General features: G+C 43.8%; 7 protein-coding genes, 1 long non-coding RNA gene and 2 other non-coding genes across 16 annotated transcripts in view; 6 read left to right on the top strand and 4 right to left on the bottom strand.

Annotated features, from left to right (window-relative positions):
* Positions 1 to 34840, top strand: part of kank1a (KN motif and ankyrin repeat domains 1a) — a 52363-nt gene extending 17523 nt beyond the window's left edge. For all 3 annotated transcript variants that reach the window (XM_085426514.1, XM_085426516.1, XM_085426515.1), the window contains exons 2-12: positions 12696 to 12825; positions 22423 to 25080; positions 27005 to 27169; positions 29507 to 29603; positions 29818 to 30039; positions 30156 to 30243; positions 30417 to 30636; positions 32013 to 32155; positions 33496 to 33696; positions 33824 to 33922; positions 34052 to 34840. In XM_085426514.1, coding sequence (XP_085282640.1) covers positions 12789 to 12825; positions 22423 to 25080; positions 27005 to 27169; positions 29507 to 29603; positions 29818 to 30039; positions 30156 to 30243; positions 30417 to 30636; positions 32013 to 32155; positions 33496 to 33696; positions 33824 to 33922; positions 34052 to 34114 — 3993 coding nt within the window. In that variant the 5' untranslated portion in view covers positions 12696 to 12788 and the 3' untranslated portion in view covers positions 34115 to 34840. The remainder of the gene's footprint in view (positions 1 to 12695; positions 12826 to 22422; positions 25081 to 27004; positions 27170 to 29506; positions 29604 to 29817; positions 30040 to 30155; positions 30244 to 30416; positions 30637 to 32012; positions 32156 to 33495; positions 33697 to 33823; positions 33923 to 34051) is intronic.
* Positions 34841 to 38272: 3432 nt separating this feature from the next.
* Positions 38273 to 41216, bottom strand: LOC146658087 (cilia- and flagella-associated protein 157-like). Of its 2 annotated transcripts, XM_085426556.1 has the most exons (6): positions 40842 to 41216; positions 40336 to 40482; positions 39917 to 40053; positions 39693 to 39827; positions 38997 to 39080; positions 38273 to 38763 (listed from the first exon to the last, which is right to left on the bottom strand). In XM_085426556.1, the coding sequence occupies exons 1-5, from the start codon at positions 40845 to 40847 to the stop codon at positions 38999 to 39001; spliced, it is 507 nt and encodes a 168-aa protein (XP_085282682.1). In that variant the 5' UTR covers positions 40848 to 41216; the 3' UTR covers positions 38273 to 38763; positions 38997 to 38998. The 2 variants fall into 2 exon arrangements, with proteins under 2 accessions (XP_085282682.1, XP_085282684.1); XM_085426558.1 differs by having other exon boundaries at positions 38273 to 39080; positions 39917 to 40050.
* Positions 40500 to 40571, top strand: trnac-gca (transfer RNA cysteine (anticodon GCA)). Its single transcript has one exon. It is a non-coding gene; the product is annotated as a tRNA-Cys (tRNA).
* A 2581-nt stretch (positions 41217 to 43797) lies between the features above and the next one.
* On the bottom strand, positions 43798 to 62201 carry LOC146658086 (GTPase IMAP family member 8-like). Its single transcript, XM_085426560.1, has 6 exons — positions 61991 to 62201; positions 60921 to 60968; positions 57875 to 58507; positions 50323 to 50865; positions 48188 to 48790; positions 43798 to 48099 (listed from the first exon to the last, which is right to left on the bottom strand). Exons 1-6 carry the CDS (start codon positions 61992 to 61994, stop codon positions 46568 to 46570), a joined length of 3363 nt encoding a protein of 1120 aa, XP_085282686.1. The 5' UTR covers positions 61995 to 62201; the 3' UTR covers positions 43798 to 46567.
* A 1447-nt stretch (positions 62202 to 63648) lies between these two features.
* On the bottom strand, positions 63649 to 80334 carry LOC146658083 (cilia- and flagella-associated protein 157-like). Of its 2 annotated transcripts, XM_085426541.1 has the most exons (10): positions 80118 to 80334; positions 70453 to 70724; positions 69324 to 69477; positions 68396 to 68663; positions 68007 to 68128; positions 65536 to 65686; positions 65118 to 65254; positions 64894 to 65028; positions 64198 to 64281; positions 63651 to 63964 (listed from the first exon to the last, which is right to left on the bottom strand). In XM_085426541.1, exons 1-9 carry the CDS (start codon positions 80279 to 80281, stop codon positions 64200 to 64202), a joined length of 1485 nt encoding a protein of 494 aa, XP_085282667.1. In that variant the 5' UTR covers positions 80282 to 80334; the 3' UTR covers positions 63651 to 63964; positions 64198 to 64199. The 2 variants fall into 2 exon arrangements, with proteins under 2 accessions (XP_085282668.1, XP_085282667.1); XM_085426542.1 differs by having other exon boundaries at positions 63649 to 64281; positions 65118 to 65251.
* trnac-gca (transfer RNA cysteine (anticodon GCA)) lies at positions 65704 to 65775 on the top strand. Its single transcript has one exon. It is a non-coding gene; the product is annotated as a tRNA-Cys (tRNA).
* On the bottom strand, positions 75838 to 77980 carry LOC146658084 (uncharacterized). The gene is made up of 2 exons (XR_014914146.1): positions 77437 to 77980; positions 75838 to 76065 (listed from the first exon to the last, which is right to left on the bottom strand). It is a non-coding gene; the product is annotated as an uncharacterized LOC146658084 (long non-coding RNA).
* Positions 80335 to 82260: 1926 nt separating the features above from the next.
* Positions 82261 to 116400, top strand: dmrt1 (doublesex and mab-3 related transcription factor 1). 3 transcript variants are annotated; one of them, XM_085426499.1, is made up of 6 exons: positions 82267 to 82482; positions 85161 to 85329; positions 86485 to 86642; positions 96004 to 96181; positions 96351 to 96353; positions 116041 to 116400. In XM_085426499.1, exons 1-6 carry the CDS (start codon positions 82267 to 82269, stop codon positions 116196 to 116198), a joined length of 882 nt encoding a protein of 293 aa, XP_085282625.1. In that variant the 3' UTR covers positions 116199 to 116400. The 3 variants fall into 3 exon arrangements, with proteins under 3 accessions (XP_085282626.1, XP_085282625.1, XP_085282624.1); XM_085426500.1 differs by lacking the exon at positions 96351 to 96353 and having other exon boundaries at positions 82261 to 82482; XM_085426498.1 differs by lacking the exon at positions 96351 to 96353 and having other exon boundaries at positions 86497 to 86642; positions 96007 to 96181.
* A 10497-nt stretch (positions 116401 to 126897) lies between these two features.
* Positions 126898 to 129940, top strand: dmrt3a (doublesex and mab-3 related transcription factor 3a). Its single transcript, XM_085426497.1, has 2 exons — positions 126898 to 127474; positions 128653 to 129940. Exons 1-2 carry the CDS (start codon positions 127075 to 127077, stop codon positions 129663 to 129665), a joined length of 1413 nt encoding a protein of 470 aa, XP_085282623.1. The 5' UTR covers positions 126898 to 127074; the 3' UTR covers positions 129666 to 129940.
* Positions 129941 to 136916: 6976 nt separating this feature from the next.
* On the top strand, positions 136917 to 141008 carry dmrt2a (doublesex and mab-3 related transcription factor 2a). Its single transcript, XM_085426496.1, has 4 exons — positions 136917 to 137058; positions 137597 to 137990; positions 139245 to 139347; positions 139622 to 141008. Exons 2-4 carry the CDS (start codon positions 137625 to 137627, stop codon positions 140719 to 140721), a joined length of 1569 nt encoding a protein of 522 aa, XP_085282622.1. The 5' UTR covers positions 136917 to 137058; positions 137597 to 137624; the 3' UTR covers positions 140722 to 141008.
* Positions 141009 to 141721: the final 713 nt, after the last annotated feature.

The following is a 141721-nucleotide window of genomic DNA, read 5'->3' as shown; positions in this document are numbered from 1 at the left end:
CATATGTGTTCTAAGGTGCAATTAAAACCCAGGAGTCCTGATTGATTCTGAAAGCAACCCGCATAAACACACAGCCTGCGTTGTAACAGCTTTGTGGTGGTTTGACGATACAGTGAAGTGCAGCAGGGCTGCTGTTGTGCTTCTAAGCAGTGCGTGGGACGGTTCTACAGCTGTTCAAGTACTGTAATTATTTAAGGTGTGTTATGCTAATTTCTAGTTACATACTGGAATTGCTAAACTCAGAGTAGCTTTGCATGATTCAGAGTTCAAAATACTCCAAATAAACCTTATTTCTGTTACGCAGGGCATCAGGGTTTCTTCTGATTGGCTGCCCCTCGTAAACAGGATTGAAATGCAGGTTGGTGGGCTTCTGTGCCTGAACACAAAATGACCTAAATGTACACAGGAAGAGTTGAATAGGTCCATTTTATTTGAGACAAAGTTTTATTCAGAGATGTAGGTCGGCTTAAAAAAGGAATGTGAAACAGACTGACGGGGAGAATAAGTGAAAGATACCAGGCTGTGGGTGTGTTGCTCGTGACCCTGAACCCGGTCTTGCTTTTATCTCCACAGCCTGCGCACTTTCTTTCATGTGTTTTCTGAAGAACAAGCAGCTGCATTCTTAGTGTCGCTTTAGAAACTCTGAGCAGTTTCCACAAATGTGTGTTAGCTGTGCAGATTTTAAGGTTTCCACCAATAAGAAGCGGCGCCTGTAAACACACCAGTGCATGCCCATCAGCAAGTGTGCCGATAAGAGTTTATTTTCTCTTCCATGCTGCATGATCCTTAAACCTACACTTTTCTGATAATGCAGCAGTCGTCTGGAGCATGTGGGCCTCGTATCTGTGGAGATATGAAGCTTGTGTATTTTTGTAACATGAACTTTACGCTGTGAAAGAGTGTATTAGCCCCCCTAAACCCTGCACAAACAAACGGACTCCATAAGACAACTGAAGGTGGGAAAGTCCAGTGGATGAGTCCTCTGAGCCTTTCCAGCCCCCAGGGGCGGGTCCTTGTCCCCATTTTAACCAGGAACATGACTTAAACTGCGTTGCTCTAATGGCCACCAGGGGGCAACACCTTGAATTGCACAAAAGAGAGTTTATGGACTCAGGTTCTTCTTTTAAGGTTATACTGAATAAAGCATGTTAATATATTTTGATTATTATAAGTGTCAGTAAGTGATGCTCACACATCACCTGCTGGTTTTACTCGGTTCTGAGAAAATCACGTTTTTATCTGTTTAATTTTGGGAAAAACCAACGAGTTTAGACTGTGTCAATAAAAATGACCGTCCGCATCCTCGAACCTAAAGGACCTGCGAGCGCTTCTCGTCTGTGCTTGCTTTGTTCTTTTCCAGTTCTGGGAAAAAACTCAACTTGTATTTAATGCAGATGGTCCAGTTCCTGTTTTAAGCCCATCGGCGCGGCCGCGTGTGGTTGGAAACTGTTTCGCATTTACAGTTTAGAGGGAGATGCCTCTTAAATTTCTGTAAGTAGAAATATGTAACAAAAACAAACTCTTTTAATTTTGTTTTGTAGTTTAGTGCACTTTATTGCAGTTTATGTAGTTAATATGTATGCATTAAGTCCATAATATTAAAATTTATGATATAATTAATATATAGAAACTTGAAACGCTCTACAGCATGTAGTTCTGGGCTTTAAAGGGGCAAACATCCAAAAACAGGAGGTGTGAACTCAGCCTGCCTCAGCAACATGCAAAATCAGCTTTCAGCAGTAGCTGCAGCTCATTAGCTTACATGCATGTGTGACAGAGTGATATCTCTTATTACTGTGGGTCAGGGAGGACGCTGACCTGCATCTCTGTACATTACAATGCTCCACAGCTGCAGCTCTCCTCCGCCTTCCCCTGGCTGTGATCAAGCTCAGTGGGACTCATTAACGCCATAATTGGCCCACCGGCTCAAGTGTTTGGAGCTCGCTGAAAAGGAGGGGAAAGTAGTTTATTAATAATTACAGCCTCCAAAAATATTCCTGAGATCGTTTCTGTTCAGGTAACACAAACTGCAGAAAAATACGTGGAGGCTTTGTTTCTTTAAAAGAAGCTCATGGTTTTATTTTACCCTCTCGTTTTGGCGTCTCTTGGCTTCTTCGCTCCACCACATGTTGTGATCACTTTAATTAGCTTGTCGTTCATTGTCCGGCAGCTGTCAGAGGAGAAGGGCAGCGCAGGAGGCAGCGCTGCATCTCATTGGTCTGTCTCCAAAAGGTCGTCAGAGTGGGCTCGCTTGGCACAAAAGCAAACACGGGAGCACTTAAGTCGGAATTTCTCCCACAATGCTTCTTTGAGCGAGCTGACAACACGAGTGAAAGCTGTGGGAGGGACCGCCTCTCTCTGGAGGTTGCATCTGAGCGCTGTGGCGTGTTTAGAGCAAACACAGACGTGTGAGCTGTAAAGGTGTCCACGCGGCTCGTACCAAAACTTTAGTGTTTGTAGAGAAACCTGAAGGCTGACGTTTGTCTTTGTTCTGATTCGTTGCACCTCTCACATGTTTGGAGTTTACGTTGTGGTTGGTTGACTCTTTGTTTTATTGAATTAAAGGTGATCGACGAGTTTCAAAGTAAAGGCGAGTGCATAACACGCCTTGTAATTAAGGCTCATTCATGTGGTTTCACTGTTGGGTAACACGAGAACAAACCCAGTGATCTGTGTGCTGAATCACGATGGCCGAATAAAACCAGTTTGAACTGAAGGATGAGTTTCAAAGTAAACTGTTCCGACTCACTGCTCTGCAGGAAGCTTTAGCTTCAGTAAAATCAGTCATGTTTGTTGTTCTAGTCATAGATGTGAACTCCATTAGATGGAGAACAACGTCTGTGCAAAGCATGTAATTTAAAAGTAACTTGGTGCCTCCACCGGCTGCGAGTGATGGGCGGTGTTCACCGGCCCATAGCTCCACTCCGCCTTAGTGACTCCACTCAAGAGCTGAACAAATAAGCGGCTCCAGCCTGTCCTTGGTCAAGAGCAGGCCAGAGAAAACCAGAGTCGACACAGTGATCCGGGGAGACGGCGTCTTCTGTAAAAGCAGCTCTTTAACTCTTAGAGCGCAGAGAGAGACGGATGTGTTGATCTGTGGCGTTTTGGTGTTTGTTTCACATCTTTCAGCCGTAACCTGGAGCTGAGTCTTGTTCCTGCAGGGGGCAGTGTTGTCAGCAGAAAGGCTTCGTGTGAGTGCAAAGACTGGGTGATCTCTTAAATCTGTGCTCAGGACGGCAGTGAGGCGAACAGGCTGATTAATGGCGTACCACGGCGTCTGCAGTAGAGTCTTCTTTTCCCTCTTTGTTGTTCGGTGCTGGAGGAGCGGCGAGCGAGACAGAGAGGTGTAAACGGGCGTTTCGCTGATTCCTTGAGGCTGAAAATGACCTTTTTTTTTTTTAACTCAGTAGTTCATCCAAAAACAGTTACTGGTGCAGCTAAATGTTTTTCTCACTGCAAACAAATTATTAACTCAAATAAGCTGAAGGACGGACAGTTTAGAGCCTGGCAACTTTGGCATGTTTAAAGCAGCTGATTGGCTCTTTGGCTGCAGGCGAAGAAGTAAAACTTGGAGGAATAAATCAGAGCAGAGCTGAAGTTTCTCCGCCCTGGCAGACAGAAAGCATGTGCCAGTGTAATAAACACCAAATTCACTCAGCTGTGAGCTTATTCTTCATTTTGTAGCCCTCAAGGTTTAATTTCTTTATTTGTTCAGAGCTGTAAGGAGGAGGAGGGACCCTGACAGACCTGCAGGGTCTGCTGTTTGTGTGCATTCGATGGTCTTGCACAGAATTCCTTTGTAGGGACTCTGAACCTCTGGAGAGCAGCTGTCGCGATAAATGGCTGAAGCAGATAAAGTCGATTCCTAAAATAAAGGGACAGCAATCAAAGACACTTCTGCACCATGTCGTCCTCTCTTGGCTTTACTACGGTGGAGGTCATGACGAGGAGCCACGCTGGGGGGCTAAATGCATCTGTGTGCACTCAGTTGCAATGATAGGAAAAAAGCTCAAGACCCCAACAAGCTGCATTTTCTGTTAATGGCTGTGAAGAGGACATTTAACATGATATTTAGGAGCTGCCACACGATGTTACCCTTATTAGGCGCTAGCTAAACTACAGTACATATTTACTGTGTGGCACCAACGCCATGTTTGCATCATGTGTTACAAGCTAAATGTCAGTTTTCGGTCTCATTCCTCTGACCTGTACATGCACCGCACAGATGTTGGTTTTCATTAACATTTGAACTAAAACCTCAGACGTGAACGCGGAGCGTCGGTGCGGTGGGGGTGGCCTGTTAAAGGCTGAATGTTTACACGGTGCTTGGCCACTTGAGCGCTGAGTTTAAACACAATATAACTGAACAGACTAAAGGAAGGATTGATGCAGCATGGAGCACAAACAGCCTGCACTGAGACTGTTACTAGAATAGATCTGCATATTTTTAGGATGGCCTATTACGCTCTGTTTAAACGCTTCGGTTATAAGCACAGCTACACTCCTTTTGTGGTGAAAGGTACACAGAACTCTTGATATGCAAGTAAACTTCAAAAACGAGTATGAATGAAAGGTTGGAGGCACTAATTTAAACCGAGCAGGCACACTGTGGTTTTAAAATGCAGTGCTGTCTGTCTGATAAGTGCAGGTTAACGTCTGGAAGAAGTGAACCAGCGACTGCCTCGTCTCACAACATTTTCACTCCTGCCGATACCTTTCCCAAATTTCAAAGCATCCGAACAGCTGATGCTGGAATTCGAAGCGCGTGCGGTATGGTGCAGATTTCAAAACGAGCTGGATTTAGATCTGCAGGTGTGACACAGATGTGCTGTGATCTGAAGTCCTGGTTCCAGTTTGTGCTCAGATACTGATTCTTCTGAAATGACCGGGCCGACTTCCACGTGCACGCTGCTCAGATTTTTATGAACGAGATAAAGCGAGCGATGGCTGGGAGCGTAATGACAGGGCCAGTATGTATAATTGTCTTTGATTTCTATAATTCCAGTCTCAGTGGAGGAAATGCTCGTCGTTCGCCAACACTGTGTTTATCTGCGAGCACGAGGCTCGCGGCTGCCTCGGAGGAACAATAGCAGGGAGTTGAAAGCGTCTGCACCAAAAATAACTCCATGTGTGATTATACAGGAGCAGGAGTCTCTGCAGGTCGGCTCATCAGCTGACCTCACAGTGTTTGCAGGGTAAGTTAAAGTGTGTTGGGTTTGTCTGACCTCAGCCCCGAACCAGACACAGTAGTGACAGGTGATCACTGAGGTTCTCTGTAAAGAATACAGGCTGCAGTATTTACAAAGAAAGCAGCATGAAGCGATGCTCTGTGAACGCCTCTTTTTCCTCAGAAGCAATACTAAGTTAGAGGCACATTAGTGGGAAAGGACCAATCGTAGAGAGGCGAGGCTGAGCTGGTTTGAACACGTGCGGAGGAGAGAGTGGATCTACTGGACAGGCTGGAGGAAAAGAAGATTAAAGGTCATACAGAGGGTTTGTGTGACAGGATGCTGCAGGGAGCATGGCGAGATGGAGGGAGATGAGCCACTGTGGCGCCCCCTAAAGGAGCGAGGCAGCAGCCCCACTGCAAATAGGTCAGCGTTTGATGAAGCAACATGGCTGCTTTCACTCTTTTGCTGTGTTGCACTCTTTGTTTGACGGAGACCTTATCTCTGCTCATATTTGCATCAGACGCCTGAATGAAGTGTGTGTGTGCGCGTGCGCGTGAGCATTTCCACGTCTTTTAAAGAAGCTGCTGAACTTTGCGTCTGATAAACGTCGTCGTGTTTATCGTGTGGTCTTTGGCGCTCGTCAGCTGGGAGCGTCAGTACGTTTACACTCATGGATGTTTAAGAGCAGCAACATCAGCCTCGCTGCTGTTTATCACTGAGGTCCAAAGAGTTTGTTCTCCAAAGATCGTCACCATAAGAGACGTCTATAGAAAAGCAAAAACACAAGCCCGTCTTTATCCTTTCAATGAGTAATTTATCATATGTTGAGCTGATGTGCACCAGCCTGACTTATTGAGCCTCAGCATTGATGCCACAGCCTGGCACTCTTAGCTTCTAATGATTCTGTTTCATCAACTTCTTCTAATCTTAATCAGCTGCTGGAAAAGATTCCTGAGCTTCCCTGAAGATGGACGTCTTTGCTTTTCTCTTCTCACCTCTGCCCATGTGACTTCTCTTTAAAAATGCTAAGTAGGGGACACAATCCTCTGGTTCTTCCGGGTCCTCCCTCCCTGGTGGAATAATTGAGAGGCTTTATCACAGGCTCTCCAGAGTCAAACTCGGCAGGCTCCGTCAAAGTGAAGTGAACAGTTGAACAGAACCAGCTCTGCAGCCTCCAAACTGTAGAGCTCGTCGGCACGTCCGGCCTCCTCGCCTGGCCCGGCTCTTCTCCACGGTCGGCACAGCAGCTTCCCCTCAAAGCTTCAGAGGCATTTCCTAATGAGGCCCAGATGCAGAGCTGAGCTGACAAGCAGCTACTGCTTGTTCTGCAATTAGTCACATTTGCGCTCGTGCACACGTTAGCGCTGCAGCACAGGAGCACGCCGTTTCCTTCAGTTTAACTTTCCTCTACGTTTTAATTCTTACGGACATGAAAAAAGAAAACGAGGTGAACTCGATGCTCCACGTGCAGCCGCTCTGTTACGCTGCTGAGCTTTTCCTGATTATCTGAATGAAAACATCCCGGTTCCTCTCGAGGCTTTTTCCCTCCATTAAAGCTGCAGCCTCTGCTTTTATTAGGGGAAAAACAGCTCTGCTGAATATTCAGCGCAGCGGGTCTGCAGCCTAACGGCCCTCTGGTAACTTCTCCTTCTGTTTACTGTCCACACAAAAAAGCCTCGAGTCTTTGTTTTACTGCAGTGGAAAATGTGAACTGTGGCACCACATCCTGTCAGCTCGAACTTCTTTATATGTGTGTCGATGTGATGCACGCGTGAATGTTCTGACAATAACGGCGGGCATCACCGTGAGCCTGACGTCACTGTTAGGAAGAATCATTGTTTGCACGTCTGTGCTTTAAAGCCACATTTGAGAGGCTGACGTTTAAAACGTGTTTATGATAAAACTCATTGTTCAGTGAAATAACATTTAAAGTCCCATTATTATGAAATTAATGAAACATGTAGGTATTCAACATTTTATTGATAATGTCACAGATTGTATTTTTGCACATGAAAAAGCCGCGTGTTTGAAAACTGTGTGATGAAGAAACTGTTCACTGACCTTTTTCTGTCGTTCCTGAAATAAATGGAAACAAAAACAAGACTAAAACATGTCGTTCCCATCCACGCCATCGCCAGGAATAAAGGACAAAAATGACTTAAATGAAAGTCGTCCTCCACGTTGGGATTTCCTTCAGTAACAAACGTGCTTCATTAGATTTCCTGGGATCTTAAATAGGAGACGCTGCTTCCTGTTTGACTGACAATCCAAACAAAGTGTTTTCTTACATTTTGTTTGTTGCTTGGTGTAGCTTCACTTCACTAAGAGGGGAACTCGGTGAAGTCAAGTAATATTTAAAGATAAACTTCATACTCATTTACAGACCATTTAGAAACTCGTTGTTTTGGTTCAGCTCTTAAACAGCTTTGTGTTGATGTAATCAGATTACTTTTGTGCGCAGAGAAGAGGAAGCTGGTGGACCCAGGCACAGTTTTGAGTGGACGTTTTAGTTTTGTTGCACTGAAACACAGCTCATTTCTACCTGTACCTGCTTCTGCTGAAGTGCTCTTGGGCTCGTTCACCTTTCTCTTGGCTGTTTGTACTCGAGTACTTAAAGAGCTCAGCCTGTGTACTGACTCGAGCACGCCACGGGATGCTGTTTGAATGCTCGTGCGTCTGTTTGTGTAGCTCGTCAGGTGTCTGTCACGGTAAATAATGTAGCTGTGTGTCTGTCAAACGCACCTCCAGGTGGAGAGGAGTCACGCCTGCCGCTGCTCAGAGCTGTGCGTGCACGCTTGAAAATTATTTAACAGCTGAGAAGGAACCGAACGGGTTGTTCCGGTTTGCGTCGGCGCTCAAAAGTTTCCTGCTCGAGGAGTTTGAAGCTCCTGAGATCAGCCGTGGATCTGCTCTGGTCAGCGCGGTGAGTGAGGCTCTGTTTAAATGGGAAGCTTTGATTCACAGGAAAGGCTCAGAGTCGGACTCTGAGTACATTTAAAGTGGCTCCTGTTAAAGCTGAAGGATGTCGGAGATTAAAAATAGAATGTGGAGTTTATGAAGCAGAAGTCAAGATTTTATTGACAAACATGGGCTTCGTATTTAGTTTGACCGCACGCAGACGCTCTGCCTTAGAGCGCACAGGTCACGATTTCACAGCTGCTTATTACTCTGCTGCCTTTACTGTAAGTGGGAGAAGTTTTTTATATGATCACTTAAAACTATAATAACTGGTAACACTGTGTGGCAATGGGAACTGTGGGACGTGCCAGCGTGCTGTCAGAGCTGCAGGGCTGAGACTGAAGAAATGTGAGGGTACCTGTGTGTGTGTGTGTGTGTGTGTGTGTGTGTGTGTGTGTGTGGGTACCAGTGTGTGGATTAAAAGAAGTAGTTGTTTGTCATTGAAGCTGTTAGTAGATTAACTCTGGGTTTTATTTTTGTAGATCGATGCACATGGAGCCCTGAGACCTTCAGTCTGTTACTAATGACAGAGCAGTTTTACCTGAACGGGGGGCGGGGTTGGAACATGCAGTGTTGATCACTTTATTTATATTTATTTATTTTACCTTTTGTCATATATGATCAGCTCGCTGAATATCCTGCCTTTGCATGCAGTAGTCATGGAAACGGGTTACCTCAGAGGGCATTGGCTGGGGGAATGTGGCCAGCAGGTAATCGCGTTTATTTGAAGTGGGTATGTTTTCAGTCGCTGAGGTCTGATCCTGAGTGGGTGCTTCTGTGGAGTGTTTTTATCCTGTGTGGTCTGATGTTATAATGAAATGTGTGGTTAAGAGGAGTTCAGCTGAATTATTTCTTTCTTCACTGATTACTTCCAAATACGTTAAATCAGTTTTCTGTTGACCATGGGCAGAAATGTGACGGGTTCTTGCTTAGCTTGACCTTTGACCCTCTGCTGTCCCACATCAGCCCTGATCCACGGCGCTGCTTTCTGTTGTTCGCCCTTCTGTCTTCACCTTCAGCAGCTGAGCCTTGAGAAACGCGGCCGTGCTGGTTGATGTGCAACCATCTGAAAGGTTTTCCATTGTGTTCAGCTGCCTGGCTCATTAGCTGCGCTTCAGCTGAAGGGCGGAGGGTGTTTACCCACGCCGGCCGACTACGCGCTTCACCTGGAGGCCCAGCGGAGGGGTCGTTCCACCCAAACGGCCTTAAAGTCCTGTTTCCTCTTATAGGACTCGGATCGTTTGGCTGTCATCTGAGGAAGTCGTCTAATCTTAGCCGTGAAACGTAGCTCTCTCTCTGAGGGCTGCTCGGTGCAGGCTCGTGTCTGAGGGCTGCTCGCTCTGTTTGTACCTGCGTCAAGGTGCAGGAAGTTAGAATGAAAGTTGCAGGTAAGCGGCTTCATTATTATGATGGGAGGTGTCACTGTTGTGGTTTGGGTTATTGTTAATATATCTGAAGTGTTTGTGTGTGTGAGAACTCCTGTTTGTGGTTGGTGTGACTCTGGGTCAGCTCTCAGGCCTCCACCTGCAGCTTCACCCTGTGCGAAGCTGCACAAACATGGATTCTGGTTTATTTTTTAAAGCTCGCACTGAAGAGTGGGTGGAAACTCTGTAAGCACGTAATCATGAAAATGTCAGAGGCTGAGTTTATGTCGATCATTAACTGCAGGAATGTGCAGACTAGACCTTAAAAACCTCACAGGAGGCTTCGTGTCACTCATTTAAAAAAAGGATGAGCAGGTTTTATATTAAAGGCTTTTGCCAAACACGGAAAAATTCAAATTGGAAGAGGAATAAAATCTCTTTAAAGAAATTCTTTGGTTAAATATCTGTTTATACAGACTTAAAGACACTTGGACCCAAACAGGGCCTCAGTTTATAAAGACTTTCCTTTTTTCTCTCAGCAACACTAAATGTTTGCATAACTTCAGTATTTACCTCAGTATATCATGTTTGGATTATTTGGATTACTGTTTATTTTTATAGGTTATGTTGTTAATTGATTAAACTTCTGATTTATTACGAATGATGTCAGAAATAATCCTTTAAAATAAATTTTTGTTTTCAGTTTTATTGCTATTTTATGAATTATCAGGTCATAATTCTGTTCATTCCTGCAGAGTTATTGTTTCGCTTTTTATTATTTATTCCTGTAAGTCTCTTTATCACAGTGTCTTTACTCAGGAAAACATTAACGGATCAAATTTGCAGATATATTGATGTCAATCAGTACTCGCTGATTTTTAAATTGGTGCGTCTTTATTTTATATTTTCTCCTGGAAACAGTTTCATAAAAGCGACCTGTGACCGTTTTAAGGCCTGTAGTGCATTAAAAGCAGGCTGATGCTCTGACTCTAGGATCGATGGCTTCTCCCACAGTGGTGGTGCAAAGCTGAACAGTAAATAGACTCCGCCTCCTTCTCTCCTGCTACTTCCTGCAGGTTTGTGTTCTGGCGGCTCATGGAACAGGACATGTGGGAGATCTTTGGTCAGTCTGTATATTATTCATTTTCCCTTCAGTTAGAATCATTTGCATGGTCTTGGCAAACAGAAGTTGTGTGTATGTGTTGAAATGCTTACTGAGCTTCATGCTGCTGGAGAGCAGCTGCATGAAACCTTTGCTTTGTGTTCGTTACCTGTTGTCTCAAGTTTCAGTTCATCAGTGTTGGATGTCCAGTCCTTTGAGTCCCATTAGGTGTTAGCAGGCTCAGGCTCATCCATTGTAATCGTAATGTTTTAAATGGGCCAGCCGCCCACAGCTCGATAGTCTGACCTCCTCCACAAACACCTTTTCTTGCTCTCTAGCAGAGGAGCACCCAGGTCTGCCATGACGAGTAATCCTAGCATCCCTTTGATGGTGTGAAGGAGCAGCAGCTCTGCTAGGAGCTCGTTAGCCTGTCTGTGGAGAGCCGGAGGATCAACTGACCAATAAAATGACAGCTTTATGCTCGTCTCTCCTGGAGTTCCCCACCTCTGATTTATTTGATCCATCCTTTCTGACTTTTCTATCCAAGAATTGCTTTCGTGTCCTAAAACAGCAGATTCATTGTATAATATTTTTTATTTTATTTCACCCAATGACCCGAAAGCCGAGCACAGAGCTGAGCAGATCAGACCCAGACACCATCCGAGCGATATCCAGACGTCGTATCGATGCATCTCTAAATGTTAGTGGCCATTTCTTCCACACATTTCTTTTTGTGTGACATGCTGGAGCCAGTTTTAAGTGTGAGGGAGGAGAACAAACATGCCTGCGGTCTATTTGGGTGTTGGAAGGGTCTGTGTGCTCTGCAAAGGCTGCTCTCAATCCTTCGTCTCTGTATCGCGACTATAATAACTCCCCAGGGTGACGGACGGCCTGATGACACTACGGCGCTGCTTTATTTGGCTGCACACTTTAAACAATGATTTACTTATGATGCAGCTGACTGACAAAGTGACCTTTCACATGTTCCTCACACACATTTTATGGCTGTCGGCTGGATGTCGTCACAGCAGGTGCAGCTGTTGGGTAGATGTGTTTAAATACTTTGTTTGTAACACTTAAATATGCATCGTTACGTTAAACTGTAAGTGACGGTTAGGATTCATAACCAAGAATGTTTTCTGATGATGTTTGTTATATTTCATGCACCAACGGGAGTAAATGCTTTCCTTTCTGCGCTTCTTGGATGCTTGGTTAAACTCTGACTTTGCTGGGAAATGTTTCTGGTGTTTGCTGGAGGTCTCAGCTCGGTCCTGGCTGATGTTCAGCGCCTTTAGCTCCAGTATAAACGTTCTCCAGAGGCCTGGTAATGAACTCATTTGATTCAGGTGTGTTGACCCAGGGTGAGATCTAAAACCTGCAGGACACCGGCCCTTGAGGCCTGGACTTCCTACCCCTATTCCTGAGGTATGCGGCCTCACCGACCCTGATAATCGAGTAAGACCGAGTATATTGTAAAAGTCTTAGATTGTCCTCGACTCTGTTACCACTGCGGGGCTGAGCTCTTGATCTCTAGCTGTCAGAGTCACGTGTTCAGTGTAAAGGTCAAAGGTTTCAGCTGTATCGAACCTCGTCTACATCTGTGCTCCTCGAGACCTGACCCCCCCCCCCCCCCCCCCGGCCTACTGACTCCAGTTTTCGTCTTATATTTGCAGCTTCTTATAAGATGACAACGGCTCTTTTGTTTTGTTGCTCATAATGTGTCCATTGATGATGATGATGATGATGATGATGATGAGCAGGCGACTGCACACAGGACCTCTGTGCTTCGAAATGTCAGGATGCAAACACACCTGTGAAGGAGCGGAGGCCGGCCGGGCTTCAGCTCCCACAAAGACACGCTTAACAAAAGGTCAAAATACGTGCACTCACACTTCACATATTTCAAGTTACACTGGAGGTCAGAAAGCCAGCGCTCTGTTCTCATGTGAACTTTAAAAAGGAACCAGTCTGACCGCTGGGACAAAGTGACCTCCTTTACTGACACTTTTTAATCTTTGAAAGGTTGCCTTGTGTTGTTTCTCACTAATTGTTGCTCACCTGTGTGCGTCACTAACGGTATTCCTTTGTGTTCTGTCTCAGGTTGCAGGTTGCATGGTAATCTGGACTTGCTGCATGGCAGTTGCATGACGGCACTGAGTCTTGTTGTTGGACTGAGAGCACGCAGCTGCACCCATGGCTCAAACCGTGCACGTGAACGGCAATGGCCCAGGTAACGTGTGTGTGTGAGTGTGTGTGAGAGATTCTTGCAGGGATGTCTTTGACCTTATTTCATTGCAGAGCAGTTTGAGGGAGACGCTGGTTAAATGCGTCCCTGCATGTCTAAAGGTTACAGGCTGCCTCCGTGACTAAGATGTGCTCTCTGGGCGTTGGTGGGCAGGGGTACAATGGGACTGAAGTGGGATTAGGGGTCCAGTTTCAAGCTTAAGTCATACTGGTATATTTAAGGTCTTGGCTCCGGCTCTTTAGACACAAACACCATGAGTTGCAAGAAGTAATTTTAGTCAAGTCATCCAGTAACTTTTCAGACCTCGAGACAAGAGTTTAACATCTTCACACGCTGTTTGTGCAAACTTGTATTCAAACATTCAAACACTGAACAGCCTCTAACAGCTGTGTGAGTAAGTGTGAGCTCACATGCACTGTGGTGGGTGTTTCAACATATCAGCAGAGGGTCCCTATGATCAAAAGTTTGTTTTTATTTTCCTTTACTCTTGGCTCTGTATGACGTCAGGAAGAACATGATGATAATAATGGAGTGGATTTATATAGCGCTTTTCTAGACACCCAAAGCGCTTTACAATGCCACTATTCATTCACTCTCACATTCACACACTGGTGGAGGCAGCTACAGGTGTAGCCACAGCTGCCCTGGGGCAGACTGACAGAAGCGAGGCTGCCATATCGCGCCATCGGCCCCTCTGGCCAACACCAGTAGGCAAGTAGGGTAAAGTGTCTTGCCCAAGGACACAGCGACCAGGACAGAGAGCCCGGGGATCGAACCGGCGACCTTCCGGTTGCAGATGCAATTCCCAATCCCCTGAGCTACGGTCGCCCCCAATGAGGCGAGCGTGCACGTGTCCACCATCCAGCTGAGTATGCTAGGCTATCACCAGCTTCTGAAAGAGGGTGCTGTTAAAACAGCGCTATTATTTGTTTTATTTTTTTCTGTTGACTGCTTCTATTAGCTCATCATTATTAGCAAACTTACTCGTGGACAAATAAATAAATCGCCCAACCTTATTCCACAGTATATTTTTAATGAATAATCATAATCTTGGCTCGAACCAGATTCAGTGATATCTGAAGCACAAAGGGCAAAGAGTTCTGACGGAGAGAGAATTTTGGCACTTCAGTATGAAAACACACACACACACACACACACACACACACGTGTGCGCTCTCATTCCTGTGTAGACTAACGGGAGAGCGTGAAGCTTCTTGCTTCCAAATCCCTGCTGGAATGTGCAGCATGCAGGTCGGGTGCTTCAGGAGCGCCGTCCTGAGTGTCAGTCTGCCATCACCACTCCACTCTGCTTGTGTTTCTCAACATGATAAAGTCTGAGCTTCAGTGGCCACATCGACAATAAGTTTGTCCCGAGGAACCCTCAGACCGCTGAACTCCTCGTCGTACAAATAGCCTCTCTGTCGTGTTGGTGGTCAGCAGGCAGACGCGGTGAAAGAATGCAGAGCAGATGGTGATATTTAACCTTTTATTGTAGAGGTGGGTGATGTGCTTTGGGAAGAATGTCGATCTGTGATCCAGGGCTGCTCAATCATGGTAAAAAATTACAACTGATACGTGGAAAATGTTGCACTTGTTGAATTTTGAGAAGGATTTGTTGTTCCTCACCAGACTTCCTGTTTTCAGCCTGTCTTATCATCTTGGCTCGAGCTGAACTAAAGCAGCTACAGTGTGAAGGGGGGAGTCTGAGCTATCAGAGGAGGTGAAAGTGCAGACTTACAAAAATCTACAAAACCAAAACACAAAACAAACAGTTGAAAAGCTGCATGTTTTCAACTGTTTGAAGAATTGTAACCAAAGTCATTGAACAGCGTAATATTTAAACTGGAGTGCTGCATGCATCTTACATATCTGAAGCTCGAGAATGAAGCTTCTCTCAGATTGGAATAAATGCCAGATGTGGGACGCCTCAGCGCATTGAGCAACAAACCATTAAGCACATTTCTTCCAAACAAAACCTCAGCAGACTTTAATGCGACTCCAGCACTGTTTGCAGGACTGATCCCACAGTCTTAAAATACTTCTCCTCAAAAATGTTGGCCTGATTTATTTTAGACCAGTGGGGAGTGAAAACACTCAGGATGTGATCATTTTATATTCTGCACAAAGCTGACATCGGGCAGTGTGAGGTGTTACTCCTGAAACTCAGATCCTGGTCCAGCCCCGGGTTGTCTCTCGGAGCAGACCATTATGGGTCTGACTGGTCTTCAGTGGCACCGGTCGGCACGGGGACACCGCGGTGGCCATCAGGCCAGTGAGGCCACTCCCTGCAGCTCCTGTAAACCCACAGAAGTGGTTTTGTTTCAGTAGCAGTAATGGACCCAGCTGCCCTTTTAAACCTCCCCCATGGTAGCTTTCAGTCACTTTCCTGTTTGTGTAAGAGCTTTGAGTTGATAATGATGTGAGCCGGAGGGGGCGGGACGCTGCGTCTTTGTAAATGTTGTTTGTTTCTCTCTCTGGAGCTGGCTGCTCCAGACCCGTACTGTCTTTACACAACAGCACCGATGTGCCAAGTGTGGTCGTGTCTCTCTGAGCATTAATCACTTCATTGTTGTTATCTGCATGCGCCTCCACAGTCAAGCAGCACAGTGCAGTGATTCAGATTCCTCTCACTCATAAGTTGCATCAGTTAATGCGTTTGCAGTCAGGAAGCTTCCCTCGTATCTTTAAAAGACACAAATCCAGTCCTAAATCTTAATGAGCAGAATCCTGTTTAATGTGCAGAGTTTCATATGAATTTATCTCATTTCCAAGTTATGATGGCAGGTTCATCTGTCACCCTTTTGTTTCCTTTAAAGGTTTGTCTGTGACTGCAGCTCCAGAAGCAAAGGCAGTCGCATACATTTGTTACTCTTTTGCACCAAGAAGTGAGAAACCAGCCACACTAGATCAGCCAAATTATTACATACACTTCAATGAGTCTCCTGCTGAAAATGGTGTTTCAGTAGTTTTATGAAATGTACACGAGCACCAAGGAGGCGACTGAAGGTTCTCAGTCATCCAGGTCATCGTAGTCGAAGGAGCTTGGAAAGAAAAGCGTCTGGACTTTAAGTTTCCCTGAAGACGTTTCATCCGAGAAGCTTCTTCAGTTCTAAGGTCAAATGGTGGAGCGTCCCTGTGAGGGTCATGGACCCCCTATTGATCCTCTACCTAATCACACGAGCCGAGGTGTGAATACGGGTGTGGGTCACAATCAGCCAGGGTTTCAGGTGAAACCTTGTGAAATTGATCATTGTGAAACCCAACCCCACCCTATCGTCTGATTTACTGGGGTCAGATGGCCCAGGATGTGAGTGGGCATTAAGGGAAAGGATCTCAAAACTGGATCATAGATGGCAGACAGTTGGTGTCGTAAGCCCCACCCTCTGTTCAAAGATGGTCATTCACAGTAGACCTAGATGGCTTCTTTCACTCCTCTTTCAAAGGAGGAGGTCCAAGGAGGTGGCTGTGCCGAGCCTTCCTGAGCCTCGTTCCGTTTGATGGCACTTCCTGTTAAAAGGGAGTTCTTCCTTTCAGCTCTTCCCGTGTTCTGCTCAGAGGATCGTTTGATTGTTGGGATTTTCTCTCATAGATTACAAAGTTTCCTAAACTTGAATTAAAAATAAAATGTAACCATGACGTTAAACTGTGACATTCATTCATAAGTTTACACCCAAACCGATGGTCCCACCAGCTAATTATGAAACGCTGGTATGTTTAACTCACTAAACCAAAGATGTGTGTAGTAAACACATCTGTGCCTCAGTGAAAACATGTTACTGAATATATCTGGAGAAGTATTTAACAAAAACACAAACCCGTTAACTCCGACCGTCTCGTAGCCGTACAAACTGAAACTGGATCATCACATTTACGTGTCGGTTGACTTGAAGCAGCCCGCACACTGTCGTTGATGTTTTTCTTGACCATCTATGAGAAAATCCAGAGAGGGGCACATTTTTTCAAAGTGCCTCAGTGTTTGCAGAGGAAGCCCAAACATTTCCCTCGGTCTGCATCATCATGTACAGCGCTGGGTTGTTGAATTTGGCAGCTGCGTCTGGCGTGACCCCGCGAGTTCCTGGAAGAAGCCCACAGTCGAGTGGACCGGCCTGCGTGCAGCTAATGTGCAGCTTTAATGGACTCTTTGTGTTTTTGTCTTGTTCTGGGTTCAGATGAGGACGGACGCGTCTTGCCTTTGTTGTGTTGAACTGCTGCAGCGTTGATCAAACGTTGGCTCTATTTTTCTTGGGAGTAATTAGGCTCACGGGCAGAGCCAGGAAATACCAGGCTCCGTGTGTGTCTGTGTGTTACTCATGTTGTGGGGACCGAATTCAAGTCCTCATAAGGAAAAGCGCAAAACTTTGGTATGAAGCTCATTTTGAGCAAACTCGAGTGTTTCGTCTTCTGAAGGGGTAAAATCAGAGCTGTTTCTGTGCCGTCGGGCGGGTGGAGGCTGCTCCACCCAGGCGCTTGCATCATGTTTGGCTCTCACAGCTATGCCGGAGCACAGCCCTGCACTTCCAATGAGTTTGCAAGTTTTTCTCTGCACATCCTGAACAGCCCTGAGTTCACTTTCACTTCTTTCAAGCATTTCACGAGTCTTTCAGTGTTTCTCCTGGATGCTGTTGGTAGTGATGGTTGTGTTAAAGGTTAATTATTGCAAAATCAACGTTATAGACAGACTGTGTGGACACATGCTTGGAATTGGGCTGCAGTCTTTTCTTTGCTCACAGTGTAGGTAAACAAACAGACGACAGGCAACGCTGACAAACTCAACATCACAGACGATAATGGCACGTGTAGCACATAAGTGCACTGGTGCAAAGATGTTGGGATAAATTATGGAGTTATAAGGGTTTGATAATGTTACACATGTATACAGTAAGCGCACAAGGACTCGACTATATAGCATGCTTTGATTTGGCAGCAGGTATGGGGGCTGTTTAAGTACAGACACTATGTGAGTGTCTAAGTGTTGGTCAGAGCGACGGCCTGAGGAAAGAAACTGGATACGACTGGAACGGGTCATGTGACGGGTGTGCTGTGACGTTACCTGCTCGTTTCCTCCAGCTCCAGGCCTCGAGCGCCGGTGTCCTGCAGGCTTTAGCTGTTTTTGACCCAACACAGCTGATTAAATGGCTGAATTACCTCCTCAACATGCCTGGAGTTTCCCACCCCTGCTGCAGGGCGTTTAGTCTCTTTGCAACCACAGGTTCCGCCTCCTGGTGGCCATTAATTAATTAGGTCAGTACCTGTGCACACAGGTGAGCTACAAACCTGAAGACTCCAGCCTCATCGTGCGGCTGGGCTCCATCCCAGACCATTATCTGCACGGCTTCCTGCCACCCTGTCTCCACTTTCCTGTCTGATAAAGGCCAAAAAAATACAGGTTAAAGGCACACTTCACTTTTCAGACCCAGAAGCAGCGTGTGCATACTGGATACTGGTAAATATGTACACGTGAGGTACCAACAGTGAAACGGGTGTTCCCAAACAAGTTTGTTTTCTTTGTTATTTCAGGACTTTTTGGAGCGTCACTAAAGATCTTAGAACACTGGAGACTCGATCCCTTTTGAGCAGGAACTTAAATTGAACGTGAGCTGTTGGGCAGAACCGATAAGATTAAAATCTAAATAAAAGGGCAGTTTGCTCAGATCTGAACACTCCAGTGTTTTCTTCTGTGGATGTCGGCGTCTCTCAGATATTCACAAGGCCCAGTGCTTTGTAGTTGGGCCTAAACTCATTTTGTCTACCATCACTAACGAGCAGTTCACTCATTTATCCTAATATCCCCGGATCGCCCCACGCGTGGGTCGTAATGTTGTTGTCTTGGACCACACCTAAGTGCACATGTTATCAGATCATAACAGCTTTAACTCCAGGCCGGTCGTACACATTTAAAACATGTAGTTAAAGATTACTGACACCCTAACTGTCCACAGACTGATGAGGAACTGTGCTCTAAGGTGAGATGTAACCTTCTGTAACTGGTAATTAAAGTGTGTGTGTGTGTGTGTGTGTGTGTGTGTGTGTGTGTGTAAAAGCAGGTAGTTTGGCTTGAATTTCTCTGGTTAACAAACAGCTGGCAGACACATTTAGCCCAGTAGCCTCATTTATTCAGCGTCTGATGGCGCTGTGGAATTAAAAGGCTTTCGTCAGCTCTAAATTTAAACTTTTACAGAGCCGCTGTAAAATAAGCACGGCCCCGCTTGTATATTTTTCTTCAGAGCGTCAACATCGGGGCCCGAGCCGGCCTGCAGTCACATATTTTAAGAGCAAACACGGAGAGCTTGAGCGGCGTGAATGAATGAAGGCTGGACATTTTCAGCAGCTGATTGGAGAAGCAGAGAAAAGCTCAGACACAGTTCGGGGTGTTTTACGTGGCTCACGTGTCTGTGGACATGGAAACGACTGAAACGTGTTACCGACGGTGCGTGCTGCTGAGTTTGGCTGCAGAGGGACGTGTGAGGAACTGGTGTTTGACTCTGAAGCAAGTTTCTGTTTGAGCTGCGAGTCCTCATTGTGAGCTTGTACATATGGCTCACCTTTGATAATTAGGCAGAAATATTTGAATATCTGAGGGAAGTGGAACAGAGCCGGGAACTGTGTGGTCAAAACTAAAACTCTGCTCCGCTGGACGACTTTGACTAAAAGAGGCATTTTTGTTTATTCTGTCTTTTATTAATACACGGTGCACATGCTCATAGCTGTATTTGGTCTTAATGTCCTTGGATGGGTAAGAAAAAAACATGTATCCCCCTGAAACTAAACGATTAAAAACCAGCTGTTTATACTGGAGCTCAGCTTATTAATGGTTTGAGTTCAGAGACGATTAGACTTTCTGTAAAAAGTGTCAGATGATTATCACCTGAGGAAACGGCTTATCTTCATCAGCTGATTAAAGCACTTTTGGACCCTCAAATAATGATTTCAGTTGTTTGTATGTTTGTTCTGCACTTGGAAGCAGAGCGTTAAACCCACCTGGTCACAGCTGAAAGAACGAGGCTGAAATTCCCACACGAACAGGCTGAGCTGTGAGCTTTGGAGCAAGAGGAGAAAATGAGGTGGAAAAGAGAGGAAGTATGATGAGTCCCTAAATTTGCTAAATTAAAAACTCGTACAGCAGCACTGTTTCCTCACAGCAAGAAGGTCGATTCCACCATCAGGCCGGATACACTAAACGACAGTAATGTGGTGTTTTAACATCCAGGATGTTCAGGGGAAAATGAGAAAATAATTTTATGACCAAATTGTAACCAGAAATGTGCTTTTCTCTCTCCTCTCATTGGCTGCTGAGGCAGGTAAAGAGGGAAGTTTGCAGGTCCTGTTTTCGAGGGCTTGGTCACACTGGTGCAGCTCAGTTTGGGGAACAGAATAATGCCTCCTTTTCATGGCTGTGCAAACGGCTTTAGGCAGGGCTGAAGACGTGGTCTGTAAGAAGGGAGATGAAGTCCAGCAGCCTCGCTGTGCTAACTGTCATGTGACCCCTCAGACTGACGAGCTCACAGCTGCTAGCTGCAGCAGACGCCCGGGCTCTTCTCGCTGTCCTGCTGCCCGACCCCATCAGTTGTCAGCTGATGAGGTCATCGCTCAGCTGTTCGGAGTGTCCGTGCCACAGAGCCGCCCGTCACATGCGACACGGCCGGTTGGCGCTCGTGCCACAGGGGGACTCCTCCAAACCAGACAGCACAAGACCGTGACTGTGCGCTCAGAATATTTATACCAGGGGGAAAAACGGGACGTGACTCTCAGGGCAGCAGAAAACAGCCGGGGCTTTGTCTGCAGACGGAGCTGTCAGACGCTCGACTCACAAAAACAAAAAATCAGAAAACACGAGGAAACTGGCTTTTTCCCCCCCAAACAACTGTCAGGAGTGCAGACTAGTTTAAAATTGTGACACAGGATGATTTAAATAAAAAGTCTTTACCTTACAGCATAAAGCGCCTTGAAGCGACTGCTGCTGTGATTTGGTGCCATATAAATGGAATTGAACTGGAATCCATGCAGTGTTATCATCACAGGCTGAACACTGAGGGGTAAATTTAGCCGTGCACGGACCAGGTCACTCCGTGTGTGTGTGTGTGTGTGTGTGTGTGTGTGTACGTGCACTCAGGTGTTTCCCCTCAGTTTTCTTTACCTGGTAGAAAAACGAAGGTAACTTCTGAAAATAAAGGCGTGGACACAAACTGACTGTAAGTCACGGATGAGTCTTTGTATCATGGAGCATAGACCAGTGTAAAAGTGTGACTGGTGTCAAGAACAGACTGTTATTGTTGTGGGTTCACCTCCCCTCCATGCATAACAGGACTCTTATTTAGGAAGGGAAGCGCCCGGCTCTAGCCTCACACGATTGGAGGAAGCAGCTGTCCAATGGTGCACCAGAGCAGCGCTGCGTGTAGTTTACACCAATAGTGGAGCTTTTTATGTCCCGTGTGGAGAGAGGATTGTGAAAGCGAGCACAGAGTGAGGAGAAGGCGTAGTTGCGATCCCAGCACAGAGCCGTGAATGTGAAGCCGAGAGGAGCAGAGGAGGAAACGTCCAGTTAAAGAGCTGCTGGTGTGCGGTGAGTGAAGTTTGAGCAACACATGCAGAGGTTTTAGCAGCAGGCTTATCCCTGTAGTTCCCTCCTCCTGTTGCTGAATGGAAAGGAGCTGGGCGGACTGGAAGGGAAGAGCAGGGCTGTTTATTTCCAGCCTGTGTTTGCTTTAGTCACTGAGAGTTCCAGGCATACCAAGAACAAGCCTCTGTATTTAGCCAACGCGGTGTGAATGCGGCGGCCTGGCTGTGACGGAGGGCATTTTCAGCTGGAAGTGTTGGAGTTTGGACTTTGATTTAAGCAGCTTTGATTGGCCCGTAGCTGCTCTTTTAACTGGGTGATAGCTCGTGGTCACTTCTGCCTGTAACAGCTAAAACGTGGACACTGGATGGATTTTGAACGAGGGAATATTGACATTGCCTCTCAGAGCCCTTTGCCTTCTTTCTTATGTGAGCTTTGGAAGCGACGGTCTGTTTGTGTCACAGCTTTGAACCTTTGGTTTCGTCACACCTCGGTGAGCCGACTTTGACAGATTAATTTTGTTTTAAATCTCCTGCCGCTTTTGTGGAAAAGCCTGAGTGCTAATTATTTTGGCAGAGAATGTTTTAGTTGGACCCAAACTATGTGAGATGCAGAGATGTGAGAAATTTGAGATGTTTGTACTCGCTCTGTCAAATGATGACGACCGTCTGTGGCCAGAGGTGCCGGCAGCATGCTGCGAGCATTAGACTAACTCTGTGTAAACAAAGAAAATACCTGCACGTTAAGAGTCGGATCAGATGAAGCTGTTTGGATTTGTGGATTTGTCCTCTTTATTTTCCTCCTCCTGTTTTTACCATGTGGCTGAATAAAATGTGCATAGATTTATGTATATGTAAGAGTGGGTTTATTGTGATTTTATGTCTCAAATTAACAGGATAAATGATTTTCCTGACTCTCACACTGTCACAGACTTGCTCAGTAGATCCTCTCAGTATGTACGAGTCTATAAATCGGTCTGTTTCCAGCATTAAAGCGACACTAATACATTTTTGTGGTCTCTCTTACAGAAAGAGGACAAAGATGCCCAAGCACAGAAGACGAGAAGGACTCTGAGGCCCCCTACTATGTTGAAACTCCTTATGGTTATCAGTTAGACCTGGACTTCCTCAAGTATGTTGACGACATCGAGAGGGGCAACACTATTAAGAAGCTGAGTATCCAGAGGAAGCCCAAAGTGGCCAAACCCTCGGTGGTGTCTCGGGGCAGCACTGGCGGGGTCGGCGCTCAGGCTGAATGGACCTCCACAGACTCGCTGTCCTCCTCCAACAGTGACGGCAAACAGTCCCCGGTCTTCTTCACCAACAGGGCCGCTGCCCCGCTGACCCCCACCCTCTCCAGGGCAGCCTGTGAGGTGCCTCTGCATCAGCCGTGTTCAAGCTTCGCAGAGCAGAAACAGCTCCTCCCCCCGCCGTCGCCCAGGTTTGCCCCTCGGCACAACCCTCAAGTGGAGAAGACCCTCATGGAGACCCGCCGTCGGCTGGAGCAGGAGCGTGCGCTTCTGCAGCCGCTAAGCGAGCCTCCGATGCCCCGCCGGCGTCTCGCCAGCTTCGGTGGTATGGGCTCCAGCAGCTCGCTGTCCTCCTACTCTGGCTCCATAGGCACAAGCCAGATCTCTCCCAACACCTATCAGACTCTGCCCATCAACGGTCATCTCCCTAACGGAGAGTATAACCCCTATTACCCACCATCCAGGGGCAGCTCCATCCGCCACAGCCCCATGAGCTCTGGCGTGGCTACCCCGGTAACGAACGTCAGCCCGTTACACCTGCAGCAAATCCGGGAGCAGATGGTCGTGGCGCTCAAGAAGCTGAAAGAGCTGGAAGAGCAGGTGAAAACCATTCCCATCCTGCAGGTGAAGATTGCCGTTCTGCAGGAGGAGAAAAGACAGTTGGCTGCTCAATCAAAAGGTCAAGGTCTTGGCGGCTTCCGCAAACGTTCCTACAGTGTAGGCTGCGCTGACCAAATGGAAAACCCGGGCCCCATCCAAAAGGAAACGGAGCTGCACATCATCGAGCCAGAAGCCCAGGAGCAGAGCGCTCAGAGGCTGGAGGAGTTCAGACGCCTGGCTGCTGAGGTCCAAGCACTGGAGAAGACTTCCAAGGACAACGCAAATGAAAATCAGCCTCAAAACCTCACGCAGAACCAGGCCCACCAAAAGTCTGTTGGCATAGTTACTGATCAAAATATGAATAATCTTCCAGCCACCCAAAGAAAGCCAGAGAAGGAACGCTGTTTTCGGGACGCGGGGGTGTCTACAGAGCGGCTGGAAATCCGGAGCACTGCAGTTGGCGTCACCGAGGCCATGCTGGGCATGAGCAGCGAAGCTGAGAAAGAGATCGAGCTCCAGCAGCAGACCATCGACTCCCTGAAGGAGAAGATCTACCGCCTGGAGGTGCAGCTCAAAGAAACCACTCATCAGATGGAGATGGGCAAGCTGAAACTGGAGCTCCAAGCTGCCGGTGGGTCAAACAAGAAAAAAGCAGACAAAGGTTTGATGGTCAGGCCGGAGATGTACAGCGCCTGTGTGGAGGCGAAAGTCCAGACACGCAGCCAGGGAGTGGGCGAACATCTGGAATTCAGCCATGTTAGCACTGCTAAAAGTCCACAGACTCTGACTAGAGGAGTGTCCTGTCAGCCTTCTGTGCACAGCGTCGCCACAGGACCGGATATCCCCATGGACCGGTGGGTGGTGCACGAACAGATGGAGGTGTCTGACCAGTGTGTAGGACGGCACGTGGAGACGTGCCATCGGCAGGTAGGCGTAGAGCTCAGCGTTTGTGAGGTGGGAGTGAACACAGAGGAGCTGGTGGACAGCTTGACCCTCGGTGAACCCGCGATGGAAGCCAGCAAAGAGCAGAGATCCGTGGGCTGTGGAGACTGTTCGGTGGATGTGATCGTTAGTCCCATCAAGACGCTGGTGTCACAAGGAACTGAGACTGACCGTGTCAGTCAAGTGGACTCTGGAGTCACGGCAGCTCCTGAGTTACTGACTCAGGAGACCAGCACTGAGGCAGAAGTTGCACACAAGTCCACGAACACGAAGCACGCTGTCCTCTCAGACTCATTCACTCACATGGAGTCGGTTACATCAGATAAGCAAACCAACACGGTGGTCACAGAAACCCGGACCGTCGCTGCCGGAGAAGGACTCGTCAAAGACGTTCACTCAACGGCAAAGATGCGTTCGATCGCCGTTGGAACCACCTCGGACGTGGAGCTCTTGCCCGGCAAATTGAGCTCAACTAAAACCAAAGAATGCGGGGTGGGGCCAGTGAGCGTCCATGAGAATTTCCTGGTTGGTTTAAAAACCAGAAACATAGCATGTGGCCCCTCCCAGCCGGCTGAGTCTGTGGCGAGCATCGGCAGCCAGGAGACGGCAGAGGTGAAGCCTGCGCCGGCCGCTGTGCACGCTGATCCGGCCGCCCTGCAGGCGCACGGTGGCGTCAGCTTGGACCATTACATCGAGCGCGTGCAGAAGCTGCTGCAGGAGCAGCAAATGCTGCTGGCCGAGAACTATACCGAGCTGGCGGAGGCATTCGGCCAGCCCCAGTCCCAGTTTGGGGTCATCAACAGTCAGCTGGTCAGCACACTGTCATCCATCAACTCAGTCATGAAGTACGGGAGCGCCGAGGACATCCTGAAGCTGCAGGCGGAGTCAAAAGAAGGTGAGGGTACTGTTTATTTATTATATCAGACTAGAGTCTGACATGTAGACCGACTCGAGCTTTCCTCCCATTATGATAATGGCTCTTCTGTAGCTAACGATCGTGTCATTTGATCGTCCTCAGCTGATGGAGTTTGCTCCGCTGTCACAGAGATGATGTGATTTCCATTTCATCCTCTTCATGTTTGCTTCTCCATTTTGAAAGCGAGCATTTCCTCCAAACCTAAAGTTATTATTTCGTTTGTATGAAAGCAAAGTAACAAATTCATAAAATACTGAAATGCCTCCTTCACTCAAAACTACAGCACAGACCTCGTGCTTATCTTTATATTTTTACATGCTGTAGGCATTTCTGGGAGTATTTCAACTTGCTATGCAGCAATACAAACGTTATATCCCAAATTTTAATAATGTGTGTGCATTAAATCCATAATAACTACACATATTGCAAAAGAAGTGCAATAAACTACAAAAAAAGGATTTTATTTTTTTTTTACACACGTTTCTACTTAAAGAAATTTCAAGTGTCTTCATAGTTTCATTTTTGAGATACACAATGTTTTTTTATTAACTGCAGGAAAAACGAAATAACTATTATAAAAAAACAGCATCAAGAGAATCTACTTCCAACAGGTCAATTAAGCCTCCCAGAAACTGTACAGAAAGGCATGAACTTTCATAAACACAGTAAACCTTTGAGAGGCGCTGCAAGGAAAAACTACGTTTCCCCAAAACATGACGTCACGTCCGGTTTTGACAGGTGATGGTGAACATGCGATGGTTTGCGCTGATGTAGGAAGTGCCGCAAACAGCTGATCAGATTGGCAAAGCGTGTTTCAGGATTATTATGTTTTTGTTGTTGCAGTGATTTTTATGTTTTGTTTTTTTTTTTTTGTTTTTTTTTTTTTTTGTTTTTTTTTGCAAAGCCATTTGGAAAAAAATTGAATGCATGTTATGCAATTTCAACTCCTCCAGTTTCATATACAAAAAAAGTGCGCCAGCTTATGTGGTTGCAATTCTACCAGGATTTAAAAATGTTACGTTTAAGCTCCGATGGGCCTAAACGGGTTACAGACAGCTGTGACGGCACAAACCTGTCGACATTCAGCTGAGTGATGTGAAGTTTGCAGTAGCTACAGTTAAAGTTTTAACATGGGAGTCTATGGGGACTGCCTCAAGTGGTCATTAGAGGAACTGCAGGTTTTTCAGCCCTGGAGGAGTGCTGCTCGTCTCAGACACATTTGTATGCATGTCAGTGTTCTAATGAGCTGAATCAAGGTGTAGTTCAGGACTGAAGGGTGGGTGCTGGTTTGGAGTTTAGGGGGTGGGGTTGTCACACACGTGTAAAGAGAATCCTGATAGGATCAGACAGGCTGTGCTGATCTGTGACCCTGAAAAATGTGGCAGGGCCTTTGGACTTGAACCAACAATGAGCTCATTTCTTTCAGGAGGCAGTAATGTCGCACCATTCTTCCACTTGTTGTTTTTGCGGGCCGCCCTGCCTTCACTAACAGCTCCCTGCTGATGCTGATTCATGGCTCCTTCTCCCTTACATAACACACGTTGTTGCAGATGAGCACGCGGCGACTCTGTGCTCCTTTCTGGCCTCTTTTGCGATGTCATCACACGTTTCCTCTTTTGTTTTTATCCCGTTCTTGTGACTTTACTCCTGCCATCAACATTCAGCACACAGTTACATTAAAGTCACGGCTGATGCTGCTCCTTGGAGCACCAAGAGCCTTTTTCCTACTGAATGCTGCCGTCTTCAAATCAGAGGAGTGAAAAACTGTCTTGATTTAGAAAACTGGATCTCAAATCGCTCCTCGCCTCTGTGGCGCTCTGTCGTTTCAGACGGTAACAAAGTGAACGTTCAGAGCTCAAAATGTCTAAACCTGCCTGACCTTTTCTTTTGTTCCCCTTGTCAGAGAGCAGTCAGCAGCTCCAGCTGTCGTCTGTCGGGGCGAAGCACGTGGAGAAGTCACCTGACCTCACAGCAGCGGATACGCCTGCGAACACGCCGTCGCAGCAGCAGATCAGTGCGGCCGAGCAGAAGAGCCGCATGGACCTCCAGATGTCTACAGCGCTGCATGGTGCGACTGCAACAACACAGCTCATTGTTGTTATTATTATTCCAATATTAAATATTTTAAGAGCGCTGCAGTTTACAAGCTGCATATAAAAGATGGACCTGCCACTGCCGTCTGTAGTTGGAATCAACATCTTGAAGTTTCTGTTTGTTTTGTGGGTAGTTTTGAGCTAATGCTAACAAGTCTGGCTAGTCCAGAGACTCTGAGGCGTCCCACAGACGCCTGCTCGTTATTTCTAATGAACTTCCTGATAAAATACTACAGCTTCATCCTAATTGGACAGCCAAAAGTGCTCCAGGCCACGCCTCTGACAGTGTAAATGTACCCCTGTCCTGACTGTGGAGGTTGCAGGTTCTGAGATGGAGGTCTGGAGGCTGAAGGTGGTTTCGAGTATCATAGACTCCCAGATCTGTGTTGCTTCTGCTTTTAGCTCAATCAGTTTTATTTTGGTGCTGCAGCCACACCCACCTGACTGCTACGTCTTATGGTCAAGTGCTGAACCTTAACATGATTCAAAGGTTTTTCCTCCACAGCAGACGGGCTGATGTCTGATGCTCTGTGACCCAGGAACATGAATCAGATTGTCAGCTCGTGCTTTTTGGACTCTGTTGCTCAGTTTGAGAGTCAAACACATCTTATTTGCCTTCTTCGGCCCCCGAGTCCATTTATCAGGGTTATAAACACTGCGAGCTGAAGTCACTGTTTCAGCTTCAGTTCCTGTTCCTGTGCAGAAGCAGAGCGCCAGAACAGTAAGAGCGAGGCTCTGGAGCGTGAAGCAGATGTTTTCCTAAGTTATCTGACCAGATGTTTAGGCAGTGGTCTGCTGGCTGTAGAGACGGCCCCTCAGCAGAACATTCAAACGCTTCTTTCACAACCCGGCTGCTGTAAGGTGTGCGTTACCTCACCTGAGCTGACTGTAGGAGGTTACCTCGCGCAGACGCCAGGTGACGTGTGAAACGCCACCACGAGCGCCGTCATCGGCCCGACGAGCGGCTCGCGCCACTCTCACTCCCAGCTGTCAAAACACGGGAAGCGTGCTGAACGACTCTGTTGCTAATGAGCAGCGCACACGCCTGTGTGTACACATGCAGCTCCTGCATGCTGATGCATGAACTCCCCGCGGCGTTAAGGAGGCCCCTCGGTGGAGGCAAGTCCTGGCAGATGTGCTGAGTGTTTCTGGCTCGCTCTGCTGGTATTTCGGTTTTCGAGGCCTCTACTTAAAATGACTGAGATACTTCGGGCTTTGAGTCGGCTTCCAGCGCCTCACGGACAGATGAGACAGACACTTAATGGCTGCTTTCGTCTCTGCCAAAGCTCTCGATCATGTCAGAACTTTTAGTGGAGCATTCAGGCGTTATCGGCTCTTTGTAACCAGCTCAATGGGCTATTTAGTTACATGGTGTGTTAATTATGCAGGAGGAGAGTTGGAGGGATGATTTTATGAGGAGGATCGTGATGAAACATGGGAAAGAGACGGAAACGACGAAGGAAAAACACTTTGCACTCCGAAAAGTCTCACCTTACACACTATAAATAACGGAAACATAAATGGTCTTATTTTAATGATGCATAAACTCCAGATAAGTGTGTCTGTCACAGCCCTGTAATACTGTCTCAGCCACACACGGCTGTAAACAAAAGGGAGCCTAAATAGTCCAGCTGTTTAACATGATTCCAACAGGGGGCGCTGCGCTCATGAACAGAGGTGAAATATAGAAGCTGGAGCTTAAAGATGTCAGAGATCTGATTTAATCTTATTGTTTATTCATTTAGTGACGAGGGTCTGTTTGAGATGAAGTCCTGACGAGGAACGTATCTTTGTTCATAAGTGACGTCTGAATATCTGCAGTGTTCAAAAATATGTGAACACACAATCATCACATGACGGCAGTTAAACGTGATTCTGTCGGCTCAGGAAACAAAAGCATTCTGCAAATCAAAGTGACAACAGGAGGAAACGACGCAGGCGGTGTCGTCGCTGCGCCCTCGTCGTCGCTGCGCCCTCGTCGTCGCTGCGCCCTCGTCGTCGCTGCGCCCTCGTCGTCGCTGCGCCCTCGTCGTCGCTGCGCCCTCGTCGTCGCTGCGCCCTCGTCGCTTCCTGAAGTTGAACTTTGTGTCACATTGTGATGATGAAGGGTTTCCTTTTTTATGTATCGATGAACTATTCATGTTTTGAAGTGTTTGGATATAACAGCCCGCCTACATGGTGCTTTTTATTAACGATAAACACACAGCCCTGTTTTAAAGCAGCCTTTTCGATTTATCAGATGAGTTTAAGTTGATTCTGGATTATGTGTCATGTTGTCGGCTCTGGTTTACAATGTTCTGCGTCTCCTGCAGGGCAGAGCACCCTGAAATCCATCATGAAGAAGAAAGACGGCCGAGCCGACTCCAACGGCACGAAGAAGAACCTGCAGTTCGTCGGGGTGAACGGAGGGTGAGAAATGTTTTTAATCAGAAGTTTGCAGCGTGAGAGTTTTTCAGTGTTTGTGTCCCGGCTGAGGTCAAAGGTGGCAGGGCTCACGTTTGCTCAGCTGTGTCGACGCCGAGCCTCACGAGCTCGTTAGTGTTGTTCGCAAATATGAAACCCGAGCTGCTGATCTGCACTCACATCTTTGTTTCTGCACCTCTGTCGCCCCCTCGTGGCGCAGATACGAGACTACGTCGAGTGACGACTCCAGCTCAGAGGACAGCAGCTCCTCTGGGTCAGACGAAGAGGACGAGGAGGAGGAGGAGGAGGGGTACGGAGGAAAGGAGGAACACCAGAAAGTGGAGGGGCAGAGCCTGAGGGAGGAGTTCCAGCCCGAGGGAGCAGAGGACGTGGACAAGAAGGATGACGAGGAAAGTTCAGAGAAGCAGGAGACGAGAGAGAGGCGAGTAAAGAAGATGAAATCATGATGATATTTTTCTGTCTGTAAATTTGATCAGTTGTGTTAGGATGAGGCTGAAGCTATTAGAAGAATGACGTCTGTTTGACCTCGACTCAAAGGTACGAGCTGAGCGAGAAGATGCTGGCTGCATGCGACGTTCTCAAGTCGCACCTCAGTGACTCCAAGGCTGTGACCAACAAAGACCTGGTGAGGAATCTGATCAGCTGTTTGTTAAATGATGTCATGAAACGTGGTTTGGAGCGCAGCGCTGACCAGTCACCACGGTGGATTCAGTGTGACACGCCCACTGTGCACCCAGAGCTGGGCCTTTAGTTAAATTTGCCTGTCGGCGTGCTGATGGTCACTTCCTGTCTGTGCAGAGAGGCTGTCTCAACACGGTGCAGCACGAGTGGTTCCGCGTGTCCAGTCAGAAGGCGGCGGTGGCGGCCATGGTGGAGGACTACCTGGGAGCTTTCACGGACTTCTCTCCCGCTGTGCTGCGCCACATCGTCAACATGGCCGACGGCAACGGCAACACGGCGCTGCACTACAGCGTTTCACACTCAAACTTCCAGGTGGTGAAGAAGCTGCTGGATGCAGGTGAGAGCTGCGTTCGTGCGAGGCGGCTTTGAAGCGATCGGCTCCCAGGAGAGGCGCTGCTGAGGGAGGGCTTCATCTCCCGCCTCCAGCTTCTTCTTCTCCATTTATACTGTTTGTTTGTGTTTGTTTTCTAAATGTAAAAACTGAAGACAGCAGACCGTCTGTCCATCCTGTAAGTCCTCGGCTCGTTCACTGGTGGAGCGCTGCGGGTAGGATGAAGTTCAACTTAAAAAAAACTTTATTTAACTTGATGTGGGCACAGAGCAGTGAGACGTTCATGTTGAGGGACGTGCAGTCTTTATTTGTTGTCTATAAAACGTCTCAGATGTCACGATGGTCAGATTTCACCTTTTTGTCTTCCTGGTTTCTCCTCGTGCTTCACCTCCTTTTTCCTCCGTCCTGACAGTCGAGGAGGATCCTCCCTCTCTGTCCCCGCAGCTCCTGCTGTTAACAGCAAAATAATTATCTGATAGTTTGACACAAAGGCAGCTGAGTGACCTCGTGATGCAGAGCCACAGATGCAGGCGGGACACGGCTTCACGCTGGAAGACGATGAAGGAAAACACTGAAAGTGAGGATACAAGGATACAAACGGCTTCGGTTGGTGCTGTCTCCACACAGCAGGAGGGGGCTCCTCCAGCTCCTCCGCCTTCCTCTCAGGCTCGAGGCTTGTTTGGACTCAGAGTTGTAATAAAGAGTGGTTAAATGTGGTGGCAGTAATATGACTTCCAGTCAGCAGGACTAGAAACGGTCTGTTTGCATTTCCATATCTTCCTGTGAGAAAATATATTTTAAAGCTCGGGCAGGAAATCTGCACGTGTGAGTTAAATGTCACCAAGAACACGTAGACGACACGGACGCTCACATTTGGGCTCCAAGACAGGAAAGTTTTCTCGTCCTCGCTGACGCTCCCACACAGCGAGCTCCGCGGAGGCTCAATAGACTGTGATGAGGTCGCTGCCACTCGCTGCTCTGAAGGCCTTTTGTCTCCTCTGCCTTTTGTGTCCTTGTGTCCATGACGCCGTCTCCGCCCCCTCCTCCCATTGCAGCCTTTGTCCGTCCCAGTTCTAGCTGAGGCCTCCGCTCGCTTCGCTCCCATCCGGCCTCTGACGGGTTTCTTCCCCCTCCATGTTGGCGTGTTCAGCTTGTAGAGAGTGTGAGGAGGAGCAGACGGTACGACACGAGTGTTTCCTTTTTGTTTATTCACGAGGAGAAGCGACTGACAGACGCGTCACGTGCTGACACGTCTGTGACGTCGTTGACTGACGGTGACGAGTCAGTGTCCAAGCTGACCCCCCCCAACCCACCACTGACAAAAAATGTCTTTGTCCAACCTTCTGGAAGTTTTAAACTGTCTGTGTTGGTGTGTGTTTCAGACGTGTGTAATGTGAACCAGCAGAACAAGGCGGGATACACCCCCATCATGCTCGCCGCGCTCGCAGCCGTGGAGACGCCCAGGGACATGCGTATTGTGGAGGAGCTCTTCGGCAAGGGTGACGTCAACGCACGCGCCAGTCAGGTCAGTGAGAGGAGGTCAAAAGGTCGCAGCAGTAATACGAAGGTCACGATGGCCAGACAAGAGCAGAGTCGCTCTGCGACCTAAAAAGCAAACGAAGCAAAAGCAGAAATGAAACGTGCACGATGGACGGAGCAGAAACGGGAACGTTACTGAAAAAATCAGAAATGCACAAATGAAGCTAAACATGAGTCGATGAACGACTGCCTGCAGAAGTTTAAACAGAGTTTAGTTTAAACCTCTGGAGCTGCTGAAGTGGGAAAATTGCACTTTAGTGACACCGTGTGGTGGAGAAGGGTAAAGCCTGGATTTTTGAAAGAATCAGAATCAGAATACTTTATTGATCCCTGGGGGAAATTATTTTTTGTTACAGTGCTCCATTTTAAACCAACATTAAGACAAGACAGACAATACGCTAACTAAGAATAGTACAATATATACATATATATATATACATACATACATACATACATACATACATACATACATACATAAGTCACTCATAAATAAATATTTGGAAAAGAAACATGTGTAGCTGTAGCAGCAAACAGTGTGTTAAGTGGATGCGTTGTACAGGGAGCCACAGGCAGGAATGATTTCCTGTGTCGTTCAGTGGTGCATCATGGGTAATCTCAGTCTCTCACTGAACGAGCTCCTGTGACTGACCAGCATGTCATGGAGTGGGTGGGAGGTGTTATCCAACATTGTCTTTATCTTGGACAGCATCCGCCTCTCCGACACCACCTTGAGGGAGTCCAGCTCCATCCCCACAACATTGCTGGCCTTACGGATCAGTTTATTAAGTGAGACAAATTTAAGTTTGTGAAATACTGAACATTTGATCTGGAGTCGTGTTTGGGAACGATGCAGCGGGAACACGACCCGTTAGCGTGGACTGCTTCCAGACAAAGCTTCTCAGAGCTGCTGGAGAGATTTTGACCTGGTGCCACTCGGTGTGTTTGTGGCACAATGTGTGCTGTGATGAACACAAACCAACGTCGAACTGCCTCTAGGAGAGTTTTCAAACATGTTGAAATATAGAAAAGGATTGTTTGCATCCTGTGATCATGAATAAACAGTAACATCAATCATCTGGATGATTGTTCCTTCTTTACCTGAACCATGCATCGTTGCTTCACCCAGGCTCCGCCCACCGTACAGTTGTACTGGCTGTGCTGTGATACTGTGGATGTTTGTGTGGCTTCATTGAAAACGGCAGCTGTGTGATCAGAGCTCTCCATTTAATGAAACCGTTTTAGTTCAGAGTTGATATTTGCACGAACGCGTCGGCGTGGAGGCCGGAAGCGTCGGGTTTGCTCACCGTGCTTTTGTCCCCGCCGCAGGCCGGCCAGACGGGGCTGATGCTGGCGGTCAGTCACGGCAGGATGGACATGGTTCGAGCTCTGCTGGCTCACGGCGCCGACGTCAACATCCAGGACGACGAGGGCTCGACGGCGCTCATGTGCGCCAGCGAGCACGGCCACGTCGAGATCGTCAAGCTGCTGCTGGCCCGGCCGGGCTGTGACGCCACGCTCAGCGACAGTGTGAGTTGTGTAGAAGAACTTTGTTGCTGTAATGTTGGACCCACTGGTTTCTAACATTAGAGAAGAATTGCAGGTGTGTAGCTGCTGTTCTTTTGGTCATGCTGACTTATTTTGTTTGCTCCACCAGGATGAGAGCAGCGCTCTGTCCATAGCTCTGGAAGCAGGACACAAGGACATCGCAGTGCTGCTTTATGCTCACGTCAACTTCTCCAAAGCCCAGTCACCAGTGAGTCGCTATTTTAATGTTGCACCAAATCATGGAAGCTTCGTCACACATTTCAGAACCTCCTTCCTAATAATCGTGTGTGTGTGTGTGTGTGTGTGTGTGTGTGTGTGTGTGTGTGTGTTTGTTTAGGGAACGCCTCGACTCGGCAGAAAAACGTCCCCGAGTCCGACCCGGAGGGGCATGTTTGATTAAACCCAGCCTCTCCTCTGCCCACAAACCCTGCGCTGCTATTGGTTCTCATGCACGACGCCTTACCCATCGCTGGATTTCCCCAACCAACCAATGAGATTTCTGGATTTTCTTTGATCTATGTGCACATTTGCCTCCACGATGAGCTCAAAGTGCCCTTTGAATATGAATGTAAGCAGCTGGTGCTTCACAGACTGGCTGAAACGTGTCCAAAGTCACAAACTCTGGAGTTCAGACCAACCTTTAAACTAAAATATGCCTTTTTTTTTTTTTTTTTTTTTTACTTGATGCTCAGTGTTGATCATAAAGAGCACCAAACCCTCGTCATTTGATTTTATTTTTAATTATGTTTGCGAGCGTCAGAGATGGAGCGCGATCCGGCCATCCTGTACATACCGCTGGCCTCGACATCCCGGTGTCACATCGGCGTGAACTAAACTGGAGAAGTTTTACTTTTATACAAATGATTTGTATCTATTTAAAAAGAAGAATCACAGTATTTTGAATATTTCCTTTTACTACTTAACAATCCACGAGGTTATATATTTATCAGAGTATAGTTTTTAATGCAGAGATGTATTACGTTGTACATACGGTGGTCGTTTGACTCCAGTTTCCTTCTGTGTAAAATAAGTTCTCTAGTTTTCATCAAGGTACTGACTTTCATGCTCACGAGAGATTTGAAGTGCCTTAAACTTTACCATGTAACAATAAACACCAATTAAAGAATCCAGACGTGTCGGGTTTGTTCTCACCGCTCGACGTTTCTGCAGAACGGTTTCATACCAGTTAATGAAGAAACTGACCTGTGAACAAAACCGTGGTTCATGAGCAGCAGGGAGGTCAGTGTTGGAGTAAAAGGCATAAAAACAAGTCTTGAGACGAACCTTTTTTTCTCTTTTACAAGAAAACTGGGGAAATACTGAGATTAATTGATTCATACGTCAGTGGTTCTTTTTTTTTTTTTCTTTTTTTTTTTAAAGATCCTCAGGTATCAGGACTAGAGAGGAAAAATCACACAGTCCAAAGAAAAACCCTGAAGACTTTCAGAAAGCTGCAGAAGTGTTGCTCAAGACCACTTTAAAAATTAAAGTCTGGCTCCTCCAAAACAAATCCACTGCTGCAAACAAAAGGAGCTCGTTCCAGGAGACCTGGACAGGACTATAACCCATCGGTGGGACCAGTAAGTGCTCCTTGGTGCAAAGAGGAACAGGCTGAGCACAGCCAGAGCAAAATGACCTCCAGCAGGACGCTGGTGTGAACGTATCTGACCGAACCAACGGACCAGGGCCGTGCAGAGAGGTTTAAAGGGGCGGGTGCTCAAAGTTAAAAAGGGGCACATTGAACCAGGCTGAATAACAACAACACACATTCATCAAGAATCTAATATGGGAAGGGCAGGGCTGTGTTGATCTGAGACTGTAGACATTAAAAAGTCCACAGGAGAGATGGTAGCTGATTAAACAAGTGTCATGAGATAATAACAAAATGCAAAGATTGGTGACAGCGCTTGGAACCATTAGGCAACAACAAACTGTGAGAAATAATTTAGGCTCTGCCTGTGAATCACTCTTTGCTTCTCTTCTTCCTTCCATCCCATCATTTCATATATCACTCTCCACTTGCTGTCTATCTGAGAACAAGGCACAACTTGCTATTGCAATAAACTATAATCTAATTATCCACACCTAACAACTCCTGCACTTAATCTATAATAAAATGATGACAGAAAAATGTTATAGCACTGCCTTTAGTAGCTGTTAGGTTTGTAGCATAAACCTATTCGCTGGAACGTTAAGACAATATAATTACACTGCTAAGCAAGACACAAATAGGCAAAGTTCTTCATGTTACTCGTGCACGGGAGAGAACCGGACAACCGCTTGACTCCAGTTGGTCTCGTCCGTCCTCCTGTAACACTGCCCTTTTATTGAGGTTACATGAATATGCATAGGTTCATTAACATACGACGTCTACATACAAACAAAGAGTACCTTGCCTGTGTGTGTGTGTGTGTGTGTGTGTGTGTGTGTGTGTGTGTGTGTGTTGCTGATCAAAGGGTTAAACATCCTTGGTCAGGAAGAGGGTAGCCTCCCCCTCACCCTAGATGGTTCATCCTAGATAACACGGTGAGGAAGTCCTGCAGTTCATCTAAACGAAGTCCTGCAGTTCATCTAAACAAAGAGCACTTAGACTAGAACAGACGTAGCTACGTTAATCCTACCATAAAACAATAAGACACGGTATGACCTCTCATGCTCCCAAAGTGCTGTCTAATACACACAAAGTTTGCAGACTATCAAGGTTCAAAACCTCTACCAATCTACAACTAATTACAAAACTCTAAGCATATATAAGTAAATATTTCTAAGCATAAATGACAATCAACAATACAAATCTAACAGTAGCCTCACACAGCTCCTGCTGTTTCCTCCTCATGTCCTTACCAGGCATGTCTGGACAATGTTATATCATGAGTAATCATTTAAAAAAATCCATGTACATAAAACAAACACATGCACACACAGTGACATTTTAGACCTTCTTCAGAATACTGTATATACTATGGGCATCATGGTGCTGATCCAGAATCCTTACATTATTATTTATTACTAGAGCTACAATAATAAAGCAAAGAGGAGGGGGAAGTAATAAATATGAAATAATGTATTTATGATGATTGCATTTGTTTCACTATCCACTCTGTGCAGAGGCAAAGCTTCTTACATGTTTAAACTGTAGAGATACAATCATTTTACTGCTGTAAAGTCCAACTTTTGTCTTATTTAAAATATAAATCTAATATAATCTGCTTCTTAATGTATGTTCTTTAAAATACAGCTTGTGTTTTTTAACATATTATAATTATAATAATGCATAATTATGTGGACATGCATATTAGATCGTTTTTAGTGAAATATAATCCCTCCAGAAAGGCAGGAAAAGCCCGGAAACTTACTTTAAAACTAAATATGTTCCCTAAAACGGTGACAGAGCTACAGACCCATGACAGCCTTACACAGGTAGCCAGCAGCTGTGACCAGCACTACCTGTGCAGTTAATAAAAGGACAGGTAATGTTTGTCACGCTGTTGCACACACAGCACGCTCGTTTGTTTCAGTTCGTCAAATTGCCACAAGACAACTTACCAACGTGTACATAATAAGCTAATACTCCTGTGTGCTACACACTACAGTGTGCGCTGTACACCTACTTACTGGTTTTGTCGCATCAGTCTGTGTCTCTGAGTTAACTTGTGTTTCTCCTACAGCTCCGGACCGCTAAAAATGCGCGTGCTCTTTGTGAGCTCGTTCCCGGCTCGTAACCAGCGCGTTCTGCCGTCAAGGGCGATCATTGGTTAAATGTGATCATGTGACTGATGCAAGCCAGATCCTTTTATTTAGCAAAACTGTGATTAATAGTTAAATATTATTGTTGAGGGGCACAGACAGGACTCCGCACGCACACATTAAAAATAATAATAATAATAATAATTTTTTTTAAAAAGTTGCCTCAACAAAAGGGCTCTTTGGGCACCCATCAGGAAAGGGGCGGGTGCTCAAGCCCCTCTAGCCCCCCCTCTGCACGTGCCTGCAACGGACTTCATGACTGGCTTGAGTGTCTGACCTCTTCTGGTGGGTCCTGTCACTGTCCAGCACCGAGAAGCTTTTCTGTTTGAGGAGTCCAGCGCTCGTTCATGCAGAGACAATGTCACAGTGAGATATTTGTGCAGTGCAGCCTTAAAGTTATAGTTTGGCGATCAGTCGATCCCTAATTTCCTTTGGGATTAATAAAGTATTCTGATTTCAGAAATGTCCTGAACTATTTTCATTGATTCCGGGGTGTCTGGAGGCTCTTTGTTCAAACATTTCTGGGTTGTTGCCCAAAAATGGCGACAACTGTTTCATTTGTACATATTTTATTTCATCATAAAGAAAAACAGCATTACGTAAAAAGCATGTGCACAGGGGTCGATTCAAATCAGTACAAAAAATATCAGCTTTAATTTAGAAAAGCAGCTTTCAAGATGCCGCCAACTCGCCAAGGTTTATCCACCAGGATCAAAACGAGAACGAGCCAATCGCAGAGCAGAAGAAACAAAGTGACCACGTGCAAATTCTGCTTCAAAAAGTTCTTTTTACTTTAAGATTTTGGTCATTTTGTTTTACTGAGTTTAAACCGTTCTGGTGTTTCTGACCATAAGCTGACGGTTACATGTTTGATGTGTTCAACAACTCGTACCTGCTGGAGTTTTCCAGCTTTGGGAGATAAACACAATAAATGAAGAGACTTCATGACCCAGGTTAATATGATCAAGGGCCAGCAGGTTTTAGATGTTCTGACTCTGGCTGATACCTAAAACCTGATTCTGCCACTTTATTTTTTTTAATTCAGTTTTTTTGTCACATGCTGTGCAGCCGATGATTAAATTCCACCACATGGGGGTGTAGCTCAGTGGCAGAGCGTTTGACTGCAGATCAAGAGGTCTCTGGTTCAATTCTCAGTGTGCCCTCCAGTCTCTCTGCTGTAGAGATGATCGTTGGTACTTTCATCTATTGTCTCAATATGCAAATCTATGAAATGCTGAGGAGTGTGTGCTGCAGCTGCCCAGAACCCAAAGTGCTGATCTTCACTCAGTAACTTTCAGCATTCTGTAACAACAGCCTAGCAGAATCATGAAGACTGTGATAAACAACATTTATAACATGTTTCCTGTTTCACTGCACAATAACAGACAAGCTGTTTTCATCACAGCAGGAACATTATTAGAGTTTGTTACAGAGGCGTCACCTTTACTGTGACAGGCTGAGCTCACAGGAGTCTCAGTCGATGTCAGACTGAACTGCAACATAATCAACAGTTTTTAGGAGATGAGTTTAGTTACTGTCACTTGAGTTTGTTCTGTTTGGAGGTCACAGCTGGATCGGTGAGCTTCACAGAGCTGTCCGCCTTCAGACTCGACGGTTTCCTGGATATAAGAAAAACAGAAGAAGAAGAAAGTCAGGTGACATAAAACACTTAAAGCTAACAAAGGGAAAGCTCCAGAGCAGCAATGTCAAACTGCTTCAGTGGCCACCTCTCTCCATCACTGAGTCAGTCTCAACTTTACGGCATTTAAAACATGTTTTTAATAACTAGTTTATTTTGATGAGGCTTCACTGACAGGTGGATGCTGACACCAGTCGCCCTGCTACGCCTCCATGATTGTGCCATTTGGAACAACCTGCTTTTCTTTAATATTTATCAGTGTGATGCTCAGATTACGTGTTTCTGTTTGTTCAACAGTTTATGGATGCAGTTTGCTGTGGGGAGAAGATAAGTCAGCACAACAACCTCTCATTGCTTTAACACAGTGAAGGCTACAACACCAACACTGAGGCTCTGTCCCTCTTTCACAAACAGTCTATGAACTGAACTACTTAAATAGGAGGATGTTGTCTGCCTGATATCTAAACTGATGAAGGAATGGAGAGTTTAAATGTTAGTTGTAAACAGCTATATCATATAATAACTGCAGCTGTAGCTGTGATCAGACATCCCCCTGCAGACCCTGAAGCTGAGCTCTGAGCTCCTCACAAACCTGCTGGAGCCAGCTTCCATCCTGGGGAGCACGTTTTTGTGTTTCAGCGCGGGGCGAGGCACAAAACCCAGATCTCCCGGCCTGTAGCGGGCCAGCTGGAACTGGAAACTCCAATCTGGATCCAGACTCCTTGTTCTACACAGACGATAAAGATGCAGGATTTCTGTCAGTCATCAACCTGTCAGGTATTTGCAGACCATCTTAGCGAGCACTGATTTTATTACCGGGCTGCTGCAGAGTCAGGCGTCTGCAGCTCGTTCACTTTGCCGCTGTCAGCAGCGGAGCTGGCAAATCCGTCTCTGCTTAAAAGCACCAGCATCCTCTGCATCAGCTGCTTCCACTGGTCCACCTCTGAGTCCTGCTGCAGGTGAAAACAAGACTGAAACAGTCTGATTGGCTGAGATAAAGACCTCACCTTCTTCACTGGAGCATGGAACCATCGTCATCGACAGACAAATAAAATGAATTCAGTTTTCTTGCAACAACTTTGTGTTTTACAGATAAATTCCACCTTGTCACAAATCTCTTTTTTCCATTTCTGTATTCTAAAACATAAAACGTTAATGAGGCGAATACCTCGTGTGTTCTGTGTTAGCTGAAGGTTTCAGACTTTTACTTTGAAATGATGTCGCTGTCATCTTACCATCAGTGCTTGTCTGAGAGCAACAGCAGCTTCCTGAATGATGTTCTTCATCCTGCTCCTCCTCCTCCTCTCCTGTTGAAGCTCCGCCTCCAGCCGGCTGACCTGAGCTCTGCTTTTACTGCACTGTTCAGAGAGGCCTGATTCTGCCTGAAAGCACAAGCAGAGGGGGTATAGCTCAGTGGTAGAGCGTTTGACTGCAGCTCAAGAGGTCTCCGGTTCAAATCCGGATGCCCCCTGTAGAGGCTCGGTGCTGTTTTATCTGCCCTGCTGACAACAAGCTCTGTGAACCTGTGAGGAAACGACCTGCTCACACTCCTAAGAGATTTGATTTCTTATCACAGATGATGAAACCATGCAGCAGATCCTGTAGCTGCTGCTTCACACTGTTAGTTAGCTTTCACCTGCACCTGCCTGCTGTTGAGCTGCTCTTTCTGTTAACAGTTACTGTTGCTGTGGTAACCATCATCTTAGGATTCATTTGCACTTTAATTTAAGAGGTCACTTACCTTCATACATTTCTGTGTTTGTAGTTTTCTGCAGTTTGGTTCAATGCAGTGCAACAAGGCCCTGATGAGTCCTCCTCTGTTGTTTTAGGATCCCTGGAAGTCTATTTTAAACCTGTTGTTACTGACCTTGGTTTTAAATTGAACAACCAAATCAGAGCAGTGAAGTCCAGTTTTTATCATTTAAGGCGACTGGCACGAGTAAAATCTTTTCTTTCGAGGCAGCACCTTGAAGCAGTGATCCATGCTTTTATTTCTTCCCGCCTGGACGACTGTAACGCACTTTATGTGGGGGTCAGTCAGTCGTTGCTCTCACGTCTGCAGCTGGTTCAAAATGCGGCTGCACGACTCCTAACAGGAACTCGTAAAAGAGAGCATATAACCTCGTGCTGGCCTCTCTGCACTGGCTGCCTGTGTCTTTTAGAGTTCATGTTAAAATTCTCATGTTTGTTTTTAACTCATTCACTGCCATTGACGTCTATAGCCGTCAATGGCAGTGAATGAGTCAATGGGTTTAACTCATTCACTGCCAATGGCTGGCAGTGAATGAGTTAAATGCCTTCAGTCTTGCCCCGTCCTACCTCTCTGAGCTTCTTCATCCCCACACACCCTGTCGGTCTCTCAGGTCAGCTGACCAGCTGCTCCTGGAGGAAGCTCAGAGGGGGCGGGGCCTTCTCTATGTGGCTCCTAAATTATGGAATAATTTGCCCATGCATGTTAGAGAGGCGCCTTCACTGTCCACTTTTAAATCACATCTTAAAACCCACTTTTATTCCTTGGCTTTTAACCTCAGTGAGACTCAGTTTCTCTTTTAATTGAAGTAGTTATTTAATTAATGATTTCACTCTTTTATTTGGTTTTTATTTATATCTCATGTAATTTTATTTTACAGTTCCAATGTACAGCACTTTGTGTCAGCTGTGGTTGTTTTAAAGTGCTTTATAAATAAAGGTGATGATGATGATGAAGACACGCAAATACACACAACATGCAGTTGCGTTTTGTCAGAGCAAGAGCAGCCTACAGCGACCTCCGTGTTGGGCTTGGTAGCTTAATGAAAAGGTTTTTTGGGGGTTTTGCCATCAGAATTATTGTCTAAAGGCGACGAAAGATGCCCAACAGATTTACTTTATGAAATGGACCATCCCAGCCCGTGATAGGCCTCCATACCTTGGAGGGGAGCTTAATGAAAAGTTAAATTCCCTCTTTGTCCTCATTTTTATGAGAATACTGAACACAGAAGAAGTCTCTCAGCCAGATTCAGCAAAGACATTACTCCTGTTTAAGACATATTTAAAACTAACTGAAGCCAGAAAGCAATGCTGTGATCAAAAACTATTTTAACAAAAGAAGTCATGCTAAGACTTTAGGGAAAAAGACTACTTGCCACAACTTATACTGTAAACAGTGGAGATTGATAAGCTTGTTTTCTGCTGGTGTGATTACAGATGCAGTGGTAGTCATGCTCCCCAGGCTTCCACTGATGACATCCTAACGTCTGCAACCTGGCAGCAGGTGGAGGGACATTCAATAAGGCGTGCTACTGTCCCCGCCCAAAATGACCCTACTGCTGCTTCATGGTGCTGGAGCTTTTTCTTTGTCAGACATGTGAAAATGGACATTTCCTAAAAACTAGAGCAGGGGTCGGCAACCTCTCTGATGACGAGTGCATCTAAAATTTCCTCAGAGGTCAGTGTGCCATATGATTGCATTAGCAATAAATTTAATAACGCTCTATATGAACAGTTACACACTATATAGAACAACTTTATAGAATCATTTGTTCACAGATGTTGGCAGCTGTCAGTGAATAGTTATCAGCTATTTGGAAACAAAAGACACTTTTTATCCATAAAGCAAATGAACTGTATAAGAGAAAATACAAATGCTATTTATGGTCTCCTCACGACAATGATAAGAAAAATAAACTGGGCCAATATGGCATGTTTGTTAACACAGAGACACACATGTTAATGTGATCTCTGGTCTCCGAGTGTCCAGCATTCAGAGGCTACCTGAGGACTCATGTGAGAGAAAATCTGCTCACACAGATATTAGAGCCAAATACTGTCAGTAAGGCCTCTGCAATGTTCTGAAGACAGTTAAACGTGTCAGGTAGTGACGTCCAGCAGGTGAACATGCAGCTCCATGAACACACACAGCTGTGGATTCCAGCTGCTTCGATGTTGCATTAACTCAGCCATGCGAGACAAACCCAGCTGCTCATTAAAGATTTCAGGTTTGATCAGAAAATAAAAGATTGGTCCAAACACCTGAAAGTCCTGAAAACACATTGTGAATTCTGTCTCGAGTCTACGGATGTATCCGTGTGTTTCCATGGTGCTGATGCTGCGCTGAGCGGACAGATGCTGAAGCATTTGAAGTGTCTGAATGTGGAAAGCTAACAACGTCCCTCTGACTGGTAGGTTAAGTGATTTTTAGCCAATTACAAGTTGAATCTGGTAGTTGGGTTGTTAGCTAAGATACCGTCATCAAGAAGCGGCACAACTAATGTGTCTATGCGAGCTGATTTGCGATGTGTTTTTAATGCACCTTCTCAGATTAATACACTGCGTGTCGTGCCCAGAGCTGGACTGGGACAAAAGAATTCAGCCGGGGCATTTTCACTAAAGACCGGCCCCCCAGGTACTAAAGCCATAAAGCCTTTGAATGAAAACAAACACTGTGGTGACAGTGATGTACTGTCTTGTTGGTATATGTATGATTTCTATACATTTTACATCAGATTAAAACTTTAGGTGTAAGATTCAGATAATTATTTAATAAAAGTGAGACATTTTAAATGACAATAAGAAAATGTTAAGAGATATACACTTCTTCAGTAAAGACTCAGAGAAGAGAAACACACAGAACTTCTTGCTAGCAAGGGCAGCCTCCAGAACTGAGACTCGCCCAGAGGACTGCCCTGGTCTTTATTTAAATGCTTCAGTGAGCGTTTGTTCCATACATTGGAATGTGTGTGTGTGTGTGTGTGTGTGTGTGTGTGTGTGTGTGTGTGTGTGACCCCATAAATGACTTCCCGAAACCTGCTGGTCTCGAAGTCCAGCGGTTCATCTAAACAAAAAGCACTTAGCCTAAGACAGATATAGCTACGTTAATCCTACCGTAAAACAATAAGACAAGCTACGCCCTCTCCCATGCTCCCAGGATGTGGGGGTGAAGCCAGAACACCCTGGAATGTTACAGACCTCCTAGGATGAGACATTCTTTCAATACGCCACCAACTATATACTTCTAAACACAAATGATTACATGCAGGATTCTACCATATGCAAACTTATATCATTAAAAGATTATACTGACTACTAACTGACTACTAAGTACAATTTTCCTATTGACAGAAAGAAAAGTATTTCTTTGTGCCCCCCTCTCCCTGTTAATGCCCTACCTGGCCCCCTGGCAACACTTTGCTAGACCCGCCCCTGCACAGTTACCAGCTGTCAGCTACTTAGAAAAGGATCCTGGTGTTATTTGTCTCTCAGAAACAGTTCATAACTTCAACTCATCCATGTCACCTAAAAGGTAAACCTGTTTCTCCATCACAGCTCTGATGATCCAGTAAGGACATCTCCTGGTTTCATCTTCATGTTTCCCTCTCACCACATATCCAAACCGGCATCATGACCAGCAGCTTTACAGCTGTGGCTCCAGCAAACATCAGCTGATACTAGAAATTAATATTAAATACATTCTAACAACAGCTGATCAAGCTTAAACGTGCTGCTGTTGTTTAGCACGACATCTGCTGGTTTCCTGTTTCTGGCACAAAGTGGGCGATAAACAAACAAGAGAGAAAAGCCGATCAGCTGATCATTGATCAGTTTCATGATTGAAGTAGAAACAGGAGAGAGAGGAGAGGAGAAGAGGCAGCTGTGCAGCAAAGACGCAGAATAAATCCAGCTTTGAGTCTTTTTCATTGTAGCTGAAGTTCGGGACAAACTGTGTCTCTTTTCAGCTCAACACCAAATGCGTGATATTTTCTCTGAATACGAGACGATTCCGTCTTTTTACAGGACAGTTGGCAACTCTACTAACTAACCTTATGAATTAAATAAAGCTCACTATCAGTAACATCATAGCACCCACCCAGCTGTATAGAAACTCCGTCATGCTAGAACGCAGTACGAGTTATTGTAACTGACTGTAAAAAGTCAGCACAATGAAAATAAACTCCACCTAAACATGGTTTGTATCTGACCCAGATAGACTGCAGGTCATAACTTTTTACCTGAAGTTCATTTCACCGCCTCGGGTCTCTGCTCCTCCTGCCTCCCCTTTCCCTCATCCACCTGCTGACCTCTGTGGAAGCTCCGCCACAGCCACCACCAAACAACTGAGTTATATTTACACATCTCCCAGCATCTGGCCAATCCACCACCTCTCATTGTTCATGCCGTTACAAGAAAAAAAATAAAATAAAATCATCGGCCCACCGATGGCCAGTCCAGCTATGGTCGTGCCGTCAGTTAACCCTACGCGTGCCCAGGGTTGCCGACCCCTGATCTAAACTTTACAGTCAAATATCTGTCTATTTTAAAAAAAAATCAGTGATTTTATAATAAAACTTGGTTACATAAAATGTACAAAACACAACCAAAACAAATAAACACCATGGAAACAGTTACTCTCAAGAAAATACAAGAAATCAAATCACAGATATCCAGATTTTTACCAATCATTACAGAAAACAACAAATCAGAAAAGACTAGAATGACTGATTCAACTTACAGTGCAGTACAGAGCAAAACTAACAACTTAAATGAACATCCTGGTACTTAAAGAGCTCAGCCCAGGAAAAACTCTTTGAGCCATAACTTCAAAAAAAGACAAGAATAAAGGTACCTGATCACCAAATGTGTGTCGTCTTTCTTTATGATAAAACATTTAACACCCAGAAACAACACACACACAGACAGACACACAATGATAACATTTGAATGACAAAACTGTTCTGTTCTTTACATATTTGAATATAAATATGTGCATTTGTTTATTTTATTTATTTATTTTTGAATGAACGTGAAGTGCATAAGATGCCAATAAACACCAAACTAAAACCAAAGAGAAAAATCAGTTGATGTGAATCTTCATCCATCTTTTCTCCTCTGCTTATCCTAATCAGGGGGTGGAGCCTATCCCAGCTATCATAGAGAGGCGGGGTACACCCTGGACAGGTCACCAGTCTGTCGCAGGGTAACACAGAGAGACAGACAACCATTCACACTCACACTCATGGGTTATTTAGAATCACCAATTAACCCCACTAACTGCATGTGTGTGGACTGTGGGAGGAAAAACCCAGGCAGACACAGGAAAAACATGCAAACTCCACACACTCCAGGTCAGGGAGTCAAACTCGCAACCTTGTGATTGCTTCCACTCTGCCAGGTGGCAGATTAATGAGCTGAGACAGAGTGGAACATGCTGGTTCCACGTGAGTCTTTTAGTAACTAATACCTATTCAGTCTTTGGAGTTAGTTTAACCAGTCAGAAGCTTTGGTAATGTTGGGATAGTGACTTGTGGTTTAATGGTGAGACTGGAGTCCGACACTGTGTTTAAGGCAGGTTCGATGACACCCAGTCAGAATTATTTGCTGTTGCGAGGAAATCCCAAACATGTAAAACGTGCAGAACAACAAATCGGTGCTTCTTTAACGTTTTTTCCCAGCACAAATGAAAGAAAAACAACTGAAATCATTCATTTCTCGTCATAAAATGCTGCAGCCTGACGCGTCACTGACCTCCTTACTTAAGATTTTTTGCATCAATTCACTTAATTGTTGTTCATGTTCTTCCTGTAGTTCGTCCTTGTGCTCCTCAGTTTTTGCATTCCTCATTTGTTTTTCATGTTTTTCCACTAGATTCTTGATCTTTCTCAGGTTTTCGCTCTTCTTGGTCACACGTTTGACTAAGTCGTTCATTTCCTTCACGTGTTCTTCCCGCTGAGCATTTAATTCATCCATGTGTTTCTTTTGGGATTCGTTGAACTCTTCTGCTTTCTGTCTGGCTTTTCTTTCATAGCTCTTCTTTAGGTCCTCCAGTGTTTTCTGATGATTGTTCTCTGTTATTTCCATTTCTCTTCTTATTTGTTCCTCTTGTAATTTGTTGTTTTCGTATTTTATTTTTTCTTGTTTGTAACTTTCCAGCAGTTTGTCTATTCTTTCTTCCTCCTCCTGTCGTCTCTTTTCATCTTCTTGTCTTTGTTTCTCTCGCTCTTCTCTTCGTTCTTTCTCCCAGGCTTCTTGTTTTCGTTGCATCTCTTCTCTGGTCTCTTCCAGCTGTCTGTCGACACTTTCCTTTGCCTCTTTTTCCAAATGAATTTGTCTGTCCAACTTTTCAAGTTCTTCTTTGAATTGTTGTCGATATCTTTCTTCTCTAGTGTCCTTTTCCTTTTCCTCCTTTTCTCTCATTTCTTCTTCTTTTTTTTTCTTCTCTTGTTCTTCCTTAATTTTGTTCATCATTTCCTCGAGTTCTTCAGCTTTCTGTTTTCTCTCATTTTCTGATTTTTCTCTCTCTTCTGCCATTCTTTTTTTCATTGCTTTCATTTCTTGCTTATGCTTTCTTTCGATCTCTTCCTTTTCCTTCTGCATCTCTTCTTCCTTCTCCTTCAGGTTCCTCAGCATCTTATTGGTGAAGCAGCGTCTTCCATTGTCCTTCACCATGATGTCAAGCTTTGCTATCAGCTCACTGACTTGTTGGCGGTTTTGTTTCTCAGAGTTATTGAACACATGGTATCTTCCTCCACAGTCAGAGATCAGTTTCTTAAAGGAACTGTGACATTTGTTCTTGATGTAATCATCAATAGACTCTCCCATACGTTCCAGATCGTCTCCTCTGGTTAAAAGAACGATGGTGAACTTTTCAGAATTCTTCCCAAAGAATTGCTTGATGAGTTTCAGTGTCTCCTTCTCCTCTGCTGTGAATCTGCCGATATGAATCACCAACAGGAAGACATGCGGTCCTGGAGCCAGGAGACTGACACATTTCACCAGCTCCTCTTGAATTTCTTCATTGGACAAACTTGTGTCAAACAGACCAGGAGTGTCGACCACAACAACAGGACGACCGTCCACCTCACCCTCTGCCTTCTTACAATATTGTGTGACATACATTTGACTTGATTTAGCTGTAAACTCGTCTCTTCCTAAAATGGTGTTTCCTGTAGAACTCTTTCCACAGCCGGTCTTCCCAATCAGCACAATCCTGAGACAGTCTGAGTCCTGTTCTCCAACTTCACCACCTAAAACATGAAAACAAGAACAAGTTAACACTTGTATACTGGATTAAAACTCTGGGTCATTGGAAAATATAAAATCTAAACTACTTACCAGTGACAAGTTTTAAGACTTTCTCCATTTGTGCGTGTAAAAATGTTGCAGTTGTATAACAGCACAGTTTTCCTGTAGGCTGACTAATTTTATCCACAATCTCAAACATCTCTGGGATCTGCTGTTTGTTCTTGGTGTTGAGAACAACTGATCTTCCTCCACAGCTCTCACAGAGCTCCTGGATGTTCTTGTCTTCCTTTAGAAAGTTACCAACAGCTGGATCTGTAGGATGTAAGTCCACGGTGAACAGAATCATGGTGAAGTCATTGACTCGAGAGCTGAATGCGTCCTGGATGGTCTCTAACTCTCCCTTGTCTTCATTAGTGAGGGGAGCCACAGGTAGGACCAGGATGAAGGCATGGACACCCTCAGGATCACAGAGGGAGATACACCTGAGTGATTCCTCCATCACTGCCTCCTGAGGTTTTCCATACAAGGCAGGCAGCTCCACCAGGGAAACCCAACGTCCACACACCTCTCCCTGATGTTTAACACACTCTGATGAGTTGGAGGCTGAATGAAGCTCAGTCTGACCTAAAATGGCCTTGGCTGCTGACGTCTTCCCTGCTCCTCTCCTCCCACACAGAACCAGGTTCAGACTGGACTTCAGATTGGGTTTAGCTTCTTCTTTTAATATGAGATATTTTCCCCAGTTTTTACTCACCATCTCATTCATTTCTGCCATCAACTCTGAGGAATCTGAGGAGGAGTCTTTCCTGTCAAAGTTAATTAAATGCTGCCTTTGTTTGGATTCTTCAATGAGTTTATCCACTGAGTTATTCCCTTCCTCGTTATGCGTTCGGATGACGATGGCGTGATTAAAAGCATCTCGACCAAACAAGCTCAGGACCAAATTCAGAGTCTGTCTGTTCTCCTCAGTGAAATCAGAAGGTTTGACTAACAGCAGCAGAACATTTGGTCCAGGAGGACAGAGACTCACACAGCTCTTCATCACTATAAACAGCTCATTCACAGGCAGACTGAAGATGTCGGGAGTTTTTACAACTGTGGGAGGTTTCCTGTTCCTCTCTCCAGAGGCAGCACCAGTTTGCTTTCCTTCAAAACCTTCAGACTCTTTTTTTCCCAACGAGGAGCTTTTCCAGGGCTGATTTCTTGTCATTACTTTTTCCAAACAGCATTATCCTGAGTTCACGTGCTGTAATATATTAAAAACTTAAACTGGTTAATAACATACATACATCATTTTTTTACATTTCATTTCACAGTGTGAACTGTTAATGACCGGGCCCCTCAGTCTTGCATTTGAGCTTTGATTTCTTGAATTCCACAAACCTGCATGTTCCTCATGTTCAGTCTCAATGATTATTCAGATCAGCTGACTTTTACTCATTTTACTCGTTTTTAGGTTAGAGAGAAGCTGGCAGCCACAGCCTTAAACTGGTTCAGGCTGAGGGGCCAGACTAAGTGTGATCCAGGTGACTTGTATGAAGAAGAAATCAAAACTCAAGACTTTCAAACAAGAATGTCAAACTTATGTAAACGTTTTAAAAGTACCAGCTAAAAAAAGCTGTACTTACCACAACGTTTGACACGAGGAACTGGCAGTGAAACCGATGTTTCCTCACTGGAAACTTCCTCCCTCGTGCTCTTCTTCACCACTGTATCTACGGCTGCTATCTGTTTTTTATTTTCATTAATTTCTTGTTGCAGTTGTGTTTGTGTTCTCATCAGGTCTTCTTTTAGTTCCTTTTCTTTCTGGTTCCAGCTTTTCTGTAACAGGTTAAACTCTTTTCTGTGTGCTTCCTCTTTCTGCTGCATTTCTTCTTCATGCTGTTGCACAAGTTTTGAATTTAGAGCTTCAAGGTCTGTCGTATATTTAATTGTAAAATTATTAAATTCTTCTGTTTGTTTTCTGGCCTCCTCTTCATATTTCTTCCTCATGTCCTCCATTTTTCTCTTGTAATTGTCCTCTAATTCATTCTGTTCTTTTTCTTCCAGCTCTCGTCTGATTTGATTTTCTTTTCTTGTTATTTCATATTTTTCTCTTTCCTGCTTAAACTCTTCTTGGAGCTTTTTCTGCTTTTCTTCCTCCTCCTGACGTATTCTTTCAATTTCCCTGGACTGATTTTCCTGCCACTCTTTTTCTTTCCTCTCCCAGTCCTCTTGTTTTTCTTGCTTTGTCTTCTCTGCAGTGAGGATGAGGAAGCTTTCTTTGTTTTCTTGCAGCATGTCTTCAATCTTCTCCATTAACACTTTGTGCTCATTGGTAAACATGTTGTAGTGTCTTCCATCACAGTCCTGAAGGAGCTTGTTCACAGAGACGCTTGTTTCTTTCCACTGATGTCTGTACGTGCTGATGATCATCGAGTGTTTAAAGGAATCTTCTCCAAACAAACTCAGGATGAACTTCAGAGTTTTTCTGTTCTCCTCAGTGAAATCAGAAGGTTTGACCAACAGCAGCAGAACGTTTGGTCCAGGAGGACAGAGACTCACACAGCTCTTCATCTCCTCTCTCAGTCTCTCCACAGACAGACTGAACATGTCGGGGGTTTTCACCACTGTTACTGGTTTTTCTTTCCACGCTCCACCAGCATCTTCACAGTGTTTAGCTGGAGAAATATTTCTGAACTGAAAAGAATTTTTCTTTGTGATGAAGTTTCCAAGTGTCGTCTTTTCTTCCTCGTTTTTCCCAAACAGCACAATCCTGAGTCCACGAGCTGCCAAACAACAAGGAATAAGAAGAGTTTAGTGATGCGCTCATCAGCGTCTTAACATGATACATCTCAATATATCAATAATCAAATAAATAATCAGTAATTAAAACACTTTTGAAAAACTAAACTGGGGATGACTTCTTATAATAAGTTTCACTTGTAAACTTTAAACGTGGCAGTGGCAGATTATTAAATGCATAAATGAGAAATTTTGCCCACAGTATGATGAAAATATGAGAAACACGGAGCATCGATACTGAAGTCCAAACTGCAAAACATTTACTGTAGGTGACGCTTATTATTATATAAGTAACGTGTATAAAAGAGGATTCAGTTTTTCTGCTTCTGAGCACTTCTGTTGGACTGAACCACATTACTCATACATCAGTCAAAACAAGACTGATTTTTCCATCTGAACTTATTTTAATTTCGCTGTATGTGTCTGTTTGCAGATCTCCCCATCATTTCACACTCGGGGGACACAGAAGCAAGAGCCCAGCACAGAAGGACGATGTATTAATAACAACACGTGACTTTACTGGAGGTGGGTTGCAAAGTGGTTTGTGTGATATTATCTTTTGGGAGACTCCTGTTTCATTTCCTGTCAAAACAACACAAAACAAAACAAAAAACTTGCTGGTTGAAGAAAATTAACTTTAAGTCAAAATTTGCCAGGGGTATAAATAATTATGGGCTTGACTGTATACTCATATATACTATCCACACTTACAGTGGAGTGTTTATATAGTGGAGTCACTGTGTTAAGCATTTAACTTGCATGTTTAAATCACATGATGCATATAGGTCAAATATATCTATCATTATATATTAATGAAAAATATTGTACCACTTTTTGTATAACACATGCTTATCAATACTGTATGAAAATGTAATGATTAGGATCAATAAGTAACTGTTACAGTCCGCGGGACAGACCGAGTGGAGAGAGTGAGGTGGACCCCGGAGCAGACACAGGTGAGGGGAGAAAAACCCTTACTCAGCATTAGGGCTGCCACAAACGATTATTTTGATAGTCGACTAGTCACCGATTATTTTTGCGATTAGTCGACTAATCAGATCATCATCCACTGGACATAAAACGTACAGCTTATTGCACCAGCAGCATCTGCTCTTATATAACTATCATTAGCTTACAGCTTTAAGTGTTTAAGGTCTGTGCTAACTAAAAATAAAGAAAAGATGATAGTTTATTAAATTTTAATGAAATTTGCAGATTGTTTCGGTGAAGTTTAATAAACTCCTTGCTATCTAAAATATAAAAGGACACCGGAGTAAATTCTCGATCATCTCACACTTCTGATAATCAGCTGTCTGCTTGACGTTTATTCAGCTGTGTAAAAACTATAACTTTAATCTCAGCCAAACCGATTTACTCAGGAACAAATAAAATACTAAAAAAAGCCAAACAATAACATTTTAAGTTATCTAAGTGACTCATATATATTTAACCTGAGTAGCGAAAGACGGCGGTGGGTTTGAAAACGATTTGCGGGGAGTCCGGTGTTCTCACGGCGCTAGTTAGCCTAGCCCCCGGCTCGCTATCGAGCTAGTGGGTAACAGACGTCTCCGAAAACGTCGGAGCGCTTTTGAAAATATGTGGTGTCCTGATAAACTGAGCAGATATTTGAGGTTTACACAGCTACATTCTCGCCTGAAAATATGTTAAACGTTTATTTTGTAACCCAGAAAGAATAATAAGAGTAATATTAAAACTAGCTAGCTGCCGCCATTGTTGGAAACTGCGCTATGAATTCTGGGACACTGCTGCTTCTTCTTCTTCGGGGTTTAACGGCAGCTGGCATCCTTGTACATGCAGTGCTGCCATCTTCTGTTTCAGTCCGTTATTACACTCTTAAATCCTGCTACTCATTCCTGCGTCTTTTGGGATCTTACAAAGCTTCAAACGACGCGTTGACTATTAAATCAGTCGTCGACGATTTTGATAGTCGACTAATCGTGGCAGCCCTACTCAACATAAATCACCGGACTCGCCTGCTAACCCTCCCCGGGCAAGGAGGCGTCGAAAGCGGTGCGCTAGGACAAGGAAGCGGGGCAAGCGCGGAGGTGTCCGAGTCAGGCTTGAGGCTAAGCCAACTCGCCCAGCCATACCATCGATCCTCTTAGCCAACGTACGATCTCTGGACAATAAAATGGACAACATACGACTTCTGAGATCAGCGAATCGCAAAGTAAGTGACTGTTGTGTGCTAGTTTTCACCGAGACATGGCTTAATGACAACATTCCGGACTCGGCCATACAACTGGAGCAGCTAGCATGCTACAGAGCCGACAGGGCTCTCGTAGACGGAGGTAAGACCCGAGGTGGCGGGGTCTGTGTTTACATCCGTGACGAGTGGTGTCGGGATGCCACTGTAGTACGCAAACACTGCTCATCACTGGCGGAGTTCATGATCGTGAAGTGTCGCCCTTTCTATTTGCCCAGGGAGGTAAGTTCGATCTTGTTGGTCGCTACCTATATACCTCCATCTAGCAACAACAGCGATAGAAATGCGGCGCTGAACGAACTGTATCAGGCCATCAGTGAGCAACAAACAGCACACCCAGACGGTTTCATCATCCTCGCAGGAGACTTTAATCATGCTGATCTTAAAACTGTTCTCCCAAAGTTTCATCAGCATGTACATTTTCCAACAAGGGGAGACAACATATTGGACTTGGTCTACACACAGGAAAAAGGAGCATACAAAGCCATCCCCCTCCCCCACATCGGCACCTCTGATCACCTCACTGTTATGCTAATGCCAGCATACAGACAGAGAGTGAAGGTCATCAAACCTGTTATGAAAGAGGTAAGAGTGTGGCCACAGGAGGCCACCTCTGCTCTTCAAGACTGCTTTGGGTCAACTGATTGGGACATATTCAAGGAAGCAGCCACCTACAATAACATCATAGACATCGAGGAGTACACAGACACGGTGAGCTCATACATCACCAAATGCATTGATGATGTAACACAGGTGAAAAGTATCACAACTCGAGCCAACCAGAAGCCATGGCTAACAGGAGATGTCCACAGGCTGCTGAAGGCCAGAGACAAGGCCTTCAGAGCTGGGGATGAAATAGGCCTGAGAACAGCGAGAGCCAACCTGTCCCGTGGCATCAGGAAAGCGAAACAGGACTACACACACAAGATAACCTCCCACTTCAATGATAGCAAGGATGCAAGAAGCCTATGGCAAGGCATCCAGGCTATTACAGACTACAAGCCTGTAGCGCGTAGCTGTGAGAGCGACACCACTCTGCTCAACAACCTGAACAGCTTCTTTGCACGATTTGAAGCACAGAACAACACACGCCCACAGAAAACACCACCACCTCCACACGACCAGCCTCTGTGCCTGTCTGCTGCCAGCGTGAAGAGGACACTCATCACCATCAACGCCCGGAAAGCAGCGGGTCCAGATAACATCCCTGGTAGTGTGCTGAAAGACTGCGCAGAGGAGCTGAAGAATGTCTTCACAGACATCTTTAACACCTCCCTGAGGCAAGCCACTGTCCCATCATGCTTCAAGACTGCCACCATCATACCTGTGCCAAAGAAACCATCCCCAGCCTGTTTCAATGACTACCGCCCCGTGGCACTGACACCCATTATTATGAAGTGCTTTGAACGACTAGTCATGTCACACATCAAATCCACCCTACCTCCCACCCTGGACCCACACCAGTTCGCATACAGAGCGAAACGATCCACAGAGGATGCAATCTGCTCTGCCCTCCACCCAGCCCTAACTCATCTGGACAAGAAAGACTCATATGTGAGAATGCTGTTCATAGACTTTAGCTCAGCATTCAACACCATAATACCACAACAACTCATCTGTAAACTGGACAGACTGGGCCTCAGCACCTCCCTCTGCAACTGGCTGCTGGATTTCCTCAGCCAGAGGCCTCAAGCGGTGCGTGTGGGCAACAAGGTCTCAAACAGCATCACCCTGAGCACGGGGGCTCCACAAGGCTGTGTGCTCAGTCCTCTGCTCTTCACCCTGTTGACACATGACTGCACACCAACCTACAGCTCCAACCACCTTGTGAAGTTTGCGGACGACACAACGCTGGTGGGGCTCATCACTGAGGGCGATGAGACCCACTACAGGAAAGAGGTTGAGCTCCTGACCACGTGGTGCAGAGACAACAACCTCCTGCTAAATGTCAGTAAGACCAAGGAGATTATTGTCAACTTCCAGAGAGGCCACACCTGTCACCCCCCATTGACCATCGACGGCGCTGCGGTGGAGAGGGTGAGCAGCACCAAGTTCCTGGGGGTGCACATCAGTGAGGACCTCTCTTGGACCACCAACACAGCATCACTGGCCAAGAAAGCACAACAGCGCCTCTACTTCCTGCGCAAACTCAAGCGGGCAAGTGCTCCACCACCCATCCTGACTACATTCTACAGAGGAACTATTGAAAGTATCCTCTCCAGCTGCATCACTGTGTGGGGCGGTAGCTGCACTGACTATAACAGAAAAGCTCTACAACGCATTGTGAGAACAGCTGAGAGGATAGTTGGTGTACCACTCCCCTCCCTGCAAGACATTTACACCACTCGCCTCACCCGCAAAGCCATCACAATTGTCAACGATGCAACCCACCCCGCGCACTGTCTGTTCAGCCTCCTGCCCTCTGGAAAGAGATACAGAAGTCTCCGCTCCCGCACTACCAGGCTCACCAACAGCTTCATCCACCAGGCTGTGAGACTGCTGAACTCTCTTCCCTCCCGGCTCCCAGCCAGCAGAATCACCAGATTGGCAGAAGTATAGTAGACAGATTGGACTCTACCCCCCCACACTCTCCAACAAGGAAACACTCTCTGAACCAAGAACTGAAAACATTCCTGACTTGCATTGCAATTGCACACACCTGCTGCTATATATATATTTTTAGTATTCTTTTAGCACTATTTATATTATTATATTACTATTTATTATCTTATTGTTAGGGCTGTTTTTGTTTTTGTTGTGCATCTGCACCTTATTGTTGTCAATGCCTACGCATGGGACAGTGTGAAACGTAATTTCAATTCCTTTGTATGGCAAGTACATTTGAAGAAATTGACAAATAAAAGTATTCTATTCTATTCTATTCTAAATAGCAGTTCACGTCTGGCATGCACACCCACACCTGTCGAACTGATTAAGTGTTAACTGCTGGTTTGCAGACTTTCTGACTCACTTTGGCCATAAAAAAGGATGAAGGGGGACCTAATGGCCGGGGGGGTCGCTGATCCTATACAAGTCTGGCAGTTGTGCCAGAGGTGCCTTATATTGGAAAATAAATGTGTTTATGAAATCTGTAAATCACTGTATTGAGTTTTTATTTACATTGCACTCAGCGCTCCAACTATTTTGGAATCAGGGTTTTATTTGTATATATGTGAAGATATTGGCTGAGAAATCAGATGACGTGGGCTGATATTGAAATGAGCTGATCTGAAGGTATCATGGCTGAGCTGGACTTCATGCCGTACCCGACCTTATTCTAGATTCCATGTGTTACTTTTTGAGTTAATTCCAAAGTCCAAAGAGAAGTTAAGGATCATTCCTCCTCAAATCAGTAAATTTTCATTTATCCTGCTTGACCATCTCCAATTTGCTTTAAGCTTTATGATCCAAAGTTTGGAGATAGAAAATGATTGATGTGTAATTTTAGCTTCATATATCAAATAGTTTTCAGATGCCTATCAATCTGACCTTCATGTCTGATTTAGTCCTGCACATTGAAATCTGAGGCAATGTTTGAACACGAATATCTCAACAACTTTTAAAGATTATTCTCAACTACTCAGAGTGGCCGTCGACCAGCGCATCCAAGACGGAGGCGTGGCAAGAGAGGTGGGCTACATGCTAGACTAAAGGCTAGAGCCACACGACCACCTCTAGCCTTTTGTTAGCCAACGTCTGCTCTCTCGAAAACAACATGGATGAGCTGAGAACCAGGATAACATCTCAACATGAGATCAGAGAGTGCTGTGCTCTGATTTTTACGGAAACCTGGACTACGGGAAGCTCGCTAGACTAGGCAATACAGTTACAGACACACATCAGCAAACACGAGAGCGCTCACACAGACGCCGTGTTTGTTGTTGCCGCGGATTTTAATCACTGCAACCTCAGGACTGTGCTCATGAGGTTGCATCAATATGTGGGAACATCACATCTACAGCAATGTAAGGGGCGCAAACAAGGCAGTGCCTCGCCCGCACTCTGGACAGTCCGTCCACATTTCTGTGTTCCTCTGTCCAGCATACAGGCAGCTCCTCAAACGAGCCCCGAACAAAATGGTAAATGGCCTGTATTTGTATAGCGCTTTACTTAGTCCCTACATTCAGTCATCCACCCATTCACACACACATTCACACACACATTCACACACACATTCACACGCTAAAATTACTAACGTTTGGAGCGAAGAGATCTGATTTGGTGCTTCAGGACTGCTTTGATGTTACAAACTGGGGTGTGTTTAAGACCGCTGGCGTAAGAGAGGAGAGTTCTGTGGATTTAGAGGAATATGCATCAGTGGTTACCAGCTACATCAGCACATGCACTGATATTGTCCCCACCGAGTACTACAAACATATCCAAATCAGAAACCATGGTTGAACTCTGAGGTACCTTCCATGCTACATGCACGCTCCACTGCATTTGCCTCTGGTGATGCTGTGGGGGACAAAATAAGACCTGCGTAGATCCATCAGGGAAGCCAAGAGGCAATACAGACCGAAGCTGGAAGGACACTACAACAGCTCAGATTTCCGACGCATGTGGCAGGGCCTTCAACAAATTACTGATTTCATGGCATTGTGTCACTAGTTGTTATTAATTAATTTATTTTTATTTCTATAGTGTTTTTAAATATGGGACTTACTGAACTTATTTATATTTTGTCCTCCTGCCAGCAGAAGAGCTCAGAGTACAGAGAGACCCAACAAACATTTAAAAGTAATAAAATGTTTTCCTGAACTCACCAGCAGCTCGAGCAGGATCCATGTTTGCAGGCACTGACAGCTGATGTTTCAGGGTTTGATGAGAACCATCTGCTCCAGTTTCAGATAAATCACAGCTCACATGTTCTCCATTGTTTTCTTTCACAATCTGACCTAAACGTGTCCACAGTTCCAGAGGTTCAAGGTTCTTCTGCTTCACATATCTGAATCTACACATTTTCATCATGTCCTTTAATGGGGGATCTTCCATATAACTTTCACTGGAAGCTAATTGTTCCTCTGTAGGTGTTGATATCAGGACCAGCGAGTGTTCAAATGACTGATCACCAAAGTCTTCCAGGACTGTTTGCAGCCTCAGTCTTTGCTCCTCAGTGAAGTCTTCAGGCTGTAGAACCAGCAGGAACACGTGAGGTCCAGGATCAGAGAGCCTCACACAGGTTTCTATCAACTCTGTCAGTTTGTCCTCAGAGATGTTTGGATGCAGCAGATCTGGAGTGTTGATCAGAACGATTTCTTTCCACCTGCACCGCCCGCTGACCCTCACACAGCAGTCTGGTTCCTCAGTGCTGAACACGGCCCCTCCCAGTATGAAGTTCCCCACGACTCTCCTCTGAGACCAGCTGTTCCCCAGCAGGACAACCCTCAGCTCAGACACTGGCATCAAAACACAACGACAACAGGGAGTCAACAAAAACAGAGCCAGGGTCACTCTAAGATGTTTATTGTCTTAAAATCATGTTTGCTGATCATCAGAGAGGAAACATATGATAAATATTTTGGGGAATTTTCTCCAGAAAAACATTAATACCCATAAAATATACATTAATTTGCAAATGTTAAAAATGTCATGCCAACTATGTGTATACAGTATAATTCATTACATGCAAACTCCATGTGCTTCACATAAAAGATGGAAACATAAAGACCCATACAAATCAACAGTGCTTTGAGGCAATTAAAAAATAATTTATAATTAAAGTTAACATTCAAACACACAATAGAAAGAAACTCGTGGAATTGGCACTAAACATCTGTGTAACTAAGAAAAACACTGATCAGTGAAATTAATCTGCAGAAAATGTTTCAGTTTGATTGGGAGCAGAAACACTGGAAAAGTGATGCATACATCATGTCTAGTTATCAGGATGTGACCTGGAGTTGCTCCAGTTGGTCAGGTCCAGGTTCTGTAGTGCTGTTTTTTTAATAATAGTTTCATTTTTATTTATTTTTTTTAGCCTTTTTCAGCTTTATTTCGCAATGAAGAAAGGACAGGAAAGCAGGGACAGCGACAGAGGGGCAGACATGCGGCAAATGGCCACGGGTTGGACTAGAACCCGTGGTACATGGGTTAACCCTAACCCATGTACCAAACGGCTGAGAGGAACCCAGGCCGGCTGCTCTCAGCCGTTTGGTACATGGTCGCCCACTCAACGCACTGAGCCAAACCAGTGCCTGAGAGTCTGTCGTGTTATGTCATCCAAAACAAAGATGACAGCTGACTGAATATACTGGATTGTCAAGTTTTTTCCATCAGTGGATATTTTCTGACTCAGATTGTGAAATCAGGGATCATGAAACATTATTTTCACACATGGATTGGCCCCAGAGTCTAGACCAGGGGTCGGCAACCTGCGGCTCTTTGGTCCTTTTAGTGCGGCTCGGTGTGGTTTGGGAAAATAAATGAGTTTTTTTAAAGTATTTAGCTGAAGTGCATTTTATTTGTTACTTTTTTTAACTTGTAGTTCTAAATTGGAAGATTATTGTGATATTGAAATATAAATATAAAATTATATTTTATTATTTTTTTCATCGCTCAAAATAAGCGTCACACTCGCGGAAGCCGGTGTAGCCGCCGAAACGCCGTGCATTTATCGACACTTTCGACCCATGTAGGCCAATTTCGGATCCACATTATGTCAGCAGCTCCACTGTGAACTATGTTAAAACAAACACCGCTCACACCTCACAGACGACAGCTTACAGTCCTGCGTAAAGATGAAAGTGACTTCGCTGTGCGCAGAGGTTCGGGACCATGTAAACATATCACGGCAGACCCGACGATGTTTGCATGAACAGGCTTTTCAGCATCTCTTTATTGACCACTTTTCACACACGGTTGCTGTACGCACACAGCCGGTTGTAGCTTTGCAGCTCACAGCCCGACACACACCAACACAACAGCATAGAGAGCACAGACGTTAAGGTGGCGAGGTGCGTGCGACTCCCCTGCAGCGGTGCTGCAGACCACGCCCCGCCACATACATTAACCAGGTAAAATACATATTTAGGCAGAATTTTGCAAAAATGTTTTTTTTTTAGCAACATAGTGCTTTTTTTTCCAATTACTTTTTAAAAGTCAGGTCAAGGCTCCAAAAGCCCAAAGGCGATATAAGGGTGGCTCACAGCAGTTTTTGTTTGCTGGATCATTTTAGTTCAGCTTTCCTTTTGTTATATTTCTTTAAGAGTTCAAAATGTGTTAATTACATAAATAAAATGTCATTTTCTCTGTAGCACTTCATGGATTTCATAAGCAACACACCTTAGTTGTTCACACAAAGCATAAAGGTAAAAACAATATATACAGTGTTATCTTCATTTTGGATGTCAAAAAGTATTTGCGGCTCAGTGTTTTCTTTTGCGTGGAAACCGGCTCCAAATGGCTCTTTGGGTGTTAAAGGTTGCAGACCCCTGGTCTAGACATTAACTCTACTGAGAATCTTTGGGAGGTGATGTTAGACTTTCCCATCAGCAAGATGCACAACTGGGGCAGGGACAGCTCAGTAGGTAGAGGGGTCGCCCCATGATCGGAAGGCTGGGGTTTGAATCCACTGAGGCACCCTTGAGCAAGCACACAGCTCCCTGGGTGCCACGGGGATCAATAAAGTATACATTATTATTAAACTGGGCGAAAAGCTGTGGATGGAAATAATACTGTGATGCTGCATAAGGTTATAGAAATAGAAATAATATCACAATGAATATGTACCATATCAAAGTTAGTCCAAAGAAATATTACAGTGTGACTTTTTTGGCCCAACAGTTTATATTTGAGTCACGATTAACTTACTGTTGGGGGGAATAAGATGATAGCTGCTTGTTCGCTGCTGAGGCACCTCTGTGAATATGAAAAGAAAAACAGTTACACAAAAACCTAAACTGTGTCAAATTCCCACAGTGATGAAATTTCTTTGTTGACAGTGAAGGAGAAAGTGGGAAAAACCAGTTTCCAACATATAATGTTGCAGCAAATATACAGGAAGAGAATGTTTTTATCCAAGCGTCTGTTGCACTGAAACTTATGATCTGTTAAATGTAACTAATAATATAAGAGTGTGATGAGTGCTGATGAGAAACTCTTTACTTTACAATATAAAGCACATTAACTGTTGTTGTGATTTAATGGTATAAAAATAAAATTGAAAATGATAAAACATGAACTGGAATATTGAAACATGGCAACAAAAAGCCTCAAAGATATCAGATCAGAGACGATCAGCAACAACATCCCGGAAATGTCAAACCTGCCCAGGTTTAAAACAAAAACACTCCCAGAAATGCTGTCAGTGAAAGAGCAATAAATAAATGAAGATTGAAACTCAAAGAACAAACGGGATAATTAAGAAGATCAAATCTCATCACATTTAAAACAGTTTCAGTTCAACCACAACAGAGAAAAACGTATAAAGATAAAATGAGTGATTAGAACAAGGACAAAAGGAAGTAGTTTTATCCACGAGGACATCGAGCACTTGTGAAGCGTTAAACATGGAGCTTCCTGCTTAAACACACCTGTGTAGCTCTCTGCTGAAGGCCGCCCAAATCCAACATGGCGGATGAGCAATGATTACGAATGTGACGGTTAACACGAACAAACAAACAAACACTGACGTTATCTAACTGAGTACCATCAGAGTCAGACTGGGATCGCTCTGAAATCAGTGATAATAAAAAGCTTTGTGCGGTCGGTCTGTTCACTTCCGTCTGTTTCCGCTTCAGCAGCTGGAGTTAATCTGATTTTACCTGAAAACTAAAAGTTTCTACATCTCTGTCAGTTTATTAAAAGAAACATCAGAAAACTGCGTCCTGCTCAGTTTCTGTGATAAAAACCAGCTGACAGTGTGATCAGCCGATACTCACCCATCGATCCGGATCGATCAAAATAATCCTTTTAACGTGTTAGAGTCACCGGATCAGCGTTGATCCATCGATGTCAGCACAGCCGCTTCATGCAGAAACTTCTTAATGCTTTACATTTAAACGTGTTTCTAATCAGATGATTTGTTCTGCTCAGAGTTGAAATTTAACGTAAAAACAACTGAAACACTTCAGTCTGTCCCCGCTGAGGCGGAGCACACCGAGGATCCAGCACAGGTCTCACATCGGTTTCGGTTTTATTTGTCATATGCAAGTTAGCACAGGTCCAACATCGCAATGACATGTGTTTGACGAGCAGAAGACAGTCAGCAGCAAATAAAATAAAATAATAAAAAATAAATAGAAAAATAGTAAAGAGCAAAATATTAATAAGATGTAGTAAAAGAAAAAACAGATTTTCAGTTAACTGACTAATATATATATATATATATATATATATATATATATATATATATATATATATATATATCAGAATCAGAATGGGGTTTATTGCCAAATGTTGAGCAGGTTTACAACATTAGGAAATTGCTGCGGTGCTTCAGTGCAAACATAGTGTCATAAATAGCACTTAAATAGACATGGAAAAAATAAAAGTAGGGATAAGAATTAAAAGTGCTACGTGGAAAGATATATACATGAGTGCAGGTGGTGATCAGTGCCAAACATGGAATGATGCAGTGACACAGCGTAGGGTCATGTGTTAGTGGTGGGTACAGTCATATGGTTATTGTTCATGTGTCCGACAGCAGAGGGGAAGAAACTGTTCTTATGGCGAGAGGTTCTGGTGCGAATGGACCGGAGCCTCCTGCCTGAGGGGAGCAGGTCAAACAGACTGTGTCCAGGGTGAGAAGGGTCAGCTGAGATCCGAGCTGCACGCCGCAATGTCCTGGAGGTGTGCAGGTCCTGCAGAGATGGGAGTCTGCAGCCAATCACCTTCTCAGCAGAGCGCACAACACGCTGCAGTCTCTGTTTGTCCCTGATAGTGGCTCCAGCGTACCACACGGTGATGGAGGAGGTGAGGATGGACTCGATGATTGCAGTGTAGAACTGCATCATCATCCGTGTTGGCAGGTTGAATTTCTTCAGCTGCCTCAGGAAGTACATCCTCTGCTGGGCTTTCTTGATGACGGAGGTGATGGTGGGCTCCCACTTCAGGTCCTGGGTGATGGTGGTACCCAGGAAGCGGAATGAGTCCACAGAGGTGATGGGGGTGTCAGTCAGGATGATGGGGGGGAGTGGGGCTGTGTGCTTCCTGAAGTCCACAATAATCTCCACTGTCTTCTGGGCATTCAGCACCAGGTTGTTGTGGCTGCACCAGGACACAAGACGTTCAACCTCCCTCCTGTAGGCAGACTCATCCCCGTCCAAGATGAGTCCAATAACGGTGGTGTCATCTGCAAACTTGATTAGCTTGACAGACTGGTGGGTGGAGGTGCAGCAGTTGGTGTACAGGGAGAAGAGCAGAGGAGAAAGAACACAGCCCTGAGGGGAGCCGGTGCTGATGGTCCGGGAGTCCGAGACATTCTTTCCCAGCCTCACATGCTGCTTCCTGTCCTTCAGCATATATATATATATATATATATATATATATATATATATATATATATATATATATATATATATATATATATATATATATATATATATATATAGCTGATATCTAAAACCTGATTCTGCCACTTTATTTTTTTTAATTCAGTTTTTTTGTCACATGCTGTGCAGCCGATGATTAAATTCCACCACATGGGGGTGTAGCTCAGTGGCAGAGCGTTTGACTGCAGATCAAGCGGTCTCTGGTTCAATTCTCAGTGTGCCCTCCAGTCTCTCTGCTGTAGAGATGATCGTTGGTACTTTCATCTATTGTCTCAATATGCAAATCTATGAAATGCTGAGGAGTGTGTGCTGCAGCTGCCCAGAACCCAAAGTGCTGATCTTCACTCAGTAACTTTCAGCATTCTGTAACAACAGCCTAGCAGAATCATGAAGACTGTGATAAACAACATTTATAACATGTTTCCTGTTTCACTGCACAATAACAGACAAGCTGTTTTCATCACAGCAGGAACATTATTAGAGTTTGTTACAGAGGCGTCACCTTTACTGTGACAGGCTGAGCTCACAGGAGTCTCAGTCGATGTCAGACTGAACTGCAACATAATCAACAGTTTTTAGGAGATGAGTTTAGTTACTGTCACTTGAGTTTGTTCTGTTTGGAGGTCACAGCTGGATCGGTGAGCTTCACAGAGCTGTCCGCCTTCAGACTCGACGGTTTCCTGGATATAAGAAAAACAGAAGAAGAAGAAAGTCAGGTGACATAAAACACTTAAAGCTAACAAAGGGAAAGCTCCAGAGCAGCAATGTCAAACTGCTTCAGTGGCCACCTCTCTCCATCACTGAGTCAGTCTCAACTTTACGGCATTTAAAACATGTTTTTAATAACTAGTTTATTTTGATGAGGCTTCACTGACAGGTGGATGCTGACACCAGTCGCCCTGCTACGCCTCCATGATTGTGCCATTTGGAACAACCTGCTTTTCTTTAATATTTATCAGTGTGATGCTCAGATTACGTGTTTCTGTTTGTTCAACAGTTTATGGATGCAGTTTGCTGTGGGGAGAAGATAAGTCAGCACAACAACCTCTCATTGCTTTAACACAGTGAAGGCTACAACACCAACACTGAGGCTCTGTCCCTCTTTCACAAACAGTCTATGAACTGAACTACTTAAATAGGAGGATGTTGTCTGCCTGATATCTAAACTGATGAAGGAATGGAGAGTTTAAATGTTAGTTGTAAACAGCTATATCATATAATAACTGCAGCTGTAGCTGTGATCAGACATCCCCCTGCAGACCCTGAAGCTGAGCTCTGAGCTCCTCACAAACCTGCTGGAGCCAGCTTCCATCCTGGGGAGCACGTTTTTGTGTTTCAGCGCGGGGCGAGGCACAAAACCCAGATCTCCCGGCCTGTAGCGGGCCAGCTGGAACTGGAAACTCCAATCTGGATCCAGACTCCTTGTTCTACACAGACGATAAAGATGCAGGATTTCTGTCAGTCATCAACCTGTCAGGTATTTGCAGACCATCTTAGCGAGCACTGATTTTATTACCGGGCTGCTGCAGAGTCAGCCGTCTGCAGCTCGTTCACTTTGCCGCTGTCAGCAGCGGAGCTGGCAAATCCGTCTCTGCTTAAAAGCACCAGCATCCTCTGCATCAGCTGCTTCCACTGGTCCACCTCTGAGTCCTGCTGCAGGTGAAAACAAGACTGAAACAGTCTGATTGGCTGAGATAAAGACCTCACCTTCTTCACTGGAGCATGGAACCATCGTCATCGACAGAGAAATAAAATGAATTCAGTTTGCTTGCAACAACTTTGTGTTTTACAGATAAATTCCACCTTGTCATAAATCTTTTTTTCCATTTCTGTATTCTAAAACATAAAACGTTAATGAGGCGAATACCTCGTGTGTTCTGTGTTAGCTGAAGGTTTCAGACTTTTACTTTGAAATGATGTCGCTGTCATCTTACCATCAGTGCTTGTCTGAGAGCAACAGCAGCTTCCTGAATGATGTTCTTCATCCTGCTCCTCCTCCTCCTCTCCTGTTGAAGCTCCGCCTCCAGCTGACTGACCTGAGCTCTGTTTTTACTGCACTGTTCAGACAGAGAGGCCTGATTCTGCCTGAAAGCACAAGCAGAGGGGGTATAGCTCAGTGGTAGAGCGTTTGACTGCAGCTCAAGAGGTCTCCGGTTCAAATCCGGATGCCCCCTGAGCAAATGTTATGCCACCCTGAGTTACCTGCCATCATAGTTCAGAGCAGGAGTGGGAATGTGTTTTAGATGTCCTCGATCCAACACAGCTGATCTAAATGGCTAAATGACCTCCTCAACCTGTCCTGAAGTTCTCCAGAGGCCTGGTAATGACCTAATCATGTGATTCAGGTGTGCTGACCCAGGGTGAGATCACAGGAGACTCTTCAGCTTTTCCTCAAAGTGAAACAATTTCTCCCCTTTAAGGAAAAGATCTCTTTCTACTCCATATAATTTATTTTTCAACTTCAAAACAATCCTTACTCTTCTTCATCCTCTGCATTTAAGCCACCTTTCTTCTGATTGGTTGCCTCTTTCAAACAGGTTTGTCCTGAACAGTGCATATATGGCAGAAATGATAATAACAGGCTGACCCTGACATGTTTAACTAATAATAATAAATAATGAACGATATCAGTGAGTACTCCAAACTGATGCACAACTTTCTGTTTTCTGCCTGAATCTGAGCCTTTAAACTAAAATACACTTCTCTAGTTTTGCATGTAAAGAATTATTCATTTTGAATGAACACGTTTCCTGTTGTGTTTCTATGTACAAATAATAATTTATGGAGTTAAATGTACGATATTTCACAGACACTGTTTTGTGTGGCCGTGGTTAACACGTCAGGTCAAGGCTGCTCTTATCTTGCAGCGTCTCTTCTCTGCATGTGTGAAAGAGGGATTTTTTGAGCTCTTGGCTTGGAAACACAGAGGAGCAACTGAGGTGGAAAAGAAGGAGGCGAGCACTCCGAGTCACTGATGACAGCAGCTGGGACCGCTGCAAACGTCGCTTTCTTTGTCTGCAGTGATGAACAAGGCTTCATTGTGCAGAGATCTGCGTCTGCCTGAGAAGAATGCGACCTTGCTGATAAGAAAAGTAGCAGAGCAGAGCAGAGCAGTGAGTAATGAGCATTTAATGTTCATATCAGGCACCTGTTTGAGTACCTGCTTGATGGGAGCCACAAGTGCTCTTTTCTAGAGGCATTTTTTTAGTGTGTGTGTGTGGAGTCCTGCCTGTGCCCCTCACATTAACATTTAACTATTAATCACAGTGTTGCTAAATAACAGGCTCTGGGTTGCATCAGTCACATGATGACCATTAACCAATGATCGCCCTTGACAGCAGAGCGCGCTGGTCACGAGTCAGGAACGAGCTCTACAGCACGCAGGAGTATTAGCTTATGTACACGTTGGTCAGTTGTGTTGTGGCAACTGACGAATTGAAACAAATGAGTGTGCTGTGTGAGTAACAGCGTGACAACCATCACCTGTCCTTTTATTAACTGCACAAGTAGTAGCTGCTAACTAACTGGGTGAGGCTGTCCTGGGTCTGTGGGGCTGTCCCCGTTTTATGGAACATATTTATTTTTACAGGGCTTTCCCTCCCTTTATGGAGGGCTTACATTTAGTATATTTACACAGAGTGAGAGTGTGTGTGTGTGTGTGTTGCCTTATGATTCCAAGCACTGTCACCAATCTTTGCATTTCATTATTATCTCACCTGTTTAATCAGCTACATTCTCTCCAATGGACTTTTTACCGTCTACGGTCTCAGATCCACACAGCCCCGCCCTCCAGCCCCGCCCTGCAGCACTGTCAGCAGCAACATTGTACCCATCAGGTAAAACATAGGCTAGTTTCTTGATGAGTGTGGGTTGTTGTTCCAGGCTGAACGTTTCCCTTTTTAACTTTGAGCCCCGCCCCTTCAAACCTCTGCACTGCCCGGGTTCATTTTCACTCTGAATACAAATTTCTGTATTTCTGCTGCACTAATGTAAAATACTAGTTTATGTCTTTGTATTGAAGTAAAACAAAAATGAGTGCACAAATATTTTTCTATTTTTAAATATTAATACATGAATTTTCCAGCAATCATAAGTAAAAGAGATGTTTTCTTGTCTCGTTCAGGGAGGCCTCATCATCATGATCCAGCCATCAGCTGCTACCAGTAACAGGATTCAGTGCTTTTATGTTTCCTGTCTGTCTCTTTTGTGTCTCTGTTGTTATTGATTTATTTGATTACTTATTATTGATGAATCTCACTGTGGAGTTATTGCTTGCATATAAACGTACCACAAATGAGACTACGAGCCCGTATGTGTAATAACTGCACCTGCTGCTTTGCTTTCATTAACGTGAACGTGAACCTGAGTGAGACTCATCTGTACGGACGGCAGAGTGAACTTTGACCTCAGCGCCTCCATCTTGCCCAGGGCTCCTGCGTGTTCGGTCTGAAGCTGCTCGAGCCGCTGCCTGCAGTCCTTCTGCTCCGCCTGCAGCTGCTGGCACTTCTCTGTGAGCTGCTCCACCACCTGATGGAGAGAGTTGGGTATGCATTTAGAGTGAATCACTTGTTTTTCACGTTAAGAAGACGTTGGCGTTAAACACGATGAAAGGGCCTGGCACTGGGAGCACACTGTCTAGTGCTGGTCCACTTTTCAGTAACCTTGATTTAACTAAATAAAATGTGGATTATTTGAAGCCACTGTAATCTGAGTGGACAGTGAAGCATGACTGTGGTTACACTGCATTTAAAATATTAAGTTAAACTTAAAGACATTTAGAATTCCTTCTCTTACCTTCTTACGGACGCAGCTGGTGCGTGATGTGTCTCTGAGCATTTCTTCCAGGTTTTCCACATCCATGCTGAGCTGACTCTTGCAGCCCCGCAGGGCAGCATTCTCCTCCATCAGGATCTGCACCTGCTCCGACAGCTGCCCCACGCGAGCTTTCACCTCCGCGTTCTCCTGCAGCGCCAGCCTGGTCGTCTCCGGGACTTTCTGGTCCACCAGGAGCTGCACCTCTGCTGCCATGGCTGCAGCGTGAGACTCCAGCTCCCTCTCCAATCTTTGGCAGGACACAAGACAAAGGAGGTAAAATCAGAGGGTATTTTAGGTGGATAATTCAGGTATGCAGCCTTGTGAGGAGACACTGACGATATTTGTGTATTTGCTGTGCAGTAGATAAGGTGTTAACAGCAACGTGGAAGTGAGTGTTCTCATATATAGCCAGATATTTATTCAATTAAATTTTATTTATATAGCGCCAAATCACAACAAGTTGCCTCAAGGCGCTTTATATTGTACAGTAGATACAGAGAAAAACCCAACAATCATATGACCCCCTATGAACAAGCACTTTGGCGACAGTGGGAAGGAAAAACTCCCTTTTAACAGGAAGAAACCTCCGGCAGAACCAGGCTCAGAGGGGGGCGGGGCCATCTGCTGCGATTGGTTGGGGTGAGAGAAAACTTATTTTATGCCCTTAAATTTATGCCTGCAGGTTCAGAGCTTCAAAGGAACACGACCCTTGGTGGGACGAGGATCACATAAAGGAAGAAACATTAGTGCTACAGAGGCAGGATTAACATGTCGTCCTGAAGACAAGCTGCGAGTTGCTGCACTGACACGGATTTGTTTACAGTCTGAACTTAAACTAGTTTCTACGAGTGGACTCGACCCGGGTAATGGAACGAGTCTGTGCTGTGATTTTTAAAGTGGATTCCACCTCCTCTTTTCCAGCAGCGCTTTCATCTCCAGGCTGTGAATGTCATCCTTGTGCTCTTCCTTCTGACTCGCCAGCTGCTTCTCCAGCGACTCTAAGCTGGACATCATCTCCTCCTTTTGCCCCTGAAACGCCTCCAGGCTTGCAAACCTCTCCGCTAGAGGAGAGAAGAGGAGAGTTTAAATCATTCCCTGAAGCCAGTCTTTGCTGAAATAAACCTCCTGAAAGTTTAATGGTTCCTGCTGGAAACACTTGCATCCAAAAGAAATCTGGGCTGGATTTTCAAGGAATACTATAAATATAGGAATACTATAAATATAGGAATACTATAAAGCTGAGCTCCTTTTAACATCTTTGGCAGGGAGAGGCTGATCGAGGCCTCTTCCAGCAAATCACTGTCAGCTCTTTTCAGCCTTTCCAAAAGTAAAACCTTTTTTTAAATTTTAGTATTATTAATTTCTATATTTGAGACAAAACAAAAAGGCTTTAATTGGAAGGAAAACTTTTGAGTTCCCACATTTGAATTCTTGTGGCTGACACTTCATGGTATGATACAACATTAAACTAATGTTTAAGAACAGGCTTCAGAAAGTTAAATGGAAAATGTATATTCTCCTGAAATGCAAAGACATATTTAATTTAACATATTTAAAATATCACGAGATTCCAAATAATGTAATCTTTAAGATTCCCCCACAGAGCTTTATTGATGCTACACAGACACACACACCGCCCTCATAAATATGAACAAATACTTTGGAGTAAAATCCATCTGAAATGTATAAAATCAAAGGTTTATTTATTCAAATAATTGATTATTGAGGAAAATATGTCTCGGTATAAACTGAACTCATACCAGTCGTTTGACCAGATTCCATTAAGATTAGTTACACGTAAAACGTTCAAACAAAAGAATGCAGTGATATTTTGTAATGATTGTGAAAGCATATGTTTGAAATAAAAATGAACTGAACTGAAAAGGGAGGAAGATCCAGAAATTTCATCTTTTATTTAAAAAAAAAAAAATCCTTATTATTATTTTAAAAATCGAATCCCTACCATCACTTTGATGTTTATGTGGATACCCTGTGGTAAACTCTGGTGGGCTACATGCTAAGAGCTGAACTTTTACCGAGTGCTGTGTTTTCTTTGATAAGCTCATCGATGCGGTTCTGAAGCTCCTGCCTCTCCCGGCTGTGCCGCAGCTGCAGGGCGTCTCTTTCCTGATCTGAAGCCTGCAGCTGGTTCTGCAGCCGCTGCGACAGCTCGCCCACCTCGTCCTCCTTCTCCAACAGGGAACGCTTCAGGTACGCGATCGTGTCTCTGTTCTCCTGCTCCAGTGTGCTGCGCTGAGTCAGCAAGTCTTTCCTCTGTCTCACAAGGTCATCACATTTCAGCTGATGTCTGAGGGGTTAAGGATGACAGCTTCAACGATTTATAAACTGCATCTGGCCTTTTCTGGATTTCAAGCAGCTCTACAGCTCGAGCAGAGCATGCACTGTCTGAGTGACCTCAAGCTCACTCAGACCGATGGATGCCTGAAACAAATAAATATGTGAAGGTCTCGAGGCCTGTAGAAACCACAGTTTTGCAGGTGTGAGAGTGATATTTTATTTCCAGCTTCTCAAATACAAAATATCTTTAAAACAGGCCAAATCAGGTGAATGTTTTTGACAGATAAGATGGAAAACTCTAAAAAATATTCCCAGTGTGACATGTACCAAATCCAAATGAACTTTTTTTTTATTTTAGAAAAAGCAAGTTTCCAATACTTGAAAAACAAACAGACACTTTCAACACTTAACTTTCTTTCTTTTGAGAAAATTCTGACAGTAAGCACCTAAAATTACTGACACAAGACAATCAACTTGCCTGAAATACTTTAATATTCTTTTGAACCTTGGTTAGTTTCAAAGTCACCACAAAGCAGTGTGAGAAACATGAGTCTCACACTGCAATTTACTTTCTTTTCTTTTTTAAATAAATTTTTATTGCTTTTTGCAACAGCATACAAAGGTCTGTTTTCCCAGTAATATGCTGCAGTAATAGGAACCCTCCCCCCCTCACCTCCCACCCTGCTCTCTTCCAAACTTACATCAAATAAAAAACACATAGAATATGTGTACATTTGTGACATTTATACATATTGAAGGAAACAAAAAAGAGAAAAAAACAAACAAACAAAAAAAAACAATAGAAACAGCTAGCACAGACTAAACAATTTTCCCCTCATCCAAAACGGAAAAATGTTCCACGGGCTTCTCCACATTTAAAACATGTATCTGGAATTCTGTTATTATATTTGTTCAATTTCACCAGTGTTACATATGTTTGCATGATCCAATTATATTGTAATAACTTTAGGTTAATATTAATCGATTGTTTTTGTGATTTTAAGCAAATTGGCTTCCATGTCTCCTCAGAAATATTAATATTTAGGTCCTTTCTCCAAGCTTCTAACTTAGAAGCTGATGTTTCTGGCGAGACAGAGACAATCCAGTTATAGAATGTTGAAATTAAGCCTTTATTACCACCTTTTTCCACCATTAACTCCTCTAACTTACTTAACTGGGGAACGCTGAGAAACTGATTTTGCATGAAAGAAATGAAGCTTCTAATCTGTAAATACTTTTGAAACTAAATCCTCAAATGAGACCATTATTCCATCACAAAAAAGATCACCCACTTTCCTAACACCTTTTTCTGCCCAACCCTGGAACCCTGCGTCCAAATTTCCTGGTGCAAATAAAGCATTTCCTCAAATAGGACTAACCTGAGAGAGATTATTCTTAATATTCATCATTTCTTTTATTGTAAACCAAACTTCAATCATATTTTGGACTATGGGATTATTTGTTTCTTTCTTTAATTGTTTTGGCTGTGCAGAGTGTAAGTACAAGTTTAATGGCATTTTAAGAGAATTTGCTTCCCTTCCCTCCCAAGATGGGGTATTTTGGGATGAAAAATAAAACATTATTGTCCTTAGTTGAATAGCCAGATAGTACCAGTAAAAATTGGGGACATTTCAACCCCCCTGTATCAAAGGGAAGATACAACAAAGACAAGCGAATGCGGGGATGCTTCTTGTTCCAAATAAACTCTCTGACTAATGACGCTGGTTTGCTAAACAATCTTCCAAGTGTCTCCCTTTAGCATTTTTCTCATGCAGTATAAATACTGATTTATGGTTTGGACGTGTGCAGAGGGTTGGTGTTATGATATTTTGATACCACGGTTAGCATTTACAGAAGATTGTTTTATACAGGAAAACTGTTACTCAATAAGGCCTATATACTAGTTGTTTTTCTCTTTCTCTGTGACCCAAGAATTAATGTGTAAGACTCACAGGCTGGTACCCCAAGGTCGAAAACACCACAGAGACGAGACCACTTCCTTACTCCCATCCTCCCTTCCTTATCTCTTAGAAAAAGGCTCGTTAAAGGCCAGGTGGTTTGTTTCAGAATTCACTAATGAAAGAACTCTGTATTCTGTGTATTTTGCTGGGATGATCATAAATTGTAGCTGAACTGATAAACTACACACAGGATACTTCTTTGCTCACAAGGCAGGAAGACGTTTCCTTATTTGGTCTGTACTGGTTTGAACTGGGAAAGCTGACACACGAACCTTTTTTTCCTCTATATAAACTGCTGTGTATCAAATAAACCTTTGAGTCGATTGGGAAGGCAACCTAAAGCAGTCTCTGTTTTCTTGTTCTCCCAAGCTGCTCCCGAGCTCGTACTAACACGCTGAATGGCATACCTGAGTGTTACTTTAAATAATTAGGAATCTTAGAAGGAAAGGACAAAACTCTGCTTATCGCTCACGCCACGGAGGAAACCCGGGATGGCAATTTCCTTCAATTTTCTAATAAGCATGTGGGATTGGTCTGGTCAGGCGCGTGACCATGTGTGATTTAACTAACTCCCCCCCAGTCAGTATCATTTAATACACCGTCTGGGGGAACAATGATCGATTCTCTGCTCGAACTTGAACTGTGTGTGTGTTCCTCCAGATATGATAAAACTTCAGCCATAGAGACAGCTAGCCATGTCTCATTACAGCGTGCACCTGGGGAATCAGAGAAGAATGTATAGTTATCCTTTGTATAATCTATGTGTGTGTCTGGGCCAGTTAACTTTAGTCTGCGCAGACATATCATACTAGTATTAAAATGGAGAGGGATCTGTCCTAAGGGCAGTGAGGGTTTTAACCTATTCTTAGGGCGTTTCATTGGGGCGCAGGTCCCTGCGGTGTCATTAGATAACTTCAATAATTCGCCTAATGGAGTCTCAGGGTTAGTTGGTGTGTGTGTGTGTCTAAGTAAGCAGTCGAGAGGGCTCAGAGTCAACTGTAAAGCGTCTTTAAGGAGAGCATTATCTCCGCCGATTTCCTCTAGTCCCTCAGTGAGGGGGAAACCGGATATGGGGTATCCTACTATTACCTGTTCTGGATTAGCCTTTGAACAGACATAACAGTTACTGTTTCCTAAATCACGAGCGGCTGTTCTGGCATTTTCATACCAGGCGTTAGCTCCTGTTCTAGAGGGTGCATAAAATGGTTTATTAGTGGCGTCTATGTTGCTATTTACTGATTTTAGGGAGCGTGAGGAGTGCATTAAGTAGGTGTCTTGCAAAATAGAGCATGAGGTATAGTCAGCAAAATATGACCTGCAGAAATGTGAACATGGTTGCAGTTTACAATACAAAATAGCAAAGAAAAATCCTAAGGTTAATGCGATAGATATGATAAATAACCTAAATATATAAGACAATATATAAGAAAAACAGTTCTTCAGTCGTCTCCTGGCCTGGTCCCAGGTTCGAGAGACACAGAATAAGCGTCGTATGATGACAATGGGCATTTCATTTTCTCCATTATCAGGATGAAATGAGTCTGGCTTTATCAGGTTAGACATCATGTGGTACTTTTGGCTTTCTGTTCCTGCTGGATGTTTGAGTACCTTGTTGTTGTTCTTTCAGGCGTTGTGTGTTAATCAGTGATTGCGTGTGTGTATGTAACTTTTGGATCCGGGCGCTGGCTCGCCTGAGATGTCATCTACCCGTGTGTGTTTATTTGCTCTAGTTCCGGGCGCTGGCTCGCCGGAGATGTCGTCTGCTTGATCCGACGCCTGAGATGGTCCGATTGGGCTGGTCTTAACCCTGCTGGCATGAATCCACTGAGGTTGTCCGTCCGTAAGGATGCTGGTTCTTCGTCACTGCCAGTACAGTCTGGGGCTGGAACACGCGCGGCCTCCCAGAGAGTCCTTGGTTTTAGTGGCTTCTCCAACATGCATCTCCTTGTCTCCACTGGTGGAACTGTGGAGGGGAAAGGCTGAGAGAGACAAACTTTCTGATAGTTATTATTCAGTTTTTCTACCAGGTTGTGAACATCAGTGGACAATGCAATATACATCACCTTCTACTAGCGGTGCCCCTCTGGAAGCTGACCATGGTGTTGGAAATAGTCTTATTTCAAATGGAAATAATTTGGTTACTGTAGATTGAGTCATTCTAATCTCACAGAGGACTTGAGGAAGTAATTTGACCCAGGTCATTAAAGTTTTAGCACACTTTTGAATTACTTCTAATGTGAATGAAGATCCTCTATCACTGTTAATCTGGTGAGGTATTCCGAATCTGGGTATTATTTCATTGCTCAACTTTTGACAGACTACTTCTGCAGTTTCTTTTGAGGTTGGATAAGCTTCTACCCATTTACTAAATTGATCCTGGTAGTACTTGATGCTTCCTTGTACTGGCATGTGTGTAAAATCAATTTGTAATGTATGAAATGGAAAATCTGGTTGTGGTAAATGCTGATGTTTTGCTTTTGAGCTACCTACATTAGTTCGCGCACATGTTAGACAGGTTGCTAATATGCTTTTTACTGCATGCAATGTTTTCTCAATTACAAATCTTAATTTTATTGCTCCTATTACCCCTCTTTGTCCGACATGACTCACACAGTGAAAATGTCGGGCAAGGACTGGCATCAGGGAATATGGGAGGGCAATCAAACCCTTAAGATTTTGTATAGGCCATCTCTGTCATCTAAGGTACAGTCATTATTCTCCCAATAGGTGTAATCAGATGCAGAGGCTTGCTCTTTTATGAATTTTAAATCAACATTTTTGTCTAAATAGTCTGGGAGTGTAACAAGTGGCAGCTGTAGGGGCACAGATAATACTTCCTGCGGAGGTGGGAGCTGTGATGCAGCTGCAGCCTTGGCTGTCACGTCTGCTAAGGCATTACCTGTTGCTTCGTCTGTGTCAGCTGTACTGTGTCCTTTCGTTTTTACAACTGCAACGGCCGATGGCAGCTGTATAGCCTGAAAAAGTCTTTTAACAAAATCACAATTTAGCAATTTATTTTCCATCAGCAGATCTAAATCCTCTCTGTCTCCACAATGTGCCAAAGTCATGCACAACGCCAAATGCATAGCGGCTGTCTGCGTAAATCGTCACATGCTTATCCAAATGTAGCTCACAGGCGCGTATTAAAGCCATGAGCTCTGCTTTTTGTGCTGAGTGAAATGGTAATGAGTGAGCCTCTAGTATGATGTCAGGCAATGTCACCACTGAATAGCCACAAAGAAATGAGTTGTCATTCGGCCTTGAACAGGACCCGTCCACATAAACCGTGGCTGAGTCTGGGATAGGTGTTTGCTCTAAATCTGGACGTGGTGCTGTGGATTCCTGTATACGTGTCATGCAGTCATGATCGTCAAGCCTGTCTGAGCCAACCTGTCGGTCAGAAGAACACAGCATAGGATCAATAAATGTGCTGGCGAATCAGGTGTGCTGCTCGCTTTTATAGTGAGATTTGCATATGTTGTGTAGTTATGTTTGCTAGAATGGTCGTGACCTGGTGATTGGTGTGTAGAATAGTGTCATGTGAGAGTGTGAGCTTCTCGCAGTCCCTTATCATGATAGAGCAAGCTGCTACTGCCCTCAGGCAGGCCGGCATTCCTGAACAATTCAGGCAGCACCTTTGAGTGGCGGAGGTCAGCACTCCCTGTAATGCATTGAAAGAGGCAGTCATTTCTGTGGACCACAGTATTCGAGGAGGCTTGTCTTTTTTTTACAACAGTCACGCAGAATGTGGTCATGAAAAGAACAGTCTGGTATCCACTGTCTGCAATAGTTCACCATGCCTAGGAAGGACAACATTTCCTTCTGTGTAGTGGGACGAGGGACAGAGGTCACAGCTTTGACCCTGTCTGCAGTCATGGAACGTTTTCCGTGAGACAGTGTGAATCCCAAATATTGAACAGAAGTCTGACAGTACTGCATTTTCTTTGCTGATGCTTTGTGGCCAGTCTTTTGGAGGTGCTGGAGAAGCATGTGTGTAGCAGTTTGACATAGTTTTTCACTTTCAGCACAGAGGAGGAGGTCATCCACATGTGGATCAGGGTGCAGCCCTGGAGGAGTGAAGCACCATTGAGAAAGCAGCAGAGCTGTCTATCATGCCTTGGGGCAAACGAGTCCAAGTGTACTGCTTATTTCTATGTGTGAATGCAAATAACGGCTGTGTGTTTTACTGAGAAAAAGGAGCGGAGCATAAATCCACCACGGTAAAGTGTGTATGCAAAGCATGTCAATATGCTGTGAACATCTGAAACGAGAGGTGGCAGAGGAATGTTGACTGCATTAATTTGCCTTAAGTCTTGTATGAAACGCCATACGCCAGGTTTGTTAGGCTTTGGCACAGGATTGACAGGAGTGTGGGCTTTATTACTCCTGTAGTCAATAAATCTCCTATCATGACATCTAGGGCTGCGGCTTTTTCCGTGGAAATGGGATGCTGCTTGACATATACTGGCTTGTTGTGTTTTAATAGGTGTACGTGATAAAGTGTACAGTCAATAAATCCTATATCATTCTCACTTTTTGACCACAATGTCATATTCTGGTATTCAGCTGGCAACATAAGTGCAGAAATAGTACAGTCGATAGGGTAGGTTAGATCTATGTGACGACATGGTGTAGTTATATCATAACCTATGTCTGAGTTATGTGACAAAATCACTGTTTGACCTTCACTTGTGTGAGCAGTTATCATGTTGTTGAAAAGTGTGAGAGAAACAAAAGTGTGGCTCCCAGTCATGGGATTACCTGTTAGTGGCGTCTGTACACGTTTTTTTGGCACAGTGTGTGACATAGAGTACCGGACAAAAAGGATGTTGAGTTCATTCTCTGCTGAGGGTCCAGCTGACACAGAGGATGTTCCTTCTCCATCATGTCGGTACATAGGGCAGAGAAAACATAAGCTGTTATCAGTGTCAGCAAACATTTCACACTTTGTGTTAAATTAAATACACAAATTCATTTTTGCTCTGGGTGTCTGCGGCTGCTGGAAAACTGAGCTAAATTTGCACCTCTAGCTTGTCCAACAGTGCATAAAGCGTTTTATGAATACTAGGATAGATTCATCAGGCTTCTGTTTACACATAGTTACTGCATTTAAGTCAATTTTGTCTCTGGACATTGTTAGCAGGAATTTCTTTAGATTCTTAAAGAAATCGGCGACTTTGTCATTATTTACCCTCCTTTTGTCCATAGCGGTAACATTTGATGCATCACGTCGCGGCATTCTATCATATTTTCTACAGGACTTTTTAAGCAGACTACTTTTCTTATCACAAATGATATTCAACATTTCTACTGACCTGGTTTCTGGCGATAATCGTTCGGGATAAGGCTCCAGAAATAAATTAGAATGCATTGAACTCACAGTCCGTAAGTTGTAAACAAAGTCAGTCACATAAGCACTTCCGCATGTTCTGGATACGTAATCATGGAAGTCTTCGCCGATTCGTGGACGTGGGTTACACGTAACCGGAAATGGGAGGCGCACTGAGCCGTTATTTGAGACTTTATTTTGTATTTTATTAATTTTTGGTTTTACAGGTACTTTAGATTTTTTATCGGACCTGTCTGTGGTCTTTGAATAATTCTGACTCATGTTCAGTGATTTCCAGAGGGGTTTACACGCTAGGAGGATTTAGGTTAGTATTTTCGCTGCGGCACAGCTGAGGTCACTTTAAATTTATTGCTAGCAATTTTTTGTTTGTGTGAGCAACTCTCACATAGCGAGCAACTTCTCGCTTAACGAGCAACTTCTCGTAAAACAACAGGCAACTTCCTGTGTCTTTCTGCTTTTAATTTACTGCTTTTAACCCTTGTATGGTAATCGGGTCTGTGAGACCCGTTCAACTTCTCCCTGTGTCACTCTTTGGTGAGCAACTTCTCACTTAACGAGAAGTATTTAAGACAACAGGCAACTTCCTGTGTCACTCTTTGGTGAGCAACTTCTCACTTAACGAGAAGTATTTAAGACAACAGGCAACTTCCTGTGTCACTCTTTCTGAGTGAGCAACTTAAACAAAATTAAAATATTCAAGACAACAGGCAACTTCCTGTGTCCACCAACACCACACAAGGGTTAATTTACTTTATTCGGGGACTGAGGAAGTCAGTCAGTGTATCTCTCTGGATCACTAAGTGAAACTTCGTCAGCATATCCCGTTTTTTTTTGGATCGATCACTGAGAGAGGTATAATAGGTCTTTATATAAATATGAAAGACGCATATTTACCTTCTGTCAGGAATCCCACTTCTGACACCAAAATTGAAGGAAATTGCCATCCCGGGTTTCCTCCGTGGCGTGAGCGATAAGCAGAGTTTTGTCCTTTCCTTCTAAGATTCCTAATTATTTAAAGTAACACTCAGGTATGCCATTCAGCGTGTTAGTACGAGCTCGGGAGCAGCTTGGGAGAACAAGAAAACAGAGACTGCTTTAGGTTGCCTTCCCAATCGACTCAAAGGTTTATTTGATACACAGCAGTTTATATAGAGGAAAAAAAGGTTCGTGTGTCAGCTTTCCCAGTTCAAACCAGTACAGACCAAATAAGGAAACGTCTTCCTGCCTTGTGAGCAAAGAAGTATCCTGTGTGTAGTTTATCAGTTCAGCTACAATTTATGATCATCCCAGCAAAATACACAGAATACAGAGTTCTTTCATTAGTGAATTCTGAAACAAACCACCTGGCCTTTAACGAGCCTTTTTCTAAGAGATAAGGAAGGGAGGATGGGAGTAAGGAAGTGGTCTCGTCTCTGTGGTGTTTTCGACCTTGGGGTACCAGCCTGTGAGTCTTACACATTAATTCTTGGGTCACAGAGAAAGAGAAAAACAACTAGTATATAGGCCTTATTGAGTAACAGTTTTCCTGTATAAAACAATCTTCTGTAAATGCTAACCGTGGTATCAAAATATCATAACAGTTGGTATATAAACTGGACAGAGGATGTTAAAGAAGGAGCTGCAAGGAAGAAAACAGGAAGACCACGGAGAGCTAGTGTGGGAGAGGAGGATGTTAGAGACGATGCTCTGCTGTGATGACACTTAAAAAGAGAAGAAACTTGTGAATATGTTGGATAGAAAAAAATGAAAAGTCACTTTCATAAGTAAATCCTAGTACATGGCATGTGAAAGAAGCATGTAGTAAATGTTTTGTTGTATTTTGTTCATGTGAACCTGCATTAACACACTTTTCAAACCCCCTCATGAAGGAACCCCGGGATCATTGTTATCTGAGCGCACCAAAGAATGAAGCGTCTCACTGTAGCTTGTAAAATCAGTTCATTTCAATGAAGCTTTGTAAATTCAGCCTCCATTATGCTAATGCAACATTAGATCGAGTTAGCAAATAAAACATATTTAAGATATCATTACAAAGTGCTTTTTACTGCACACACAATCACTCTAAACATTACGGTAAACTTAAACGGCTCACCGCTCCAGCTCGTCGGTTAAATACGCTATCTGTGTCAGGTAGAGGTCCTTCTCTTTGTCCGCAGACCCGCTTTTCTCTGCAGGAAACTCGGAGTTTTCCTTTTTCGGTGTCTTCTTGTTTCCATCTCGTTTGTCGCTGCCTTTTCTCTCCGTCTTTCTGGGCATTGTGTCTCACAGAAAGTTAGCTAAAGTTTCCGCCGATAGCCCGGCGCGAGAAACTAAACGGCACCGTTGCTAGGCAATGCTGCCTTCAGTGACTTCTCGGAAACGGTGACGACTTCTTCTTTAACCTGATTCGTGATTGTGAATTGACTGAGATTTAAACTTTCTTGATAACAATTTAATACATACCGTACTGGAATAAAATACTTTCATGCCTTTTAAATGTGGCAGAGCTAATATATATTTCCATTCTGTTTAATATGCCATCATTTTCCCTTAAAATTCAGTTAATGTGCAATCACAAATAGAACTAAATGCATAGAAAATAAGAATGAAAAGAAAAGAAAAAAGACACTGGCGAGTACAAAAGAAATTGAAGACTGAGTTCATGATTGTAGCTAAAAGGTATCAACGGGGGAAAATATCAATATAATACATAATAACAGTGAAGCAGCATTTGAACTACACACGGAAAGCTTCAGAAACAATTCAGAGACTAAAGTGTCGAAAATGAAAGAAACTCTTTATATGCTTTCACTTTCAGTAGCACAAATTGGTTTTGCCATCTCCTTGTGTCCACCCAGGTAAATTAAATATATAAACACAACGTTATTGCGTGGCCATTCATCATTTCATTTCACTGCTTCATCAATGCAAACAAACCTCTACAGACCATTGCAAAAAGAAGGTCTGAGACCTAACTACAGGTATTCAAAGCCAACTTCATACCTACTTCTTGTTGCATGGTATACTCAGTTTAAAGCATAAATCATTGTGGGGGCTGGATTACATAGTTGGCTTTTATTGGCTCTACTGTTCATTTTACACTGATGATCATTTCAAAATAAGTGTCTCTCTCTGAGCTGCTGAGAGGCAGCATTTATTCATATTTATTATAAAGCGGTGGATGATAGGCACATACGTTTTCCATGTTGGTCTGCTGTGTTTTACAGGCCTGCTTGGACTGGATTCAGACTAATGGAGATGTTACCTGCATTAAACTGCAGACTTTATCACTGCATTATAATCTGTCATTATAACCTTTAGAGGCAATTAAACTCAGTGTTGCAGCCCTGCTTTCAGTTACTTTAGGACCTGAGCCAGTGAAGTGTAGCAGCTATTTATTTTGACTCAGTGATTCGGGGCTGCTTTTTAATTGGCAACTTTGTTTTATCCCCCTCCGTTTGGCTGTAAGGATTTTAATTGGCTGCCTCTGAGCTTCACCTCACTCCCTGTCTATAAATCCACCGGGCTGACTGACGGTGCGGAGGTCAGCTCAGTTTCAGCTCAGTCAAGCTGAGCAATTAATTAATTCACCAGCAGCCAAGGTGGGAAAAACACTGCAATAAATATGTTTCAGTGGGAAGATACTATAAAGAATATTACACTAATAGTAATAGTTATTTTAATTTGACAGGCAGAACAATTTCCTGTATTTAATTTGGGGGATAATTGGCATGAACCGTAGTTAAGTTGAATCTTCAGATTATAATACAGAGTCATGGTTATTTTCTGTTACCCACTTGGCCCACGCGTTGGTCCTTCACACTGCAAAGCTGGCACAGACTGAGTTAAAGTCCAAAGAGTATGCCTTTTTTCACTCTGCAAAGCCATCAGGTGGCCTCTGAGGACACTTTTCTGGTCCCTGCACCTCATAAGAAGAATTGTATTGAATTTTAAATTGTGTTTTTGAGTCAATATTTTTAACTCGTGTCTGGAGAGAGAGAAACGGGAGGCCTGCAGAATGATGCTTCTGTACTTCCAGCTCTCTCCCCCGCATTGTTTCCTCCCACTGGATCCCAGGCCTTCTGGGGAAAAAAACCAAAAAGCAGGGTGTGGAGGGACAGGGACCTTACAGCCTCCAGCCTGGCACCAGTGCATATCTTATCAGCCAGCCTCTGCTTGGGCTCAGCAGCAGACCTGTCCGTGTGCACACGTCTTCTCTGGGCAGGTCCAACAGTTATCAGCACTCCTTATTGCCAGGACCCATGAGCCAGGACAAGCAGAGTAAGCAGGTACCGGATTGCAGCGGACCGATGTCCCCCAAAGTCAAGAAATCCCCCAGGATGCCCAAGTGCTCCCGCTGTAGAAATCACGGATACGTGTCTCCACTGAAGGGACACAAGCGCTTTTGCAACTGGAGGGACTGCCAGTGTCCCAAATGCAAACTGATCGCGGAAAGACAGAGAGTCATGGCGGCCCAGGTAACTCAGTTTAGGCGCCCGTTAGCGCGGCTAGCTGCAGCTGAGAACAAAACTGCTTTTTAACACCAAGCCAAAGGTTTTGTGACCACACACAGCCACACAGGCTGTTTGGGACTTTCTATTTATGTCTGTGGACTTTTAAACCCTGTTTGCTGCGGGTGAGTCTGTTCATTAGTAATAACCACCCAGAAAGCAGCTAGCCAAGTTCGTACAGAGCTAACAGTTAGCTGCCTGACGGAGCTAAAGTTCAGGGTTAAAATGTTCCAGCAGCTGCTCACATTTATAAGATACTTACAAAAAGCAAAATGAATTCATTTGTAACTTTGTAATTTAAAGTGACAATTTAAGAGTTTGTAAAATAACATTTTAAATGTATTAAGTTACTAAAAATAACCACGTTTTTTTTCCTTTCAAAGAATATTTTTGTTGGTTCTTCCAGTATTTCCCCCACATTGATATCTACTGTTTTTTCTTTGAGCTTCTTTAAATCCATGTTGTTGATTCTGCTCTCTTTTTTAATGATCTATCCTGTAAAGAACGCTTTAATAACTGAAGTTTATTGTCTTTTTTAAATAGACTGTATTTAATCCTATTGAAAACCTTTTTTTTTTTAGCAGGAAACGCAGCAAAATTTAGAAATCAGTGGCTTTTAAAGTCAGTAGTGCTGGATAATTTCCTCATTTTCTAAAGAACAGATGAATAAGTTGGTCTAGCGTGGTCAGGTGTGTGAAAACTGATTTGGAAAACTGTTTAAAAAAGTTATTTGGAATTTCTGCTTGAAAGTGACTCTTACAGAGAACTGATACTAACAAAATGAGCAGATAAAGAATTAAAATGTCTTTTTAACTGGGTAAAACATCATGTTTTACTCGTGACCCTGAGATACATCGATGCACAGAGCTGTCAGTTTACAGAAAGCTGAGCTGATCACCTGATTGATTACACCAATCATTGATTGATTGTTTGTTAATTTATTTCAAACATGTAAACAATATACAGGTACATTTAGAAAAGAAAATAAGAGAGAGAAAAAAATACTATACAAAAATCAATACATTTCAATATTGCTACCATTCTGATTCATTTACACGTTGAAAGGGAAGAAGTACACACTTATTTGATCCCACCCCTTTGCCATAAATTATCATTCAATATTTAGTCAGCTTCCTTACTGATATAATTTGTAATAGAAATGGTGAACAGATTTCTAATATACTATATCCTGTACATCTTTTAATAGAGACATTCACATAATTTCAAGATCATATTTTTATAACTCTTTTTGAACTGTTTTGTGTTTGGACGTTGCTGTAATTCCATATTCAGACTGTTCCACAGTTTCACTCCATGAACAGAAACACAAAAGCCTTTTCTTGTAGTACGGACCTTCCCTGTTTTGAAGTTACAAAAACCCCTTAAATTATAACTTGCTTCTTTTAAAACAAACATACTCTGAATATTACCTGGCAGTTCTTTATTTTATGCTTTGAATAAAATTTGTGCTGTTTGGAATTTTACTAGATCGTCAATTTTCAATATTTCCTACTGCAAAAACAGTGAGTTTGTATGTTCCTGTAACCTGCAGTGTGGATGATTCCGACTGCTTTTTTTGAAGAGTAAAAAGTGACTGTAATGTTTTATAGCTGTTGCCCCAGACCTCTGCACAATAGCTTAAGTATGGTGAAACCAGTGAACAGTAGAGAATATGAAGTGATGTTCTGTCGAATACCTGCTTTGCCTTGTTTAGTGTTGCAATGCTTCGTGATACTTTGGCATGAATATATCTTACGTGAGCTCTCAGTTAAGTTTTTCATCTGTTATTACCCCCAGAAATGTATTTTCACTGACTCTTTCAATATCAACACCATTTATTTGAATCTCAGCATTTGTATTTAAACGACTATTTCCAAATAACATAAGTTTAGATTTATTTAAATTTAATGATAATTTGTTTTTATCAAGCCAGAACTTGACTTTACTTATTTCATATCCTCCAATAAATTCTGCAGATCATCACCAGAGCAAAAAATGTTTGTATCGTCAGCAAAGAGAACCATTTTTAATGCTTTGGACACTTTACAGATGTCGTTAATGATGTTGAATTTTGGGGGGTACACCACAAGCAATGTGCATACATAAGGAGCAACCACCATTTAATTTCACAAACTGCTTCCTCTCACTAAAGCGACCCCTCTGACACCATAACGTTCCAGTTTTCTTATTAATATATCCTGATCTATAGAGTCAAATGCTTTTGTCAAGTCTCTGAATAACCCAGCCACATATTGCTTTTTCTCTATGGAATTTGAGATGTATTCTATTGAATCTGATAGTGCCAATGATGGTGATCTGCTTGATCTGAATCCGTACTGACTCTCGGTGAGTCGTTTATCTATAAATTTTTCAGTCGGTTGTTAAACAGTTTTTCAAGAATTATAAACAACAAAGAGCTGCTGGTTTCATCTCGCTCAGCAGCCAGGAGCGTGTTTTCAATAACATCTTGTTTTATGGCGATATCAACAGTTTATCTGCACACAAACAATCTTATTATTGTCTAATCAGGTGTAATTACAATTTTCAGACGAGCCTCTGTTTAAATCTGTTCTGGGAAGTCAGCAGATAAGGGCAATGTTTGTTTCATGCTCTCGGTTCCTTATCAAACCTCTCCTCCCTTCCAGGTTGCCCTGAGGAGGCAGCAGGCCCAAGAAGAAGAGCTTGGGATGTGTAGTCCAGTGTCTCTGTCCGGTTCTGAGATGATGGTCAAGAATGAAGTTGGAGCAGACTGCCTGTTCTCTGTGGAGGGACGGTCCCCGACACCTACCAGCCACCCCACCTCTGCTGTCACAGGTAACCTCGTGTTACATGGACCTCGTCAGATTTTGTTGTGTTATGAACCTTATTATTAGAGATCTCCAGTGTTTTTAGTTATTAAACAAAAACAAAAACAAAAAAAATGCTATTAACGTGTCAAGTGTCTGAAAAAATTCCAGTTAATTCTCTCAAAGACACCTTTTCACCTGTGAGGTCTGGACACAGGTCAGTGTTACTGCCTGCACTTCAGCTGCTGGTCTGAGAAGCATCCACCTGCCTGCACTTCCTCCTTCTCTGTTGTGTGCCTGTCTAGATAAACCAGTTACCCCTCAGTGAATTAATGTTGTTGCTTTTTTAAAATGTTAATTGGTGTTATTGCTAATCCAAGGCTGAACAACATCCTGTGGACTGAACACGTTTCTAGACGAGAACAAGAGACTCTGTGATAACAAAGGACACTGGAAACTTGAAAATATGTCCTTGAGTTTTTCTTCCAGGTTGTGTGGAAGCTGACACAGAAGAGTGTTTCGCTGATAACGCTTAAATGTGATTTTGGGTCAAGGCTGCTCTTATCTTGCACTTTGTATGTTTGTATGTGTGTTCCTTTTATTTTGAGGGAACGGGGGGGTAGAGATGAAGATTGAGGTATAAAAAGGAGTGGAGCACTGTGTGGAGCTGCTGATGGCAGGAGTTGGGACAGTAAATGTGATCATGTTTGGCTCCAGTGGTGCACAGTGTCTTCCCTGTGCAAAGATCAGGGTCTGCCTGGGAAGAATGTGTCCTTGCTGATAAGAAACGTACAAGCGAGAGTGAGTAATGATGACTTAATGGTCATCTTCATCCTGAAAAATGACAATTTTATGTTTGACACCAAGTACAGCTGTCACCTGAAGATGGAGCTGTTGGGCAGCATGTTTCAAAATGAACTCTTTCTGTCTCCTTTAATGATCTGAACAAGTGTAACTTAAATACTGAGAGAAGTTAATTGTTACATTTTAGCATCAGTAAAATGTGAGACGGGCTTAATGAGACTTGTTTCCTTGTTAAAATTGCAACAAAACACAAACACGAGCGTTTGAAAACATCCTGAACATCATATGTTAAATTACCTGACAGTGCTGAAACAACCAGCCACAGACTTCACTCTTCATCCTCTCGGTCTCATCGTGTTTTGTTTGTTTTTGTGTCCAGGGACCCGCTCAGCATCGTCCCCCAGCCCATCAGCCGCTGCCAGGGCTCATACCGAGGGACCGTCTGACCTCCTGCTGGAAACCCCCTATTACAATTTCTACCAGCCTTCGCGCTACCCCACCTACTATGGAAACCTTTACAACTACCCGCAGTACCAGGTGAGCCACAGCAGCGACAGTCAGTGTGATCAGGAGCTAATGAAGGCGTGAGCGTTGGTCCTGCTTGTTGGATACGTTGATTTGACAGGAATTTTAAACAGCTGGGTGAGCTCGGCAGGACAAATCTGTCCGTGTGCGTCAAGCTACAATTCATAATCGTATTACTTTAACCCAGTTACATCAAACGTGACCCGCTACAGGGGATTAACTGCTGTGGCTTCAAATATAAAAGAACCGCTTTTGTGTTGGAATGTTCTTCATGTTTAGGAACAGGTCTGCACATAGTTTATTGTTCGCGTAGCAGCAAAGCCTGCAAAGCAGCATGTGAGAAATTCATGTCACAGAAACGGGAGGTAAGCGGCTTTACGGCGCTTCAGTCGGGAAAGGCTTCGCTTTCACGCCAACTTATCACGAGAGTGTCGTGTTTCTCTCAGACAATCACTGGTGTTAAACCAGTGTTAAACTGGTGTTAAATGATCCTCATTTTAAATGAGTGTTGGTTAGATTGGCACTGATTTGTTATATATGTAGACAGTCACAGCCCAAAAATACTTGTAACTCACAGTTTTGATTATGTTAAACTGATATTTTAATGTCTAAATTCCAGCCTCTTGTTGGGTTTGTGGCTATAAAGAGATCTCACAGGTCTGCTTCACTAAGTCAGTGTGCAGGCTACACTGCTTTTATTTGCCAGTTACTTTGGACTACATAAACAGGAAAGCCTAAATCTGAAGTTGCTTTGCATTTAATCCTCTGGGGTGTCTTCACTCTGTCAGTAGGTCTGCAGCTTCTCAGTCCTCCAGGTCATGGCAGTTTTAAGTGCTTGAACTGAAAACAGCTGGAGTATTTTGATCATTAGGATGTTTCACCCGTCATCCGAGAGGCATCTTCAGTGCTCAAAACTCAGGTAGTTTTTCCCCAATGCAGAGGCCAAAAGGTCGATTCTGTTCATCTTCACGTTTACATCATCATCATCATCCAGGTGACTTCTTCAGTCTCAGCTGACTGCAGGTTTCAACCTTATAAACGTACATTTGCATAATGACTGAAACCAGCCCACTGAAGGAACAATGGGCTGGGAGATCAGTTCATTGATCATTAATATGCAAATCATCATGAACATTGATCAACAACCACTGATCAAGTCAGCTCAGACTGAAGAAGTCACTTGGATGATGATGAAACAGATGAACAGAATCAACCTTTTGGGATTTACTTACCTGGATGTTTGAGCCTGAGCATCAAGACACCTAAATGCAGAGGTGTCAGACATAAGGCCCGGGGCCCAGAATCAGGCCACCGCTGACTCCAGTCTGACCCAATGGATTTTTTACAGCGCTTCTTATTAATAAAGACCTACCCCATGACAGGGCTGTATGACCAAAATCTCATATCCCGATATAAGACATCTATCGTCCGATAACGATATAAATCACGAAAATGTAACATTTTCTGTAAATTCTGTGAATCTCGGGCAGCTCGACTTGTATGAAGTGTTTCCAGCTGCGTGTCGTGTAGCTGGAGTCGAGTGTTTTAACTGATGCATGAAACGATGCATTTTTAGACATAAGTTGTAACGGCCGCCGTTTTCTTTGTATTTATTACACGGCGTGCGGCGGGGAAAAGCCTGTTCTAAGGTTTGCGTCTAAGGTTTATTTTTTAGCACCTGGCGGCTCTTTTTTGCTTCTCATCCGTAAACACTCTGCATCTTTCACGTGATTCAGCTTATTTTGAAAAGTCTCAACAGGATCTTGAGCTTTATTCTGAAAGGTTTATGTGGAAAATAAACAAGCGGACACGCGATGGTTTTATTGTCGTTGTTGCTAACGACAACGCATAAAAACAGGTGCTTGTCCGTCTGTAGTGGTTATATTAAATATAAGAGAAAGAGAGAACTTTAATAAATTAATATAGACACTACAGTGACCATCAAAACAATGAAAACAGTTTATTTTGCGACACCACGAAACAAACGATAGCGTAAAATGAAACGATAGACGTTTTTATATCGTTATATCGAACAGCCCTACCCCATGATCATTTATACTACACCACAGTAACTCAGTTAAACATACGTTTACGTGACAGAAAAGTTTAGTTTTTTCAGTGTTTAATATGAAAATGTTTCTTTTTTAATTCACAAGAATTAATTTCTTACAGTTTAAGCCCAAAGAGTCGTGTTGATTATACCGTCATGTATCTGAGATGAGCTAAAGTTGAACTTTCTCACTTTGGGGTTTCTGAGGGTGCAGTTAGACTTCTTTACACTGACAGAACGCAGAGTTTCACTGGTCCCGCCCCCTGAAGCTCAGAGTGGGCCTACCATATAAAATGAGTTTGACGTGCTTGCCTTAGTGGTCACTTTATAGTATGTTACAGTCCTGCAAACCCAGAGGATAAAGATGTGTCCAGTTTCTGACTCCAGGTCCGCTGCCTCGCTCTTACTGCGCTCAAGTACAGACCTCTGTTTAAATCACTGAAATGAATTTGGGGCTGATTATACTGGATGTTTACTGCTCGGTCAAAAGAAAAGCGATGAAAATCAATCCAGTGTTAAATCATCTTTAAGGATACTTTAGTGAACTAAAGGTGTCTAAAAACAGAAACCAGCTGTGAAAAATAAAAATCAACTCTAGACTTTGGATGGCTGCAAATTAACTGCATTCACAAAGTGTTTGTATCCAGATAACTGCTCTGAACTTATGTATAGAATAGAATAGAATAGAATAGAATAATCCTTTAATTGTCCTGCAGGGGAAATTTGGTTCTAAAGGCAGCAAAAAAACACCTATACAAGCAGAAGAGGACACAGGACGGAGACACACAAAATTGTTACATATTTCCATCATGGACAATCGTTACCAAAACAGTTCTGTGCTGTTATTAAAATTAAAGTACAGATAAATGGCAAACCCAGCTGTAGTGTGCAAACAGAGCAGGATATGAAAGTTTAAATAGTTAAGAATATTTAGAATAATTAGAAAAGTGCAGATTGTGTGTCGTACCTGTGCATTAAAAAGTAGACGTGTAACTTCCAATAAGTTAGTGTATATAAACTGAGGAAAGTAGTTGTAACAGTAGTAGTTGTTCGGTTGATTAGTGGAAATTTACTCCACGACTAAAAACATTGAACCCAACACTGAAACTAACAAAGCTGAACCCAAAGCTCTTAACGAGTAAACCAAAACAAGCAAACCTGCTGTGGAAAGAGAAGAAAAGTGAACAGATTTCAGAACAAAATAGAAATAAAAGCTCTGATGTTGCTGTATGTTTGCTTATTGTAATCACATTACATTTGAAAACAGCCCCAGCTGATTTCTAACAGAAGCCGCCTGATGAACGATGTCTGTCAGAACAGTTTAAAGGACTAAATGAGGGACAGTGTTCATGTATGAGACTGATGAGGAACTTGAACGTGTCCTGATGGAGAAGGTTCGACGTCTGTGTTCAGGAAATGTAACCGAGCTCCGTCAGTGATGCATCAGCGTGTCCTGTACTCATATAACCGTATACGTGGTTACACCCAGGTCACAACTCAATTGAAAAAAGTCAGCGCTGATGGTAAAAGAGAGAGCAGGGCACACACACACACACACACACACACACACACACACACACACACACACACACACACACACACACACACACTAAGCTTATGCATGGAGCAGATTAGATCTATAACTCTCCTGCGTTTGTGTTTTTATGAAGAACATTTGTACCCCTCTCTCCGCCCTCTCCTTCTCTCTCAGTTGCCCCAGTAGCAACGTCTACTTTTGGGGTCACTGCCTCCGCGATCCTGCCCGCGCACAGCAGAGCCTGAATTGCAAAGGTTAATGGTATTGTCTGTCGGCAGAGGAACACACCGCTATGCCTCAGCGCCCGAGGGAGAAAGCCAGCACATTAATGCTAATCAGTTAGCGCTCTTTAGCATAATTTGGCCATCCGCTTTTGTGATTTATGATATTTTCAGTGAAGTTGTCAGGTTGAGAGGGCTACGTGCTGTGGTTATTCAATATCAGAGGCGGATTTTTTTTGTATTTGTACGAGGAGCTGATTTAATGAAGATGAGTTTTAGAGCAGCAAACACTCAATAAATAATATCTGTAAGTAGAAAGGTGGGATGAAATAGTTCATTGCCTGATTTTAACATTTGGTTAAAGAGAAAGAAAGAAGGAAACCGTTGTGTGTCTCCTTTACCCGTCCTAAACCTCCAGTTCAGTGAGCTGCATTCAGATTTTAGTATCCCAAACTGAAGCGAGTCCTTGAGTTGCTCACTTTAGATTTTGTCTCCATATTTGATGCTAAGCAGTTATCGCTGTCCTGTTTCTGCACGATGCAGAGAGCACGCCTGAGTCAATGCAAGCCCAACAGCCTTTAACTTTTCATTCGTTGGGGTTTTTCTCAAGGTGTCCCTTTATAAATACAACATCTCATTGTGAGTGCATAAATGACACTATGCACATCTATAAATCTGTTGATGCTGACAGAGGTGATGGCAAAGGCGAATCATCATTAACTGTGGATGGATCTACTATGAAACTTCCAGAACTAAGAAATAAATGGTTTTCTTCACTGTGAGGCAGGAAACTCCTGACAAAGTGTGTAACAGGAGAAAAATCTGTACAGTTCACCTTGTTGCTGTAGTCGTGGGCTCACGGTCAGAATAATCTTGGTGGCTCATATACATTTTTTAATTTAAACACTGGTTTTCAGCCATGCATCCATATTCTGCTGCTGATCTGAGAGGCAGCAGTCTAAGCAGGGACCTCCTCGAGCGCTGAGGTGTCACCAAGCTGGCTGAGAAACATAATCTGACCAGTGTGCCCGAGGTCTTCCTGTGCTCTCCTACTGGTAGGACTATGATTCCTACGATGCCCAAACCACCTCATCTGGTTTCCTTATAGAAGAGTAGCAGCTTTACTCGGAGTCCCTCTCAGGTGACGAACTACAACTACTGCTGGATGGAACAGGGTTCACTCTTAAATGAGCTGTGGGCCCCTGCTGGCAGTGTCGTCTCATTGGAGGGTCACTGTAGTGTTCAAGTGTACAAAAGAAACAAACAACCACAAATGTTTGTTTGGTACCACTGCTTGCATCCACGACCGTAGGCGAGGGCGGGAACGTAGACGGAGCAGTAAATCGACAGCTTTGATTTCACACTCAGCTCTCTTCACCGTAAAGATGGGTACAGCGTTCAGATCCCCGCGGACTCCTGCTCCTCTCTCCACCCACTTGTGAACCCGACCCACAGATACTTGAACTCCTCCCAAACACACCATTTTGTGGCCTCTGACTTTTCTTGCCAGCTGTTTCACGCTTGGCTGCAAACCCTCCAGTTTAAGCGAGAGGTCACTTCCTGATAAAGCCAGAAGATCGGCAGAAAGCACAGAGGTGATCCCGAGGCCACCAAGCCAGAAACCGCCGGCCACACTTTGCTGCGCCTGGAAATTCTATCCATGAAAGTTACGAACAACAAGTTTCAAGTCAAACTTTGTTATTTTTTATATTTCTGCATCTGCTTTTTGCCAGTTTGTTTTCGTCTGTTCTGTTTTTATGTTTTGTTGGCACTTCTTAACGCCTCACTCATGACTGAGGTGAAATATGCATTTCCCTTAAAATCATTAAGCTAATGCGTCATAATAAAGTGATGCGCAGGTCCTGAGCTCTTCCCACTGTAACACCAGAGGAAACAATGTGGTCTTTATCAGTGGAAGGCCATCTGCCTCCTCCTTTTCTCCTGTGCACTCAGTGATGCTTGGCTGTCATGCAGGTGGATGGTGATAATATAAGGGTAGTGTAGAGCTTCCAGACAGGAGATGGTGCCAGATAAGAAGACAGGCCCTCTCAGGGAGGTAAGGAAGCCCCTCCTTAAGGACTCAGCAACTTATCTGGGTGGTTCAGAGGAGGCACTGTAGGTCTGTGAGCAAACCGCAGCGTACGGCCGTCTTACACGTTTGGCACAAGTTGTTACTGATGTCATGGTGATAATGGTGGCTTTCTCTTCACTCACCATTTATTTCAATATTAATATCAGTGCTGTCTGACATGTGCCTTGTTTAAATCGCTTTGGTTGGTACATCCAGGTGTTCTCCAGACTGAGTGCAAATAAGGCAAAAACTGCACACGTGATCTGTCCACTGCTGAAGCAGGACCACAGGAGAGCCGATGCTGCACGCCTGACCCGACAGGCTGATATTGAGACGCATGTGCACGTCCAGTTTGTAGCAGTGGCCCTTGTTATATTTTAGTCTTGACCACAGAACTCGTAATATTTTAAAGAAATGCTGCTTTGATGTTAAACTGCGCTTTGCAGTAAAAACTGAGCAGCAGTTTCTTCATTCGCTTACAGGCCTGCAGACTGTTACTGAGGGCTGCTGCTGGCCTGCAGACCACGCTTTGAGAACCATGCCCCCTTTCCTTTAACAAACAAACACCTTTATACAGAGTACAACATGTAGTGAAATTCTTGTGTCCAAGCTGCAGACAGGCTGCAGACATAGCTGCGGGAGTTTTGGGGTTTTTTTTGCGTGGGGGGTCTAGCCAGGACCCTTACTGGATACCGGGTGGGAATCAAGCTTGTGACTCCCGTTCCAAAGGTGTGTAGTCTTACCACTACACCATCCAGCTTCCTTCCCTCCACTTGAACTGGAGTCAGCTGATTCAGGCACAAGTGTGCAGAAAAAAAGGCGCCTATGATTTTTCCTGCTCATCCTTCATGCAGATCATTAAAGATTTGCAATGCAAACAGCAGCACATTTGTACCTGTAATGGCGTTACTGAATTTAGTACAATAACGGGTTAAATTACTGCAAAAAAAAGTTTCATGCGTGCATGTGGAAAAGATTAAGAAACAGCAGCGCGACCTCTGCACAGACCTGAGCGAGCACCAGTGAGAATGATAGCGGGCTGCAAACCAGCATGACTGAAGGCAGCCGTGGAGACGTTACTGCAGGTTAATCGGACACTTTATTAGATTCATCAGTAAGATAGAAGAAGGGTATCAGCTGGCACTGCGATCAGCTGATCAGCCTGGAATTAAAGTTAAGCTTGACTGTGTGACTTAATTCAACTCTTATCACTGAAGGACATGTTTTTGTTTCTGTTTCCAAAGTTTGATGCTTTAGGTGAGCGTGTTAGGGTGAAGCTGCACTTTGACTGACGAGGACACACACAGTTTATTTATAGCACATAATCATAAACATTTGGAATGAAAACCTACACTGTTCACAGAAAAACACAGTAAACTGGAAATAATCTGATAAAGCAGTGGTATTCAGATTTCTCCGGGCATAACCACGTGGTCGGTGTGAATAACCAGCCTGATTATGGTCGCGTGTCTGAAGGACATCCCAGGCAGCTGTTATCATCTGGGTGTTTTGAGCTGCTTTCATTATTTTAACCGACACATTTTGAACCTGTTTGTGATCATTTCTCCTGACTTCTTCGTTGGTGTTGCTTCCAGCTTCAGCTTCCCATTTATCACTCCATAACCCCCCACAGCTTTGTGAAAGCCTGATTGGTGGCTGGTGGATCCAGCTGCTGTCGAAGGTTTATTAATCATCTGTGGGGAAAATATGTTTGAACACCATTTGTCTCTTTGTGTGAGAACACCAACACTGAGCTAATTTAAAGTCCTGCTTTTTACAAAGTGGCACAAACTATCACCTGACTTGATGACAGGTCAGATGATGTGGACAGTTAGCTACACACTGTGGCATCGTGCTGAACCCGGGGATGTGCTCGCCGCCTCTGGATGTAAACGTATGGAAAAACTCAGCCTCGGCGAGCAACTTTGCCAGTTTTGTTTGGTGCTCCGTGTGTCCCGCTTAACCATCAGCGCGGTGCACTTTCAAGACTCCAGTTCCAATCTGTATTGTATTTTTCACGGCCTAATACAGGAGCCGAGTGTAGCTTAAATAACAGTTTATAAAGCTGTCGCAGAACCGATGGTGTGGACAATACGGGTGACGTATTACAGCCTGACAGAAATCAAATTCCATAAAAATGAAATTGAAAACCCTCAGCGAGGCGGCCTTGCTGCTGAGTAGACAGCTCGTTTTAAAGTTTTCAGAGGACTGAGGAAAGCCAGCTCTGGGTGTTGCTGCCCATTTTGAGAACAAGCCGCGGGCCTGTGAAATCACACACTGCTAATTTTCTGTCATATATTATTTTACGGCTGTATTTCTTTCTGTCACTCCGAGTTGTTAAAGTGTTGCCTGTGAAAATCTGATGTATGAGATGAAGGATTTTACAGTCAGAATCTGTGAGTGGACTCACACAACAGCGGCGTTTATATTGTATTATAAATATATCCAGTGGTGGTGTTAGCGGGCTCTGATGTTCTGATGAAAGTCATAAAGCCAGTGTAAACCACTGTAACCTCACAGAGCTGCAGGAAATAAACTGTATTTTATATAAAACCTTTATTTAAAGTGCAGATCTTAAGATCATGTGACCCCAGTAAGGCGCATAGCCTCTGTTGAACCAACGGCTGGTGTTTGACTCACAGAGCAAAAGTCACAGGAAAGACTTTTTAAAGCCGGAACAGTTCTTTGTTCTTTTGAACAGTTCCCATGAAAATCTCCAGTTTTTATCAGCATGTCTTTAAGCTCAGTTTTTTAATTCATCATGTAGCTACCAAGATATCAGCTCAGACGGAAACTATTCAAACACCTCAGAAAGAAATCCCCTTGTGTGCAGCTAAGATTTCAGTGTGAGCATTTAAGATCAGGACATTTTTGTCGTTAGCAAAACCAAATGTAGACTGATGTTAATTTTAGCTGTTTGCTAATCTGTCATTATCGCATTTATAACAAACAATTAAAAAGAAGCGACAGAAACACCCTTCAACTCTGTTATGAGTGATGTTGTATAGTTTGTCCACCAGAGGGCGCTCTGCAACTTCCCCAATAGCAACAAACATGTTTGGAACCAACAACCAGCTGATCCAAGAGTAAACAAGCAGATAAATAACTGCACACAACAAATGTTACAGATCTGTTTAGGTTTTGTTTGTCTGGAGGCAAAAAATATATATTTAATATCATATTTAATATCCGATAATTAAAACATTTTGTTTCTAGTCTCGTGTTTTTTTTCTGTCGTCATCTTGTCATATGATGGTTTTGTTTCTGCCCAGCGGGGACCCCAACATGAACTTTTATGGAGAGCTATTTAATCCTCATACCACACCTTCAACCATGGGTCAGCTCCTAAATATGAAGACTGACCTTAATTCAGATCTTTGGTGGATTAAGGAGGACCTCCAGGCCTCCACTTTCTGGACCTTTGCTGTTTATGCAGCAGTGTTTGTATGTTTTCAATCTAAAAGTGCCTGTCTTTGTGTTTTACTTGCATAAAGCAGATGCCTCATGGCGATGGCCGCCTGCCCAGCCACAACGTGTCGTCTCAGTACCGCATGCACTCCTACTACCCAGCAGCCACCTACCTGACTCAGGGCCTGGGCTCCACCACCTGTGTGCCACCCTTCTTTAGCCTGGATGACAGCAATAACAGCTGCTCTGAGACCATGGCAGCCTGTGAGTGACACACAACAACACACTTCTCAGGCTCCATAAACCTTTACCCAGACTTTTATCAACAGTACATGGAAGGGAGGATTGCACTCGAATCCAGAGCGCCATAAAATGCACTTTTTACTTTGACTAAACTTTTTTCCTTCCTGCTTCTGATGCAGTTCTGTGAAAGCAGGTCTGACCCGAGCGTTTCTGAAGCTACAAAGTTAAAAACAGTACTGCTCTGTTTCTTTTTGGCATGTTTAAAGATGAAGTAGATTTGATCCCCTGATCTCTGCAGCTCTCGATTTCTGGCACTTGCCAATCTCAGACGCTGATCTCTTCTTAACGTAGCTGCTGACGGAGGTGGCTTGGATTTTGTGCCTTTCTCATGCCTGTGAATGTGGGCTCATCAGATTGTGTGTGTGTTGCTTCACATGTTCAGCACAGTGTTTTTGGAATTTGTAAAGACTGCATGTAAGTGCATGATAAGAGAGAAGATCCAGCATAAAGCAGAAGAGATAGAGGGAGGCTGCTCGACTAATAAGGCCAAATGGAAATTAAGGACATTTAAAGGATTTGCTGTTTGATGGTTTTCAGGCAGGATAAGCTTCAGATCAGGATTCTGGCTCTGCAGTGGACGTCGTTATTAGATTTAAATGTGTTCAGAGAGCACACGACATAATCTTAACAACTCTCAGATAAACTTGTTAGTAACAGAGGACTGCAGCATGCAGAGGTTCACATTTGCATGAGCACAGTGGGAGTGCAAAGGCTGGTTTGACTGAGGCATTGAGGGTTTGATGTCTTGATTTTGTGTTATGATTTTTATTATTTGTTGTAGTTTCTGTTCCCTCCAAGGATCTCGGACTGTTTTTGTTCCTGTTTTAATTTGAAGTGTCTGCCTTTTGTGTCGTTTGTTTTGTGATTGTTGGTGCTGTTGTTGCGTTGAGTGCTCAGTCTTTGTTCATTTGTCTCCACACACCCTGACAGAAGGTGTCTCTCTGAGTTCCTGTGATGGAGCTGCGTCTGAGTCAGTGTTAAAACTCAGACTGTTGGACGGTCGTCTTCTGTATCTGTTTCATGATTATCGGCGTTTTCTTTCACACCTGTTACCTGTACAGATCTGGGCTGTTCTAATCCACACCTGCCTCATTTTTGTGATCCTCAGATATATGTAGAATCATAAACCTGTAGGTTACATAAATTCTGTAGCAATTAGCATAAAAAAATCTCTTTTTCCTCTTTCCTCGTGTGTTTGTCTCATATAAACCTTTGCACATTGCAGAGATTCACTTCTATAAAGCCTTAAATTAAAATCAAGTTTTCTTTTAACTATTTCTGGCACTCTTTGGCACAGGATAATCCATTTTTCCTTCCTTGCACTTGGCAACAGTGGGAAGGAAAAACTGACTTTTAACAGGAAGACAGCTGGTGTGAAGGAAAGGGAGACATAAGGCACGCAGAGGAGGAGAGCCAGAGATTAATAATAACTAATGATAGGAAATGAATGAAAATGAGTCATAGACGCACCTTGGTTGCAGAGATTTTTAACACTGTGAATATAACACTCAGTTCCCTTCGTGCTTACATCTAAAAACTGGGTTTGTTTTATTTTTAAGGAACTAAAGATGAAGGTTGTATTGTATGTTATTGCTCATATATAAAGGATATAGGGGAAGCGCATCAACAGTACAACATAAATATCCTTCTTTCAATGAATCGGAGCGCTGACACCACCAGCATCGCAAACCTAAAGACCCCCACGTCTCTCCTTGTGTCTGTATTTGTTTATGACTTTCACCTGTCCTTTTCCTGTGGGGGTCCCACGTCAGCCCCCTGCTGTGAATCGCCATGCTCCATTACAAGATAACAACGCTCTCTGTGGGTGGCCCCGCAGTTAGAGGCAGAGGATCAGCCTGCCTCAGTCGGTTCTTTCACCTTTACTGTGGTTTCTCTCATCAGGAAGCGTGTACTTGCATATATACCTGGAGACGTTTTTTTTAATTAATCGAATTTTTAGCTTCTAAACTTTAGAAATTAAATGAGCTTATGTGTTTTTAAAGATACAGAAACGGCCTTGGTGGCTTACTGAATGTAATAAAAACAGCACAGCAGATCCCCAAAGACATTAAAGTGGCTCAGTATAGCAGAGGGAGGCACAGAGCAGTGCAAAGAAGAGCTGTCATTTAACACTGACACGAAGGTTGATGGTTTATTTGAAATGACAGAGACTGTGAGTACACTGCTAACGTTACAGTTACTTTATGTGTTTAATGTTAGCTGCTGCAAACATTTTGATTGATTCCACATCGACACTGTGCTGTCTCACACAAAAATGTGCATCTCAGGGGATCATGAACTCATGCAGCACAAATTCTGGATGCAGGTCTTTGAGCTGTGTTGTTTTTCCTGTGCTTGTGCACTTCCTTCTTCTGATTCAGCTGTAAGGACTAGAGATGGACCGATCCGATATTAGTATCGGTATCGGTCCGATACTGACCTAAATTACTGGATCGGATATCGGAGAAAAATAAAAAATGTAATCCGATCCATTAAATATCACGAAAGCACCTCACAAAACTTGCAACACGCCGTAACTCACCTCAGAACGTTAGCAGTCGGAGCAGTATGCATCATGTGATAGAGCGGCTGTGGCATGCGGGACCTGTGGTCTGGATAGCATTTGGAGCTTCGCTAGCAACCTGGCATTTCATCTCCGACAAAGTTATCCCCGAGAGAAGTAAAGCAAGTGTGTAAGTCCATCTCTGAATGTTTGTAAAGCATTCCTGCGTTAAGCTTAACGAGCGACTGCCTCTCGCTCTCCGGCTGCTACTTAAATCGTGAAACTGATTAATGATCAGCTGATCGGCTTTTCTGTCGCGAGTCCGTGTCTCTTGTTTGTTTTTGGCCCACTTTGCACCAGAAAGAGGAAAACAGCGGCTGAACAACAGCAGAACGTTTAAGCTTGATGAGCTGTTGTTAGAATGTATTTAATATTACTTTCTACTCGAGGATCTTTTTCTACGTAGCTGACGCTGGTAACTGTGCAGGGGCGGATCTAGCAAAGTTTAGCCAGGGGGGCCGATAGGGCATGAACAGGGAAAAGGGGGCACAAAGACATACTTTTCTTTCTTATTCTCATTTAAAATGTCGAGCTTTTAATAAATAATTATCTGACACCCAAAGTTTTAATTTAATGTAAAATGAATAGAAGTCAATTACTGTATATAGTGACTATTAAGTCTAATATATATACCCCTAGTAAGCTATAGTACTTTTTACTTTGGGAAGGTACCATCTGTGCAGTCTGCAATTTTGTTGAAGAAAGATGTTGAATCTATTTAATATTTCTTGAAAAATAATTGATTTCTGTGCATTTTTTTTCACACTGCATCAAATTAAGGTTGATTACGTCGATTAAGCATCATGAGGTGGCGCGTGAGGGGTGGTTCCCCATTTTATTTATTTATTTTTGTTGTTGCTGGGAGTTGGAACCCTATTAGTTAGGTTGCTTAATATTTCTGCTAAGTACTCTTTAAAATACCAGAATAGGGAGGATGGTGTAGGTTTAAGTTTATTAGATTGATCAGTATTGCTGAACTATGAAATATTTTTTTTGCATACAGGTATAACAGAATAGCTTTAGTGTAGTTGTTGTTTTAAACTTGAGTATGAACTTATACAAAATGCAGCAAGATATTTAAAAAACAGTTTTGTTGATTAAAAAACACTATATCGGATTCATATCGGTATCGGCAGATATCCAAATTTATGATATCGGTATCGGTATCGGACATAAAAAAGTGGTATCGTGCCATCTCTAGTAAGGACAGACTTGAACACTTGTCCCTGCACCTCAGTACAAACACTACAGAACAGAAACAACATTGATGGCGTTTTCAGGATTTTAAGTGTTCGTCCTGGTGACATCTGCACTACTCTCTTACAAATGTGATTTTGCTTGAAGCATCTGAGCTGCCACAGGAAACAGAGCCTGCTTGTCTCAGCCCAGGTACCTGTTCTCCTCCAACACATCAGGGACATAAAACACTCATCTGAAGTGCTGTTTTTGCGTTAAACTGTTGGTTAGCATGCGAGTAAAGGAGGTTGCTAGCCCAGACTATTGACTAATAAATTAGTCTCCATCAGATGTTATCGTTTGCTTGTTTAGATCTTCATTTTATTGTAAAAAGGTAAAATCAGTGCTACAGTAAAGATAAACCGAGAACCTCCCCACGCTGTCTCGTTTCTCATATTTTATTAAATCATGTTTCACTTCAGCCGACCTTCCTCGGGTACAAAAACCAGTGTTTTCAAAATGTTCACTCCCATCCACCCGGCAGAATTCCAATTAGGGAATATTGGATGTTGAAACACTTGACACGTGTTTGCTGTTAATCAGATGATGGCGCATTATAATAAAAACACAGGAACAGACTCACTAACAGGAAGAAGGATGAAGGATATCTGCTTCCATCGGTGGGGTGAGTGGGGTCTGCTGTGGGCTAATACTGCAGCTACTGCTGCACAGGCTCTGATAATGTGGTTCTCAGAAGGAATAACTAAGCGTTTAAAAGGGAGGCCTGTTGGGTGGAGAATGTTTTTCCTTGACTCAGCTTATTGTCATCATGCTTGCTTAGTTCAGACACAACCAAACTTGGTGTGTGGGTGTGCGCCGTGTCTCCCAGAGCTGGAAGATAAAGCGTGTTTCAAGGCTGCGTTTAATATGTCGGCTGTTAGATCACTCCTGTGCTTCTGTAAACGGCAGCGTGCATGTGTCAGGCCGCGGCCTTGATGTCTGCTGAGGCTCGTTCACATCTTATCTGCAAGTTTTTGGACAATGACCATTTTTGTAGCTTTGGCTCTGTGTGCATGTCAACTGAAACTGCCAAGAAGTGAACACTTTCAGCTTGGCTTCAACAACTGCATCAACCGTTTCAGGATTATAAACACTTTTATACACAACTCCATCATCAGAGGCTCAGGAAGTGGCAGATAAAAAATGTTTTTTATCTGCCACTTCCTGAGAACATGAAAACTTGATGTTGATGGAAGTGAAGTTGGCCGTCGTTAGACTGGAAATAAAGGCTTGTAATAAAGAGATGTGATGCAAGGTGCAGGTGACTGCTGGTTTTCTTTGTTGTTTTGGTGTAAAATCATGTTTCTGATTTGGAGTTTTGCTCATTTGGAGTTCAAATGATGAGGAAGAGAAAACGTCTGTGTCCTGTGACAGTTTGGTTTGGACCTCAGTTCACAGCCATGGTTCTGGTTCATCCCTTCAGGTGCACAGGGGTGCAGCGGTTACTACTGTGGCCTCACATCAGGAAGGTCCTGATTCCAAATCCACCGCCCGGCCGAGACCTTTACAGACTTGTATGTCTGCTCACTCTTCTACAGTTCTCTTCTTCCTCCCACAGTCCAAAGACACGTTAAACTTAGTGGTTCTGAACTGGTCATAGGTGTGACTCGTGTGCTACCCCTGAAACAGACCAGCGACCCCCCCCCCCCCCTCTCTCGCTCCACAGCAGCTGAAATAGGCTCCTGCTTTCTGACAAGCACTTAGGAAAATGGATGGTCGGGTTCATAACTTGTTTTTCTTTAGAGGGATGCACAACAGAAACAGGGTGAAATGTATTTTTACTGCAGATCAGATCGCTTCATCATGGACCAGCCTGTTAAGAATGACATCATCGTTTGTACCGTGAGCTTAGTCTCAGCTAACGGTCACAGCATTACTGTCGTCGTATTTAAACAGAAATATTCAGTGTAATCAATGAAATCCACTCTTTTCCTAAAGATAACTTTTGGACAAGAACTTTAATTATTATAACAGCAGTCGATTAATCATTAATCAAAAAATGTGTTACTTCTAAGACAGAAAGTCCAATAATTGACATAAAATAACTTGTTTTGCTTCATGCAGTAACCAGAAGCAATCCAGCAAGAAAAACTGAAAAAATGACTAAATTTAAGGTTAATAAGTAATCAATTAGTTTTTACATTTATAAATAAATAGTTGAGGTTAATTTTCTTCCATTCACATATTGATTTTGGACTGTTTACTGAATAAACTGAACACTTTAACGACGCCTCTTTGAAATTGGACATTTTCACTGAGCTAAAGTCAAACAGTCATTTTTAGCTTTTGGTGATAGAGACACAATCTGGGTTATACGTCCTGGTTTCAGGTCTGCATTTCAGAAACGGCTTTGCTGTGACTGAACGTGCATCTGGTGCATCTCGGGATCAGTCGATGAGGAGGAAATGACTGTGAGCGGGGAGCCTCGCTGCCCTCCCTTCCACCTGGCAGCCAAGCAGCACCCTGTCAGATTTATCTCCCTCCCAGGATAAGGCTAATCATTTGGCCAAATACAGAGATCCAAATAACCTTCAGGAGTGCCACGTTGTCCTTTCCCCTCCCCTCCCCTCCCCTCCTCGCCTCCTCCTCTTCTTCCTCCACCCCTCTTCGCCCTCCCCCTTCGCAGGCCCCGCTGTCTCCGCAAAATTGCCTTCTGGAGTTAGTGAGCAGGAACAGTTAAGATTTACAAACAATGATGAAGCTTGTCATGCGTCTTTCTCCATCCGTCACGGCGGTCCGGGCGGAGCTGTGGGTAGAGCCGTCCCGGTGTTCTTCATAAAAGCCAGCTCTGTGTGAAATACGCCCCCGGCCGGCCTGTTTACTGCCCCGCGCTCGTCAGCAGCCCCGCCGCCGTAAATCGCCGAGCGGGAGGTGACAGTGCAGTCCATCAAACTCCCACCCCACTTCGCTGCCCTCCCAACATCTCACCTCGCGCTACCCCCACCCCTCATCACTCCATATAGACACACACAAACCGCAAACACCCGCCCCGCTTCCTCGCTAAGATCTATCCGAGGAGGCTCAGATGAGCTGCCCGAAAAGAGTTATGGCGGTTTCGGTCTTACGGGAGACAGCCGCGCGCCCGGTCCGTCGGTGTTTATGTTCTTTCTTTTTTGTCCTTGTGTAGACTTTTTCAAAATTCACGAGAGCCCAAAGTTTGCGAGCTGTCAGCAACTTTCCCTCCACCTCCGACTCTGTTTTTAGACCTCGCCCGCCTGACTGTACGTTTGTCTGTTTTTGTTATATTGGTGTCAGCGCGGCGTGCAGTCATTTAAATGCAAATCAGATTGTTGAGCTATTGCAGATGTTAATCCTGCTAATCGATAGACCTGTGTAAGCCCATTAAGTTAGAAATCCATTACTATCTTTCTAGATGATATTCTATTGATTTTTCTTGCTTCGGTCTACACTCTACTGTACGCCAACGTGAGTTACTGCGTATAAAGTCTGGCGTTTCGGGCGTTCCCCTCCTCCTCGTGCAACAGGCGGGGAAACAAACGGCGGGGAGATTGGTGTTAGTAAGTTTCTTTGTGTCGTGTGTAAAATGGGCTTTACCTGCTTTCAGATCAGATTTCTTTACACTCACATACAAAAAGAGTTAAGAACACACACACACACACACACACACTCGGGCCGCACTCATTCCCGAGATGTCGGCAGGGCCTCTCGCTCTTTTGGATTTATTAAACCTGAAACAAATGGGTACCTGAAACCCAGGAGGTGACCTTTTCAGAGGGAGTGCTGTTTCATGTCATGTAGCAGCCAGAGTTCATTTCCTTGGTCACTGACAGGCTGACAGCATCACTCAGCTCCGTGTTGTTTCATTGGCTCAAAAACAAACGGTTGCTGCAGGAAGCAGAAGTTTTGTATTGATTATGGAGCTTAAAGCTCTCTGTAAGATTTCTGTGACACACAGGAGAAAGCCGGGGTGTTGTTTAGTAAATAAAAAACAGGGACATACTGTGATTGTAGCTTCAGATTAAAATATGTGAGTTCAAATTGGACTCTTGTGTTTTTCCTTGTTTTGTTCTTTTGCTCTAAATGCTGTAATTCAGTCCATGCTCTCCACACATGGATCTTTCTGATGTCACTGGGAGTGGATGTCCCTATTGGATGTCTGCAGGTGCTCAACTTGAGCCGAAGCCAACATGGAGACGCCTTCAACCTGCATTCTTTCGATCAGACACCAGGGGGCGATCGTTGTGGTTCCAAATACAGAGGAACACTTCCCTCTTTATGCGTATGCTCCTTGGCTACATACGTTCACCTGAACAATAGAAACCAGCCTACAGTTCAACCACACAATGAATGAAAACTTTGAAATGGGACGAGGGCTGCGTCACGCCTCTGTCATCTTCACTGGGGACAGACTGGTTAACAATGCCGGAGTTTTTTCATTTAATGGCTGATGTCAGAAAAGTGTTTGCTTGGTTAAAAATACACTCGTCAGTAAAGTGGGCAGTGACAGGATTGGACAGGAAAAAGAAAAGATGCAACTGTTCAGTAATTACCAGCTTTAAAAAACAGAAAACTCTGGGTCACACACTTTTAACAACAAATTAAAATTTTAGTAACCCTGGTTATTAATTGGGTCACCTCTTTGAATATAAACACGTTGTGATCTTTGCAGTTTTTCAGAATACGTTTTGTTTGCTGTTTGTTTCTGAGAGTCCCCGCAGTGTTCCCGTCATCAGCGTGTCTGACTGAGCGGCCGTTGCTCACAGAAAAGTCCTGCGTGTCCTGTCAGGTTGTCTTCCACACTTTGCCGTGGTGCTAAGTGCCCTGATAGCCCGCGGGGCTGTGGACGGGCTAAATACCGGCGTAATTGTCTGCTCGGGGCACAAGCACCGCTGTAATGCGTTGTACAACCACCATTAACACAGGCCTGGGGCTGTGGAGACATTAAATGGCCAGGGCTGTGTAGTTTATGTCCTCTTCCCCTCACTCTCTATTTCTCTTTCCCTCTTACACACTCGCACACACTCGCACACACACACACACACACACACACACACACACACACACACACACACACACACACACACACACACACACACACACACACACACACACTCTCACACATTGTCCTGCTCTGAGGGGCTTAAAAGGAGATGAAATGTGATCCTATTGGCTGCTGTTTCATCTTTGATTTTCTTTGATGTGCTGCATCAGTCTTTGTTGCTCGGGACGTTTGGATTAGCTTTAGTTTGTATCTGTAGTTCAGGAACTTTATTAGCGGCAGCGTCTCGACCCGGTGAGCAAACAGAACAATCAGACTGAAGCGTTTCTGAGCCACAGTTACATAATGAGACCTAAATGTCTGACACTTATTCACTCAGAAAATACACATTTTTGTCATGTTTTCTGTTGTACTTTCACTTATATCGTCTGAGATCTTAAAGCTTTAGACAGTTAACTTTAACATTTAACGATTAAAAGTCCTGATGTTCTCGTTCGGTTGCCTTGAGTTTGTTTTCATGAATGAAAAACCTGGTGCACTGATTTTTTTTTCCTGTTTTACTTTTAAATAGAAAGAATAGGAAGCTGACATTCACATTTGTGATGTGGTTATGTATATGTTTAGGACTGGTATTTATATTTTTGTAAAATGATATCCTAATTAACATTAATAATAAGAATAGCCTTTTTAATGAAGTCTTGTATTATGGTGGCATTTCAGGTTCTTAAACACTGAAAAATGACTTTGTCTCCTAATCTAGATTCTAACCTGATGGTTCTACGCAGCTAATCTCAAAATGCAAACATGACTTATGTCTAAATGTTCTCCGGATATAAACGACTTCTTGGATGTTGTTTCCTACTATGCTGCGTTCCCACTTAATGGTGCTCGTGTAGTCTCTTTCCTCGCGTTGTTTTGAGCATCAGCAGCGGCTGACAAATGACGCGGCCGTGGCAGCTCTCCGAAACAGCCGAGCGACTCGGATAAACACATCTGGCAGCTTTAGCACCCGTGAGAGGCGTCCTCCTATCCACAGCAATATATTTCACTCTTCCTGTGTCCTTTACTTTGGCATTTTTCTTACCCTGTCGACTCACAATGAATCTCTTGTTTAAAATGTAATGATAGAGAAGTCCTGCAAATATCGATCGGCCACCTCAGCTCATTATTGCATATCCATAACTCTTCGATGGATCATGTCAGGCAGCCCAGCGATGGACTGACGGGCCATTTTGTGAGCTGATGGGGCACAGTAGCCGAAATGGAGATTTAGCATAGGGACGAGGGCTGCGTCACGCCCCTGTGGCAGTCATCTTCACTGGGGACAGATTGGTTAACAATGCCGGAGCAAAGGTTTCTCTCTGCTTAATTAGCCTTTGACCCCGACAGTCTCCGTGGCCTCGTCTCGGTTTGGTTCCAAAACAAACCAATAATGAGCCTTTAAGTGTTTTCTGATCCTCTGCATCCCTTTGAACAATTATCTTAACAGCTATTTATTAACAAGGTGAGAGTGATAAATGTATTTAACGGTACAGACAAGAAAACAAATAGTCCTGATTCATGAAAATGCAAAAGTTATTATTGACTCTGAAGATGTTTGATGTGAAATAGCAGTAGCTCAGGCAGTGACGGACTGTCAGCAGCAGTCACAGTGCAGAGCGAGGTGTGTGTGGTTTGTTTCAGCAGTGCTGGCTCTATTTGTACACACATATATATGTGGGGGGGCTCAAGGCTCGTCTTTGTGTTGTGAGAAAAAGAACAAATATAATCATACAACCAAAACAAAGAGCAGTCTGTCCTTAGGCTCTGTTAGCTTCAGTGTTCTGGTTTCCCTTCGATGTTGTGTCTTTTTGTTGCGACTGCTTCCACAGCAGGACGGGGAGGCTTTGAAACGCTTCATTTGGACTAATTCTTTAAACTTTGTGGGGAAAAATTCTCTCAAAGTAAAAAGAAAAGAGAAAAAGATTTTTTGTCTCCCTTCAGATGTGGATTTCTTTCCATAATCTGGATTAGTAGTTTATAAACTTGATAAGTTACATAATTACCTTAGGGGTTATTAAAGTACTCTAATTCTGAAGTCTAAATAAGTGGGACGCCATAGTGGGCATTTAGTCTGTTGCTTGGCATAATATTAATTGAAAAGTTCAATGAAATGTGTGAAATTATGACTGACACATACATTCTGTCAGGTTTAAAGGCTCCAAAACATTTAAGATGATGTCTTTTGATCAGCTGTAATGCAAACAGTAATATGGATTATGTGATGTCAAAGAAGTGAAACGAGCATTTTTTTAAATAAACTGATACATTTTAGACTGTTAGATTAAAATGATTGTCCAGCCTGCAGAGTTAGGGCTCCTACAGAAAAGCCAGGTGGTTTAAAGCCGAGGGTGAAGGTCTGCACTGTGAACATCAGCTGAGTGTCATGAGCCTCCACTGTTCACTGCTCAGTATTTAAAGCCCGCCTGCCTGACTGCTCTTTGACTGAGTTTTCCGGGCCATTAAGTCCTGCTGCTCGCCTGATGATGAGGAGCCGAGCGCCCATACGGGGAGCATCCATCCCTACATGGGCTGTCCTCAGTTGGACACACACGGGACCCTCTCAAACTGGCCAGGCGCTTTTTTTAAGCTGCAGCTCGTATCTTTTTAATGGGAGCCATTTAATCCCAGGTCAACCTTGTCATGTGACAGGCAACTCTTCATTCGTAAGATTGAATTTTTGCTGCCTTGATAACAGCCTCCACTAAGTGTTGCTGTCCCTGGACAGAAAGCGCTTTCAGGCAGTCGACAGTAGCGGGGAACTTGCAGCTTGCAGACACTGAACAGTGTCTCCTTTGCAGTTAAAAGTTATGAAAGTGAGAGCCAAAGTATCAAGGCTGAGTCATCTGCTGCAGAGACAAGAGTTTGGATCTAGTCGAGTCATGCAGCTGTTCTCTCTTAATATATCATTAATGTGTTCTTGTCTGTTATTCTAAATCAGGATTAAGACAAGATTGATTTTTCAGTTTGTTTGTTTTTGTCAGGAGTGTTAGTTTAGTTGCTGTCTCGTGTTTTGGTTCATGTCTATTTCTATCATAATTTATGCAGAGGTAACCTCCCCTGGTGTTTCTGTTATTGCTCTCTCTGTCTCACACAGTCTGTGTTCTTTGCTCCCTTCTGTTTCCTTGTGCATGTGTATGTTAATTAGGGCTGGGCCATATTATACAGTTCACGGTAATACTGGTACAATGTTAGGCAACGATAAGAAAATGATGTTTTCATACGCACATGGCCGATCGTTGAGTGAAACGGATGAACCAGAATTGGTTTGTAAAAATGCTGCAACTTCCGTGATGTGGAACTGGTTTGGTGTTTGTCCGTCAGATACACAACAAAGCACATTTTTTGTAGAACATGCAAGTGGCCGTCGTTGTTGTCGTATTTGTCGAACTAAGGTGCTCCTAACTCTGGGAGTAATCTGGGTCCTAAACTCCGTAATCCTACAGGTCCCAAAGTCAAACGAACACTGCAGCATCACTGAGAGTTAAAAACTGTCTAAATTCTTTCATCTTTAATAAAACGATCAGCATTGCTGCTTTACCAGGTGTAACTATAAAGTTTAGCATCCAGGCATCCATGAAAACAGAATTTATTACATTTAACGGAGTTAGAAGTTAGCGGAAGTTAGCGGAAGCTAGCTCGCTAGTTTCGCTAGTTACCTCAGCATGATATAGCATGTTCTGACTGAGAGATTTCTGAAAAAATTTAAACGTACAGCTCTGTTATCACTTCCAACATAAATGAAGACAGAAAACTAAACAGCAGTGACGTTTGTAAAGTTACTGAAGTTGGGCTAGCTGGTATATAATTATGTGCTACGTGATCGCTAGCGACACAGCTATGTTAGCATAACATAAACAGTGAAGCTGGAGGACGAACACTAACACTTTTCCACTCGATAAAAGTTAACGTGAATGTTCCTGATGGTTAGAGACAAATACAGTCGCATGGCAGGATGCTGTAAACGGACCAAACTTCAGTCAGGAGAACAACTGAGATAATCCATCCACAACACGAGGTTAGTCATTAATATACTGCAACAACATGGGAATAGAGCAGCTGTGATAGAATACAGCATTAATGAATCAATGGTACAGAAGTGGAGGAAGCAAGAAGAATGAGTTTAATAAAGTTTAATTTATCTGACAGCTTTGTTTCGCTTAATGTGTCTTATAATCCCATGCACCTTATGGGCCGAAAAATACATATTTGACTTTTTTATTTGGCACACTGCAGTTTAATGTTGCAAAGCTCCTCTTTTTAACTTCAGTGGATATTATATATGGTTATACTCTGGATATGCCAGCCCATGTCTACTGGAAATGGCTTTGGTTAAACTTTCAGTAAGGAATTTGCATTTGCACTGTTAAATTTTTATATAGCTTCAATGCACATAAAAAAACAGCTGCTTGTTTAAGTAAAAATAAATGGATGGGTTTTTTGGCGCTAGTAAAGTTGTGGAGTTGTATTTTGTCTCGCATCAATTATATCGTCAGTTATATCGTTATCGCAAATTTTCTGTTGATGTTCTTGCTGTTTGTCCAAGCTAAGCTGGACATTATTTAATTCTGGACTTTCCATTTCCACCAACATGTTCTGGATTTGGGTTCTTCTCTACATACTCCACACACAATGTCAAATTAGTTTTCCAAGAAAGCCCAATGTTAGAACTGCTAACACGATACATCTGATTATTAATCCTACAGAATCAGGTTAGTTCAGCTGGTTACTTTCCATCTGACTTGCTAACAACTACCTATCAAACAGAGGCAGAGACGCTGTGATGTGATGACATCTTAGAATCAGCTGTTAGCTGCTGTTGCACAAACATTACTACAGACAGCAATGCAACATCCATCCATTCTCTTCCGCTTATCATTGTCAGGGTAGCAGTGACCAATGCAGGGAACATATAGTCAGGTAATTCCACACATCACAAACTTAAAGTAAACAATTGCCTTTTAAAAGAAATTCGTTAAAAATACAGAAATGTTTGAGATTCACTGACCTAAAGGCTCACAAAGCTGTTAGCAGGTTTCAAGTCCCAGTTAGATGAATTATTTTCTTTGTTAATGAGCGATAAGATCGGCCTCGTTGATGTGAAATGATCTCTGCAAATTTAGATCCTGTGCTAAGTAGGTATTTATTTCAGATACATAAACTCCCCTGACAATCAGTACAGTTGAAGGCAGAGCTAAGCATGCACATACAGGGTGTGTGTGTTTACTTAAGTGTTATCTACCCACATGACCCTTGTGTACAGGAGATGAGTGTGGAGCATGAAACCCACAGAGCGAGCTTATCCTCGGAGGATCAGACTGAATTACCATCTCCTCTCACATCTGGGCTTTTGTTCCCTGCTTTGGCAGCAGCAGAAGTGATTGTACCTCCATTCACACCCTCCCTCCCTCTCTTAGCAGGACAAGTGGGAGGTTAAAAAAGCTTCCTTTTGTTAATCCACACAAAGACTGTTTAATAGTTTGGAAATCTTATATAGAGTGCTGAGTGAGTGAGAAAAGGGCACAAGTTCATTCCAGAGAACGAACTCTGAGCATCACAGGCGGTTTGTTACAGCCTGGAGGGGAACTTTGGACAGACTGGATATTCTTGGTTGTTACTATCAGACATGTAGATGAAAGTTACAGCTTAAAGTTCTCTGGAGGCCACGCATGAAATATATAACATGAAAATTATCTGTATCCATGGATACTGTGACGTCACCCATTAGTTTGTTTTCTTCACCCATGTTTGTATCAGCTAATGCTGGCAAGCTGGTTTGGTTAACAAGCATCCATCCAGTCGGCAAACGTCAGTGACTTGACGCGATGATAGATGATCACTGGAGATGCAAAGTGGGCGGTACCAGGTTAAACTTTTCCAACTTTGAGGTCAGAAAATGAAGCAACTTTGAACGAGAGCGAAGGGTTCTGTTGATTGAATACGACATGCTGGGTTATACATTGTTACCTAGGAAACCGGAGTTGTCTGCCTGTCTTCAACTTACAGATTTTATGTATTAAGCTTTTATCAACCCCCCTATTTAAGAAGGGGGGGCTGGAGAGTGTGCACCAACCACAGGGGGCTCGCACTCCTCAGCCTCCCCAGCTCTGTGCCTGGGACACTGGAGAGGAGAGTCTGTCCGTTAGTCAAGCCTCCGATTCAGGACGATTTTCAGTCGTGGAAGCTGGACCAACTCTTCATCCTCTCCAGAATATTCGAGAGTCGTGGGAGGTTGCTCAACCACTCAACACGTGTTTTGTGCACTTGGAGAACGCATTCAATTGCGTTCCTCGAGGTATCCCTTGGGGGGTGCTTCAGAGGTATGAGGTGTCTGGTTTGTAAAAGTTGGACTTTTCCCGTGGTTGTTTGACTTCACCAGCGCTGCTCTGTGTCACATATTAACATATTATGGACAGAATATCTTGGATGATGTGGTTCTGTTGGCTTTATTGGATGTAATCTCCGGGTCGCTTTGCAGCTGAGTGTGAAGCGGCGGGAGTTAGAATGATCACCTCGAGGTCTGAGGCCGTGGTTCGTGGAGTGGCCACTCCGAGTGAGGGAACAGTTACCCAAGGTAGAGGAGTTGAAGTATCTCAGGGTCCTGTTTACAAGTGAGAGGAGAGTGGAAACGGAGATTGACAGATGGTTTTTGGCCGTGGGGCATCACGAATGCTGTATTGATCTTTTCTTTTGAAGAGAGAGCTGAGCTTAAAAGCAAAGCTTTGGATTTTACCGGTCAGTCTATGTTCTTATGTTCCCTCGCCTAAGCTCACGAGCGCTGGGTAGTGACCAAAGAATGAGTTTGCAGATAGAAATGACCTTCGTTTGAGGAGTGCCTGACTCCTCCGTAGAGATGTGGTGAGGAGCTCGGTCATTTAAGAGGGACGAAGAGTAGAGCCGCTACAAGGGGCCAGTTGAGGTGGTTCAGTAATCGGACTGGGATGCCCCCTGGACGCCTCTTGAGTGAGGTATTCTGGCCATGACCTGCGGGGGAGGAGGTCTCAGGACAGACCCGGGATTTTGATTTAATTTTTTAAACTTTTCTATTTAATTAAGCACTTCTGATCTATTTAGTTTTGTGATTTTGTGTTTAATTTGACTGCTGTAACACGTTTCCACACACACACTTCCAAATATTTAGCATAGACAAGATAAAGAATATGTTTAATTTAATTAGTGTCATTAACAGGTGTGATGTGGCTAATTGAGAACACGGCTTCCTGCTGTCGCAGCGGCCTGACATTAATCTGAATTAAACAGGAGAGCCGAGGACAGTCGGATGCAGTTGGGAACATGTGTACTACAGTGTGTCGTGATTTAACGTCCCCACTGAAACTAACGCGTCCGGTTGCTTTCGGCCTTTAATTACACCATAGATTTCCTGCTGATGAACAGGCGGCGAATTAACAGTGAGAAGGCTAATTCACAGCCGCTCTCCCCCACCCACTCGCTGTTATTGCCACACAAGTTATTGTGTTATTGCTGAGGGATGGAGGGGAAAAAAGAGAAAGAGCTGAGTGCACTTAGCTACACAAACATTAGTATTAACGATCGGGCTGCCAGTTCACAACTGGTGACAAACTGCAGACGGGCAGAAACTGGAAACCAATCAGGAAGTTAATGAGGAGAAAAATTACTCCTCTTCTCTCCTCCCACCACTGCTGAGGAGAACACACACACACACACACACACACACACACACACACACACACACACACACACACACACACACACACACACACACACACACTAGTGCAGGGAGGTTTTATATTTTTTTAAGCTGTGAATTCAGTAGACTTGTGTAATCTGATTACCTGTGTACATTTCTCATAGTTTTATTGTATTCTGGGAGCTGCTGAACCTTCTAATCTGTCATCTTCTCTCCTGTAAACTCGATCCTCAGATTAACACGTGTGGAGCATCTTGATTAAGCAGCTGATTATTTTCTTGGTTTTTATTAATAAATAACATAAATAAAAAATAACAAAATCTTTTAATGTACCTTAAAGTAATTTTTTGTTAATTATCTTAACATTAATTATTTATTAATTTATTACTTTTATTAATTACATGTTATTAAATTAAAAAGGCATGATTTTGTTTCCTATTTGTATTTTTTGGCATTTATACAAAAAAGTTACTACTACTATTGTAAAAACGATATTTAAATATTTATTGAGTAATTCTGTGATCAAAAGGCTGTTCGACTTTTCTTGCTTCGATCTGGGAAACGTAACTTTTATCCTGTTAAATTAGCACTTTCTATTCATTTTACAAACAGGGATGAATGATTGCGTTTGCTGCCACATTAATGTTATTGTTTTATTAGTAGACATAGCTTGTTCGATTTCAGTTCAATTTTATTTATATAACACCAAATCAAAACAGTCGCCTATAAAATAAAATACATAAAATTGTATATTTATACGATAATACACACAGAGAAAAACCCAAAAACCATATGACCCCCTATGAGCAGCACTTTGGCAACAGTGGGAAGGAAAAACTCCCTTTTAACAGGAAGAAACCTCCAGCAGAACCAGGCTCAGGGAGGGGCGGGGCCATCTGCTGTGATTGGTTGGGGTGAGAGAAGGAAGACAGGATGAAGACATGCTGTGGAAGAGAGACAGAGATTAATAACAGATATGATTCAATGCAGAGAGGTCTGTTAATACATAGTGAGTGAGAAAGGTGACTGGAAAGGAAAAACTCAATGCATCATGGGAATCCCCGGCAGCCTACGTCTATTGCAGCATAACTAAGGGAGGATTCAGGGTCACCTGGTCCAGCCCTAACTATATGCTTTAGCAAAAAGGAAAGTTTGAAGCCTAATCTTGAAAGTAGAGATAGTGTCTGTCTCCTGAATCCAAGCTGGTTCCACAGAAGAGGGGCCTGAAAACTGAAGGCTCTGCCTCCCATTCTACTTTAATTTCTACTTTTAAATACTCTTACTGCTAATAGTTGAAGTTTATGTGTGTGCTTACATGTGTTTAGTACGTCCATGTTGTTGAAATGGGAACTTTTACTGACCTCTGCGTCAGTAAAAGTGTCCAGTGTTCATCTGCTAGTGGTGGGAGGAGCCTGGCTCTCTGCAGGTGCTGCAGGTGTGAAGTTGTGCGTGAGCTGGATGATGTGACGATTTCCTTTCCCACTCATGTACTGATTTATTTTTATTTGAATTATAATTAAAGTTTTGGAAATCAGCTGTTCAAGTTTTTAAAAATGTACGACTCTTGTTAAGTTAATAAGTGATTATAATGATTTGGTATAATAACTGTCTTCTGTATGTTTCCCTCCCTGAGCCTGGTTCTGCTGGAGGTTTCTTCCTGTTCAAAGGGAGTTTTTCCTTCCCACTGTCGCCTAAGTGCTGCTCATAGGGGGTCATATGATTGTTGGGGCTTCTCGATGGCTTCTTACAATATAAAGCGACTTGAGGCGACTGTTGTAATTTGGTGCTATATAAATAAAATTGAATTAATGTAGTTTATACTACTGCTCAGTTACATCAAACACAAAAAGCTGAGCACCAAAACTGTCAGCAGTTCTTTCATTCATCGTCTCCAAGCTCGAACATTTAAAAGTTTAACTACACGAAACATTTCAGAAACAGTTACCTGAGTAGAAAAGGTCACAACCAAACCAAACAGTGAAAATGATCATTGTTAATAACTGAGCCTGAGGTCTGCTGTTAGTGTTTGTGCTGCAGCTACAGGGCGAGTGTTAAAATGGGCGGGTGCACATCGCTCCGCTCTTAACTGTAAAAGATGTAATGCTTTTGTTTTGTGGTCACTGTCTTCTCTTTTTGCTCGCTGATTCAATTTGCTGTAAATCCCAGGCTTTGCCAGGAATCATTTCACCGTGCGCTCGTATTTATATCGAGGCTAACAGAGAGGAGCATTTATTCTGCAGAGCTGATGATTACTGTCCCGTTTTGTCTGTCTCACTGTAGTATTTCTGTTGTCCTTCTCGTTTACTCGCCTCACAGCACGGAGACATGTTTATTTTATATGTGCGCTGTCCTGTCTACCTACACGACGTAATAGGAATCTATCATATTAATGACTTTAAGGAGTTTCCGAGGAAGAGATTTGTACTTGGATGTCAGACGTGAAGTGAACCATCTGAGGATTGTCAGGGTTTTTTCCCGGTTTATTATCATGTCACTGCAGTGTGAAGGAGTTTTAATATCTAATAATCAAATGTGTCGAGCAAAGCTCAGCAAACGTCGTCATCGGAGCCATCGTGACAACATTTTGGATGTGCCGCTGTAGTGTTTTTAATCGAAAAACGACTCCTCCTTAATTTCCTCAATCAAATTCTGTGACTTCTTGTAGTTGGTGCAGCAAAGATTATGGAAAGTTGTATGAAATATAATCTCTTGTTTTTAATACTTTAATATCATTTTTAAAGTGGTCTTGAGCGATAGTTCTCCAGGCTTTCTGAAGGTCTTTCAAAGTTTTCTTCGGGCATTGGCTGCGTGTTCACTCGATTTTCAGTCCAGTCCAGGAGATGAACAGGAAAATAAAATCCAGCAGAGACCCGACACAGGATCAGCCTCTCAGTCGATTCATTCAACAGTCCAACAGTGAGTCTGCAGCTCACTGTAAAGCAGGGTGGAGGCTCTGCATTTCAGCCAGTGGGGGAGGATGAAATTATGAACACAGAACAGCAGCGTCCGATTGGGCACAGCTTCATTTGTCAGCACACTGCCAGTGCGGTTACAAGCTTACCTGGACAGGTACAAAATGTTGTTGCTTTGCATTGCTGCGTCTATTTTTCATCGTCCGACTTTTATATAATCAACATAAATAGAGTCATTAGAAAAAATGTTTCCATTATCTACCCAGGTGGTTGTTTTAGTCCCTGACATTGTTCGGTTTGTTTGATGTTAATGAAGTAAATCGATGTGACGTTTGTTGGTGACTCAAAGGGTTCAGACTCTTTAGAGAAGCACATTTTTGCTCTGAGATCTTCGGTGCTCCTCAGCAGATCTCTGACTCTCCATCTGTGTTGTTCCTGCAGCCTTCTCGCCCAGCAGCATCTCCGCTGGTCACGACTCCACCATGATCTGCCGCTCCATCAGCTCCCTGGTTAACGTTGACGCCAAGGCTGAGTGCGAGGCCAGCAGCCAAGCTGACGGCTTCACCGTCGACTCCATCGAAGGCGGCGCCACCAAATAAGAGAAGAAAAGGATAAGATCACACGACAGAAGCTTTACGAGCTCGGACGAGCTGAAACTTGATGTTCTTTAAAAACTGTTTAATCGTTCGCTCTAGTTTCACGTTGTCTGCACGTTTCCCTTCTAAAGCTCTGTTCTTGTATTTGTAGATCATTTTAAATCCAGTTCAGGGTTACGTATCGCAATGTAATTAACTGGCCAATGCAGTGAGACCCTTGATTAGCTTTAATCAAGATCAGATGATTGAGCGTGAAGCAACTCTTCCAAACAGAAATAAAGTGGGTTTTTTAAATGCAGAGCAAGGTTCTGGTTTTTTCCTTTGAATAAAGCTGCAGCGCCACATTTCTGCTGAGGGTTGCTTAGCATGATTGACTTTCACCTCATCAGTCCAACAGCTGGTGACTTATTCCCAGACAAGATCAAGAAGACCACATTTTTCTGTGTTAAACTCTTTGCAGCTTGTAAAGAACAAACATGTCAGGATGATGTGCTGTTAAATAATCAGCGTGCACATTTACACTCCGGCTAAACATTTAAGTCTGATTCTCTAAACGAGCAACGTAAAGACAGCCGTGGAGAAAAACGAGACTTTCAAGTTAAAATTTGTTAAAAATAACATTTAATTTAATTTTTATTTCACTTTTTATGATTATTTATGAACCAGGTGATTTATTTGATCTGAGCAAATGAAACTACATATGGATGTTTCCTGTTGGTTGTTGGCTGACGTACAGTATCCTCATTATGCTGTCATGTCAGCTAATTATGGGCCCACTGTAACCATATTCTCACAATGGGGGAAAAAAAGGATTTAATCTGAAAAACTGTTTTTCAGATTAAAAGTCAGCTGATGTAAAAAAAAAAAAAAAAAATCACAAAAATCAAGTATTTGTGACGTAAAGTTTGGTCTCCGACTGGACGTCCGTGTCAGACTCAGATGTCCTCCCGAGGACGGCGTGGGACGGGTTAGAATCGCGTGTTTTCTGCTGCGTTGGCGCCTGGTGAGCACCGGCTGCTTATTTATGGTGCAGCTTCCACAGCATTTGCATGTCTATTGTGTTTTTAACCCTCCTGTGGCCGGGAGTCAGCTGTGCACACTGCTTACTGTTTGCAACTTCTCCAACGTCCTGTCAGGCGGAGCAGAGGCGGAGCAGAGGTGGAGGCCGACGGCTGACTTTGGAATATTTCATGTTTTCAGCTCCATAGAATAGAATAGAATAGAATTCAACTTTATTGTCATTGCACATGCACAGGTACAGGGCAACGAAATGCAGTTTGCATCCATCCAGAAGTGCTTTAGTGATATAGATATATTACAATATATATTAGCAATAGTATAGATATGTGAGTATATTACAGAAATGGGTCTATTATGGTATGTTATAATGTACACGGTATGAAGTATGTTGTGAATATTCTATAACTATAAGTATGTACAGGCTGTAGTGAGTACAAGCTATGTACAGGATATGAACAGGATATAAATATGAAAAACTATACAGAATATGAAATAAATAACTTTACAGAATCTGAGATATACAGCTATACAGAAATGGGAACTATGCAAGTTGTAAACAGTTGTAGGATTAAAGATTATCGAATGTACAGAATGATTATTTACACAGAGCTATACAGTAGTGCAGTTAAGATAAGTGAGGGTGTAGATAGTTTCTACAGAGGCTATATAAAGTGCTAGTGGTTGTGAGTGGTGGTTCAGTCCATGTTATTATTGTGTTTGAGGGTACAGTTGTCCATTGTGGGTGTGTGTATGTTCAGTCCATGAGTTTAACGTGGGTCAGATGTCAGGAGGCAGAGTTCAGGAGTCTGACAGCTGTGGGGAAGAAGCTGTTCCGGTACCTGGTGGTCTTAGTCCGGAGGCTCCTGTAGCGCCTCCCAGAGGGCAGGAGGGTGAAGAGTCCATGTGATGGGTGACTGGGGTCTTTGATGATTTTCCCAGCCCTTTTCAGACACCGCTTCCTGTAGATGTCTTTTATGGCAGGAAGTGGTGCTCCGGCGATGCGCTGGGCAGTTTTCACGACCCTCTGCAACGCCTTCCGGTCCGAGGCAGAGCAGTTCCCGTACCAGACTGTTATACAGTTGGTCAGGATGCTCTCGATGGTGCAGCGATAGAAGTTCACCAGGATGTCTGAGGACAGGTGGTTCTTCCTCAGAGTCCTCAAGAAGAAGAGGCGCTGGTGAGCCTTCTTGACCAGCTTGGAGCAGTTGGTCGTCCAGGTGAGATCCTCGGAGATGTGGACTCCCAGGAACTTGAAGCTGCTCACACGCTCCACAGCCGTCCCCTTAATGTGGATGGGTGGATGTGGGTCAGCATTCCTCCTGTAGTCCACGATGAGCTCCTTGGTCTTCTCGGTGTTAAGCAGCAGGTTGTTTGTGTCGCACCACTCAGCCAGACGATCCACCTCCTCCCTGTAGGCGGCCTCATCGTTGTCACTGATGAGGCCAATCACCGTGGTGTCATCTGCAAACTTAATGATGGTGTTGGAACCATCAGCAGGTCTGCAGTCGTGGGTGAAGAGGGAGTAGAGGAAAGGGCTCATCACACAGCCTTGTGGTACACCGGTGTTCATTGTGATGGTAGATGAGCAGTGGTTATCCAGCCGGACATGTTGGGGGCGGTTGGTCAGGAAGTCCAGTAACCATTTGCAGATGAGGGAACTGATACCCAGGTCTGTCAGTTTCCTGATGAGTTGTGAGGGGTGGATTGTATTGAATGCTGAACTGAAGTCTATAAACAGCATTCTGGCGTAGGTGTTGTTGTTGTCCAGGTGTGAGAGGACAGAGTGCATTGCGATGGAGACTGCATCCTCTGTGCTCCTGTTCCGGCGGTATGCGAATTGGTGGGGGTCCAGGGTGGGGGGGAGACAGGATTTGAAGTGTGCTAGGACCAGTCGCTCTAAGCACTTAGTGATGATGGGGGTGAGTGCTACTGGGCGGTAATCATTGAGGCAAGATGGGTTGGAGTTTTTGGGTATCGGGACGATGGAGGTGGATTTGAAGCAGGCCGGTACCACAGCGTGGGCCAAGGACAGACTGAATATGTCTGTCAGCACTCCTGCAAGCTCCCCAGAACACGCTCTGAGAACACGCCCGGGGATGCCATCAGGGCCTGCAGCCTTGTGGACATTGATCCTGCTCAGCACCGCTCCTACATCGGTGGGGGAGAGAGTCATAGGTTGGTGGTCTGGCGTCATGTCTGCTTTGGTTGTGGTTGTGGGGTTCCCTCGCTCAAAACGAGCATAAAAGTTGTTGAGCTCGTTGAGGAAGGAGACATCAGAGGATGCGGGAGAGGGTTTGGTGGTCCTGTAGTCTGTGATGGTCTGGAGTCCTTGCCACATGCGTCGGGGGTTGGAGTTGGAGTAGTGTTCTTCTACCTTCTTTTTGTAATGGTGTTTGGCTTTTTTGATGCCCTTCTTGTTTGCTGATCGACCTGTGAGCATGTGGAGAAAAACTACATCTTAAATATAAAAGTAGCTTTCTCATTTCTGCTCTTTTTCACATTGACTGAAGGCATAAAGCTGCATTTGACTTCATAGAGTTTAACTGTAAATTAAAAAGCAACTCGCGGCCCGGAGCTCTCCCCGCTGCGCACGCTCTTTGTGTTTTATAGAGATTCATTTCAAACGGCTCGCTTCCAATGCCTCTATTTGTGTTTGCGTTTGAATAAGACAGCAACAAAAGTAATTTGGAGCTTTGGAGTTTATGTCGCTACAGGTTTCCTGGGAATAAAAACGCTGGGACGTGATGGAGTGCGAACGCGGCTGTGTGCCGGGAACAACGATATAAAACAGACAAAGAAAATTACTTGTATTTTCTTTGTGCTGCACGGTGGGAACATTCATTGGATTGTGCCCCATCTGTTGTAATCAATAACGTGACCATCTTGTTTTTTTATGAAATGCACTTACTCTTAATTTCATCCACCAGTGGTTTTAGAGAGAAGAATGTGGAGTTACCTATAAGGCTCTGACATTATAAATCACCTCTGGAGACCAGATTGTACAGCAGTATCGATTGATCCTGATATATCACAGAAATTTACTGTCACTTCTGTTTTCAATTAAAGATACAATCAGTCAGATAATGACTTAATTGGATTTTACAGAAGATTGAGTTTTATCGCCCCGTGCTTTATGAGTTTAGTTAAGGAAGGCCGTTTTATCACAGTTGTCAGGCCGCCGCTGCCTTGTCCTTCTGTAGCTGCTGCCCCGCGTACAGGCAGGGGAGAAAGTGTCACAGGGTCTGTTTTCCTTGAGCTGCCTCCGCCTCCATGAATCACGCCCTCCCGTAATAGATAAAATCTGCTCGGATCCCGCCGTGACACCTCCTCGGGGAGTGATGGGAGCTCGGTGCAGACGGTGTGGAAGGGGATGCTGCAGGTTCAGAGACGGAGGAGGAAATTTCCAACCGCTGGGAACAGCCAGAACGTTGGCACCACTGTTGGAAAGGAGAGAGTTCAAAGGTTATTTTATTGAGACGATATTTTACTGTGTAGATGAAACATTCTACATTAAAGGAAACCAGTTCTCCCATTCTACTCATTCCCAATTCCATGTTTTTATTCCTGAGTCTACTAGAGCAGCTTTGCATGATTCACAATTCAAAATAAGCCTCATACATCTTATACTACTGAAACTAAAAATGTGTTTCTAGTTCAGTTTTTATTCGCAATAAATGAATAAAAATTAGAATAAATGAATAAATCCAGAAGTAGGAAAAAAAGTCTCACAGGGAGTTCTTATATATAATTACTTACATTTTTTGTCTTGTTTAATATGATTGTCCTCCATAATAACACCATAGTGTATATTTAATATTACAGAAAAAGCACAACAGGTGCCCTTTGACACGATGTCTGCGTCTATATTTAGCATCTTAACACTATTTTCTTGCCAGTTTTCACTTCTGTGAACCAGGAGAGCGTCTCACCTTTAACGTATCACCATCAGCTCTGGCTGTTTACGGCCACAAACTTGGACTCGAGGATTAACTGAGCAGAAATGTAGTGGTCCTAGTCCACTGTGATGTCACAAAGGACATTTTTGGTGGTAACTGAAAAAACTGCAACATAATTTCACTGAAATGTCTAAAAATAGAAGGAGGTCAGAGTATTTTACAGTTGGTCTCATGCTGACAGCACTGACGTGGCTGTTTGGGTCAAATGAAGGGTTTGCAGAGAAACTTGTGAAAGAGTGATGTTCCTCTGGCCTGATGTTTTGTTCCTTCTGACTCGTCATATTTTTAGATTTCTTCTCTTCTTTTTTTTTTTTTAACTTTAATTACCACTAAAAGTCTATTTTATATAAAGGCTGAGTTTCGTTGCAATATTCTGCCTCCACTCTGCATACCTTAAAAAATGCAGTAAAATTAAAGCGTGTACTTCAACCAAGTATTCTGTACGTATTAGCAGCCACTGAATTCAGCTGGTTTACTGAGAGCACGACTGTCTGAAGGACGGAACGAGCTCTGTTCATAAATGTCTGTCCTGAAAGCCGAGCATCAATAAAAGGGCCAAACTGTGAAGACTAACTTCCCAGGTTCACCCTCCCCTCATCTGAGACACGGAGCAGCCTTTGGGAGGACAGAGTGCGACCAGAGGCCTCAGTCGTGGCCTAATTTTGGTATGAAGAGATTAGTTCATCGTTAAAAATGGCCTTTTTTATACTTATCTATATCTCAAAAAGAGATTGTGGCCTTGCAAGACATGCAGTAAAACACCAAGAGGCTCTCAAAGTGTTATTTTGTTGGCATTCCCCTCTGCACCCACAATTACATTTTTAAATCAGCTGTTTAAAAAAATCCAGTTTTATTTGAATCTCAGTGCCAGACCAGCAGGCCTGCATCAGCACACTGTGTGAGATAATAAGCTCATAAAATAATTATACAAGAAAAGCAGAAAATCTTTTGAGAATAACGACACGTTAATAGTTTAGCACAGAAAAATCTAAATGATTCTTTAACTCATGAAATTATGTGAAAATTGTTTTCATTCCTTCGAATAATGAATCACATTTTGTATGACAACTTCAGATTTAGACCACTTTGTATTAGTCCTGTTTTTTACTATTATTATTGCATCTTTCCTTTTCTGTCCTTATCATCATCAAATTGACTTCCCTGCCCGGCACCGACAGGGTTGAGCAGCCACGTAAAGAACACCATAAAATTTTAGCCATCTTCAAACATTTTATAGCTTTACATGCAAGTCAAATAAAAATGACCTGCCCTCCTTAATGATGACAATAACATTTATTTATTTATTTTACAAATGTGAGATAATAAGAGGCGAAAGAAAAAGCTCAGTTTGAGATGTTAATATGATCTATAACTCTGAGACTGATAATATTAATGACACACTCACGTGTGCACGCTTTGCTGATATTTCTGTTTAATTTATTCAGTATTTTGTTTTTACTGCCCGCTTATAGATTTTCTTGCAGCGGTCTTAAAAGCACAGCCTTTCCCTTTTTGCCTGGATGAAGGCTGACGTCTGACTGATGTCCTCGGTCAGCTTTCTAAAGACGTCAGATGTCCAGCTAATTCCTCTGTAGGAGCTCGGTGTCCCGCCTCCCCAGGGAAAGTTAAATCAGCATTTCTGTGACAGGACTTGTGAGTGGCAGCGACGCCCCCAATCAGCACCTCATCAAAACCTCACTCAGCAGAGGTCAGCTCCTCCTCCTGCTCCGGAGGGGCCCCGCTGGAGGAGTTCCCTCAGCCAGCGTAAACAAGAGCTCCAACATGAGGAGAGACTCAAGTGCAAAGTACTGAAAGCAGCGTGGGAAGGTTTTGTGTCGTGAACAAAACTGCCTAAAATAAACACTGGAACTCCATTTATGAAGCAAAAACTGAAAAAAGCCTTCGACACATTAATCTGAGTCCAGATTTCCAGGATGGAGGTGACATATGGTTTAAGTTCACAGAGCTCTGTGTGACTAACCAATGAGCCCCGACTACGATCTCTCATAATAACAGAATCTATAATGAAACCAAGTCAACGTGGACTCTCGAAAAGATGCACTTTTATCCAAATACACTCATAAATAAATATAAGGAAAATATATTATAGCCAATATAAAGACACGTTAATCATCCTCAGCTGACACCTTAAAGAGAGAATCATTATTTTTACATTTTTTCAGGTAAATGTTGTAATCCTACAATATTACAGTATAAATGCTTCTTTTCCTGCTTTGCTGAAGGATTATTCAAAAGTAACAAACCAGTGTTTAAACTGTGTGGAAATGAAAAAATAATTACATTTTTAGTCTTTTAAATTCTCCTGTGTCTGTTGTCGGGACCTTATTCTTCTAATAAACGGCACGTTGCTTTAGGCACATTATAATTTTGCATGTGTAAAAGAATGTGTGACTTTGAGCTCATTTTAAATACTCTGTATATGCAATCCTGTCATTTTGAGCTTCTACAGGACAACTTCACATTTCCTACAGAAGGCAGAACAAAGCACGTTTTTCAAATTCACCCACATATGTGAAAATATTGGATATAAATATGCTGATGCACTGAGGCCATACAGCACCACACACAGAACTTCATGTATTCATTTACTTTTAGTTACTTCTGGGTTGGAGCAGCTCAGAAACTCAGCAGGCTGTGATGGAGAGTGACTGTGTGCGGCAGTGTTTTAATATCAAAGGTCTAAAACTGAGATTATTAACATTTTACATGTGCGTGGGCGCTTTGATTGAGTTAAATTACGTTGACACAGCTACATATAAATTTGGGCTATAATACATAATGACTGAGCGGACTGGCACAAGTTTAATTTGGATTACATTTCTAACGTGAAACGTCTTAGCGAGTAAATTCGAGTAACCTTATTTTAATCTGTCACCCACGCGTGTTGGGCTGTCAGCGAGCGCGGTCACAGACAGCGAACAGGTGTTTAAACCCAACTCACGAAGGGTTTAGTGCTTAAACTGAAGCAGATAACACTGCAGGCGATGCCCCTCCAAAGCAGCCCCTCACCCCACGGTGGCTAATTTGGCCACGACCAGCGCGTCAGGGCGCTAAAGGACACCTTGCGCGTGACGTGGAAACGCAGGAGCCTCTCCAGCATCCTGCAGAGCCGCAGCTCTAACAGAGAAGCTGCAGTATAAACTTTCATCCCGAACGTGTTTTAATCTTTATCGTGAACAACACGAATAAATTTATTATGCGTTCACCCGCAGCCTCCCACTCCCACAAATCTACTCGGCCGGCACAAACTGCAAAGCCACTCTAGTCACCTTGAAATTTCCTCTGCTATTTTCCAATTAAAAGCTTAATAGCCCTGGAGACGGGCTTCACGCGGGGAAGTTTACCGTGCTCTTATTCCCTGTAAGCCGCGAGCCTCGGATCCCATTATTTGCTTGAATAAACCTTTTTTACGGTCAGAAATGGGCCCGGCTTTGTCCGGTGTTATGTTTCAATGCCCTCTATTAGTCCGGCAGAAGGGACATATCAGCATCCTCGACATAGCTCCCAAAGGGCTTTTATACATGCAGAGGCCTAATCAGCTAAGTTATGTACGATTGTGTAAAAGGTGCGAGAGGCGCCATTATTATTTTTCGCCCCTGGAATTAAGACTTAAAGCGTTTCGGGCCTGCAGGAAACGGAGCAGAGCGCGGATAGATGTCCGGGCCTGTAATCGAATTATGAACAGTCTTTAAATAGCAACCTTTTTACACCGTAAAGGTTTTCATGGGTGACTCATCTGGATATTTCGGAAAAGGGAAAGTTTGGATTGTATTTTTATGAAACAGCTGATTTAAGATTTAAAGGTTTCGCTGGTTTGCTTCAGGGAGCGAGTCCTTTTGAAACCTGCACACAGGAGATGTCATATTTAGTCGTTTTGTGATTTCACGCTTCTTTTTACACACACACCCTCTCTCTCTACGTGTGTGTGTGTGTGTGTGTGTGTGTGTGTGTGTGTGTGTGTGTGTGTGTGTGTGTGTGTGTGTGTGTGGTGTACGACGCTAATGTTGCTAAAAAGGGGCTCAAAACAAATCGAGTGCCTGGAAATAACACGAGGCTCTTAAATCTTCATACGAGTCTGTCCTGCAGAGTGTTTTTTCTCTGAGCTACTTACACTAATATCGCACTAATATTGCAGTAAAGTTGCAGTAATATCACACTAATATTGCACTAATATTGCAGTAATATTGCACTAATGTTGCAGAAAAGTTGCAGTAATATTGCACTAATATCACACTAATATTGCAGTAAAGTTGCAGTAATATCACACTAATATTGCACTAATATTGCACTAATATCACACTAATATTGCAGTAAAGTTGCAGTAATATTGCAGTAAAGTTGCACTAATATCACACTAATATTGCACTAATATTGCACTAATATCACACTAATATTGCAGTAAAGTTGCAGTAATATTGCAGTAAAGTTGCAGTAATATCACACTAATATTGCACTAATATTGCACTAATATCACACTAATATTGCAGTAATATTGCAGTAATATTACAGTAATATTGCACTAATATCACACTAATATTGCAGTAAAGTTGCAGTAATATCACACTAATATTGCAGTAATATTGCACTAATATCACACTAATATTGCAGTAATATTGCAGTAATATTACAGTAATATTGCACTAATATTGCAGTAATATTGCAGTAATATTGCACTAATATCACACTAATATTGCAGTAATATTGCAGTAATATTACAGTAATATTGCACTAATATTGCAGTAATATTGCAGTAATATTGCACTAATATCACACTAATATTGCAGTAATATTGCACTAATATCACACTAATATTGCACTAATATTGCACTAATATCACACTAATATTGCAGTAATATTGCAGTAATATTACAGTAATATTGCACTAATATTGCAGTAATATTGCAGTAATATTGCACTAATATCACACTAATGTTGCAGTAATATTGCACTAATATTGCAGTAATATTGCAGTAATATTACAGTAATATTGCACTAATATTGCAGTAATATTGCACTAATATCACACTAATATTGCAGTAATATTGCACTAATATCACACTAATATTACAGTAATATTGCACTAATATTGCACTAATATTGCACTAATATCACACTAATATTGCAGTAATATTGCACTAATATTGCACTAATATTGCACTAATATTGCAGTAATATTGCACTAATATCACACTAATGTTGCACTAATATTGCAGTAATGTTGCAGTAATATCACACTAATATTGCACTAATGTTGCAGTAATATTGCAGTAATGTTGCACTAATATTGCAGTAATATCGCACTAATATCACACTAATGTTGCACTAATATTGCAGTAAAGTTGCACTAATATCACACTAATATTGCACTAATGTTGCAGTAATATTGCAGTAATGTTGCACTAATATTGCAGTAATATCGCACTAATGCTGTAGTAATTTTGCACTAATATTGGAATAATCTTGCAGTAATATTGCAGTAAAGTTGCAGTAATATTGGAATAATCTTGTAGTAATATTGCAGTAATGTTGTACTTCATTGATAAATCTGTAACACGGGGTTTCATTTCGGATCCAGGGTCACGTGTTCGCCTCCAGCAGCGTGTCCGGTGCTTCGGGAGGTCGTTGCTGTTATCTGATCCTCGCAGGCGCTTTGACGCGTTTGGTTACTGCTCGTCTCCACAATAGCGTGTCAGGCTGATGCGTATCAGTGCTGTCAGCTGAGGAAAGGTGGATCCTCCACTACAAGCCCACACCTCTCATCCTCCTCCTGTCATGCGTGCAGCACAGCAGCTCCATCCACCTCCACCTCTCTGACTGCTGCTGCGGCCGACGGCGACTCTCGCGCCCGCGTCCACGCTGGAAAACACGCTGAGTCCGACGCAATGAACGGTTATGGGTCTCCGTACCTCTACATGGGGGCTCCGGTGTCACAGCCTCGGGCCCCCCTCCAGAGGACCCCCAAGTGCGCGCGCTGCCGGAACCACGGCGTGCTGTCTTGGCTCAAGGGTCACAAGCGCTACTGCCGGTTCAAAGACTGCACCTGCGAGAAGTGCATCCTCATCATCGAGCGGCAGCGCGTCATGGCGGCGCAGGTGGCGCTCCGGAGGCAGCAGGCAAACGAGAGCCTGGAGAGCCTCATCCCGGAGTCCCTCAGAGTGCTGCCCGGCATCGGCTTAGCCGGGGCCGGCGAGGGGAATCAGCCAGCCCCGCCGAGGACCGAGGAGCTGGAGCTGAGGTGGAGCAGCACGGAGCCGGGGCAGCCCGGAGCACCGCTGTGCTCAGGTAGGAGAGCAGGGGGGAGAGCAGGGGGGAGATATTTGACTCTCTAAACAATTATTGTTTGTCTGGAATGAAGAAAAAAACCCTCGAAATTATGGGATGTTTTTTTTAATAAGAATATCTTTAAAGGCCTGAAACTCACAGTATAAACATTGTGACTTTGTTATTTAAAACCGTTTTCAGGTCAAACAAAAACGGATGTGAAACAATATAAAAGCTGAAATGATCATTTCAGCACTGCTCGCCGGTCTGACTGCACTGATAATGACACATTTAGCTGAAGTGATCGATACACATCACTCCGATTTCTGTGAAATAATCACGCAAATACGAGGTTTCACTTTGCGAGTCAGGAAACAGATGAAGAGATGAGCTGTTTCAGGAAAGAGACGTTTAATAAAACTGAAGCGAAATCAAACAAAGACGTGTTGACATTTTTAAAACAATATGAATTAATTCAGTTTTTAACATTTGTTTAAATAATGATGCATATTGAATTATTACAGACGTTTTTTCTGCTGCTGAACTTTTAATAATGTTCTTCTATTTCACGCAGAAATTTTATTTTCTATATAAATATAGAAACTATATAATTTATATAAAATAAAACGTGCTTAGTTCTCGCTGACCTGCGTGGAAATGATTTCTGTGAGAACCATTAAGGAATAATTACTTTCCATCCACCTGCCCGAATCACCTTTATTGCTCCTGACACTTTAAGCACGGATTCGGACACGCGCGCTTTCATTTCCTGCGTGACTGTAAAAGATTACAGTAATCAGCGGCGGACAGGCCCGATCGAATATAATCGCCATATTTCTCACAGGAGGTCAGCTTCGGATGAAATGTTGCCGAGCAACAGGCCATGTGTTTGCAAACTGCGGTCAAAGATCCCACGGCGCGCGCACTCAGCACTCTGCGTTAACAGCTTCTGTGAGGAGGCTCAGATAAATCCTCACACGTCTACGTGTAGCGGACAAGTCGTGACACGCGATTAATGGCGTGTTGCTTTTCCTCGTGAGGAGCGTGGAGGTGTTTGCACTGTGAGGCGGGTGAGGAGTTCGCACTAACCGCCTGTGAGCTCACAGGCTTAGGGGTGTGCTTAAAGTTTTCTGTGGATGCTGACACTCTTTCGTGATTTTGTGCTTACGCCGATAAAGTTGTGACTCTCTGACCCGCAGAGTCCACGGAGGACGGCGCAGACGAGGTTTCAGCAGGAGAGAACGGAGAGAGCTCCAGCGAGAAGGAGCAGGACGCGGTCAGCTCACCGGAGGCCTCCAAACCGAACTGCTACACCCCCGAGCCTCCGGGGACCCCCTCCCTGCCAGAGGAGAGCCGCTACGGCCTCCCTAAAGCCGGGAGCGCCGAGAAGGAGGCCAAAGCCGAGAGTCCGCAGAAGTATCCGGCCAGCCCCGCGGAGCAGGGCGTGCTGATCGAGGGCCTCGGCGGCTCAATCACGCTGCCCCTCAGCCTCCGGGCCAACCGGCCCCCGCTCGAGGTGCTCAAGAAGATCTTCCCCGCCCACAAGCCTCCGGTCCTGGAGCTCATCCTGCGGGGCTGTGGGGGCGACCTGGTGGGGGCCATCGAGGTGCTGCTGTCTAGTCGAAATCCTGACGCCAGCGCGCCACCGCACGCGGACGCGCACGCGGACGCGCTGGTGCTGCCCTCCAACGGACACCTGTTCGAGCCCGGCCTGGGCTCCTACCACCCGGCGTCCTCCTCCGCCAAGTGGTCCGTGGGCTCCGCCTTCCGGGTCCCGGACTCGCTGCGCTTCACCTCCGACTCCGCCGCGGGGGTGGTGTCCACGGGCGCGCTGGGGGTCCCCCTGCAGCACCCGTCCTTCCCGCAGCCCACGCGCTACCCGCTTATGCTGCGCAGCTCTCTGACGCGCAGCCACGCGGGCCCCTTCGTGCACAACGACGTGACTCTGTGGAATTCCGTGGCCCTGCAGCAGCAGTACCAGCTGCGCTCCGCGGCGCAGTACGTGTCCCCGTTCCCCCCTGGCGCCCCCGGCGGGCCCGGGCTGTTCCGAGGCTCAACCCTCCTCCCCTCCAGGCCCTCCGAGGAGCCGCGCGTGGGCATTCAGGAGGAGGGGTGCCCGCTGGGGCCCAAGCCGGGCCTCTACTCCCCGGATGAGGAGTACGAGGAGCGCTCAGATTCGGCGGACTCCCGCATCCTGAACTCCTCCAGCTGAACAGGAGACTGAGGAACATGTGTCACCGTGACAGGACGTGTGCGTGGACGGCGTGGACTGTCCTGTCTGAGCTGAGCCGTGGGAGCAATCACTCCGATGAACCTCAAACATCAGCCTCGCGCTTCCCACACTGGACTCGACCAAAGCGGGTGAATGTAACAGACTCATTATTCTGAAAGCGTCTCAGCTGTTTCCTGTAAGCATGTGTAGTACTGTGAAATCTGCCGTGTCCGGATCACGGCTGCATGTCGAGTAATGCCAAATAAATGTGAGTAGTCCAAACGGATAAAGGCTGTTTTCTTGCGTGTCGGCCACACACACTCAGTCACGATTACACGAGACTACAACATGTCTGCCCACAGTCCGGCTTCACATCCACACATAAAACACGCGTGACACCAAAGGATAATAAGAAATAATAGAAGCAAAATATGGAAGCATCCCCGATAATGATTTTGTTTTATGGAGCAGCAGTAATAATAAAACCTTAATTTAATCAGGACTGGAAACATTTAATATGTTTGTGAGTGTGCTGTGGGCCTGATCTCTGTCACCCGTGGCACCGTCAGCGCACTCCTCACAGACACGTGATGTTGTTTTTGTATGAAATGTTTTCATATCACCTGTAAAAGCCGAACTGAATGATCTGAAATCAGCTTTAAAAAATCTGATTGTCCTTTAATTTCTTTTAAAGAAAATAATGAATAATCTCAGTTCGATGCATCAAAACACGAGATTATAAATATAATATTCATGTTATTAAAATGATTAAAGCCTCGTGAAACCCACTGTTTAGATATTTGGTGTCATGTCGAAGATGTTTCTGTAAAAGTGAAAAACAAACACTGATCGTCATCAGACAGTGACGTCAGTCAGGCTGTCAGCGCTTTAAAAATCTCAAACGCAATAATAAGAGCACGTGTCTCCCTCAGTGCTCGTGTATTTAAACCTGTGACGTGTTGATGATCTGCGCAGCTGCAGACCAATCACATACTCCAGCTTTTAAGCTTCCGCTTGTTCAGACGCTCCAAAGGTGACAAATTCCAACGAGGGAAGAACCAGGTAAGACGAAACATCCGGATTAAGCAGCTGCGGCGGATTAAAATAAACATACGTGACTTTCTAGTTACAACAGAGAAGTGACAGTGCTGTGAATAATCTGTGGATCAAAATTATCCACGCGCGTGGGGGGCAAATAGTTTTTACTCACAGAAATACACAAATGAATATCCGCTAGTCCACGTTTCCTTCGCTCAGCGCGCGGCCCCTCACGTTAAACCTGTCACGTGCTGCCATCTCGTGGTGTCCTTTGCACATAAACCACAAACAGGCGCCGGAGACTCTCGTGACGTGGATAATGAAGATTTTCAAAACAGTAGATGTAACGATGACGAGTGATGTGAGAAATGAAAGCCACAGAATCCCCGACAGTGTGGGCAGGAAAGAGGAAGGACACGCCCGGAAGCTGAACCCCTGCCTTGCTCATGGACAGCTCGGCAACTGTTTCTGCGCTTTGTGACAGCGCAGTGATATTTCCTCGTGTGCTGCTCGCCACTGTTTTTACTGCACTACAGTCACCTGACAGCTGCTGCTTTACTAATTAAAATGTGGATGCAAAACACGAGAGAAGCGTCAGAGTGATCTTATACACGCGGAAAGACACGTGAAACCAAATTATCAATAAAATAATCTGTTTGTCTGTTATTTTGGACATTTTTTTTGGGATATTTTCAAGACTGATGCCATCTTATTATTGAGTGGTTTAAGAATCCGATTCATTGACCAATATTATTATTTTGTCTTTCAGACTCATGAAACAAACAGATTTCCTAACATTCATGTGCAGTCACATATTTATGAGGCTTTGCTGACATAATATAATGATGCCATTTAAAAATAATCTTTGTTTTATTGATTAATTCTTTGCAATATATGGATTCAGACTCAGGTGTGCTGCCAACAGGGAAGCTGCAGAGCGCCCTCTGGTGGACAAACCGCAAAATAACAAGCTTTTATTTTCTTCTGCCAGTTCATTATTATTATTATTATTATTATTATTATTATTATTATTATTATTATTATTATTATTATTATTATTGTTGTTGTTGTTGCTTTTACTGGACATTTTATGTACCACACTGATATTGACAAACAGCAGCTCTGGCCTCAGTCCTGCATCTTCAGCACATAAACATTTATTCCATTAATTGATTAATTTACCAAATATTTTCTTTAAAAAAACTACTTTAAAGTAGTAACATGTGACTCATTAACGGATTTTATACATAATATTTAATGAGAACACTTTTAACATCAACTTAATTTTGTACTTAGTTTCTTTCTTTCTTTTTTCTTCTTCTTTTTTTTTGGACTCCTGGAAGGAAGAAATGTGGAAACTGAATTATAAATACAAAAAAACAAAAAAGATAATCCATCTAATTTTCAGACAGCCACTCTTCCTGCACTATCCATTCATTTTCATGAAATCTGGCTCTTTTGAACCGGAATCAATGTCGTCACTGCTCTGACCTTTGACCTTTCTAATAGCAAGAAATATGTAATGTTACGGGTTTGGCTTTAACCAAGTCATACTGCTCAGTCTCCTTTACAGTAAGCTGTTGAAAGACTCAGTGAAATGCATTAACTGTGCTGTGCTCACATTATGAAATGATTCAGCGTGTTTGGATGTGGAGCCAACACATGTATGCCATCATATTCCCGGTAAAACTGACCTTTCTCAATGTCACAACATCCGATCTGACAGGCTGTGTGTGTGTGTGTGTGTGTGTGTGTGTGTGTGTGTGTGTTTGTGTGAGTGTGTGTGTGTGTGTAAATTGCTACATAATGAGGAAAGGTTAAATATTACCAGCTGATAGTTAATGACTAAAATTGAGCTAAACAGTGTAACCAGCTGTAAAATGTAAAAAATGAAATATCTTTGAAGCTAATGTAATCTAAACCCCACAATAAGAAATCCAATTTACATCCAAAGCAGAAGACTTTTGATCAAATGCAGACTAGTAATATTAATCAATAGTTTAATTATAGCAAAGAGGTTAAATGATCTGGACTCTTTCAAACAACGAGAGGAACTTTTACATCAATTGTTTTTGTTGTTGTTGTTTGTTTGTTTTTTTGTGGAGTAAGAATAACAGAACATCGCTGGATTTCCGGCTGAAGGCTGCCACCCAGTGGACAACAGAGGAATGTCACGTTTTAATCTTAAAAACTTCACATTCCTGTTAAACTGCAGCGCATGCTTGTGTGCTAAAAAATTCTATCCACATAAATATTTTTTACATACAATACTTTTACATAAAAGTGAAACTAGGATAAAAGGAAAGTTTTCTGGATATGATACAAGTGTAATTCACAAACATCACAACGATATTATTCTCCAAATGAAAGTGTGGGGAGCTTGTAAGTAACAGCTTTTATTCAGTGCATCGATAATGTCAGTGCAAACTCAGACTGAAGGAATGTAAGTTTACTTTAAAGCTGCTTCTCTTTCTCACAGAGAAAATGTCCCAATTATCACATGATGACCAGCAGTCGGGTTACAGGGAACTGGCTGGGTGCAGCAAATGCAGATGAAAGTAAAAAGCGTGGATGAAGCTTGTCAGGCAGCTGTAGGACACGTCCTCCTGTTTGTTGCACATTGGCCATGAGAGGTCGAGGTGTCAGCCTCCTTCAGACAGAGACAAATGTCGCCCCGCCTGGTTTTCTATTCAGCTGCATGTGTTGTCGGTCCATCAGAGGCTAATTAACATAGCAGGATCCCCAGTGATCCCACGCTGCTCGTTCTGTCTATACACAGCTCCTGTTACACTTTACGGCATGCACAGCAGGACGCTTCCAACGAGATGCTGCTGTTTCAATCAGGCCCAAAGTAAACTGGACAGCATGTGAGGACTGTGTGTCTGCATCCACGCAAAGGTCATATCAGCCAAAATCGCTGCTTCCTGCATGTTTCCACAAAAAGCCCAAATGCAGTTAACACATGATTTTTATAAACACACACTGTCACATATCTGTGCACGCTGTGGGAATGAAAAAAGCCTTTAATGTTCTGAAAACTGTTTCCTGTGCTGTTTAAAATTGTTTTCATGATGTCATGTTGGACCTGAACTCTGTCTTCTTACGTTTGTTTTTGGGGAAATACCTGGTGCAGGAAAATCAAAGGCAGGGAGCCACTCCCACAAAACAACAACGAAATGTGGAAAACTATTCCTAAAATGTTTATGGAATCATACTAAAGAGACACCATTCGAAGGTTCAGATGAATAAAAGTCATGAGATGACTAATGACTCTCGGTTATCACAGACTGGTTTCTTTACAGGAACATCAGGAACATCCAAACTGGGGCGATACTGTCTGAGGAGATGTATTGTCGCATTTGTGACATTGGACAGGGAACCCCGCTGAACATCCCCACAGAAAATCTTCAGGGAACAAAAACTAAGATTTCCTGGTTTCAGGAAATACTCTAAAAAAGTCACAGGCCGGAAACATCTGTAATGTTTCAAAACCACTCCAGGATCCAGGAAAACTGATCGAAGATCTCAGGATTCCTGAGGTGATCATGGAATTTGTTCAAGGATCTCTGGGTTTCCTCGTAATAACCTCTGAAATTGCTAAGTGGAGCAAATCTCTCTTACAACACCCCAAAAAGGTTGAGGGGGGTTTGCAAAGCACCTAAAATTAATATTAACTTACATTTTCTTCTCAAAGCTTCTTTTAAAGCAATCAAGACTCAACAGACCCGTGAATGTTTATGAAATTCCATCAGTGCCTAAAACCCAATCAGTGATTCCCAGAGTCCTCACCTAACTGTCTGATACACCCCAACCTCTGAGCAGATAAGCGAACACCCGCAAAATGATCAAATTCCACGAAGGAAAAATATCAGAATTAATAAATAATCAATACAAAATCAGGACTCCCTGCAAAGACCCTTTAACAAGCTACATTTCTTAAATCAAATTAAAGGTCCCTGGAAAATCCTTATGCGGAGTTCAGCTAAAACCTGGAAATTCCTTGGCCTTGGGAATTCACCAAACATCCCTTAGATTAACTCCTTAAAGCCTACAACTATTTCACGGATCCATATAATTCCTTCAAGGAACTCCGAAGAGTTCAAAAATAACCCCTCTCTGAAAAGTCATTGAAAGACCTCCAGGCCGTGACGTCCACATTTCTCCTGGAGGGTCCGGCTCTGCGCGACCCGCCTGTCCGGCCCTCCGGCCCGCTCTCAGGATCAAAGCATTCCCGGCGTGGAAGCAGCAGCCGCGGGTGGGCTGCTCGTAACCTCCGCAGTAAATTAAGACGAAGAAGCAAATAAAGCTGCACCTGCGGACACTTTTTGGCACTTTTAATATTTGCCAAAAAGTGATTGCTCGTATTTAAACTGCTATAAGTAACTTGTTGGGCTATAATATGTGAAACATGTCAAATTGGATGACACAAAGTCATCTTGAGCCACAAACAACATTCGTGTAACAAGGTAGAAGCTGCATTTGGCAGCGACTTTTATATAACATTTATTTATGTAGTTAAAAAAAACTCATTAACATTAAAAATGTGTTTTTAAGAGTAAGTTGGCCAAGAGCACAGCAGCAAATATTACGATATTCAGTAAAAATATTTTAGGTGGGGATAAAGGAGCGGGTTGGTTATAATGTACAATAACACAGAGTTGTAAAGATACTTGAAAAACTGATATTACACATAAAAAATACACGGAAACATTGGACATCAGTTTTTGCCAGGCGATCACTTTTTGGCACAACACCGGCTCACCTTGAGTCCGCGTGCCAGAAAAGCACAAAGCGGGACCAGGTCCTCCGTGAAAATAAGAAATAAAGATCTGAACTCGTCACGGAAAACAAAGAGCTAATAACAGTCTGTAACTATATTTAAATTTGCACCGGAGAAAAATCACATTAATTGAATTCTTATATTATCTTAATGATAATGAGAATTATAAACAGATAAAAATGTCATTTAAGAAAATCTCTTTTTAATATTACGCATGCGCACAGTGACAGTAAATTAAAAATATGTGGACATTTTTAGTTTGAAAAAATCCCGCAGGACAGAGTCCCACGGCCTTCTTTCTCAATGCAGCACATGCGTGACATTAACTCGCAGCAGTCAGCGCTGCCGTCCACTGTGAAGGCCTGTGTGCGCGTGTGCTTTGTCCCGCAGTCAGTTCCCGTGAAAGTCGGTTGACAATGAATAAATGTCACGTGTCCGTGTTTTTGTCTTTGTGAGGCTGACTCTCAATCAGCAGCCCGCAAACAAAGATGCACGCGTGCAAGGCCCACGTTCAGTCATTAGTGTCACGGGTGAAAAAGACACTGAGGACCAGAGAGAGAGCACTCAGACACCCGGGACTTCATCTCAGCCGTTTATAGCATTAAAGGAGAATTATGAGGGTGGATTTCCAAAATAAAAGCAGCGAATAATAATAATCAGATGTATTAATATAATATTCAGATATTCTATATAACGCGTCTGCTGGTCTGAGGCACATTTGGGCCTCCGTATCCTCCAGCTGCTGTTTTGTGTGGGGCTCCTCTTCATGCTGACACGGTGGGTTTTTCTCTCAGGTGTGATTGTTGTGAAAACACGGTAATCTTCCCCGGTTATCTGTGGCAGCTGCACGGACTGTAACAACCCGCAGGACACCTGTATCGCCCCGCCCACCCCCGTCTGTGGGCAGAGGCCCAGCAGAATAATGATGTCAGGAAGTGAATCCACCAGGTTCAATCTTTTTTCAATCTTTATAATATCATCTTCTCTTTTTAAAGGTTTACTTATCAATAAATGACAGTTTTCCTCATTTGCTCACTGAAAGTTACAGTTTTGGAAAATTCTGTTTCATTTGTTCGTTTTTTCAGCTGAAAACTAAAAAGCTCGATTTCCATGACGCGCAGAGGACAGTGAGCCAGGCCTGAAGCTCCGTTTCTGCTCACACGAACCTGAAATTAAACGCAGACATGCGACGTGATAAACTGTTGCGCTGGTTTCCTGGACGACTTTCTCTTTTTCACATCTTCCCACTTTCGGCCTGTCTTTCCTGGAAAGTGACCTCCTGAAGTAACCGCAGGGCGCGCGGTGCTTGTGGCCGACGCTCCGCCCGCCCCCTGCATAACTGCTCCTGCTCCTATTGGCTCTTTGCGTGTTTGTAAATGAGCCAATCAGAGGGCAGCCTGCTTCGGTTCATAGCGGTGTGGCTCCTTGTGTCCGAGTCAGAGGAAAGTTGGACGCGTCTGCGTTTATCCGCTCAATTAACGGCTAATTACAAGCTTGAGTCTGGACCGTGTGTGTGTGAGTGTGGCGTTCATCACGGTGTTAACGACGTTGCCCCGCCCTGCTGGACTCCTGGAGGTAAAATTCATTCCGTTTTTTAAAAGTGTTTCTCGGCTCAGTCGCTCAGACGCAGATTAATTAAACCGGTTTAATTAAACTCTGTGAGCCAGCGTGACCCAAATATCCCGGGTTATGTGACAAACTCCTCTGAGATCCAGCAGACTGTTGGAGTTTTACTAGTTCTGGTTTTATTAAGGCCTCACTTTCTCTGATTACAAACTGCTGTGTTAAAATATTTCACAGCTGTAAATAAAAATAAATGTTCAGCCTTCTGAAAAACTTCAAACTGTTTTAAATTTAAAAAAAACGAACAACAGATTTATTATTATCTTTTTATTCTTGTAGATAATCTACTTACTAGACTAAAATATTTTTATTTTATTATTTTTTAAATAAGAAATGACAGACCTGAAAGTTTGGGATAATTCATGAAACTGTCCAGATGAGGAAATGGGAATATTTGGTGTGTTAAGTCTGACAAGCTGGTGATATTTACATATTATAAGTGCCAGTTTTTCTCACCTGATCTAATCTAATAACTCGTATTCGTCTCCAGGTACAAACTGGCTTTAAATCCGGCAGACATGTCAGAGAACTCCGGGTGTGAGCTGGAGATCGACGTGGAGAGCCTGGAGACGGAGAGCGAAGAGCTGGCCGACTCCTCCGAGCGCCCCGGCTCTCCGCAGCTCGGCCACGCCGCCTCAGAGGACGACTGCCCCGGCACTAAGAGCCGCGACAGGGCGGGCCCCATGTGCGCGGGTGACCAGAGGAAACTGAGCCGCACGCCGAAGTGCGCCCGCTGCCGCAACCACGGCGTGGTGTCCTGCCTGAAGGGCCACAAGCGCTTCTGCCGCTGGAGGGACTGCCAGTGCGCCAACTGCCTGCTGGTGGTGGAGCGGCAGCGGGTGATGGCGGCGCAGGTGGCCCTGAGGAGGCAGCAGGCCACGGAGGTGAGACTGAGGGTGGTGTGTGGTGGAGGTGCTGTGCTGATGCGTTCAGGTGCTTCGCGCTAATAACGCAGGAAGGACTCACGTGTGTGATGAAGCGTCTCCGGTTAATCAGCTGCTTGCTTGGAAGTCTGAGCCTGGATCACTGCTGCCCTGCAGCTCAGGGTTTTCAGCGGAAAGTTCAGATGATCAGGACTGTTTGAAATCAGGCAGCTCAACATATTTATCTCCTCACACAGCAAGCTGTGGCACTTGGAGCCGCTACAGTGACCTGTGGCCTTTGACCCCTCAGTGTTAGTGAATCAGGCCTTGCTTCTGTGATCGCAGCTTCTGTTGTGCTGAAGTCCTTCTTTTGTAAACGGGGCAGTTTCTGCTTTTGTCTGTGGGAAAGTCGAGCGCTTCTTCGTGTTGTTTTTGATAACTGCGGCACATTTGCACACTGACCTTTGTGCTACAGTGGAAGAAAAAGAAAATCGCTGCGCTGATTCTTCCAAAGTTTTTATAAGAACCCGAAGCCTTCAGAAGCGCAGTCCGTGTTATTGTAAAGGCTCTGTGTTCGGGCTTGCAGCTGATCAGAGTAAAGCCGAGGCTCAGTGTTCAGCGTGAATGCAGTCGCTCAGCGTGCACTTTATATCGCTTTGTTAGCTTCACTGAACAAACACGAATATAAAGGCACATCCGAGGAGCCGTTGGAGGTTTTCGAGGTTCATTCAGCAAATGAGGAATATTTTGTTTTTCCCCCAAATAAAGGCTTAGGAAGAGAATTTGAATAAAAACACAAAATCACAGCTGTTCCATGTGTGTGTGAAAAATCTGCGCATATTTCTGTAAAAGAGCGAAACTGTTACGGCGCCAGCATTTTAAAGATGAGACCAGATGAATGTTTCCCAGTTTGTGTCATCAGCTGAGCTCCTGTTAAATGTCCAAGTTTATATCTTTAACAAACACTTTCTCTCATTTCTATTACTGCAAAAAAATAAAAACTAAATGTGTTAAATGTTAGATTGACTTGTTAGGCCTGCGTCTCCGTCCTGTTTAGGGCTGTTTCGAGGCCTTTTCAAGGCTGTAATAACACGAGAAATGTGTGTCGCTGCCCATATTTTAACTGGATTATTATTAAGAGGCTGGTTTTTATTATCCAAACATACATGGGACTTGGACCTCAGCTGTGAAAAATCAGTTATTTTAACAAGGATTAAGGTGAACACTCTGTCAGCGTCTTTTAAATATTTTTCTTTTGTTTCTCTAATTTCTCAGGATAAGAAAGGCATATCCGGGAAACCAATTCCTGCAGAGAGGAGGACGATATATCAGCGACACATCCGACCGTCCACCATGCTCGCCAAAAGCATCCTCGAAGGTACGGCTCAGACAAAAAGAAAAGCTCCTCTTCTGCCTCTCCTTCGCTCGAAGCGGGGCTTACATTTCTTTTTCCTTTAACACCAACGGGGCGATAAGGACGTGCTAACATCTGTAAGCAGTAAAACTCTGGCACGTGATACACTAACTCGTTTAGCAGCATTACAAAGTATAAATAGCTAATTAGATTATTATCTATGTTGGGTGTCGTAATATAATTCCAAACACACTCGATGTCATAAAAGTTGAAGTAAATGTTTGATTTTCGATGACAGGATATCGCCCGGTGCAGTCTGATCCGTTCCTGGCAGCCAACCCGTCTCTTCCCCCTCCGCTGAGCGACCGCATGAGGAAGAGAAGGGCTTTTGCAGACAAGGAGCTGGAAACCATCATGCTGGAGCGGGAGTACAAAGAACGAGAGCTGATGGAGAACAACCAGGGGGCTCCAGGCTCTCTCCTCTTCCCCAACGGCTTGGTCCACCACTCGTCTGAGTACAACTCCTACAAGACGGCCTACTCGCCGGCAGCTCCGGTCGAGCCGCAGCCCAAAGAGCTGTGCAGCTTCCTCTCCCCTAACTGCCTGGATCTGGGCATGCAGTACCCCTCAACCCCTGGGAACGTCGAGCTCATCTCCTCCAACGTCAGCGTGGCGACCACCTACCGCCATTACCCGCTGCAGCCGTTGCGAGGTGGCTTCGTGATGTGGCCCCGCGGCGCAGCCAACCTGGGAGACGCTCTTCTGTACCAGCAGTGCCTGTTTAACGCCACGGCGGTGCAGAACATGAAGCCCGGTGCTGTGTGGGAGCCCAAAGCGATGCCCGCTGAGAGTCAGCCGCCAGAGCAGGAGGCCGCGCTCGCTGCTAAATTGGAGGGATCCCGAGCCGCTGCTCTGCAGGACTTATCAGACCCTCAGAGGCCCGACCCCAAACCTCCTGCTGTCACCCAGGGGGAGCAGAGGGAGTGCTCGGCCTTCTCTCCTCCTAAGAGGAGCTTTGGACAATCTTTCCCCAACCACCCTCATTCCCAAAACTCCAGCCAAGTCCTCAGCAAGTTAAGCAAGGACAGTGCTAAGCCTTCCATGAAACTCAACTCCTTTCACTCCCTCATCCAGCACTCGCTGAGTGAAAAAGCCAGCGGCGGGTCCGGGCCAGAGCTCAGAGCTCCGTACTGCAAGGAGCTGTTAGAGGAGGCGGCCCGCAAGTACAGGGAGAGCTCTGCCAAAGACTTTCAGGCGGTAAAACTCGCAGACAGGTACGCCAAAGACTTTCTGTCGAAGCCTGTAGGGACCAAGATGGCGCCCAGCGAGTCTCTGTCCTTCTCCGTGGAGGCCATCCTGAAACGGCCCACGCCCGCCATAAGTCGAGCATTCCATTAAAATCCACGAGGTGTCCTTTGTTGCACTATAAACACGAGGCTTGTCTCAGCCAGAGATCAGCTGCAGTTGTGGTTTTCGGGGTCAAATGTAAACGTGAGCACTGCATCGGAAAATAGACCAGTTTGAAATGATTGTTTTTTCAGTGTAATATTTATGTACAGTGTATAATATTTTACACGCGCATGTTTGAATAACTTTATTTGTGTCGAGTATTTAAACACGATGTCGATGTTTCCCTCACGTCAATAAACTTTATAAGACTGAACTTCCATAAAAAGTGTCCGATGTCATTTCATACTCGAGTTGTGACGGCTGGAAGTGCGAGCGGGTTGTTGTTTAGGTCAGAAGTTAGTCTGCACCGAGCGATGAACGACTGTGGCCGGACGCAGAAACACGAGGAACTTCAGTCCTCTGACGGAAACACACACAACCCTAATGTTTTTTTAATCATTTTTTTCATGTTGCACTATTAATAATTTAATATTTGGGCTTAGACTTAATACTTCATTTTGTAACACCTCGTTTGTTTCGTGCCCATTAAAAGCATAAATTCAGACGAGCTGTTCCTCGACTATAATCAGGGCTTCTTTAAGAAAAGGGAACTAGAGTTACAGACTCGTCCTGCAGACATTTTAACCTTACTTTTCCATAACGTGGTTAAAAACCTGTTTCCTTGACCTTTGCACTTTAGTCGTTTGCAGGGTCATTAAGTTTTTACAGTAACTCTGCGACAACTAAAATATGTTTCAAATGAATGTAGCGGACAATATCCCATCACTCCTGCAGAGCCTCAGTGAAAAACTAAGAAAAAGAAAATCCCAGGAATGTTTTTATCACTAGAGTTTTGCACAAAGACAAATTTCACAAGTAAACCACATAAATGAGGTGTGGATGTGACAGAGTGGATGTAGACTAAATATGCTCTTCAGGGGCTGAAACACGATATCGGCTCATAAATCTGCGAGCAGCATCATCTCATCCGTTCATGATGCATTTCTCC

The sequence above is a fragment of the Rhamphochromis longiceps genome, linkage group LG12 (assembly GCF_057381845.1).
Source record: "Rhamphochromis longiceps isolate RC_006_pf linkage group LG12, R_longiceps_female_GT1.1, whole genome shotgun sequence".
Taxonomy (NCBI): domain Eukaryota; kingdom Metazoa; phylum Chordata; class Actinopteri; order Cichliformes; family Cichlidae; genus Rhamphochromis; species Rhamphochromis longiceps.
The sequence above is the reverse complement of the archived record's forward strand: the minus strand, read 5'-3'. Positions and strand labels throughout refer to the sequence as shown.

Bases quoted from the DNA above. Each gene is read 5' to 3' on its own strand.
- LOC146658087 (XM_085426556.1), bottom strand. The intron at 40,054-40,335 runs GTAAGATGACAG...TTTCACCTGCAG, and splicing joins CTCTCAGACAAGCACTGATG to CAGGACTCAGAGGTGGACCA. The intron at 39,828-39,916 runs GTAATAAAATCA...TCGTCTGTGTAG, and splicing joins CCTGACTCTGCAGCAGCCCG to AACAAGGAGTCTGGATCCAG.
- LOC146658086 (XM_085426560.1), bottom strand. The intron at 58,508-60,920 runs GTAAGTTAATCG...TTTTGATGCCAG, and splicing joins TCATCTTATTCCCCCCAACA to TGTCTGAGCTGAGGGTTGTC. The intron at 48,100-48,187 runs GTAAGTAGTTTA...TTCATGTTTTAG, and splicing joins AGTCTTAAAACTTGTCACTG to GTGGTGAAGTTGGAGAACAG.
- LOC146658083 (XM_085426541.1), bottom strand. From the start codon at position 80,281: ATGCCCAGAAAGACGGAGAGAAAAGGCAGCGACAAACGAGATGGAAAC. The intron at 70,725-80,117 runs GTGAGCCGTTTA...TTAACCCCTCAG, and splicing joins TTAACCGACGAGCTGGAGCG to ACATCAGCTGAAATGTGATG. The intron at 68,129-68,395 runs GTAAGAGAAGGA...TCTCTCCATCAG, and splicing joins CCAGCTGCGTCCGTAAGAAG to GTGGTGGAGCAGCTCACAGA.
- dmrt1 (XM_085426499.1), top strand. From the start codon at position 82,267: ATGAGCCAGGACAAGCAGAGTAAGCAGGTACCGGATTGCAGCGGACCG. The intron at 82,483-85,160 runs GTAACTCAGTTT...CCTCCCTTCCAG, and splicing joins AGAGAGTCATGGCGGCCCAG to GTTGCCCTGAGGAGGCAGCA. The intron at 85,330-86,484 runs GTAACCTCGTGT...TTTTGTGTCCAG, and splicing joins CCCCACCTCTGCTGTCACAG to GGACCCGCTCAGCATCGTCC.
- dmrt3a (XM_085426497.1), top strand. From the start codon at position 127,075: ATGAACGGTTATGGGTCTCCGTACCTCTACATGGGGGCTCCGGTGTCA. The intron at 127,475-128,652 runs GTAGGAGAGCAG...TCTGACCCGCAG, and splicing joins CGGAGCACCGCTGTGCTCAG to AGTCCACGGAGGACGGCGCA.
- dmrt2a (XM_085426496.1), top strand. From the start codon at position 137,625: ATGTCAGAGAACTCCGGGTGTGAGCTGGAGATCGACGTGGAGAGCCTG. The intron at 137,991-139,244 runs GTGAGACTGAGG...CTAATTTCTCAG, and splicing joins GGAGGCAGCAGGCCACGGAG to GATAAGAAAGGCATATCCGG. The intron at 139,348-139,621 runs GTACGGCTCAGA...TTTCGATGACAG, and splicing joins CGCCAAAAGCATCCTCGAAG to GATATCGCCCGGTGCAGTCT.